The sequence below is a fragment of the Schistocerca piceifrons genome, chromosome 10 (genome assembly GCF_021461385.2).
Source record: "Schistocerca piceifrons isolate TAMUIC-IGC-003096 chromosome 10, iqSchPice1.1, whole genome shotgun sequence".
Taxonomy (NCBI): Eukaryota; Metazoa; Arthropoda; class Insecta; order Orthoptera; family Acrididae; genus Schistocerca; species Schistocerca piceifrons.
In genome coordinates, this window is record NC_060147.1 from 26233746 (window position 1) to 26377924 (window position 144179).

Below are 144179 nucleotides of genomic sequence, written 5' to 3' on the forward strand. Positions count from 1 at the left end.
CAACACCATAAAATTTAATGTAGAGTAATGAAATTTCTGCAATAGATTTGTCTAGATAACTCATTTAATTAACATTGCAATGCTTTAAGTTATGTTGAATGCAAGCATGCAGACATGAATGCATTGTATTGTATTGTATAGGAATTTGATGTCAGTTCATCAGATGAAATTGCATGCCTGCTGTATTTGGTTGGATAATACAGGGATGGTTATCGATAACGCTGGAGTTGTCATCTGATGATGTCCCATATGTGCTCTATTGGTGACAGACCTGGTGACTGAGCAAGCCAACGCGACATACTGACATTCGGTAGAGCATGTTGGGTTAAAAGTGATAGACGGGTGAGCGTTCCTGGAATGCTGTTCATGAACAGCAGCACGACAGGCCAAATCACAAGACTGACATACAAACTTGCTGCAGTCATGGTGCATGGGTTAACCACAAGAATGCTTCTGCTGTCATACGAAATTGCACCCCAGACCATAACTCCAGATGTTTGGTTGCAGGATCTATACTGGGCTCCTCCCAACCAACACATGGTCATCACTGGCACCAGGGTTAAACGGTTTTTATCCTAAAACGCAACAGGCTTCCACCCTGGCTTAAAATAAGCTCTTCCTTGACACCAGTGACACCGCAAATGGCGGTGGTTTCAGGGCCAATGGAATGAACGCTAGAGGGCGTCTGGCTCTGACCTGTCCTTGAAGTGTGTCACTGTGGTGATAACTGCTGCCCAAATTCTGACAGAGCGAGGTGGTGCAGTGGTTAGCACATTGGACTCGCATTTGGGAGGGCGACAGTTCACTGCCTTGTCCGGCCATCCTGATTTAGGTTTTCTGTGATTTCCCTAAATCACTCCAGGCAATGCCGGGATGGTTCCTTTCAAAGGGCACAGTCGACTTCCTTCCCTAATCCAATGAGACCGATGACCTCGCTGTCTGGTCTACTCCTCCAAAACAACCCAACCCAATCCAAATTCTATTGCAGTTGTAGTACGATGTGCCATACACTGAACATGGTGGTTTTTCCACTCAGTAGTGTAACGTAGTCCTCTGGAGCCCAGTTTTCTAACGAGCATTTGTTCTCGTCACCACCTCTACCAGCAGTTATGTACAGTGGCTACAATCCTGCCAAGTCTTTCTGTGATATCGCAGAAGGAACATCCAGCTTCTTGTAGCCCTGTTACGTTGTATCCTTCAAACTCAGTGAGGTTTTGATAATGGTGTTTATGTTGCCTTAAAGCAATTCTTGACTAACATCAACTCACCACCTCCAATATCAAAAGTAACTAACGCTCATAACCGTTACAACTAGTATTTAATGCAAACCGGATTGGATCCTTATAGGGCCTCTACTAGTACCAGTCTTTTGGATGAAGAAACACACCTACCAATTTCCATTTATGCCGCACAACGCATGTTGGTACTGCTATTTTCTTCTGTCAGTGTATATTGCTTGCACATTGTGTGTGCTACTTGTGTAAGTTCTTTCCTGGTACAAAATCTATTTTAAGATGAAACGTATTACAATCAAAACTACTTTTCTAAACACTGCTCGCTCATTTTCTTTCTTCCTGCCTCAATCCTTCCATAAATAACTGTATGTAACCTGTACATGTATCTTCATTACATATATATCTTTTCTAGAAGGAGAGACACAGTTACAACTCATTAAAAGTCCTCATTTTTTTAATTGCTTATGGTAGGCAAGCATTTCTGTTTTCCTCACATTTTTTTGTAGAAGAGATTCATTTATATTCCATTAGAAGTGTTGAATGTCTTTACCCACACTCGACATTAGGCAGACAAATAAATTAACACTAGCTCTGCTGTGTGACTTATTGCTTGGGGACCTGGCTGGTTAATGCAGTTGTCGAGGGTCTCTCCAACTTGAAGCGCGCAGTCCCACCATGACGATGGACCCGAGTGCCCGGAGGCTGCTGACCTCTGCACATGCTTTGAGTGTGGAAGTGAGCATCATCCCCAGATTTTGTTTAGTAAAAACATAAATATTCTTCTTCTTCTTCTGCTTTTACGGCCTCATTGGACCACTTCAGTCAATCATTTCTGGTCCTCTTCTTTGGTATTTTCCCCTTCCGAGTGGCCCAGTATCTCTTCATTCGTTCCGATGCTTTTCGTCGTTCCTTATCTGTAAATACCCTTTTCATTGTATGTCGTTTGTCAATTTTTGGTTTCAATCTTATTGCTGTGTCCCTCAACTTCTTTAAATTTGGCGTTTTGTTCTGCAAATCATCCAGAGTTATTTCCAGTTCTTCCATATCCTCTCTTATTTCCTTAAGCCATCCTCCTTGTGGTTTCAAATTCCAGAGTTTCTCAATAATTTTCCTTGATAATCTGGTTTCTGGTGTCCTCAGAATGTGACCACAAAAAGAGATCCTTTTCTTTCGTATAGTATCAGTGATGGGCTCCAGTTCTCTGTATACCACTTCATTTGGAACTATCCGCCATTGCCCAGCTTTTTGATATTTCTTATTTATGCATGTTCTAGCAATTCTTCTCTCTACTTTTAAAATTTTGTCAATTCTGTTTTTCTGGGTGACTTTAAAAAGAGTTTCACTTCCGTATGTAACCTCTGGTTGAACCACCGTCTTGTAATGTTTTAATTTTGTTTTAATTGATAGACATTTTTTATTGTACGTAGACCATGTTAGTTTTTGAGCTTTTATCATTTTATTAGTTCTTGCTCGCCATGCAGGTTTCTCGTCCAATTTATGTTATAATTTCACCCAGGTATTTAAATTGTTTCACTATTTTAATTTCCCTATTGTTTACTGTGATGTGATCTATTACAAGTGGATCCGTTACCATTATTTCAGTCTTTTCAAATGATATCTGGAGTCCTAATTTTTGTGCTATATTTTGTAAGCTTGTTATTTGTTTCGTGGCTTCCTGAATATTATTAGCTAGTAATGCTAGGTCATCAGCAAATCCCAAGCAATTTAGGTTTATTTTATCTTTCTTAGTTCCAATTTTAATATTCATAGGATTTTCCTTGTACCATTCTCTCATTACATATTCAAGAGCACAATTGAATAGCAATGGTGATAAACAATCTCCCTGTCTCAACCCTGTTTTAATCGTAAATGGTTCATATATTTCTCCTCTAAATTTTACTTTGGATTTGGTGTTTGTTAAGGTTAACTGTATCATTTTTATTACTTTACGATGAAGTCCAAAATTCCTTAATATTTTCATCATTGAAGATCTATGGATGCAATCATATGCCTTTTTGAAATTTACAAAGGTTATGACATAAATATTCATATTCTATTTTTACAGTAAATGCTTAAATCGTACAAGTGAGCCAGCAACTGTGTGGTGGAAATTGCTTAATCATAGCAAAATAAGATATAAGCTTAAGTCAAATCAGCTTCAGGGTTTAAACAAAGAGTGAGGAACTGTTATGTCATCGGAGTGGGGAAACCAGTGATTTTTCTTATTTCCCGCCATTTTAAACTTAGGGCTGATTTCTACAGTCAGCACATGTGATTCTCGGATTTAGAATATGCCCCCATTTTAAAGCAGTTTGTGGCGTAAGGGACAAACCTATCAGATATCTTGGATCGCAATCTTGAGTTTGTGGGCCAGTGGACTGTACTCATAATTGCAGGTCCCTCATCTGGAATTCTGAAATTATACAGCTTGGGGAAAACACAGAGGCTATCTTGAATTACCATCTTGAATCCTATACTTAGCACAAGTGGCCTACTTTCAACATACTGTATTTTCAACTAATACAATAATTGCATATTTTCAGTTTCCCGCGAATTTAGACTTAGGAGAGTAGGACTCTGAGCAATGATGTCAGAGGGGTGGGCGAAAACTCTGTGGCACAATGACGTTGTTTTAAGTTTCCCACCAGTTGCTGAATTTATGGCCCTTACATAAGGCGATTGTCTGATGTGTGGGAGGGGTAATCTGCTAACAGTGAATGACATCATCAATGATGCCATTGGCAGGTAGGGATAAAGCTGGCAACACTGCAGAGTGGTCTCGGCCTCTCTCAGCTATTCTACTCATATATACTGAGACAGCTTACTTTACTACTATACCAGACAATTTTTTCTACACCAACAGTTGTGACTGAAGGATGTTTTTTGTTGATGTTCTACTTACAGAAGTAGTCGGAGAGTAGTAGTCAGAGTACTGACTGAATTTCTTCATCCACCAACCCTTATTCCACTTTTGCCCATTAAAACGTGAACGGAACAGGACGCTCTACATGCACTCGACATTTACACACAACTAACTTTTGTGGAAGGTAGAGTATGGGTGATGCATGTAAACCTCAGTGAAACTTGGGCCTGGATCCCCAAGCTGAATTTCTGTGTTACCACCACAGTTGAATGGAGTGATGAGTATGGCTTTTCCCGTCATTCATTCAACAGTATTAAAAGTAGTACTGACAGATTCTTCGTAAAATGTGTATGAGTTAGACATAGTTGATTGCAATTGCACAAGGTGAGGCATTACCAGAGCTGCAAGGGAAACATAAAACTGCAGAGCTCCTGCGATGTGCATATGGTCAGATCGTGAATTAGAAGCCACATACAACATATATTCTCAGACACTTGCTTTTCATGATGAAAGCATTAGAAAACTAGCTTACTTTCCAAGTTTCCATTTACTGATATCATACAAAATAATTTTGTGGGTCAATTCCACATAGAGGCAGACAGTATTCAAAGCAGGGAAATTTTCTGTAAGAATAGTATTTGTCTCCATCTTTAAACTTCATGTAGGCAACTATTTAAAAATTACTCTTACGAAACTTGATGTACAGATTCAGACACATTTTAAAAATAATGGAAGCATTCTTAAATACAACAATAGGTCAAGAACTATTCACAACTTGACATTACTTTTGGAAAGAAAGGAACGAAATATACAGGTATAAAAATATTCGACTAATTCCCTTCTGTATTAAAGGTGCTGGTAGATAAATGAAATTTTGGAAACAAATTAAATTTATTTCTGCTTGATAGTTCCTTCTAGTCCATAGATGTATTTAGGAATAAGAAGTATTTGTATGTGGTTCGCTAATATTAATCAAATTTTTTTGAAATCAAAGAAAAATAGTTGCATAATTGAGCAACACAGAGCCGCTTTTTTATATAGAGAAATATCTTATTTGACATATTCCACGTCGTATCAAGTTGTCATTCGGTCAACTGCAGAGACAGGTATTTGGAAGTATACATTTTTATTGATTGTGGTTTTTTAAAAGGAAAAATAGCTAAGTTGCAGTACAGTAAAGTTGTATCGAGCTTAATTCAGAAACAGGTTAGTGGGAAAGCAATATGTCTCCCACCACTGCAAGGAGCACAGTCAGAATGAGAAGTAAAGAAACTCTGCCGAAGCATGGCACAAGTAATGAAAGTTTATAAAAAAATCATTCCACTGCTGCAAACATTGTATAGCAGTTAGTATGTAAAACGTGCAGTGGACAGATAGTTCCACCAGACAGCTTTCTCTGTCTCTCACAATAAATGAAACCACGCCCTCACAAAGCACTCACAATAAACGCGGCTTCTAGCAGTGACAACAGGAACAGGAGATGGAACACGCCCACATCCAGGGTCTGGCTCACACTGTCCCCTCGGGCCGAGTCGCACACAAGTGAAGTCTCCCCGCAGTCCCCCTACTTGCCCTTCTTCCGCTTCTTCTTGGAATCGTCGTTGTCGCCCTCCACATCGCTCTCTTCGGGAGGTGGCATCTTCTTGACAACCTTGAACTCGTCGTAGTGCGCCTTCCTACGCAGCTCGAACTCCAGCTTCTTCTTCTTTTCATCTTCCGTCAGCCGTTCTTCGTCCATGTCCGAGAGGTCCTCGGACAGCGACGTGTTGGAGGTGTTGTGGTTAGTCACTGCCGGGTTCTCCACCACCGTCGGCATTGTCGAGCTCAGCGACAGCAGCTTCGACGCCAGGTCGCAGGCACTCACCGACTGCAACAGAGGGCAAGCTGGAGGTAGAGTTCACACAAATAACTTTACCCTTACCTGTGCAGATGGCAGAGGGACAGTGTAGAGGTTCACTACATGGGGCTGCCAGCTGCCACATGGGGGGACAAATCGATCTGAACAGCTGAAACCACCTCGCAAGCAAATTACATACATACATATGTACGTACATACGTTAATACTTGTTCCATAGATCATAAAAAATAGTTCCAAATTCCATGAAAAGTGTGCGAGGTGCCGGGGCTAGGAGTGTATTTAACATTAAATTCTTCTCGGATCTTCATATGGAAATGATGCTCTAAGCCCCCCTTTTCTAGCTCCTACTTTTGCTGTTGCACATGGATTAAGAAGAAACGCAAACTGACTGTAACTGACCCTGCAAGTGGAGTAGAAAAGAGTTTGGCACCTGCAATAACTTAATTTGACAGAAATTAATTTGATAAAGGAAAGTTTCATTAACGTAGTGAGAAATGAAAGGGTTACTTTACTAATCCACAGAATGAAAGTTCTGTCCAAAATAACAATTTGATTTATTATGACTAAACTCAAAATAATAACAAAACACATGAAACATTTACAATACGTCAAATTGGATACTCAAATAAATGCTGTGAAGGTGAAGTTGTCCATAAACTAGCTTGTGACATTTATGACCAAGTGGTATGTGGAGCCAATTCCTTGTAACTCAAATTTTAAGAGAAACACCCAGCCATCCCAACATTAATTGCTGCTACAGTAGTGAGAACTTGGGCAATGAACATCCAAGACAGAACCACGTAATAAAAAGACGGGAACAGGCACGCTCTGCCGAGCTCTGATTATCACAGAGCAAATTCCCTAATTTGCCGGTGCTGCGGACATACATTACCAACCTGTCTTCTTAACTGCAAAGACACGATCTGGCGTATCGGAAGCGATGGCTGGTTGCTTCGACGTCCCGTCATGGTGATGATAACGTCGCGAGTATATCCCGAAACAAATTATCCTGGTCTGGTTGTTCCAGACGAAAGACTTCCTATCGATGCAAATGCGCCTCTGAGGGAGACGAAGAAGGTTCGCCACACAATCACTGATGGTACAGCGATTGATTTTAACAAGCGAAGTCACACAGTAACTCCGATACAGTCGACTTTAGCCAAAACTGCTCAAGACGGACAACATAGGCCACTTGTACGCAGAATGCTCAATTGCCAACTGTACTCGGAAAGTTACGTTGAAGTCGAAACTTCAGCAACTTCATCAAACAGTTACAATTAAATGAAAGTATCTTAGACAGCCAATGGAAGGCAGGCTGTCCAGAGCAACGAGCAGTGAGAGCTCAGTCTTGTAACCTAGTCTGACCGAAAGGCGAGAGCCGACTCTCCTCAAGAGCACCCGCACAAGTCGAACACAGAACATTGCCGCTCCCACAACAGTGGTCGTGGTTAAACGTTCCAATCAGCAACTCGAAAACCGGCGGAAAATTCCACTCTATTGCCGACGCACTACGAGTCCACCAATGGAGATACTTGGCGCCAATTTCTGCGCCGATTTTGCTACGTCACAGAGCTATTCCCTGGGAAAGCCAATCACAGTTATGATTTTGCAGGAAACGCGGGAATTTGCCCGCCAAGACTGCCTGGGAACACAAGTCATTCCCACGCCTCGCTGGTAGCCCACCAGAAAGTGGTTTCACTAAAGTTTCTGCGAAGTAACGGAATCTCTAGCCCAGCCACTCCTCCAGGCCCCTGCGGGCGTGTCGCCGCCGCTCTCATAACAATGTCGGCGTCTGGAAAGCATCCACTCGACTCCCTCACACCCATCAGCTTAACCCTTTCAAGATCAGCAGATCCTGCCTGTCACCGGACCACCCGTGTGACGAGAGACACTGCGTGGGAAGTCTGCGTGTGAAGGAATAGCAACTTTTCACCGCATGCAATTAGAGAGGAAAATCGAATTACTCAGAGTAAGATAGAAATATGAGAGGGGGCTCATGCCACCTCTCAAATGAACAAGTAACCAAAGTTCCATTTATCTAGAGTGACCAGACATCTGGATTAATCCGGATATGTCCGCCATTTTTGCTCTTTGTCAGGGGTCCGGGCAGATTTTTATAGTGCCCGGCTTTTTCGCAAAGTTGAGCGTAATATAATAATTCGTCACGTTCTATTGCTCTTTTCATAAATACTTTAACTATTGGCACAGCCTTCGTGATAAACACACACGAAGGCGGTGTTAGTTGGTGGCACCAGGATTGTCGATGTTACCGTTGATCGACTATAAGCGAATGCAAATATCGATTATTTAAAATTTTGGTTTCGTATCTTCGCTTTGCGTTGTCTAGGCTTCCTGTAGTGCATGTGTGATATGTGAGTGTAATTTTTAACTGAGTGAGTTACGTAAAATATTTGGCTATGCCTAAACGAAAGTGTACGTTTTCTGATGTCCTTTCCTGCAAATATCCGGCTTTCAACAAAAGGAGGGATGAATTTGAAGCAGAATATAAGATATATAGAGCGGAACATACGTCTCAGTGGCCAATAAAGGTAAGAAATAACTCGACATATTAACTGTCATGGTTTTATTTCATTGTTTCGTAGTCATTCAATTTATTTGTATTCGGAAGGTTGAAGTGCAGTTTACATGTCGTCAGCTGCTGATTGAATTGTAGATGTTGGTAGCAGTGCTTCGAATGAAAGGAGGTGAATGGTCTTATGTTTTTCGCTTTGTAAACAATTCCGTCTTGTTGACATAACAGGACAAAAGAAGTAGAAATGTAAAGCCTTTGAAATTAAAGATGCAAAATGCTTTGATCAGTTCTGCAATTTCAGGCAATTTCTAAAAAGGAATAATGATGATGCAGAATTTAGGACTTTATCTTGTAGTAAGAAATGGGCAAAGTTTTTTTGTCACAGTAAGTAAGTTGACTGTCACTCAGAGTTGCTGAAGCTTGCTGAATACTTTTTCAGTATTTCAGGGCATAATGCTAATGCCAAAAGAATATTTTCCCTAACTGCCACACAGTGGACTGATAAGAGGAATAGATTAAACTTTGAATCAGTGGAAGGTCTGTTGATGGTCCAATATAATTTAAAAGAATTTTCATGTGTGTCATTTTACAATTATCTGTTAAGTAAGCCTAAACTTCTGCAAAAAATTGGTTACTCCGAGAAGTATCAATAATTGTTAAAGAATGTATGTATGTTATGTGTATAAATAATAAACTCATTTATTTAAATTGAACGTATGTTTGATGGTGAATACTGCAGATGGGGTTACCACCCGTCAACTTTGGACAAGTCAAATGAAAGTAGCCAATCAGGAGTGGCGTTTAGGCAGCCGTCTTTGTGAAATCTTAAAACTAGGCGTAAATATAAAAACAATTGATCCCACACTGTCACCACAATCAATGTTTTTAATTTAAAATAAAAAAAAATATTGCTCTGGGAATCACCACCGGCAGTCACGTGACTTGTCCAAAGCTGACAGGTAGTATCCTCATCTGCAGTTGACCCGTTTGATGTGTCCTCATTTTTCTTCCTTTGTCCTCCTTTTCGAAGCTGCCTGTCCTCCTTTTTAAACAGCTGCATCTGATCATCCTACATTTATCACTATTATTTGAATAATAACCAGTAGTTGAAACAAGAACCTTATACTTAGTAATTTATCAACTTACAAAAGGAAGATAGAATCTCAGTGAACTCAAAATCATAGTAAATCGCAAAATCATTATAATTAAAATTAGCTAATTAGAACCAACGATCTCAAAGAATACTTTGTGTGAGTACTCTTTGAGAATCGTGAGTAATGGCTAAGGAAAATTTGATCCATTCTCTCTACATTACGAGAGTTAGCCGAAGCTGGTGAGACTTACTTGAATCCTCGTAAATGTAGACGCGGTTAGATTGTTTTTCGAGGATTGATATCATCCACTATGACGCAGTGAAACGAAACACTGACTTCGACTATAACATCGTTTAGAATTCAGATGGAGGACTACCTTATATTAGTCCAAAGTGAACTTTTTAATTAGATAACTCGAACTCAACTCTAGTTAGGCATTGAACAGTGATAGACAATTAACTTCATTCGTAATTGCAAATGGACTCTGGAACTGGGCAATAGTTTTAAAGCAGATAGTTTATAAATTCCTCCCCCCCCCCCCCCCCCCAAAACCGCCACCTCGGAAAGCTTCTTCCTCACGGCCTTGTTAGGAAGTGATTGTTATTGTGAAATAAACCACCTTTTCGTGCCAATTTACTCATTACAAATTACAAAATTGTTTAGAGAAACAACTGTGATCTTTTGCGTGCTGCGATAATATTTGATTGAAGCGCTCGGCGCATGTATAGAAACTCTTTGACGTTAGGAAGCAATCGCAATGTTACGACTTATTAGAAATTTGAAATTACAACCAAACTATGGGGAAGTTGGTATTGGTGGAACTGAATTGAACTTATCATTAATATTTTTATAGCAACTGTTAAACCATCGGATATAAAAGAGTTAATTACGACGAGTAGCGTAATATTGGTCACAGTTGGTGAAGTAAATATCACGCACACGTCGAGAGTTCAGTTCAGCGCAGTTTTTTGTAACGTCTCTTTACCGCTCTACCGACTATCGCCGAGTTTTTGCCAGGGCCGATCAGTACTAATCTATCAACTACCAACTAGAAAAACCGGTGACGTTACAATAAGACATTTCGTAATGATGTGAAACGTGTCACTTTACGTGAGTTTTCTTTACACAAAACAATTAATCAATCAAATTTTTTTACAGTATATCAATTTTTTTCCAGCAGACCTAAAAATTCATCTATTGAGTAGGAGGAGTGGTCATTCTTTTAATTTTTATTTAAATGTTCGCTGGCTATCTGTCAGACTTGTAATGCTATTTGGCAAATGATCAAAGATTTTTGTGGGAGCGTAATTCAGCCCTTTCTGTGCCAAAGTCAGATTTAACTCAGAATAGTGAATATCATCCTTTCATCTAGTGTTGTAGCTATGCACTTCGCTTTTTTTTAATTGTGGTGGGTTATTAATAACAAATATCATAAGTGAATTTATGTATTGCCAAGGTACCGTGAATATCCTGAGTTCCTTAAATAAATGTCTGCAAGGTGATATTGAGTGGACCCCAGCTATTATTTTGATTACACCCTTTTGTGCAATGAATACTTTCTCTCTTAATGACGAATCACCTCAAAATATGATGCCATATGAAAGTAGTGAATGTAAATAGGCATAGTAGGCTAATTTACTGATATGTTTATCACCACAATTGGCTCGTAAACTGACATTTTCAATCAAGAACAACTTTATGATGCAGACTCAGATCGACTAATGTTTGAATGAGGTTATGTTGACCGAGGTCAGAGCTAACTGCCTGACGTCTGCGATCTGTTTCTTTCGACCGCTACTTACCGTTGTCGCCACCTATCCGCAAACGGCGGAAGCAAGGTTGTACACCTTGTAATAAAAAAACTTTGTTAAGTTTCAATCTCCATCTGTGACGTGTGTGGCAAGAATTTATGGTTTAAATGATTGTATGACAATTACCATCCAAGAAACGTACGTAATGGAAAATAAATATTTGATCACATTGCATAGCCAATACAAATAGATTATTTCGCCTTTTGTTTTTTGCCAGTTAGATCAACAGTTTTAAACGTTTAAATATTACAATAGATGAACGAAAATAATTAAAATCAGTTAAGAATGGAGGCCAAATGAAAACAGAATAAAAGAAAACAAAAATGAGAACAAATGAAAAAGTTGAATCGGTGATGTAAATGATGTGGAAACAGATGAAAAATAAAAATTATGTTTACACCATAACTGACTAAAAATAATGGTCACAGTCATTTCGATAAAGATGTAAACAAACAGATGTGAACACTCAACCTTCAGAATACTACCCAAATAACTCGACGCTATACTATGGGTTCATTCTGAAACTGGACACTATTTTAAGTGTCTAGTACAGGCTGTTCCACCTGAAGGCAGCTGGGAGCCCGCAGGTATCCGGCACCTCGTTACTGGCATATTTCTATCTCTCTTTCCCTAAATTATGGCGGCTTTAAAAGTATTGCAGTGGAATGCGAGATCGGCTAATTCTAATAGAGAAAGCCTGCAACGAGAACTGTTCGTAAGTCAGCCTGTTATCTTTCTGTTATGTGAAACTTGGTTCAAATTCGAACGAACTGTTCGCTTTCAAAATTATTCTATAGTAAGGGAAGACCGTCTCGATGGGTGGGGCGGCGTAGCTATACTGGCAAAAACTTCGCTGCCGCATCGACCACACCCGTTACACGTACCTGTCACCAACCTTGAATTAGTTGCTGTGGAAATACGAACTGCCCACAAAACCTTTACAGTTGTCTCGTTGTATAACGCTCCCCACCACAGTATCGTGGAAGATGACTGGAGACAATTAATACACTCCTGGAAATGGAAAAAAGAACACATTGACACCGGTGTGTCAGACCCACCATACTTGCTCCGGACACTGCGAGAGGGCTGTACAAGCAATGATCACACGCACGGCACAGCGGACACACCAGGAACCGCGGTGTTGGCCGTCGAATGGCGCTAGCTGCGCAGCATTTGTGCACCGCCGCCGTCAGTGTCAGCCAGTTTGCCGTGGCATACGGAGCTCCATCGCAGTCTTTAACACTGGTAGCATGCCGCGACAGCGTGGACGTGAACCGTATGTGCAGTTGGCGGACTTTGAGCGAGGGCGTATAGTGGGCATACGGGAGGCCGGGTGGACGTACCGCCGAATTGCTCAACACGTGGGGCGTGAGGTCTCCACAGTACATCGATGTTGTCGCCAGTGGTCGGCGGAAGGTGCACGTGCCCGTCGACCTGGGACCGGACCGCAGCGACGCACGGATGCACGCCAAGACCGTAGGATCCTACGCAGTGCCGTAGGGGACCGCACCGCCACTTCCCAGCAAATTAGGGACACTGTTGCTCCTGGGGTATCGGCGAGGACCATTCGCAACCGTCTCCATGAAGCTGGGCTACGGTCCCGCACACCGTTAGGCCGTCTTCCGCTCACGCCCCAACATCGTGCAGCCCGCCTCCAGTGGTGTCGCGACAGGCGTGAATGGAGGGACGAATGGAGACGTGTCGTCTTCAGCGATGAGAGTCGCTTCTGCCTTGGTGCCAATGATGGTCGTATGCGTGTTTGGCGCCGTGCAGGTGAGCGCCACAATCAGGACTGCATACGACCGAGGCACACAGGGCCAACACCCGGCATCATGGTGTGGGGAGCGATCTCCTACACTGGCCGTACACCACTGGTGATCGTCGAGGGGACACTGAATAGTGCACGGTACATCCAAACCGTCATCGAACCCATCGTTCTACCATTCCTAGACCGGCAAGGGAACTTGCTGTTCCAACAGGACAACGCACGTCCGCATGTATCCCGTGCCACCCAACGTGCTCTAGAAGGTGTAAGTCAACTACCCTGGCCAGCAACATCTCCGGATCTGTCCCCATTGAGCATGTTTGGGACTGGATGAAGCGTCGTCTCACGCGGTCTGCACGTCCAGCACGAACGCTGGTCCAACTGAGGCGCCAGGTGGAAATGGCATGGAAAGCCGTTCCACGGGACTACATCCAGCATCTCTACGATCGTCTCCATGGGAGAATAGCAGCCTGCATTGCTGCGAAAGGTGGATATACACTGTACTAGTGCCGACATTGTGCATGCTCTGTTGCCTGTGTCTATGTGCCTGTGGTTCTGTCAGTGTGATCATGTGATGTATCTGACCCCAGGAATGTGTCAAAGTTTCCCCTTCCTGGGACAATGAATTCACGGTGTTCTTATTTCAATTTCCAGGAGTGTAAGTCAGCTTCGTCCTCCCTTTATCGTAGCTGGAGACGTGAATGCCCACCATGTAGCGAGAAGAGGAGACGTGACAGACAGGAACGGCAGGACCTTGATAAGCGTTATCGAAGATAATAACCTAGTGATACTCAACGATGGCTCTCCTACTATGATAACTTCACCTCTCCGTAGACCCTCCGCAGCTGATGTAACTCTTTGCACCCCCTGCTTTACTGAAATATCTAATTGGTGCGTTAAAAAGGATTCAATGGGATCCGATCATCTCCCAATAGAGTTTCACATTAACATCAACTTCGATACTACGTGCATCTGTTACTCTAATAGTCCGTGGAAAATCAAGGAAGCCAATTGGGCCTCTTATAAGGAAACGGTTCGGCGGGCACTCGCAAATACGAGACGTGACTTACGAGACGAAGATGCATACCCAGTTTTACTCGATGTTATGAACGTCGCAGCTGGCATCAGCATCCCTAAGAAAAAAGAGTTTACAGTAATGAAGACCCGTTCTCCTCCTTGGTGGAATTCTGAATACTCTTGGGAAGTTGCGAAGCGACGACTCGCCTTGAAAACCTATCGTCAGAATCCTTCATTGGACAACTTCTTGGCTGTGCAAAAAGTGAATGCGCGAGTTAACAAATTCCTGAAGAAAAATTGGAAACAATTTTGCCTGCCCCTAAATAATGAAACCAGTATGGCAAGCATCGGGCATAAAATAAAAGCTTTTAGAACAGGAAGACTGTCTTCCTCCCCTCCTGCTACCACGGCCTGGTTAGAGCAATTCATAGATACAATCGCTCCTCCCACGGTGCCATTTTTAAACCATCGGTTCCCTGCTGAAGAAGACCGCTACCATGTTCTCCCTCGTCCTTTCTCTAAAGAACAACTCAACGAAGCTATTAAAGTATCGAGCGATAGTTGCTCTGGCACTGATCATATACACTACTCTATGCTTGCACACCTGCCTATAGAAGCGAAAGACTTTCTCTTGAACATATTTAATCAGTACTGGATGAAGAAAGACCTCATAACAACATGGAAGACGCAAGTAATAATTCCAATTCTCAAAAGTGGTAAAGATCGAAATGTCGGTACTAATTATCAACCTGTTGCCTTGTCGTCGTGAGTTGCAAAATCACTGGAACGAATGGTAAAAAGGAGACTAGAATGGTGGCTTGAAAAAAGTAATTTGTTACCTCGGAGTCAATACGGCTTCCGAAAAGGCAAAGGGACCATGGATAACCTGTTTTTGCTTAATATGGATATCACGTCAGCCTTTCAAACGAAAGAGACAGTAGTGGCAGCTTTTCTTGACGTTAAGGGTGCATATGATCACGTACAAATACCGATACTCTTGGACAAGCTGGCAGGATGCGGAATTCCTTCAGATGATCTACGGTATCAGTACCCCGATTACTCAAAGAACGATCTACGTCCGTTTCAAAGGTACCATGATCGGACCTTTTTATGTCTCCCAGGGCTTGCCGCAAGGTGCAATTTTAAGTCCTCTCCTGTATACTCTATATACGCACGACCTAGAACGCATACTTACTCCCCCCACAAAAATCCTACAGTATGCTGATGATATATGTGTTTATTCTACTGCTGCTTCGTATCTTCAGGCCAAAACGGCATTAAGCACAACCATCGCACACATCGATGAGTGGCTCTCTATCAATGGGCTGGAGATCTAGGCTGAGAAATCAGCAGTCGTTCCCTTCTCCACTTCGACGACAGCTCGCACTGAAGATGACATTACCTGTGGCAAGTACACCTTCCAAATAAAGTCTCACGTTCGATTTCTGGGGATGATTTTTGACTCTCGGTTAAGATGGGCGCCCCACATCCGGTCCACCGTTACCAAGTGTGAAGAAGGTAATCAGATCACTCACTCGTGTCTGGTGGGGAGCGCACCAGAGTGTTTTATTCACAATGTACCTAGGGATAATTCGATCTCGATTAGACTATGGCTGTCAATTCTACCACACTGCGTCAAAGATTCATCTCTCCAAATTTTCAATATAGAGCCATTCGTACCTGTCTTGGAGCCATGCGATCGACGCCCACCAACGCCCTTTTAATAGAAACAGGGGAGATGCCCTTGAGCATTAGGCGCCAAATGTTATCGGACAAATTCTACATTCAAGGCATGGCCATTATGGACAGTTCCGTCTATCAAAGTAGAGACTGCATTTATCGACTGTGGATTGCATCGCACAGAAGGAATAAAGTGCCAGCTTTGACACTTGGTCACCTGTCGTACATTCTATACGGCGTTCAGCGCATCTGCCTGTTTTTGAATATGATCTTCAAACGCTCTGCTCCCAGATCCCACTCCATTATTTAAGTACAACCTGGCTGGACAGTACTAATGTCAACGTTGGCTTCAATCGTCTCGTTCAAGCACAATGGCCGGGTTCTCTCTGTGTATATACGGATGGCTCCAAAATTCCGCAAGAAGAGTGTACAGGATGCGCTTTTTTCTGCCTTCAGATCTAGATCCGCAAAACCTTCAAACTGCCTACGAACACTTCTGTTTTTACGGCGGTGACAGTTGCAGTTTTGGAAGCACTTAAGTTTGTCTCTAGCACTTCCTTCCCCAAGGTATTGATAGTATCTGACTCGCAAAGCGTTCTTAAAAACATTCAGTACAGTCGATGGAACAAAACAACCAACCGTTACATCGTGGATGTGATATCTGAATATATTCGCAGCACACGCACGGGCCGGACGATCCATTTGTTGTGGGTACCTTCCCACTCTGGTATCCTCTATAATGATGAAGTTGATGCATTAGCCAAACAAGCGGCAACCTTAGGCACCGTCCTGAATCTGCTCCTTCCTTATACTGACTACTTACGTGAAGTCAAGGATCACGCAAGACAACAATGGCAGGAAATGTGGAACGTTTCTCAACAGACAAAAGGCGGCTATTATGCAGTGCTACAACCTCGGATTCCTTCACAGCCGTGGTTCATGAGGACACATCTGGACCGATTCACGGTTTCTACCATAATAAGACTCCGCTTCAATCATGTCTCTTTCCCACAACATCTACATCGGATCAACGTTTACAGTTCACCAGCATATGAGTGTGATCCTGAGTCGGAAGCTGATGTCAACCACATCTTATTTATGTGCCCCAAATTTGACCGTGAACGGTTGGTCTTTCTGAAGACATTGCTGACAAGGGAACCTCCCCATCGCACCCCCCTCAGGTTTCGTTGTAAGTTGGCACAGTGGATAGGCCTTGAAAAACTGAATACAGATCAATCGAGAAAACAGGAAGAAGTTGTGTGGAACTATGAAAAAAATTAGTAAAATGTACAAATTGAGTAGTCCATGCGCAAGATAAGCAACATCAAGGAACATATGGGCTCAGGAGCGCCGTGGTCCCGTGGTTAGCGTGAGTAGCTGCGGAACGAGAGGTCCTTGATTCAAGTCTTCCCTCGACCAAAAATTTTACTTTCTTTATTTTCGCAAACTTATGATCTGTCCGTTCGTTCATTGACGTCTCTGTTCACTGCAATAAGTTTAGTGTCTGTGTTTTGCGAACGCACCGCAAAACCGTAGACGAAAGGACGTGCCTCCCCAATGGGGACCGAAAACATTTGATCGCAAGGTCATAGGTCAACTGATTCCTCCACAGGAAAACACGTCTGATATATTCTATACGACACTGGTGACGGCATGTGCGTCACATGACAGGAATATGTTGTCGACCCACCTAACTTGTACATGGGTAAAAAGATTCTTCTACCTTGCCCCATTTAGGTTTTCTTGTGGATGTGATAATCAATCTCAAAAAAGTGATGAAAACATAAGAGTTTGTCACATAAACTGAAAATAAAAAATTAAAATTTTCACTCGAGGGATGACTTGAACCTAGGACCTCTCGTTCCGAAGCTGCTCTCGCTAACCACAGGACCACGGCGCTCCTAGACTCCCATTGTCCTTGATGTTGCCTATCTTCGCATGGACTACTCAGTTTGTATATTTTACTAATTTTTTTCATAGTTCCACACAACTTCTTCCTGTTTTCTCGATTGATCTGTGTTCAGTTTTTCAAGGCCTATCCACTGTGCCAACTTATAACTAAATCTGAGGGGGGTGCGATGGAGAGGTTCCCTTGTGAGTATGGGCTACCATCTTCCTCAATCAGCTTCTTCTCTTTTGTGTACTAAAGACGTTCGTCTGTATAAAGTAACAGTTAACTTCATCAAGAGTACTGGTTATAATCTGTGGGTTTTAATGGTGTACATAAATTATAAATATGTCTTGCTGATGAAGATGTTTCAGAATTGGTGTGAATTGTAAGCCAAGACACTTTTAATTATTTTCCAATTCAATTCAATTCAATTTTTAAAACATTATGTACAAAACTGTAACAGTTAAGCTTTTTATTCTTGTAAATATGCATTTCTGTATTTGTTTATTCAATTATGTGTACATTGTCACTATGTGTTGCCGATGGCTAAATTGAGTACACACTCAAAGGCCAAATAAACATAAAAAAAACGCAGGTAGCAGTGGGCAGGCGTGGGCAGACAGCTGGCGTGTGGGAAGTCACACGGCGTACTGACCCTACTTTCACTGGTTCTCTCCCACTGGCGGGGGTGGGCAACTGCTAGCTCCATAGCCATAGGGCGGCTATGCGGGGTTTCCTAGAAGGGTGCAGCAGGTAGCGAAGCTGTCCTGACAAACCGGTTCTCTAAGGAGGTGTTTGCGAACTGAGCCTCCCCCCACTGCTTGTCTATTCCAGTCGCTCACCCTCAGTGCAGTGTTGTCTCCGTTTCTCAGACAGTGTCGTCGTCGATAGCTTTCATTTTTTAAACACGATCATATTTGCCATTATTGTGCTCCAACAGGAGCATTTTTCAGCTGATTATTATGTAGTTCATTTTATAAAGGTGAAATTCCAACTAGATGAACTTTGGTAGAGTCATCTATGTTAAGCACCGAATTTTATCATCTGTAGACATCAACAACAACACTAGTTATCGAGAATTTATACGTCGCATCTAACCATAGGGAAATATTCTGTAATTTCTTTCAGATGAACACGCCCATTGTCGAGTAAGTCTTTATCTAATTACTAACAGTAAACCCGGTGTTGCCCGGATATTTATTCATCCCAGTTTTATGTCAGTTCATCCCCTCTTCCCTCATCTCTCTTGTCCATTTAGTCCTAACTCGTCTCCCTATCCACCTCCTCCTTCCACCCATCTGTCTCTCTTTCCACCTCCTCCATCTGCCCCACTCTCTCACAACACTTCCTCCTCCTCCTCCTCCTCCTCTCCATCCTCCTCTCCTTCACCATCCATATTCGCATCTCCGTCCGCCTCATCCTCCGCTTTTTCTAAATTCACAATAACACCCCTAATTTATATATTTATTACAGTGTTCTATTAGTCATTCATCACCTTCCCCTTTCTCTGTTTACCTGCTGCTCACTCTCTCTTTTAATCTGTTTCTCTCACTTCTCTGGATGCACCTCCTCCCCCTTCCCCGCCCCCATCAAGTTCTCCTCTCTCTGTATATCTCCTCCTCCGCCTCCGTCATGCCATCTCCTCTTTACCCGTCTATGAAAAAAATACGTATATCTGCCTACTTTCTTGCAGATTGATGGAATGATGTTGAATGTATTTAAAGGTAGGCCAACCCTCCGCCATCCAGCATACGTTGGCTTGTGTAAGTGCCTTCACCACGAAAACATACATACATAAGCCAACTCCCAAGTTGATCAGTCAAACGGTGTGTAATTCTGTTGTAAGGTGCCCTCCGCCCTACACCGTATGAAATTTCACGTAGTTGGTGAGGTTCCCCTTGTTTTAAAGATCAAATGTAGAAAATTTCATCAAGATCGGAGGAACACTGTGGCTTTTTTTGAAATCCGTAAGTAAAGTACCCTCCACCATGCACTGAACGAAGTTTTCTGTAGACAGTGAATTTCCTCTTGGTTTGGGAAATAGGAATTCATTTTTATACACCCCGCTCGCTCTATGCCGACTTGGTTGCGAAATATAAATAATAGATTCAGACAACAGAAATCGTGTAATGATTTCTGTTGTATAAGGGGCAACATAGCTATTAAATAATAGCAACGAGATTACGAGAGCAGTCACTTTCAGTGTTACGTAAAATAACGTTATACCTTGTAAATTATCACGACACAAAATGAAGATGATAAGCAATGTGGGACTTCCTTCAGCTTGCGTTTGAAACTCTCGGAGAACTCCTGTGTGGTGAGGAGGGTGGGAGGGGGGCAGCAAGTGGAGCCTCAATTTGTTTAGCCGGCCCGGGCCTCTGACAGGTTTAGTGCGCCACTGCTCGTAGGAAACCCCACGGTAGGAAACCCCACGACACCCACAGGCCTACCCGGCAGATAAGCCTACCTACGAGCGAGGTGACGGGCACTCCCAACACCTGCGACCCATGGGCAACACTGGAACCGCTTCTCTCGTGGTTCACAAGAAATCTGAATTTTTTTTGTCAGTTATCCACAAACGAAAGCCCACCTTGGTAAATGGCTGCTCTGTCTGCTACCTGGGACTATACAAATAGCTTACACCACTGCTTCAGAAAGTTGATCCCATGCCTGCAAACCTCTCCTTGCGAGATGGTCATCTCTCAAGAACTGCACAGGTCAGCAGGCGACAGCACGCTAAGGTGGCCACCTCTTCAAAATGGATTCGCTACGCGCTAAGGACGAGAAAGCTTTTCTCTGTTGATGTCAAGTTACACGAGAGTGAGTCAAATGAAACCATTGAATATTTTTTTAAATATTATTTATTGTGCAGACGTGGTACAAAGCTCTATCACTTTTCAATATAATCTCCCCCCGCTCAATGCAAGTCCTCCAGCTCTTACGAAATGCATAAATTCCTTTAGAAGAAAATTCTTTCGGTAGTCGGCGCAACCACTCGTGCACCACATGGCGTACCTCTTCATCAGAACGGAACTTCTTTCCTCCCATTGCGTCTTTGTGTGGTCCAGACGTATGGAAATCACATGGGGCAAGGTCTGGTGACTATGGTGTATGAGGAAGACACTCAAAATGCAGGTCTGTGATTGTTGCAGCTGTTGTACGGGCAGTGTGGGGCCTCGCATTGTCATGTTGCAAAAGGACACCTGCTGACAGCAATCCACGTCGCTTTGATTTGATTGCATTCCGCAGATGATTTTTTCGGAGGTCTGTGTATGATGCACTGGTGACAGTGGTCCCTCTAGGCACGCAATGCTCCAAAATGACACCCTTTTCGTCCCAAATGAGAGTCAGCATAACCTTCCCTGCTGATGGTTCTGTTCGAAACTTCTCTGGTTTTGGTTATGAAGAATGGCGCCATTCCTTGCTCGCTCTCTTCGTTTCCGGTTGGTGGAAGTGAACCCAGGTTTCGTCTCCAGTAACGATTCTTGCAGGGAAACCATCACCTTCTCGTTCAAAGTGCCGAAGAAGTTCTTCACAAGCATCAACACGTCGTTCTCTCATTTCAGGAGTCAGCTGCCGTGGTACCCATCTTGCAGACAATTTGTGAAACTGGAGCACATCATGCACAATGTGGTGTGCTGACCCATAACTAATCTGCAAATATGCTGCAGTGTCATTCAGTGTCACTCGGCGGTTTTCCTCCACTATGGCTTCAACTGCTGCAATGTTCTGTGGACTCACAGCTCGTTGTGCCTGACCTGGACGAGGAGCATCTTCCACTCAAGTCACACCATTTTCGAACTTCCTACTCCATTCGTAGACTTGCTGCTGTGACAAACATGCATAATCGTACTGAACCTTCATTCGTCGATGAATTTTAATAGGTTTCACACCTTCACTACGCAAAAACCGAACAACAGAACGCTGTTCTTTCCTGGTGCAAGTCGCAAGTGGGGCGGCCATCTTTATACTGATACTGCGACGGTATGTGTGCATCTGCACTATGCTGCCACCTACAGGCCATTCTGCACGCTGTTTGTAGCACGCTTACCAACTTACAGGATAACGGCGCGAAATTTCGATTTGTTATTACAAATTTAATGTTTTCATATGACTCACCCTCGTATTATACAAGTTGTAATAGGTTTTCAGTGGGAGCGACACAAACTCCTGGCCGACCTAAGGCATATATCACTTGAGTGTTGTACAGGAGAGAGACAGTGAACAAATTTCAGATGGCTTGGCCGACGTTGCTAATGACGACTGATACTACGTTTGATGATGACAAATCTGCATGCGCAGCTTGTATAGGCAGATGGATTCCGCATGGCTGTGCCCACTTACTCATAGACTGTAAAGTCATAGAATGCAGAGAGGCAACGCATTCCAATTACTCACCAGGGCACCTCACGTAGTCTTGTAACACAGCTAGCCGCAATGTTTCCTTATATGCACGGTAAAGCCCGCTACCTCTTGGGTCACTAGTAAGTGAGGGAGCTGCCTGTTGAGTGAAGCCGAGACAGGAGAAAAGGGAGTGACGGGGAACGGAAGCCACTCACACATATGCAGTGACTCATGAGGAATACGAAATCCTCCAGGAATGTTACTAGTGTCCTCCACAATGGACCAGCAGAACGGCTGCTATCTTTGAGACTAGTATTACCGAAGATTTTCTTGAGAGACTCATCTCATGTACACTTACGATCATTGTATCTGCATCTACATAAGTACTCTGTAAGCCATTATACAGGTTGATTCAAAAAGAATACCACAACTTTAAAAATGTGTATTTAATGAAAGAAACATAATATAACCTTCTGTTATACATCATTACAAAGAGTATTTAAAAAGGTTTTTTTCACTCAAAAACAAGTTCAGAGATGTTCAATATGGCCCCCTCCAGACACTCGAGCAATATCAACCCGATACTCCAACTCGTTCCACACTCTCTGGAGATGTTAGAGAATTGGCTGTTCCCTCAGCTCGAACAAGAAGCACAACAATTCATATTTCAGCAGGATAGAGCGCCATCACATTGGCACTTATCTGTCCGTAACTACCTGAACGTCAACTACCCGAGGCGATGGATCGGCCGCCAGGCAGCCCGTGACAGAGCACTTCATCACTGGCCTCCAAGAAGCCCTGATCTTATCCCCTGCGATTTCTTCTTATGGGTATGTTAAGGATATGGTGTTTCGGCCACCTCTCCCAGCCACCATTGATGATTTGAAACGAGAAATAACAGCAGCTATCCGAACTGTTACGCCTGATATGCTACACAGAGTGTGGAACGAGTTGGAGTATCGGGTTGATATTCCAGAATGAGATTTTCACTCTGCAGCGGAGTGTGCGCTGATATGAAACTTCCTGGCAGATTAAAACTGTGTGCCCGACCGAGACTCGAACTCGTCCCGAGTTCGGGTTGATATTGCTCGAGTGTCTGGAGGGGGCCATATTGAACATCTCTGAACTTGTTTTTGAGTGAAAAAAAAAACTTTTTAAATACTCTTTGTAATGATGTATAACAGAAGGTTATATTATGTTTCTTTCATTAAATACACATTTTTAAACTTGTGGTATTCTTTTTGAATCACCCTGTATAGTGCATGGCTGAGGGTACCTTGTATCAAAGCCGCCCATACGATAGTTGGAAGGAGGTGTAGACCTGGGATATGGTGTATTTTCATATTTAGGAAGACGAATGAATACCTGTAAGTAGCCAAAGAAGTTTCAGTTCCGACCATGTTAAAAACCGATGTAATACCCACTTCTAAATCATTCTCGATTGTCTCTTCTGTACGAGACGAGATTTCTCTTTTCTTGTCTCTGTGATTCATACGTGAGATGCACGTTGGTGGAAGTAGAAATATTTTGCAGTCGGATGGAAATTCCGGTTCTGTGAACTCTCTCAACAAAATTTTGCGAAACGACCGTGTTCTTCTCTTCAGAGCTGCCCATTTGAGTTCACGGAGTGTTTCTCTAACATTCGCGTGTTCATCAAACCTACCAGCAACGAATCTAGCAGCGTGCCTCTGACTTGCTTCAGCGTCTTGCTTTAATTCGACTCGATTGGTCTCGCGAACACTCGAGCAGTCCTCAAGAATGGGTTCACTACGGTCTCCTTTATAGACGAACTACACATTCTAACAATTCTACGAATAACCTGCTGCCGGTCATTCGCCATCCCTACAGCCGACCTTAGGCGCTCCTTCCATTTCATATTGTTTTTCTGCGTTAGACCTGGATATTTAATAGATATTACTGTCTCAAGCAGCACATCACCAATACTGCATTCGAATACTACTGTAGTTCTATTCATCTGTAATAGCTTACAGGGCAAAATACCAGTCGCAACACTTGGTAACTGGTCGATTATTACAGAGACGCTGAACGTATTAGATGACCAATCTTCTCTGCAATATTGATTCAATATATAAAGGTGCGGCAGAAAATAAGTTGAGCGGTTCCAAAAGTCCTTAGTCATCTCTCTAGATTTGCATTCACGAAGAACACAAGATGGAATTAAATGATAACAGCGGACGCTCTTCGAATGCTAATGGGTTTTACACGGCCAGAGCAAATATCAGAATATCATGTTCAACATGAAGAAATTTAAGTTCCAGAATTAACATTAAATAAATAAAAACAAAGGAGATAAAAGCAAAAAATCGGATTGAAGAATATATTGTGAGAAGCTACTCAGAAAGACACTTTCACAGAGGGGCAGTGTAAATTGTCACTTTTAAGATTTGTGGGTGGTGGTGGTGGTTTCAAAATGTCCATCTTTAATTGGATACATTCAAATGTGCCTATATTTCTGACACAATAAAATTGTTCTCCACCAAAACAATGATAAAGGTGTTCTTTTAACTAAGAAATTAACAACGATCTCAGTTTGTTTAATTTATTACACGAAAATGCAAAGGCCATTGTTAACAATAATAGTTTACTACCTTGACGAACAAGGTCGTGGAATCTGGAATGTGATTCAGATGAGTGGGTATTGGGATAAGGCATCTACGAGGTGCGACAATAAGGTAATGAAACTGATGTGAAAAAAATGTTGCTTACCGTTTTAGTCAAGTTTAGCGTTGTCTTCTTCAAAGTAGTTCCCTTCTGAATGCACACACTTTTTCCAGCGCTTCTGCCATTCATGTAACATTTATGGAACTCATCTTCTGTAATATCCTCCAAGACCCTCGTCACAGCTTTTTGGACATCTGTTGTCTGAAGATGGTGTCCCTTGACCGCCGTTTTGACTCTTGGAAATAGAAAAAAGTCGCACAGAGCGATGTCTGGTGAATAAGGTGGCTGTGGTAGTACTGAAATTTGTTTTGAGGTTAAAAATTGGTGTACTGACAGAGCAGTATGGGATGGCGAATTATCGTGATGCAGAATCCAATTATCAGCAATGTTGGCATGGCCACGAAGAATCCTTTTAAGAAGTCTTCCTAAAATTTCTTCGCAGTAATATTGGTTAACTGTTTGTCCAGGAGGCAACCACAATTTATGAACAATTCTCTTGGAATCAAAGAAGCACACAAGCATTCATTTCACTTTTGACTTTGACATATGAGCTTTTTTTGGTCTGGGTGATCCCTTTGAGCACCATTGCGAACTTTGGCGTTTTGTCTCTGGATCGTACAGAAAAAAAAAACAACTTTCATCACCAGTGATAACATGGCTCAACAATTCTGGATTGATTTCCGTTTGCTCAAACAGATCGGCTGCCACATTTTTCCATGTTTCTCGCTGTTGTGGTATGAGATTTTTGGGGACCATTTTTGCACAAATCTTTCTCATACCAAGATCTTCAGTTATTATTAGATGGACCGTTTCTCGATTGGTGTTCAGTTCTTCTGCAATCATTTTCACGGAAAATCTTCGATCAGATCGTAGGAGTTCACGCATCCTGGCCAAGTTGACATCCGTCGATGAGGTTGATGGTCGTCCACTGCGGTCTTCATCTTCAACATTCGTTCTGCCTTCACTAAACATTTTATGCCAACGAAAAACTTGAGCTCTTGAAATAACCTCCTCTCCAAAAGCCTTCTGAAGCTTACCGTAAGTTGTCGTCGTGTTTTCACCCAATTTAATACAAAAAGTAATGGCATACCGTTGCGCAATATTATGCGATTCCATTTCCGTGACGAGAGACACAAAAACGTTTTAACTTACTACAGGACAATGAACGACTGAGCAGTTGCATAGATGTGCCGCTTGGAGTAGAAGCAGTCTATAGACTAAGGTCAAAGATATTGTGGCTGCGCAAGCCTGCAGGGTTGCCACATCTTGCGTAGAAAATCAGTCTCATTACTTTATTGTCGCACCTCGTATATTCGTGGATGTCTTATCACAACTGTCAAAGGATAGTCTGGAAAAAAAATTTGTTTTTAATTAAAAAATGGTAGTACTACAGAAGCGTATGCGTTTGCATCCATGACTAGAGTTGAAAGCTGTTGAAACTAAATGCAAGCGAGTCTTCCACTTAAGACTGAAATTACTGAAAATCGTTGAAAATCTCTCGAACTTCCCTACAGCTCACTTTGCAGTGGCCGCTGGACCTCACCATATGTGTAGTCTGCATAGGGGAGCTGAAGTACCTCCAGAACCAGTCCTTGGCGCTGTAGCAACAGCTTCCATCTAAGTTCAGCTCTAACATTCTGCATGGTGTCTGTTCTAGGTCCTGTCTCCCTACCACTTTCGCACAACGACACTCTGAGCATGTTTTTTAGTGAATTGAGTATCTTTAAACTGGGACCTGTTGCTGGTAAGAAGACGCCAGACCACACATGACATGTAGAGTTCAGAAGAGTTCAGTGAGACTAGCGATGATATAACCAAATACTTAATGATTTCAGCATCAGCTCCACTGCACTCCCTGTAAAAGAATCTTAATACTAACTAAATTTAGTGGAAGGGGTTCAAGGCTTTCCTATTTTTAGTTAGCTGGTAAAATAACGTCGAAAAATCAGTCAAGTTTACCATTGGAATTTTTATTCTACTCACAAAACATTCTTTATAAATTGCACTATTGATAAAAGGAAATATTTTAATACAGGATGATAAAAACCAACTGCGTTCAACCAAAATGTGAACGAATATTCCCTGAATGGGTTTCCAAGTTCTATAATGGATCGAAGGATGACCTATGCCATATCACATCTATAATCTAGGTTTAAATTAAGTTTCATAAAAGAGAAAACTATCAAGATGGTCTACAGTGACCCTCAATTATCTTTAATTACTTATCTAACTTGTCGTAAATTACAGTGGCTGGTGTGGCTTTTCAATAATCATATAACAGAAAAATCATCGCATTTCAGATTTTAACTTCAAATAGCAAATGTGAATACCATGAAGTTTAATTGACGATCGACACTAGTATTACTCAAAAAGGGGATGTAACAGATGAGACTTCTGCAGTTCTGAGTGAAGCTTTATGCGCTCTTATGCGGCATCGCGTGCGTTCATTACCTTGCCGGTGTTCGTCAGGGGGCGGCGGACAGCACAGCTCCGCTCACCTCGCCGTCTCAGAAGCAACTCTCTCCTAGCTTCTCCTTACTACAATTTACCGAAGTTAGTTTAAAAAAGCTATCTGGCTGTGTTATCATCTGACCAATCAGGCTCTCAATGTTAACCTTAAGCTCCGCCTACAAAAATTCTGTCTATCCAATGAGAAACGTTATGCTTTTCGTGGTGGGGCACTGTTTTTAATATTTGCTACGTAACAGAGACGCATATAGTCTCTCACTAAAACTTGCAGCTGGTGTGGTCCTTTTAGTGTTATCATAAGATCTATACTGTTCTTCTGGAGGGCTGTATCTTTTAACATGAGCTGGGAGTGGTCTTGGCGGTCGGCTGGCGACGTGGGTGTCCGTCCCTTATCGTAGGGCCTTCTAGCCTACACGGCTCTGCTCTCGGCTTCTGCTCTCGTTTCTCCCCTCGGAACTGCGTCTGTCTCACGGTGGGAAGGTATGACATGCATTTAGGCGTTCTTGTGTTAGTCTGTGGTATTCCATTTGCTCAGTCATTGATCGTATTACTTTGGTTAATTTAATGTCAGGATTTATTCGGAGCTATGTGACATACTACTGGATTTGCTTATCATGTCAGGGTTTTCATGGAAGGTGTTGGATTTGCCTGACACCTTACACACCTCCGCCAAATGAGATGCTGCTGTTGTCACCTGAGGTGGTGCCTGGCTGGACAGCAACTTCCTGCAGTCCTCTTCCGACAAAGAAGACTCAGTCCTCTGCCTTTTTCTGTTCTCATATGATTATAATTGGCTTAATGACAAATATTGTCAGTGACGAACACTGAGAAGTTATCTTAGAAGGTATTTGTCTCTCTCCCGTACCCTCATTTCAGATGCTTCGCCAGTGACACAAATCGTAATTCTTGGCGCTACGAAACTGTCTCCTACCCTCTCCTTCTCTCTGTTTAAGCCTGAGTATCAACGAATAAGGACAGAGCTCTATAAGCACTGCCTCAGTTATGCGAAAGGATTCGTGATTTCCTGTCAGTCAGGTCACAGTATGAGTCGATGAAAAATCATCGAGTAAAACTGAAGTGATATCTGGAATTTCCTAAGGAAATGTTACAGGCCCTCTGATGTTCTTGTATAAATGATGTAGGAGACAATCTCAGCAGCCATCTTTGATTGTTTATAGCTGAAGCTATCATTTACCATCTAGTAAATAGGTACTGAGTAGAACTGGGAAGACAAAAAAAAATGGTGGCACAGCTTAACTAAAAGAAGGAATAGCTTGATAGGACACATTCCAAAACATTAAGGGATCACCAATTTAGTATTGGAGGGAAGTGGGGGAGGGCGGGGGGGTATAAATCTTAGAGGGAAACCAATGCAGTAAGTATGTAGAGATGGGCGTAGGTTGCAGTAGTCACTCGTATGTGAAGAGACTTATACGGGACAGAGTAGCATGGAGAGCTGCATCAATCCAGTCTACAGACAGAAGAGTACAACAAAAAATGTCATCAGAAGAGCGAAATAAATGGCAAAATGATTTAGACAAAATATCAGTACGCTGCAAAAAGTGACAACTGACTATTAGGGAAAGTATCACGTCAGCTACATGAGTACTAAAACAATTGCGTTAAATTTCGCTTACACAATAAAATCACATAAATCTAAAGGCTGTCAATTCAACTAAATGTCTAGGAACTACAATTACGTACAACTGAAATTTGATCGATCAGGTAATGTTGTGGGGAAAACGAAGCGAAGACTGTTTTATGGCGGACCACTCAGAAGGCGCAACAGTTCTAGTGGCGAGACTACCTACACAATTGGTATTCGTCCTCTACTACAGTTCATGGTATTCAAAAAGGAGGAATAGGTTTCAAACATTTATTGCTTCGAAATTACAAAAGATAGAAACAATTCCAACGTTGCTGGAAAAAGGAAAGTCTAAATTTGTATGCACTGAATGTCAGCACCATGTGTTACGCTAGAAATATTAAAATGATGGGTCATTTCCTGCCACACACGAAGCAGCTGGTCTCTCCTTATCGACTTCCCATCTTCAACAATGCGATATCGCGGACTTTCAAGAGTGTCCGGGTGTAGGGGGGATAGAAACACGGTCTTTTACGTAACCCCACAGACACCAGTTACAAAATGTTAGGTCTGCAGAAGAGTAAAGGAAACAAAAGAAAAATTCTGAGTAGGAACTAAAATCCGTGGAGAAGAAATAAAAACTTTGAGGTTCGCTGATGACAATGTAATTCTGTCAGAGACAGGAAAGGACCTGGAAGAGCAGCTGAACGGAATGGACAGTGTCTTGAAAGGAAGGTATAAGATGAACATCAACAAAAGCAAAACGAGGATAATGGAATGTAGTCGAATTAAATCGGGTGATGCTGAGGGAATTAGATTAGGAAATGAGTCTCTTAAAGTAGTGAAAGAGTTTTGCTACTTGGGGAGCAAAAGAACTGATGATGGTCGTAGTAGAGGATATAAAATGTAGACTGGCAATGGCAAGGAAAGCGTTTCTGAAGAAGACAAATTTGTTAACATCGAGTATAGATTTAAGTGTCAGGAAGTCGTTTCTGAAAGTATTTGTATGGAGTGTAGCCATGTATGGAAGTGAAACATGGACGATAAATAGTTTATACAAGAAGAGAATAGAAGCTTTCCAAATGTGATGCTACAGGAGAATGCTGAAGAATAGATGGGTAGATCACATAACTAATGAGGAGGTATTGAATAGGATTGGGGAGAAGAGGAGTTTGTGGCACAACGTGACTAGAAGAAGGGATCGGTTGGTAGGACATGTTCTGAGACGTCAAAGGATGACCAATCTAGTATTGGAAGGCAGCGTGGAGGGTAAAAATCGTAGAGGGAGACCAAGAGATGAAAACACTAAATAAATTCGGAGGTATGTAGGTTGCAGTAGGTACTGGGAGATGAAGATTGCATAGGATAGAGTCGCATGGAGAGCTGCATCAAACCAGTCTTTGGACTGAAGACCACAACAACAACAACAACAACAACAACAACAGGTCTGGAGGCCTGGGAGTCCACCAGCGATGAAATTCATCTTCTGCGCCTCCTCTTCCAATGGAATGATGTTATTCAGGTAATGTCTAACGTGCTTAGAGAAATTCCCTTTGCTGTCCAACGTCCTGGAATGGCGTCTTTCAGGTAATTCTCACGTCCGACGTTACCTGAATGACACTTTTCCAAGGCGTTGGATTGGAAGAGTGGGAGCAGAAGAACTTCATCGCCAGTGGCCTCTCACGTCTCCAGACCAAACATCTCGTATCTGTGGAGTTAAGTAAAAGACAGCATATTTATCCCCTCTATTCCTGACGCTGTTTAAAGTCTGCGTCATCGCATCGTTGAAAATGGGAAGTCGATAAAGAGAGACCAGCTGCTTCGTGTGGGCAGGAAATGAGCCATCGTTTTAATATTTGTCGTGTAACACATGGTGCTCACATTGAATACATAACAGTTTGAAATTTTCTCTTTCCAGGAATGTTGGAATTATGTTTCTACGTTTTGCAGCTTGGTAGCTATGAGTGTTTGAAATTTGTTCCTTGTTTTTGAATAGCTCTGCATTGTTCCGCAGTATGCGGTCCATTCCAGATAGGATTGACGGAGGACGTCTAAAAAGTTCAAATGCTTGTTTTGTATTTACGTGAAATATGGGCGACAGTTTCACGGATATGATGCGCTAATTGGGGGTGGCAATAATTAAAGCATTTGCGTTTTCTCCTCTTAATGCGAAAATACGGGGTGATCAAAAAGTCAGTATGAATTTGAAAACTATATAAATCACGGAATAATGTAGACAGAGAGGTACAAATTGACACACATGCTTTGAATGATATGGGGTTTTATTAGAACCAAAAAAATACAAACGTTCAAAAAATGTCCGACAGATGGCGCTTTATCTGATCAGAATAGCAATAATTAGTATAACAAAGTAAGACAAAGCAAAGATGATGTTCTTTACAGGAAATGCTCAATATGTCCAGCATCATTCCTCAACAATAGCTGCAGTCGAGGAATAATTTTGTGAACAGCACTGTAAAGCATGTCCGGAGTTATGGTGAGGCATTGGCGTCGGATGTTGTCTTTCCGCATCCCTAGAGATGTCGGTCGATCACGATACACTTGCGACTTCAGGTAACCCCAAAGCCAATAATCGCACGGACTGAGGTCTGGGGACCTGGAAGGCCAAGCATGACGAAAGTGGCGGCTGAGCACACGATCATCACCAAACGACGCGCGCAATAGATCTTTCACACGTCTAGCAATATGGGGTGGAGCGCCATCCTGCATGAACATCGTACGTTCCAGGAGGTGTTTATCAGCCAGGCTAACATATCGGCATACCTCCCATCCGTCACGGTAGCAGTCACTGACGTTTTGTTGTCCAGCGCCATCTGTCGTAAATTTTGTGAACTTTGTTTTTTTTTTTTACTAATAAAACCCCATGTCATTCCAAGCATGTGTGTCAATTTTAACCTCTCTATCTACATTATTCGGTGGTTTATTAAGTTTTCAAATTTATACCGGCTTTTCGATCAACCGGTATTTTATTGATGCCAATCTACATAGTGAGATATGCTCATCGTAATAAAGCAAGTGAAGTCGGAGCTCGCACAGAAAGTTTTATGTTTTCACTTCTCCCACGCGCTTTTCGAGAGTGGAGTGGTAGATAAGTGGTTTGAAGGTGGTTCGATGAACCCTTTGCCAGGCAGTAAAGTCTAAATTAAAGGGTAGTAGTGCACATGTAGATGTAAAGTACATAACTGCCGCCAGTGTATGTAACTACTACAGTTTGGAGAAGGTGCATTCCTACGCAGCTACAAGAGTCAAAGAGCACATTGCTTCCTCCTCTATATATCTCGCGCAAAGAAATAAGGTAAAATTAGGGGGATTTGAACTGATACGAAGGCCTAGTAACAGTCTTCCTTCTAACACAACTGCTGACAGGAGCAGCACAGAGGGTAAGTGACAGTGTTACATGAAATAACCTTCTCCTCCACACATCGTTAAGTGGAGTGTGGGTATAGTTGTGAGTGTAGACGGTGTCACTTTTTGAGGACCTTTCCCACATGTTTTCAAGCGGCTTTACAAGATATCTCGAGAGGTGCCTTGTGACTAACCTCGGTGTTGGCGGAGGTCCCCTCGCCGAGCTCCCAGTTGAAGGGCGTCTTGGGCTCGTCTATGGCGTCGTGGCCGTAGTCCTTGTCGGCCGGGTGCAGCGTCGCGATGATGTTCATCTCGTCGAACCTGGCGCTCTTCTTGCGCTCCATTTCCTTCTTTTTCTTCTTCTTTTTCTTTTCCTTTTCTGGTAAGTGAAGAAGAAGTGGAGAGTTACGCGAGGAAACTGAGGAAACAGTGAAATCAAGTACAAGGCGACGAATATACGATATTCTGAGCTGCTTTAGATACTGTATCTTAACGGTGCGGACAACAGAAAGTGTAGTGTATTCTACACGCGTACTAGAAGACCGTAGGTGCTGGCACATCCGCCTGCTCTTCACTGACCGGGTGCGAAAGCGATAGGGCAAACCAATTTCTTGTACAGAATGAGATTTTCACTCTGTAGCGGAGTGTGCGCTGATATGAAACTTCCTGGCAGATTAAAACTGTGTCCCGGACCGATACTGTAAAGTTCTGTAAAGTTTGGAAGGTCCACGCAGTCCACCGAACAGTCGACCTTGAGTTAGAGAATTAAGGGCGTTCAGGAAACTTCAAGGTCGAATTGCGAGAGAATTTTTTTAGAGTAAAAAATACAAAAATTGGATCGCCGCGTGGTGTCCTTGTAAGTCACACTCAAGATGAACGTCCTTCACTTGTCATCACACCTGGCACTGCCCTTGGCGTAGCTAACCACCACTCTTACGGAACTCAGCCTCACTTAGAAGAGTGCCGAGCATCTGGATTAAGGCTACTGTCCAACACTCATATATAAAGGGCCATCAAAAAGTTTCCGTTGAAGGGTTCTGTTGCAGCGTACATGCAACGCAGTGCGACGCCGGCGCGGCTATGTAAGCACCGACATGTATTCCCGACGAGCGTGTGGTAAATACGAAAACATGATATATGGCGAAGTTATTACCAAACGGGACCAGAGTGATGCTATTCTTTTCTTGGCTGCCGAAGGTCCAACATCGCTAGACATCCATCGGGAAATGAGTGTGTATGGGGCCAGCGTGTCTGTCGAGACGCTCAAGCAACCACCTTATAGTCCTGATCTCCCCCCGCCCCCCCCCCCCCAACCCCCATGCGATTGTCATGCCTTTGGTGTCTTAAAAAGGCCTTGAAGGGTCGACAGTTGCTGTCTGATGGGGATGTACAGCAGGCAGTTACGGAAATCCTCGATCAGCAGAACACGTTGGTGGCACCGATTCTGCCTTATTGGCTTATTGATTCAGGACTATATGCCCTTAGAAAGTAAACTTTTTGGTCGCCCCTTATAACTTCTAAGTGGCATCAATCCGCCAAACGTGGATTTAAGGGGGGTAGGACGTCAAACGGGCCGACTTGGAGCAGGAGAGGCACCACAGGACATTTTATTTTCTACTGTCTATACTTTTACAAATAAATTCATAAAATTTTGCCAGCATGACCAGGAAGGATTAAGGATTCACACTCATAGCAGTTGAAGTGCAAACACATAACAAAATAATTTTTTTTTAGATATGAAATTTCATCATTTTTTCACTTACTGTTGGCGCATTTGTTGCTATAGGTATATTTTTCTTCACAAGTAAGAGAGACTGTTCGATGAATTTTGCACAGCATACAAATCACACTTACAGGTGTATGAAACTCTAGAATTTTCCAAATCTATTAAAAACTGTGGTAAGAATTGAGATAATTAACTACAGAATTTGATTTTTTTCTAAACATGAAGTTTAAAACGTAAGAGCTCATTCATTTTTGCATAAAGTAAATAGATTATAGAGTTTCAGACACCTTTAAGTATGGTTTGTATGCTGTGCAAAATTCATCGAACAGTCTCTCTTACTTATGGAGAAAAGTGTATCTATAGCAACAAATGCAGCCAATAGTAAGTGAAAAAATGATGAAATTTCACACGTAAAAAAATTATTTTGTTATGTTTTTGCACTTCCGTTGCTACGAGTGTGAATCCTGGATCCTTCCTGGTCATGCTGACAAAGTTTTATGAATTTACTTGTAAAAGTATAGACAGTGGAAATTGAAATCTCCTGTGGTGCCTCTCCTGCTCCAAGTCGGCCCGTTGACGTCCTACCCCCCTTAAGCAGGCGCACGCGCATGCAGTTACTATCCGTACACTACCATCCCACAGTACTAGCACAGTAATATCATCGACAGTACCTCAGGACTGCATCAGGATCGTATCTACATTCCTACAAAGAACCCGACTGGATATTTTAGACTACAAGTGATAGTGATTGCCGTACATGGGACTCAAGGATTGACCAGCGTTAAAATTAGTGAACGTGCCCTACAAGCAATTACGATGTATCATATCATCTTTAGACTGAAGTTAAACTACACTCATGCTCATAAATTAAAGATGATTGCAGAATGTGGTGCCACACAACGTGGCACTACACAAAACTGGCGCTAATAGCATAGGCACATAGGGAATACACATGACACAGATCTGGTGATAAGTTGAGAAAACCGTCCCGAAACGCATGTGCTACAAAACGCCACTGTTCACGACGCATGTACCCCGAAATCAATATGGGATATGATCACCATGCACACGTACACAGGCCGCACAACGGGTTGGCATACTATGGATCAGGTGGTCGAGCAGCTGCTAGGGTATAGCCTCCCATTCTTGCACCAGTGCCTGTCTGAGCTCCTGAAGTGTCGTAGCTGTTTGAAGACGTGCAGCGATACGTCGACCGAGAGCATCCCAGGCGTGCTCGATGGGGGTTTAGGTATCGAGAACAGGCAGCCCACTCCATTCGCCTTTCTGTTTCAAGGCACTCCTCCACGATGGCAGCTCGGTGAGGCCGTGCGTTATCATCCATCAGGAGGAAGGTGGGACCCACTGCACCCCCGAAAAGGCGGACATACTGATGCAAAATGACGTCCCGATACACCTGACCTGTTACAGTTCCTCTGTCAAAGACATGCGGGGATGTACATGCACCAATCATAATCCCACCCCACACCACCAAACCACGACCTCCATACAGGTCCCTCTCTAGGACATTAAGGTGTTGCTATCTGGTTTCTGGTTCACGCCAGATGAAAACCCGGCGAGAATCACTGTTCAGACTATCCCTGGACTCGTCCGTGAACGTAACCTGGAACCACTTTCCCCAATGACCATTTACTGTGTTCCTGACACCAGGCATTACGGGCTCTCCTGTGACCAGGGGTTAGTGGAATGCACCTTGCAGGTTTCCGGGCGACTACAGCATGTCTATTCAGACGTCTGTAGACTGTGTGTCTGGAGACAACTGTTCCAGTGGCTGCGGTAAGGTCCTGAGCGAGACTACCTGCAGTACTCCGTGGCCGTCGGCAGGCACTGATGGTGAGATATCGGTCTTCATGTGGTGTTGTACAAAGTGGACGTCCCGTACTGTATCGCCTAGGCAAGTTTCCTGTCTGCTGGAATCGTTGCCATAAACTTGAGATCACACTTTGTGGCACACGGAGGGCCCGTGCTACGACCTGCTGTGTCTGACCAGCCTCCAGTCGCCCTAGTATTCTACCCCTCATAACGTAATCAATATGTGTTCTTTGAGCCATTTTCAACACACAGCCACCATTAGCACGTCTGAAAACGACTGCACACTTACTCGCTGCACCGTCCTCTGACGTGTACTAACACATCTCTGCGTACGTGGACTGCTGCCAGCGCCACCGTGCGACGACCGCAGATCAAACGCACCGCATGGTCATACCCCGAGGTGATTTAAACCCGCAAACCACCCCCCAGAGTGTTGTTTCACCATGTATCAGCATTATCCTTAATTTATGAGCATGAGTGTATGTAACATCTCCATTAATAAAATATTGTAATTTCTTGCTAATTGGTGTTGCGAACCTTTTTGTTGTAGTGTTGCCTAACCCCATTTGACCCTGCGGCGGAGCTGTATAGTCGCTGCGTGGAAGCAAGCGCATCATAACAGCAACCACTTTCGGCAATAAGGTATATCCCTACCTGCCACCTATTTATGTATTACACAAAGTGAATACAACAGTTTCTTTGCTGTGTGCTAGGACTTCGTGCCTGTTGGGTCACAACTGTCGAGTGCTCACATGCATGAAACTCACGAGAGAATTAGTGAATCCAAGTCTCGTGAAAAGATATTCATGGGGCAACGAGCGCAAGAGACGTAGTTTCGTCAAGTGCATGCGCTTGTCTAATGAGTAGTAGTTGAATTTCTGTGACTATAAGTATCTTGAATCACCTAAATATGTATGGATTACAGCTACAAACAATTTATAGTGGGACGATCGAACTGAAAATCACGTAGGAAAGGCCACCAAAGATTGCTACTCATGTAAGATCACGTCACTGGTGCAACAAATCCATTAAAGCAACTGCCTGCACTAAACGTGTCCATGCTATTCTACAGCGCGGCCGCACAGTTTCTGATGGTCGACAAATAGAACTATACATATATGAAGATGGTATCTGTTCTTTCGGACATGTCCGGAAGAACTCACCGGTCATTTGACCATCATCTTCAGTGAAGATGCATAAACAGTGCCCGAACTCTTAAGTGAATCGGCGGTAAAGCCGCGAGTAATGAGTATGATGGGCAGGGGCACTATGAATATAGTGCGGGACAATAAGCACAGTTTCAACTGTCCCCGTTGAAATATCAACGGCTGCATGCAGCTAGGGATATTTATTTCATTACAAATAGAACTGAAAGAAGGCATCAAATAGTACAATGAAGGGTGGCGCCTTATGTGTTACGCGGAATAGGGGCGAGAGTGCCAGAAATGAGTTGGGCAAAAATACGGAAACAGAGCGAACTGAATGGTTGAACATAAATGCAGATGCTAGCCAAGCCTGCAGGTTGCGCTGTTTGACCCTGAAGGGCACCCTCAAAACGTTGCCAAGCGTCAGTCGTTGTCAGAACAGAGTTCTGTATACGAGGGCAGCTCAATAAGTAATGCAACACATTTTTTTTCTGAAACAGGGGTTGTTTTATTCAGCATTGAAATACACCTGGTTATTCCCCAATCTTTTAGCTACACAACACTATTTTTCAACGTAATCTCATTCAATGCTACGGCCTTACGCCACCTTGAAATGAGGGCCTGTATGCCTGCACGGTACCATTCCACTGGTCGATGTCGGAGCCAACGTCTTACTGCATCAATAACTTCATCATCATCCGCGTAGTGCCTCCCACGGATTGCGTCCTTCATTGGGCCAAACATATGGAAATCCGACGGTGCGAGATCGGGGCTGTAGGGTGCATGAGGAAGAACAGTCCACTGAAGTTTTGTGAGCTCCTCTCGGGTGCGAAGACTTGTGTGAGGTCTTGCGTTGTCATGAAGAAGGAGAAGTTCGTTCAGATTTTTGTGCCTACGAACACGCTGAAGTCGTTTCTTCAATTTCTGAAGAGTAGCACAATACACTTCAGAGTTGATCGTTTGACCATGGGGAAGGACATCGAACAGAATAACCCATTCAGCGTCCCAGAAGACTGTAACCATGACTTTACCGGCTGAGGGTATGGCTTTAAACTTTTTCTTGGTAGGGGAGTGGGTGTGGCGCCACTCCATTGATTGCCGTTTTGTTTCAGGTTCGAAGTGATGAACCCATGTTTCATCGCCTGTAACAATCTTTGACAAGAAATTGTCACCCTCAGCCACATGACGAGCAAGCAATTCCGCACAGATGGTTCTCCTTTGCTCTTTATGGTGTTCGGTTAGACAACGAGGGACCCAGCGGGAACAAACCTTTGAATATCCCAACTGGTGAACAATTGTGACAGCACTACCAACAGAGATGTCAAGCTGAGCACTGAGTTGCTTGATGGTGGTCCGTCGATCATCTCGAACGAGTGTGTTCGCACGCTCCGCCATTGCAGGAGTCACAGCTTTGCACGGCCGGCCCGCACGCGGGAGATCAGACAGTCTTGCTTGACCTTGCGGCGATGATGACACACGCTTTGCCCAACGACTCACCGTGCTTTTGCCCACTGCTAGATCACCGTAGACATTCTGCAAGCGCCTATGAATATCTGAGATGCCCTGGTTTTCCGCCAAAAGAAACTCGATCACTGCCCGTTGTTTGCAACTCACATCCGTTACAGACGCCATTTTAACAGCTCCGTACAGCGCTGCCACCTGTCGGAAGTCAATGAAGCTATACGAGACGAAGCGGGAATGTTTGAAAATATTCCACAAGAAATTTCCGGTTTTTTTCAACCAAAATTGCCGAGAAAAAAAATGTGTTGCATTACTTATTGAACTGCCCTCGTACTTGTCAGTGCATTATGTTACAACTAAGTGAATTCCGATGTGGGCACAATGTTGGTTCTTTCATGGTTGGTGCTTTCGTAACCTAGGAAGTAGACGTGTTTGGTATTTCAAGATTCACCATATCGTAGATGTATACAGCATGCAAGGTAGGACGAGAAACATCATCTGCTAAGCACAGCACGGACGAGAATGTGTTTTGAGTGATTGTAACAGACAGTCACCGAAGAAAATTCTGACGAAAGATATGCAGACAGCAGCTCCAAAAGCCACTGCAGAACTAAATATCGCGTTCTCAAACTCTGTCAGCACCAAAATAACACGAAGGGTACTCCAGAACCAGGAAACTACTGTTCCAGAGCCACACATAAATCATGCAATCGCCCATAACAGGAAATCGTCACGCGGAAGCCATAAAACCTTGGCTACGGTGCAGAGGAGAAAAGCCATTTGGTCGGAAGTGTCTTGCTTCACACAGTTTCCAACTTCTGGCCGTGTTTACGTCCCAACATGGCTGGGCTTCGGTAATGATTTGGGGAGTCATACATTGGCATTCCACGGGCCCTATGGTTACTTTGCAAGGTTACTTTATTGCTGATAATTATGTGACTAATGTCGCTGATCAGGGCCAACCCATGATACAGTATTTGTTACCCAGTGGTGAAGCTGTGTCCCAACACGACAGGGCCACTGTTCACGAAGGTCCCACCCACCATTCGGCTTTCTGAGCATGGGAATGACGTGTCGCATCTCCCGTAACCGCCAAAGTCTCCAGATCTCCAGAAATTTTGGTCTTATGTCGAAGTGGTAGGTGGATCAAAACAAAATGTCCAGACACTCTGTGACCAATATGGTACTGAAACAGAGGATGACAGACTAAAGGCCTAAATACTAAAAAGTCTTTTTCCGAAGCTGTTTCACAGAGGAAGACTGCACTGTAGTTCCTTCTCTAGACTGTCGGACAGATGACAAAATGATAGATATCGACATAGACTGCAGAGGGATAGAGAAACAAATTAAGATCGCTCAAAAGAGGATACCAGTTCGATTTTTACACAGACTACGCGAAGGAACTTGCCCACCTTCTTGCAGTGGTGTACCGTAGGTCTCTAGAAGAGCGTATCGTTCCAAAGAATTGGAATAGGGCACAGGTCATCCCCGTTTTCAAGAAGGGACGGCGAACAGATGTGCAGAACTATAGACCTATATCTCTAACGTCGATCAGTTGTAGAATTTTGGAACACGTATTGTGTTCGAGTATAATGACTTTTCTGGAGACTAGAAATCTATCTACTCTGTAGGAATCAGCATGGGTTTTGAAAAGATGATCGTGTGAAACGCAGCTAGCGCTGTTCGCCCACGAGACTCAGAGGGCCATAGACACGGGTTCCTAGGTAGATGCCGTGTTTCTTGACTTCCGCAAGGCGTTCAATACAGATCCCCACAGTCGTTTAATGAACAAAGTAAGAGCATATGGACTATCAGACCAATTGTGTGATTGGATTGAAGAGTTCCTAGATAACAGAGCGCAGCATGTCATTCCCAATGGAGAGAAGTCTTCCGAAGTAAGAGTGATTTAAGGTGTGCCGCAGGGGAGTGTCGTAGGACCGTTGCTATTCTCAATACACATAAATGACCTTGTGGATAACATCGGAAGTTCACTGAGGCTTTTTGTGGATGATGCTGTCGTATATCGAGAGGTTGTAACAATGGAAAATCGTACTAAAACGCAGGAGGATCTGCAACGAATTGACGCATGGTGCAGGGAATGGCAATTCAATCTCAATGTAGACAAGTCTGATGTGCTGCGAATACATAGAAAGAAACATCCTTTATCATTTAGCTACAATATAGCAGGTCAGCAACTGGAAGCAGTTAATTCCATAAATTATCTGGGAGTAGGCATTAGGAGTGATTTAAAATGGAATGATCATATAAAGTTGATCGTCGGTAAGGCAGATGCCAGACAGATTCATTGGAAGACTCCTAAGGAAATGCAATCCGAAAACAAAGGAAGTAGGTTACAGTATATTTGTTCGCCCACTGCGTGAATACTGCTCACCGGTGTGGGATCCGTACCAGATAGGGTTGATAGAAGAGATAGAGAAGACCCAACGGAGAGCAGCGCGCTTCATTACAGGATCATTTAGTAACCGAGAAAGCGTTACGGAGATCATAGATAAACTCCAGTGGAAGACTCTGCAGGAGGGACGCTCAGTAGCTCGGTACGGGCTTTTGTTGAAGTTTCGAGAACATACCTTCACCGATGTGTCAAGCAGTATATCGCTCCCTCCTACGTATATCTCGCGAAGAGACCATGAGGATAAAATCAGAGATTAGAGCCCACACAGAGGCAAACCGACAATCTTTCTTTGCACGAACAATACGAGACTGGAATGGAAGGGAGAACCAATAGAGGTACTCAAAGTACCCTCCGCCACACACCGTCAGGTGGCTTGCGGAGTATGGATGTAGATGTACTGTTGAGCCTTTGTAGTCTCCTGTCGAAATAATTTAGGAACTCAAATGCAGACATCTGCATTACTAAACGGCGAAAACGGTCATCTTGTTACCCAGTCGCAGTTTCAGGTTGCCTATCTAACAGATTCCAAGGGCAAAAAAAAAAAAAAAAAAAAAAAAAAAAGTTGTTTTCAGTATTTCATATAATTATTGAGCGAATTTAAAAATTTAGAACGCTGTCCTTAATCTAGTCATTAAGAGGTATAATCTCACGTTATAGATTTAACACCAGAAGTCAAGTATGAATGTCATAAACTGTGTATATATCTCGAGGCAGAGAAACTCATGGCGCGAAAATTACCCCAGAGTGTGTTCATCCAATGTTTGAGAATAAACGTAATTTCAAACCTTTATGAAACTTCCAGAATGAGATTTTCACTCTGCAGAGGAGTGTGCGCTGATATGAAACTTCCTGGCAGATTAAAACTGTGTGCCGGACCGAGACTCGAAATCGGACCTTTGCCTTTCGCGGTCAAGTGCTCTACCATCTGAGCTACCGAAGCACGACTCACGCCCCGTCCTCACAGCTTTACTTCTGCCAGTATCTCGTCTCCTACCTTCCAAACTTTACAGAAGCTCTCCAGCGAACTTGCAGAACTAGCACTCCTGAAAGAAATGATATTGCGGAGACATCCTCACTGATTTGTTCGCAACTTTCGTGTGATACTACTTTCCTGTAGACTACAGCATCATCGGCAAACAGTCTAAGGCCGCTGTCAGTACCATCAACCAGATCGTTTATGTAAATCGTAAAAAGCAGAGGACCTATTACGCTGCCCTCGGGCACACCTGAAGTTACTCTTGTTTCTGTTGAAGTGTTCCCATTCAGGACGACATACTGCTCTTTGTCTGTCAGAAAACTTTCTATCCAACTGCATATGTCACCGGATAGACCGTAATCGCGCACTTTTTGGAGCAAACTACAGTGCATAACTGAATCGAACGCCTTTCGAAAGGCGAGGAATATGGCATGAACCTGGGAGCCGGTATCTAGAACCTGTTGTATGTCATGGACAAAGAGGATGCAAGATCCCCTCGCTTCTAAACTGATACTGTTATTACTCAGCTTAGCCGCGAATCCGTAGAGGGTGGTACATGTGACGTACAGTATAACTGGTCAGCATTTCCACCCGGAATTTGCGAGTGAAGTCGGACCTTCCTCGATCCGCCTCGGTGGGTCGTGTCGTCAGATTTCCTCCTACCCGTGCGCGGTGCAGCTCTCGTAAATGTCGTCCCGTGCAGATTGTTCATTGGGGCATTGGATGTCTCTGACGGTGGAAGCTAATTATCTGGAATTGCTGTCGGTCAACTTTGTGGTATCTATTTACTCGAAATTAACATTCAGAATACCGTAATATCACTTTTATTCCTATTATATCAATAATGAAACACTCATGCCACAAACTACTCGTAACCGAGTTTGGCGCGCAGTCCGTATCTCTTACTAGTTTCGTCATAGTTCGTGGATTTCCGATCAAGTTCGTATTTACTAAGCTATGCATTTGTTAATGAACGGGTGTGAATTTTAACGAGGCAAAATTATGGTAAATAGTTTTAAACATCCAGAGGCCCCTTCTAGTATTCATGTTGTCATGAATGACTTTAATTATTAATTATAAATAAACAAACTCGGTGACTTTGGCGCCAAGATGGCGGTACTTCCAGTCACGTATATTTCCCAGGCTGACGCTTGTTGGTACGGTCCAGCGCCGAGCCCCACCCCACCACGCACGACATATGGTCGCTTCGTCACCTAGCCAGCCAGCCAGCCAGCGTGGGAAATGCTCTCCGACTCACGAACGGCTACGGACTACAGCACTTCCTAACTATCGCGAATACATCAGTAAGAGACAATAATTTATTAAAACTGGTAAAAATGTCTTCCTCGCGTAAGAGGCACCTTACAAGGGCCAGCTGTGTCTCGCACGACCGCTGTTTCCTAAAACCGTGCTTGTTTCTGCAGATGAGCTTCCCAGACTCTTAGAAAAGTCATTCTGTCTGAACACAAAATATGTTCCATGGTTCTACATCATTATCGTAGTAGAGGAGAAGTCATAAAGGAGATCTATGGGGCAGTGGTTTGTGGACAATTCTGAAACGGATTGGCCTGCCTAGAGTCCCGAAATGTTCAAAATGTGTGTGAAATCGTATGGGACTTAACTGCTAAGGTCATCAGTCCCCAAGCTTACACACTACTTACCCTAAATTATCCTAAGAACAAACACACACACCCATGCCCGAGGGAGGAATCTAACCTCCGCCGGGACCAGCCACACAGTCCATGACTGCAGCGCCCCAGACCGCACGGCTAATCCCGCGCTGTTAGAGTCTCGACCTGAACCCAATGGAAGACCTTTGGAATGAGTTAGAACATCGACTTTGCTCCAGACCGCAATGCCCAATACCAATATCTTCCTACCATTCCTGCACGGACATTCGGACACCTCATTGAAAGTGTCTCCAGCAAAGTGCAAGCCTCTATAAAGACGAAGAGCAGACAAACTCCATTGGTATGTCCACTTATAGGAGTCCAGATACTTTTGATCAGATAGTGTATATCGGCGGGTCCGTTGTGGGGGCTGAGTTTTGAGAAGGTGCAGGCTGATCTGTCGCACCTGCCTCCGGCGGCGCCTTGGGCTGCGACGGCGCGCCAGCCTCGGTGGAGCTGGTCTTCTTGAGGATGCCCCTGGCGGGGGGCGGCGGCAGCTGGACCTGCGGCCTGTGGTGCTCCCCCTCCTCCTCCTCCTCAGAGGACGTCGACTCCTGCATGGCGGGCGCGCTCGCTCTCCTGCGGGAATGGCAACAGTCAGGCAGGCGAGAATGCTTGGGAAGAAGTGCACATATATGCCTCAAGTGTTCTGTTAACACTGAAATTAACCCCGCAATATAGAAAAGCCTGCCACTCAGGCCAGTCATCGGAAAAACCTTTTTCTGTCGTTCCTCATCTCATCTTCAGCTAAATTCAAGATCTCTACACCAACACATACAGGTACACATACATATTTCGCGAACCACTTTAAAGTGCACAGCAGATGGTAATTGCGAATTGTGCCACATACACTACTGGCCATTAAAATTGCTACACCACGAAGACGACGTGCTATAGACGCGAAATTTAACCGACAGAAAGAAGATGCTATGATATGCAAATGATTAGCTTTTCAGAGCATTCACACAAGGTTGGCGCCGGTAGCGAGACCTGCAGCGTGCTGACATGAATAAAGCTTCCAACCCGCTTTCTCATACACAAACAGCAGTGGACCGGCGTTGCCTGGTAAAACGTTGTTGTGATGCCACGTTTAAGGAGGAGAAATGCGTACCATCACGTTCCAGACTTTGATAAAGGTCGGATTGTAGCCTATCGCGATTGCGGTTTATCGTATCGCGACACTGCTTCTCACGTTGGTCGAAATCCAATGACTGTTAGCAGAATATGGAATCGGAACGCCGTGCTGGATCCCAACGGCCTCTTATCGCTAGCAGTCGAGATGACAGGCATCTTATCCGCATGGCTGTAACGGATCGTGCAGCCACGTCTCGATCCCTGAGTCAACAGATAGGGACGTTTGCAAGACAACAACCATCTGCACGAACAGATCGACGACGTTTGCAGCAGCACGGACTATCAGCTCGGAGACCATGGCTGCGCTTACCCTTGACGCTGCAACACAGACAGGAGCGCCTGCGATGGTGTACTCGACGACGAACCTGGGTGCACGAATGGCAAAACGTCATTTTTTCGTATGAATCCAGGTTCTGTTTACAGCATCATGATGGTCGCATCCGTGTTTGGCGACATCGCGGTGAACGCACATTGGAAGCGTGTATTCGTCATCGCCATACTAGCGTATCACCAGGCGTGATGGTATGGGGTGCCACTGGTTACACATCTCGGTCACCTCTTGTTCGCATTGACGGCACTTTGAACAGTGGACGTTACATTTCAGATGTTTTACGACCCGTGGCTCTACCCTTCATTCGATCCCTGCGAAACCCTACATTTCAGCAGGATAATGCACGACCGCATGTTGCAGGTCCTGTACGTGCCTTTCTGGATACAGAAAATGCTCGACTGCTGCCCTGGCCAGCACACGTTCTCCAGATCTCTCACCAATTGAAAAGTCTGGTGAATGGTGGCCGAGCAACTGGCTCGTCACAATACGCCAGTCACTACTCTTGATGAACTGTGGTGTCATGTTGAAGCTGCATGGGCAGCTGTACCTGTACACGCCATCCAAGCTCTGTTTGACTCAATGCCCATGCGTATAAAGGCCGTTATTACGGCCAGAGGTGGTTGTTCTGGGTACTGATTTCTCAGGATCTATGCACCCAAATTGCGGGAAAATGTAATCACATGTCAGTTCTATTATAATATACAGGGTGTTTCAAAAATGACCGGTATATTTGAAACGGCAATAAAAACTAAACGAGCAGCGATAGAAATACACCGTTTGTTGCAATATGCTTGGGACAACAGTACATTTTCAGGCAGACAAACTTTCGAAATTACAGTAGTTACAATTTTCAACAACAGATGGCGCTGCGGTCTGGGAAACTCTATAGTACGATATTTTCCACATATCCACCATGCGTAGCAATAATATGGCGTAGTCTCTGAATGAAATTACCCGAAACCTTTGACAACGTGTCTGGCGGAATGGCTTCACATGCAGATGAGATGTACTGCTTCAGCTGTTCAATTGTTTCTGGATTCTGGCGGTACACCTGGTCTTTCAAGTGTCCCCACAGAAAGAAGTCACAGGGGTTCATGTCTGGTGAATAGGGAGGCCAATCCACGCCGCCTCCTGTATGTTTCGGATAGCCCAAAGCAATCACACGATCATCGAAATATTCATTCAGGAAATTAAAGACGTCGGCCGTGCGATGTGGCCGGGCACCATCTTGCATAAACCACGAGGTGTTCGCAGTGTCGTCTAAGGCAGTTTGTACCGCCACAAATTCACGAAGAATGTCCAGATAGCGTGATGCAGTAATCGTTTCGGATCTGAAAAATGGGCCAATGATTCCTTTGGAAGAAATGGCGGCCCAGACCAGTACTTTTTGAGGATGCAGGGACGATGGGACTGCAACATGGGGCTTTTCGGTTCCCCATATGCGCCAGTTCTGTTTATTGACGAAGCCGTCCAGGTAAAAATTAGCTTCGTCAGTAAACCAAATGCTGCCCACACGCATATCGCCGTCATCAATCCTGTGCACTATATCGTTAGCGAATGTCTCTCGTGCAGCAATGGTAGCGGCGCTGAGGGGTTGCCGCGTTTGAATTTTGTATGGATAGAGGTGTAAACTCTGGTGCATGAGACGATACGTGGACGTTGGCGTCATTTGAACCGCAGCTGCAACACGGCGAACGGAAACCCGAGGCCGCTGTTGGATCACCTGCTGCACTAGCTGCGCGTTGCCCTCTGTGGTTGTCGTACGCGGTCGCCCTACCTTTCCAGCACGTTCATCCGTCACGTTCCCAGTCTGTTGAAATTTTTCAAACAGATCCTTTATTGTATCTCTTTTCGGTCCTTTGGTTACATTAAACCTCCGTTGAAAACTTCGTCTTGTTGCAACAACACTGTGTTCTAGGCGGTGGAATTCCAACACCAGAAAAATCCTCTGTTCTAAGGAATAAACCATGTTTTCTACAGCACACTTGCACATTGTGAACAGCACACGCTTACAGCAGAAAGACGACGTACAGAATGGCGCACCCACAGACTGCGTTGTCTTCTTTATCTTTCACATCACTTGCAGCGCCATCTGTTGTTGAAAATTGTAACTACTGTAATTTCGAAAGTTTGTCCGCCTGAAAACGTACTGTTGTCCCAAGCATATTGCAACAAACGGTGTATTTCTATCGCTGCTCGTTTAGTTTTTATTGCCATTTCAAATATACCGGTCATTTTTGAAACACCCTGTATTTGTCCAATGAATATCCGTTTATCATCTGTATTTCTTTTTGGTGTAGCAATTTTAATGGCCAGTAGTGTATGTGGGCTTGCTGCTAAGCCCTTTGCTTTATAAGGAAAAGATGCTGTTATAGGTATGAAAAAGATTCTTTACTCAACATATTACCGATTGAGTTCAACATATTCCAGCTCTAAAAAAAAAAAAAAAAAAAAAAAAAAAAAAAAAAAAAAAAAAAAACCACAACTGTATGGACTGTGAAGCAACCACTCACTCACGGCTCTGATCTGCATTGAGACATTTGGGAATCCATTTGGCTGAAGGCTTCCTCAAGTCTAAAATCTCATGAATATTATGACCAACATGTTCTCGCGATATGCGCAGAGTTTCTGCAATTTTTTAGAAGTTATCCTCCAATTATCCAGGATCTTGGAATGAACAGTATCGACGGCTTCAGGAGATGCGACCTGAGTTGGCCTTCCAGAACTGTCTTCATCTTCAGTAAGCCAATTACTGATAAAGTAGTAGAAAGGCCCGTTACCACTCAGTGTGCAGGGCATGTCAACATAAATTTGTTTGGCCGTGTTCCCTTTCAAAAAAGGTACTTAATCACAGCACGAATCCCTTTTACTGTAAATTGCGCATTCACTTCGAATCTCCTCAGAAAAATAAAGACCAGTGTTACTGCTACACAGTTAATATCACATGTAACATGAGCAGTAAGAGTAGTATGTGGTTTCACCCGCAGTCGCCATGTAGGTACCTCTTCAAGCATTCAAGCCTTTTAACTCCACCGTCACAACATACACTCATGCTCATAAATTAAGGATAATGCTGATACATGGTAAAACAACGCTCTGGTGGGCGGTTTGCGGATTTAAATCACCTCGGGGTATGACCCCGCGGTTCATTTGACCTGCGGGCGTTGCACATAAACTGCGACCACTGTTCCAATGACCACGTACTGTGTTCTTGACACCAGGCTTTACGGGCTCTCCTGTGACCAGGGGTCAGTGGAATGCACCTTGCAGGTCTCCAGGCGAATAAACCGTGTCTGTACAGTCGTCTGTAGACTGTGTGTCTGGAGACAACTCTTCCAGTGGCTGCGGTAAGGTCCCTAGCAAGGCTACCAGCAGTACTCCGTGGCCATCTGCGGGCACTGATGGTGAGATATCGGCCTTCTTGTGGTGTTGTACACTGTGGACGTCCCGTACTGTAGCGCCTGGACACGTTTCCTGTCTGCTGGAATCGTTGCCATAATCTTGAGTTCACACTTTGTGGCACACGGAGGGCCCGTGCTACGACCTGCTGTGTTTGACCAGCCTCCAGTCGACCTAGTATTCTACCCCTCATAACGCCATCATTATGTGTTCTTTGAGCCATTTTCAACACACAGTCACCATTAGCACGTCTGACAACGTCTGCACACTTACTCGCTGCACCGTACTCTGACATGCACCAACACACCTCTGTGTATGTGGACTGCTGCCAGCGCCACCGTGCGACGACCGCAGGTCAAATGCACCACATGGTCATACCACGAGGTGATTTAAACCCGCAAACCGCCCACCAGAGCGTTGTTTCACCATGTTTCAGTATTATCCGTAATTTATGAGCATGAGTGTACAACATGACAAGGGTCCTAACGTAATATCTTTGGAAACGTCTGATGTTCCTTCTACTTCTGTCGATAACATTGTCTACGAGGTAGCATGCTGAGACCTCACTACACAAATCTTATAATCCTAAGATGTCAGCAACAATTAATGACATTAATTAAATAATAATTAAACGAGTTTCCCAATTTAAATATCTCTGTGAACACAATCAGGAAAATGAAATCGAAGCAAAAGCAACGAAAATTACATACCAAAAATAGAGACTGCATACCGACTTACCCAAAATATTTGCAACAGAAATGTGTCTCCAAGCACACAAAACTAAGACATTACAATATACTGATTCAACCAGGGTGTTTGCATTGATCAGAAACAATTTCTTTGAACAGAATAGCAGACACTTAAACCACTGAGAAAAGGAACGGAAAATCGTAAGAAAAATTCTAGGCCCAAAACAGTACCGACTCAGAACGCACCAGGAAATGAAACAGTAAAGAAGCATCTATAGTGTCGTTAGGAAACGGAGGTTAAGATTCTGTTATGGACACATAGTCTACTTTTTACAATACGAGCAAAACCGAAAGTAGAAAAGATTATACCAACTGGCGAGATGAAAACTGGTCTGAAATTGGAAAGAATTACTCCAAAAAATGTTCAAAACCATGAAATCTTCATGTCCAGAATTCACAAATGGCAAGTTGCCAGAGGAAAAACGAAAGAAGATGAATGAAACACTGGAACAAAATGGACTGAAGAGCAAAAGGAAGCCCACAGGAAGAGAGTGAAAGAAATATGGTCGCGGTGGAAGACAAATGCGCACTTCTAAGTACTTTGCGTAGTGCTAATGGGCTTATTCGCAAATAATAATGAAAATAATAACTGTAGGTAGTGTACCAAGTCAAACGACTTTTGGAAGTCAAGATGTACTGCATTCACCCGACAGCCTTGAACCATTATTTTCAGGATTACATCTGACCGAAACGCAATTTGGGTCTCGCACGATCGAAGTTTCTGAAATACATGCTAGTTGGCATGGAAGAGGCCGTTCTTGAGATAACTGTTAATGTTTGAGCTCTGAGTAGGTTCCGGGATTCTGTAACAGATGGACCTCAGTGAGGTAGGGCGATACTATTGCGGAGCAAATCTGCTACCATCCTCGTAGACGGGTGTGACCTGCGCTTCATTCCATACTCTCACAATTTTTTGTTTAAAGAATCCACGACATATTATAGTAAAAACGCGAGCCAGCTCTACTGCAATTTACCTACAGAATCCGACAGAGATTCCATAGGGCCACAGAATTCTGTTTAATATTATCGATCTTAGCTATTCCTCAACGTCACTGACACGTGTATATCACTCACATTTACAAAAAATGGCTCTAGGCACTATGGGACTTAACATCGGAGGTCATCAGTCCCCTAGACTTAGAACTACTTAAACCTAAGGACATCACACACATCCATGCCCGAGGCAGGATTCGAACCTGCGACCGTAGCAGCCGCGTGGTTCCGGACTGAAGCACCCAGAACCACTCGGCTACCGCGGCTGGTTCACATTTACAATGGTACAATAATTAAACTGGGACAATTTTCCTGGCTCGTTCTTTGTAAAGGAACAGATGAAAACGCAGTTTAGCATCTCTGTTTTTGCCTTACTATTCTCAATTTCAGCCTCTGTGTTATCCTCGAGTGTTTGGACACTAAATTTTCAATGAGAATCTTTACGTATGTCCAAAATATCTTTAGGTTTCGTGAGATCTTTCGATAAGATTCTTTACTCCTGTTTTTTTGTCACAGATCAATTTCCTGTCTACGCTTTGGCCTATTCCTTACCCTACGACCTAAAGGGCTAATGTTTTCCCCCACATAAAGTCGGTACGAAAAGAAAATGACGGTTTTCTTCAGAGATCGTTTCCCTTCTGAATTTTGCTCTTTGTTGACTGGAAGTGAAATAACACTGTCAAACAACGCACATCTCAGTAATAGCACCTAAAATGGATCATTGACAAAAGAGTATCAACCTGCAGGACTTACTTGCAGATGTAACTCAACATGTCATTCTTAATGCAACAAACCTACAGATGTAAAGGTAATTTGCGGAGTCCCCCAAAGAATTGTGATACGACACTTGCTGTTTAATTTGTATGTAAATGATCTAGAAGATAATGATGGAAGCTATTTAACACTGTTCGCAGATAATGCGGTTGTCTGCAGGAAAGTAGCAACGCCAGAAGACAGTATCGATTCGCGGAATGACCTCCAGAAGACCAATGAATGGAGCAGTCTCTGGCGACTGAACCTGAACGTAAATGAATATGACATACTGCGCATACGTAGGAAAAGGAATCTACTACAATTGTTGATGAAAAATTGCAGGAAAGAGTACATACTGTAAAATCTAGGTATAACTATACGGAGTGACCTTAACTGGAATGACGATATAAAACAGCGAGAACAACAGATGCAGACAGATTCATAGGAAGAGTCTGAAGGAAGTGAAACCCACGAAAGAAGTGGCTTACAAGGTACTTGTTCGGCCGATTCTTGAGTATTGTTCGTCAATGTGGGACCCTTACCACATAGGACTGAAAGAAGAGAGAGAGAAGATCCAAAGAAAAGCAGCGCGTTTCGTCACGGGATCGCTCAGTCGGCGCGATAGAATTACTAACTTCGGTGGCAGGTGTTTTGCGTCACGGAGAGGTTACTACTTAAACTTAGAGGGAGTGCTTTTCGAGAAGAATCGGATAACATATTACGTTCTCCCACATACATCTCGTGAAATGACCAAGATAAAAAAATTCGAGAAATTAGACGTAATACAGCGGCTTACCGACAATCATTCTTCCCACGAGCCAGCCGCTGGTGGAACGAGAAGGGGGGATCAGTTAGTGGTATCGGAAGTAGCCTCGGCCACACACCGTTAGGTGAGTTGCGGAATAATGACGTAGATGTAGATATATTACAGACCTTGTTGTTGCTGAAGTTACTGACTGTTTATATGGGTAGGAAGACGAGAGATAAAAGCAGACATCTTATTCTCATGATCGAAAAGGAAGTTATAGTAGAGTTAGAGAGGTTGAATCTGTGTTAAAACTTTTGCGGGATTATGGGACGGGAGTATATACACAGCGGGAGACTTACAGAAATGCTCTTAAATTTTGCAACTGAAGCTGACTCTCAAGCCGGACTATCACAGTGTAAGTGCCAGAAATTTTCATTTTAAACGAAACTTGTGGTTTCTGCAGAAGAAAGAAAGGGAAGAAGATCAGTGTTTAACGTCCCGTTGACATCAATGTCATTAGAGACGGAGCACAAGATCGAATTGTTTGAAGGATGAGGAAGGAAACTGGCTGGCTGGCTCAAGCGATTTTTTTGCCAATGTAGTTCCCAGTATGCGGTAGAAGTTTCGCTGGGAAGCCCTTACACATTATCCATGCCGTCCTGATCTGTCTCTAAGCGATTTCCACATTTTGCAGCCCTGAAAAAAGATATTCGTGGCCTTAGATTTGCTCCGCACGAAGAGGTGCACGCCTGATTCCATAGGCAACCGTAAAAATTTTTCCATGAGGGAAACAGTGGGATAAATGTACTAACAGTGACGATGATTACTATTGAAATAATAAACAGTTTATTTACTTTTCTTCCATCTCTCTAGCTTTCATTTGACTATCCTTTATAGCTTTTGCTCAAAACTGAGGGCAGATTACCATTGTATGCTCATGCAGTGTTCGATAATAAAAGCATTTAGTGACTTCCAGCAAACTTTAAACAGAATTTCAAACCTTTACGAAACTTCTTTTTCGTTGACACACTCCACAAAGCGATGAAAGGAAAGAACTTCAACGCTCACTGTATTTCCACTCAAAAAAAATGGCTCTGAGCACTATGGGACTTAACATCTATGGTCATCAGTCCCCTAGAACTTAGAACTACTTAAACATAACTAACCTAAGGACAGCACACAACACCCAGCCATCACGAGGCAGAGAAAATCCCTGACCCCGCCGGGAATCGAACCCGGAAACCCGGGCGTGTGTATTTCCACTGTTCAACACTTCAGTATCGTGACATTTTAATTTATTACTTTTTTTGCTGCTTGCTCTATTAGCGATGTACTTTGCCGACAGTACCCAAGTGCAGCACTGAATGCACGAGCAAAACTACGTCGTTTTACGACACATAGTTCAAGAGATATGACGTCACGAATATTTACATGCGCAGAAAACTAGTTTGTGCTTAAGGGGGAATGTACACAAAGTTGGTCAAAGATCGAAATTTTTTTGCTATCAGATGGTTTTGTAGTATGTTAGAAATATTGTCTCAAATTTTCAGAGCTTAATTCGTCCGACAAATTATGTCAAAGCCAACTTGTTTCAACCAATACGCAACGCCAACCCCTTTTTCTACACGACTCTGTCCATGTTTGCGATATTTTGTTATATCCTGCCATCACAGATGACGTCAGTACAGTATTGGAGGCTGTGCGCACATTTACTATGCGTTTAATTACGATTTCTTAAAGAAATGCGTACATGTTGCAACACAAAACCCAAATGACAGCATTAATAACGTCATTATAAGAGACGTCCAAAGACAACATTTTCATCATCAGCTGTCACTAAAATTTTCTCTTACGACGTTTTTCTGGTGCTCAGTGGTGGTAACACTGGAAGAGTCAGGCCCCTTATGGGACAAGGATTTGATGCAGGCTGCTTCACTTAAGTTCCACTGAAGAAGACAGATGAGGTGCTTACTGCTAGATCTGAAATATCGGTGAAGGATATTGCGAAAAGGACACGTCAGAAGGTCAGACTAGACGAAAAGAGCTTCGACGAAAAAGCCCAAATGTGTCATTATGGACAACATTAAGGTATTTGTTTCAGGCATAAATGCTAATAAAGTCTTTTCTCTGCATTTCCTGCAACTTTCATTTTTCAGTGTAAAGGAACATTTACTGCTGAATCATTCTCGCTGAAAAAGTGAAATTTGCTACAGTCTTTGTAGATACTTTAACTCAACTTCCTGCCGTACAAAATTTTTCGAAGTGCTTTACTGCCCAATTTACTTAAATGTTTGTGGAAGAAAGATTTGCATATTTTATTCGTTGATTTTAAGAAGGACTATGATTGTATACATCGCAAGAGCCTGCTCAGCTGTTTAAGGGAGTTGTGCTGGGTCTCACTACGTAGAAGAAGAAGAAGAAGAAGAATATATCATACAAATAAATTTAAAACAATGTTGCGAGAGCTCTAAGATTAATATTACAAAACTAGTACACAGATTTATCTAATTACTAAGAATACCCTACCACAAATTGGAAAGTGCTAATTAAAGTAATCTTTGATAAAATGTTCCTCACAGTATGTGTTTCAAAAGTTTCCAGCGACGACCTGATAAATTATTTGACAAAAAAAAAATTGAAGAACACATCCTAGATTATAGCCATTAACAGAATGACAACATACGCAAAATTTCGTTTAATTCTCTCTCGAATAGAAAGAAGATGCATTAGGTTATATGTAGCCATGTATTTTCGCATACGTCCCATCTTAAAACAGATTTCAAATTACCCAGACTATATTCTACTATTGTTTCACAATGCGAGCACTGAGGGAGTTGCAATAAATGTAACACGTAATTCCTAAACATTTCTAAAGTTTATCTCGTTTACCTGTTTAACGCCAAATACTCAACACATTAACTTGTTTGTAAAGTAATCAGATGTTTGAAGCTGTTTTATACACGGTAGTTCGATTCTTTAAACAATCTTGGGTTTACTGGTTGCTACCGTAAAATTTTTCATAAATTTTACTTTTATTGTTATTAAGACCTAAGAATCTTCGGAATGCCAAATGAGTGTGTGATTGTGTTGAGAGCGAGAGCGAGAGCGAGAGCGAGAGCGAGAGCGAGAGCGAGCAGAGGGGGTGGCGGGAGGAAGGGAGGGAGGGAGGGAGAGAGAGAGTAAAAAAGCATGAGACGCCACAGAAACAAACTCTGTATTCGCTCTTTGTTCATGGTGCTCGTCTCCTCGTCTTCAAAGTAGGATAAACCTGAGTCTATTCACGTGTACATAGAGAATAAATATATTCCTGTGTATCGTTTTTGCGAGGCCACACAGGAATATTCTAGAATATTCATCGGGGTGTTCAAAAGTCTCTCTAAAAAGTGCCGTATGATTGTTAGCCGCGCGTGGCGCATGCCGCCGCGAATATACCGAAATGAAACTCAGTGAAATACAAGTTAATTTATTGAATACTCATTTTTTACTTACAAATTGTCACATTAAATGTTGAAAGTGTCCCCCCTGTTGTTAAATACACAATACAATTCGTCTAATAATGTTTCCAAACACAAGCTGTAACATTTCTTCTGTGACAGAAGCAGTGAAAGTGGATATTGCGGTTTTCAATTCATCGATGGATTTTGGACGGTTTTTATAGACAGTTACTTTCGCTGCACCCCATAAAAAAAAGTCAAGTGATGTTAGGTTAGTTGAACGAAATTTTTGAACCATTGACAATAATGCAGTCTCTTGCCTTGATCAGTATTTTCCAGTTCTTGCACGACTGTCACTTTGTATGGGAAAAGGTCTAATTTTTTCCTTACAGCTGAGTGAGCCGTACCGACACTAACATCGATTTCCTGCGCGAGTTTTCTTACTGACTTGTTCGGACTCGTGAACATTTTATCGGAAATATCGTTAGTTTATCCTCAGACAAAACGCTAGGACGACCACTTCTCGGTGCATCTGTCACTGAACCCGTACTTCGGAATTTGTTAATCAAATCTCGCACAGTATCGCGATGTGGGAGTGTTGTCTCCGGGAAAACTGAATTAAAGGTTTGACGAACTGAAACTGGGATTTTCCGCCAGAATGGTTAGCATTTTAACAGTGACAAAAACGAAACAAACGAACAAAGGAACTAAAGTTAAAAGTTCGCGTCAACACGTAACGACACACAGCAACGATAATACTGACGCTGGCTGAGATAAACAAAACAGTGGAATGTTTGGAGAGTCCACTTGAAGGGAAGTAACCCAGGCAGGCGAACAATCATACGGCACTGCGGAGAGACTTTTTGAACACCCCGTAGAACATTCTAAACCACTCCTTAACACTGGAGATCATTGTAGCAGAATCTTGAATATTTTCCCCCCTCGAAAATATATTCTACATCCACATACATACTCCGCAAGCCACGTACGATGCGTGGCAGATGGCCTGTACCACTACTACTCATTTCATCTTCTGTTCCACTAGAAAACAGAGCCAGGGAAAAAAGACTATCTGTATGCCTCGGTATGAGCACTCATTTCTGGTATCTTACTTTCGTAGCCCTTACTTGAAATTTATGTTAGCGGCAGTAGACTCCTACAGTCAGCTAGAAATTCCGGTTCCCTAAATTTTCTCAATAGCGTTCCTAGAAAGGAATGTCACCTTCCCTCTAGGAATTCATTCTTGAGTTCCCGAAGAATCTTCGTAATACTTGCGTGTGGTTCGAACATAACGATGACAAGTGTAGCACCCCGTCTCTGAGTGGCTTCGTTGTCTTCCTTTAATCCCACGTGATACGGATCCTAAACTCTCTAACACTACTCAAGAACAGGCCGCAGTAGTGTCCTATATGTGGTTTCCCAAAATTCTCCCAATAAATCGAAGTCGACCATTCGCTTTCCCTACCATGATCCGCACATGTTAGTTCCAGTTACCATCGCTTTGCAGAGTTTCGCCCAGACATTTAAACGACTTGAATGCGTCAAGCACGACACTAGTAATACTGCATCCGAACATAACAGGTTTGATCTTCCTACTCATTCGCATTAATCTACGTTTTTTCACATTTAGAGTTAGCCGCCATTCATCGCCCCAACTAAAAATTTTGTTTAAGTCGTCTTGTATGCTCCCAAGTCACTTAACTCTGACACCTTCCCTTACGGCAAAGCATCAAATGGTTCAAATGGCTCTAAGCACTATGGGACTTTACATCGGAGGTCATCAGTCCCCTAGAACTTAGAACTACGTAAACCTAACTAACCTAAAGACATCACACACATCCATGACCGAGACAGGGTTCGAACCTGCGGCCATAGCAGCCGCGTAGTTCCAGACTGAAGCGCCTAGAACCGCTCGGCCACAGCGGCCGGCAACAAATTATCATTAGCAAACAGCAGATTGCTGCTCATCCTGTCCACCACAGCACGTACGCATACAGAAAATATCAGCCGTCCTATCAATTCCCTGTGGCTCTCCTGACGATATTCTTGTCGCTAATGAACACTCGCCATCGCCAACATGCTGGGTTCTAGCCACTGGCATATCTGAGAACTTGGTCCATATGCTCCTACTTAAACTAACAGTCTGCATTGGGGCATGGTCACAAACGCTTTTCCAAAATCTACAACAGTATCTGCTTCCTGTCCTTCATTCATAGTTTGCAGTATATCATGTGCGAATATAGCAAGCCCAGTTTCGCAAGAGTGATGCTTTCTAAAACCCTGCTATGCTAATACGTCGATAGAAGCCTTTCGGTCTTAAGGAAATTTATTATAATCTAACTCACATTATGTTCAAGGTTTCTGCAGAAAATCAGTGTTAAGGACATTGGTCTGTAATTTTGTGTGTGTATTCTTTTACCCTTCTTACATGCAGGAGTCACCTGCACTTTTTTCCAGTCGCTTAGGACTTTGCACTGGGCGAAGGATTCGCGAAAAATGCAAGCTAAGTAAGGAGTCAGAGTCCTAGAGCCTGTTCATGAAACCTAATCAGGATTCCATCCGGACAATGCAACTTATTTGTTTTCAACTCTTTTTGTTGTTTCTCTATGCCAGGGTTGCCTATGACTATACCGTCTGTACAGGAGCCGGTGCGATGGTCAAAGGACAGTACGTTTCTACAATTCCCCTGCCTGACAGACTTCTTGAACGCGAAATTTATAACTTATGCTTTCGTTTTGCTGTCTTCAAGTGCCACACCAAACTGGTCAAGAATAGACTGGATAGAAGCCTTCGACTCGCTCAGCCGTTTTGCGTAGATCCACAATTTTTACGGGTTCTCAGACAGATCTTTAGTTAAGGTATACTTCGTGCATAGATCATTGTGTAGACGCATGAATCGCTACTAACCCTTGCCCGTCGTACACTGATGCGAAGTCGAATAGATTAGAATACAAGATTTCATGCTGATCACGATGACGTAGCGGCGAAAACTTTACACACTCATACCTGCATAGCCACAACAGCATAACCGCTGTAGCCAGCAACGGGGAAACTGAGGGTACCACCGGGCTCACCATCTAGTGATAGGCGGTGGTTAGTTTTAGGTATCGTTAACGTCACCAATAAACAATATAATTTGAGTCACATTTTTAGCTATTATTCACGGAAATACTTTTTTATCCTCTGCTGTGTACGAGAAACAAAATTCTACCTCTTTTTGTTTTGGTGGGAGTTTTCCTTACGATGGTCTACAGTGTTGTCCATTAAGCCAAAGAATTTTTTTTTACGATACTAGATTCGTTATTTCATATACAGGATGAGTGACTAACTATTCCCACCGAGAATAACACCGAAAGTATGATAGGAGCTGAAAAATTTGTGGGACCAAAGTTGCATGGGACAACGGGGGCCATAATATGACGTTGGTATTTTGTTGCTTGGTGGGGTCTCTTCAGAGATATGCAGTTCAACTTTGTTTTTTAAATGGGATGCTGTAGTTTGGTATTTATTTTCTGATAGCGGATATCGAGACGAATCCAATTATGTATAACAGTAAGGTCTTTGAGCCTCAACGAAGGTCACAAAGGTGGCATGAACGACCATTTACAGATGATTTTCGAAGTGATGAAAATTGGTATCAATGCAGTGCTGAAATCTTCTAATCATGGATTGAGCGGTATTCCTTATCACATCGGCACTTATCGAAGCACATGCTCTGACAATTCTCTCTCGCATATATTAAGGTGTACTTGGAATGTCTTTATAAACAATGTCTTTTACGAATCATCACAAGAAAAAAAAAATCCAGAGGCGTCAAGTCTGGCGAACCAGCCGGCCACGACACATCTCCTCCGTGTCCAGTCCAACTATTTGGGAAGTGTCTCTGCAAATCATTTCTAGCTGTCAGCGAAAAATGTGTCGGACACCCATCGTGCTGATACCACATTCTGTTCGTTGTTCCCAAAGGTATTTGTTCCAATAACAGACGTAATGTTTCTTGCAGAGTTGTGATGTACTTCCTACCATTAAGATTTCCATCGATGAAATAGGGGCCTAAAATTCTGTCCTCCAGAATTAACATTTCCGTGGTTCGTGAATGTAGCCTCGACAGTAAACAAAATCAAATTAATAAATGAGTCATCCCTCTGAACCTGAAGTTGAGCCCATCGGCAGAATTCAATGCGACGCATACAATCTGTACCAGTTAATTCTTGGTGGAGACTGATATGGTGAGGTTACTTATGGCGATGCAGAACACGAACAACACTGCTCTGGCTCATTCCAGATTCCCTTGCGGTTTGACGCAACCTCGAACCACAGTAGCGTTAGTAACTTTCCTTTGCTGGATATGTCTACGATGCGTTAAAGATCCAGTTGTTCTCAATTTATCATACACATATTTAAATGCACGACGTATACGGTGAGAAGGTTGAGGATATCTTTCAGCGTGTAAGTCTCTGGCTCTCACTGAATTTCGTTGGCATTCTACGTAAATGAGAAGCATATCGACTTGTCCTTCGAAGGAATACATCATTCACATTCGCTTGAATCGACGATACTAGTCTTACCGTTCCTATTAGTGTTGTATTGGAAAACCGGCGTATGGTGTTTACAAGTCAATGGATGGATAGGTCGTATTCGTCGAATATTTACCATTTGCACGATATACGAGAGAGAATTGTCAGAGCATGTGCTTCGGTAAGTTCCTAAGCGATAAGGAATACCACTCAATCCATGATAATAAGATTGCAGGAATGCATTGATACCAATGGTCATCACTTCGAACAGCTCCTGTAAATGAGCGTTCATGCCACCTTTTTGACCATAGTTGACCTTCAAAGACATCATTGGATTCGTTTCGATAGTCGCTATCAGAAAATAAGTAGCAAACTATAGCATCCCATTTAAGAAAACAAAGTTGACCTTCATATCTCTGACGCGACCCACGCAGCAACAAAAATCAACGTTATATTATGGCCCCCGTTGTCCCTTGTCCCACAAACTTTTCAGCTACTATCATACATTCGGAGTCATTCTAGGTGGCAATAGTTAGTGACTCACCTGTATATATATAGCTATAGTTCTTCTTGTGATACCTGTCTCAAAGTTTTTCTGATGTGTGTATGTATTCGTAAATTTGTATCGCAGTCTCCAATTAACCTCCATAGCTAAATTTTATTTTACGACACCAGCCTCAACCACCTTAAGACAAATATTTTTTTAAATGTTCATGCTGTTCATTGTGTTATCTGTTACAGCTCTAGAGATTCTTTTACGATGCTCAATTCGTTTTCTTTGCGGTAAATATTTCTCTTATTAATCTGTGACAGTATCTGTAACGCGAAATGTTTCTTTTCCAAATGCAGTAAATTCCCGTAGTAAAAAACAGTTGTTTTAATTTCGTATCAAAAACTTGCCTAGGATATAAGGTTACAGTTTCCATGTCGTTTACGTCATCTGATGTATGTTCACTACATCACTGACCGTTGGCTAGTAAAACGTTTTCCACTTTATCCAATATCAAATTCGATATATCCTCGATAACCCAGCCACTGACAAAGCAATCGCCCATCACTACACCGTCAGAACTCATAGTCAGCTCTTTTTACACAAACTCGTATATTGACACACGAATTCAGGAAACATCTCTCTCTCTCTCTCTCTCTCTCTCTCTTTGTACATTTCCCCAACACATAAAATCACGTGACGAATTCATAAGAAACAAAAGACATGCGACAGTTCGTAGCTTAGCAACGCCTCAGACTGCTGTTTCTAGCGAATTAGTGCACGGGATATCGTACGCCCAAAAGAACGTGTGCGCACTGGAAAAACACAAAGCGGAGCATAGACTGCCCATGTGGAAACGATGACAGGCATGCTGAGGTAAAGGAAATAACGGCAGACCGCGAGTAGAGCGTATAAGCATAAAAAGTGTTGTTTTTTTGGCTCCTGTTTGTTCTAACACTTATTTCCGTTCTGTTTCAGGTAAGTGCGTCGCTACAACGATTATTAAAATGGGCCCGCAGTTCCGTAAGTACATGTATCTGGTATACTTCGTGTATTACTCACTAATGTAAGGAGTGCCAAAAATATTTCTCTTGTAGTTTACATACTTTTAGTAATTTAAACTGTTAAAAAGTTTACAACGATGCGCTCTTCACGGACTCTGTTACTGTTTTTTATTCAGGTTGACATTTTAGACAAAGAGCAACAACGAGCAAGTTTTCAACAGTGAAGTTCATTAAACAGTCAAAACTCGCATATAACCGTCACTTCATTGATTTCGATTAGACAGTAACTTCCAGCATTTCATGGAATGAGATTTGGCTCACGGCTGGTTCATCATCAAGCGTCATAACTCTGCCTGCTGGCTGGAACCTTGTGTGTGTGGTAATATACTGACCTTACGGACAATATTAATTGGTAACCTTAGACTTTTCGCAGATGATGGTATTGTCTATATTGAAGTACTGTTTGAAAGTAGCTGCCTAAATATTCGGTCAGGTCTTGATTGGATTTAAAAGTACTGCTAGCATTGACAACTACCTTTAAATGTTTAAAAATTTAAAACTGTGCACTTCACAAAATGAAAAAACTTAGTATCCTGTGACCATATCAATGAGTCACAAATGTTATAGTCAAATGGCTCTGAGCACTATGGGACTTAACATGAGGTCATCAGTCGCCTAGACTTAGAACTACTTAAACGTAACTAACCTATAATATTATCTTTGAACTCTTCCATTTGGTCCGTGTTTGCATAGAAAAACAGTAATATCAGAAATTGAGTCCACCTTTATACAAAACACCTTTTTATTAGTTTATTTCTTTATTATCCCAAACTAGTTTCAGCGACAAATATCACCATCATCAGTGGGTTTTTTTTAATCTAAAACATGCAGAAAATGGTATGGTTGTACAAACACAGTAAAACATTATTACATTTTTGCAAATCGTCTATTCAAATATAGATTTACATTGATACTTTCATACTACCTTATTTATTCTATGTTACAGGATGTTTTAAGCAATTATTGGCCCTGATTGTGACATATTTTCTGTGCTCTTTTTTTTCCTCTTGCCGTCTTTTTACTTAGCGAACATCATGTCATTTGCAACCATATGAGCGGCTGTTAGTAGACAAATACTAAAAGGTGAACTTCGTATGTCAGCACTTTATACTTTGGATATTGGTAGTGTTGTGGAAACCAGTTATTCTGGTGTGTATTGATTGTTGCTTAGCTAATCGTGTACTCACACTTGTTAGATGGTATGTGGCTGCTTTTTACACAGAAAAACAAAGCTTTTCCCCTTGAACAAAACTCATGAACAAAAACTGCTCTAAAACCGAGACACAGACACAACACACGTTCCATGAACACTTGATTAATTTTACTGACATAACACTCACCACAGACGAACAACAGCTACTTGAGAAAGGCCCAAAATACAACTTGAACACTCACATAACACATAAGACTATAGATAATCTTATTACTGAGACTGAATACATCATTGGACAACATGAAAAAACTAACACTCAAGATTTCAACCTAGGCCTAACAAGAGAACCAGTGACAGATGAAATGAAACAAATCATCAGAAAGATGAAACCATCCACAAACACAAATAAAAAGACATCTGATGAGAAAACCATAAACAGTATACACAGAGAACTAAAACAACACAATGCTCTCATCATCAAGGCAGACAACGGGCATGGTTCAAATGGTTCAAATGGCTCTGAGCGCTATGGGACTTAACATCTATGGTCATCAGTCCCTTAGAACTAAGAACTACTTAAACCTAACTAACCTAAGGACATCACACACATCCATGTCCGAGGCAGGATTCGAACCTGCGACCGTAGTAGCCGCGCGGCTCCGGACTGAGCGCCTAGAACCGCTAGACCACCGCGACAACGGGCACGCTCTGGTCTTAATGACAGAGACAGAATACACTGAGAAAGCAGAAAAATTTCTGGCAGAGAATGAAATAAGCAAGCTAACCACTGACCCAACATAAAGATACCAAAGAAACGTTAAGACACTCTTAAAAAACATCACACAGAACCAGACAAAAAGAATGACACAAAAGAACCCTACAGCTCCACTCTTAACAAGCCTGCCAAAGGTCCACAAACCCCTCATCCCAGTCAGGCCAGTGGTTGACTTCAGAAAAGCCCCATCTTACTTACTAGGGAGACACATGCACACATTCCTACAGAAGACATACGCATACACAAACAACAGAAGCATCAAAAACACAGGAGACATGATAGAGAAAATTAGGAATGTCAACATCCCCCCAACAGCAAAACTGGTATCTTTTGACATAACATCCATGCACACAAACATACCCACTATAAACATTATAGAACAACAGCTAAAATGCAAGAAATTCCCAGATGCACATATAAATGAAATCTCATCCATCCTTAGGCTAATAACAGAACAAAACTACTTCACTTTCAACAACAACTTCTACTTGCAACAAGCGGGACTTCCCATGGGGTCCCCCATCAGTGGAATCTTACCCAACATTTTCTTGGACCATATTCAATAACATTGTAAAACAAGAACGGTACAAAATAATCTACTGGTACCGATATGTGGACGACACAATCCGTCTTGTAGATGAAACACATAGCAGGATAGAAGAGCTCCAGAATAACATCAACACAGTACACTCACAAATCCACTTAACAATGGAAATGGAAAACAACAAGAAACTAAATTTCTTGGATCTTACAATCACAAGAAACAACCACCAACATGAATTCTCCATCTACAGAAAACCAACACACACAAGCACTGTTATCCACAGCTCATCCAACCACCTGACAGTGCGTAAATATGCCAGTTCCACACACATGCTCCACAGGATAAACAGAACACCTCTTAAACCAGGAAACTACACATAGGAACTAAACACGATAAAACAAATTGCTGTTGAAAACGACTACAAAACAGACATCTTAAACAAACTCAACAACAAGGTAAAACGAAAACATGCAGCACAGACAGACAACACAGCAGACCACACCTACTTCAGAGAAAAAGAGAGAGATGGTACCGACTAACATACAATAACAAAATATCACATAGAATAGCAAACATCTTAAAAAAGCAAGGGATCCCAATAACATTCAGAATAAACAATACAGTTCAGAAAAGACTAAGACCAGTCAGAAAAACCTCAGACAAATTCAGCAACGTTGGAATATCTCAACTCACTTGCAACTCATGTCAGGCCCACTATATAGGACAAACAAGCAGAAATCTCCGAACAAGGTACACAGGGCACATGAGAGCTGTAAGAAGTGACAGTGCACATTCAACTTTTGCAGAACATCTAATGAACAAAAACCATAACCCCGCTACGCTAATATCGAAAACCATCTACGCATTCTCAGAAACAGCAACAGTCTATACCGACAACTAACAATAGAAAATAATTACCACATACCAAAGGCTATAGTCGAAGGGAAAAATGTAATAAATGAAAACAACACTCTGCAACAACACACTCTTTACCGCTCTGAGAGAACTCACCAAGGACAAAGAACAGAAAGCACAAACACGCAAAAGAACCACTTCGCAATCACACACAGAGACATAAATAATGAACAGAAGTCGTCGTAATTCGTGCTACAGTTTTTCATTGCCTTTCTCGCCAATTTCGATACGCCTCTCGCGACACACGCGAACAAGAAGATGGCGTAATGGTTCAAATGGCTCTGAGCACTATGGGACTTAACATCTGTGGTCATCAGTCCCCCAGGACTTAGAACTACTTAAACCTAACTAACCTAAGGACATCACACACATCCATGCCCGAGGCAGGATTCGAACCTGCGAACGTAGCAGTCGCGCGGTTCCGGACTGCGCGCCTAGAACCGCTAGACCACCGCGGCCGGCAAGATGGCGTAATATTCTGGATCAGAACCAAAGTGCAAACGTTTTGTTTTCTGTGTAAAAAGCAGCCACATACCAACGAACGTGAGTACACGATTAGCTAAGCAACAACTCAATACACACAAAAATAACTGGTTTCGACAACACTACCACAACCCAAAGTATATACTGCTGACATACGAAGTTCACCTTGTTTACTAATAGCCGCTCATATGGTTGCAGACGGCAAGAGAGAAAAAGAAAGCACAGAAAATACGTCGCACTCAGCGCCAATAATTGCTTAAAACATGCTGTAACATACAATAAATAAAGTAGTATGAAAGTATCAATATAAAACTATATTTGAAAAGACGATTTGTAAAAATGTAATGTTTTACTGTGTTTATACAACCATACCATTTTCTGCATGTTTTAGATTAAAAAACCCCACTGATGATAGCGATATTTGTTGCCGAAACTAGTTTGGAATAATAAAGAACTATACGAATAACAAGGTGTTTTACATCAAGGCGGACTCAATTTCTGATATTACTGTCTAACTAACCTAAGGACATCAGACACATCCATGCCCGACGCAGGATTCGAACCTGCGACCGTAGCAGCAGCGGGGTTCCGGACTGAAGGGCCCTGAACCGTTCGTCCACAGCGGCCGGCGATGGAATAGTGAACTCTTACAAATATCTGGGTGTCATACTTTGTACGGATGTGAAATGGAATGAGTGCATAGGCTGTGTCGTGGCCGAAGCAGAGGGTAGACTACAGTTTATTGCTAAAATACTGAGAACATAGAGCCAGACTACAAAGGAGATTAATGCAAAACATTCGTGCGACTCATCCTACAATAGTGATCAAGTGCATGGGACCCACACCAAATAGGCCTAACAGGAGGCATAGAACGTACACAGAGAAGGGCCACAGATTTGTTTGACCCGTGGGAGAGTGTCACAAGAGTTGCTGAAAGAACCAAATTGGCAGATCCTTGAAGACAGACGTGGAACTATCCCAAAAAGCCTTGTTACAAAGTTCCAAGCACCAGCTTTAAATGGCGACTCTAGGAGTGTACTCAACCCTCTACGTATCGCTCCAATAGGGATCATGAGGACAAGATTAGATTAGATTAGTTAACAACACGCACAGAGGCATTTAAAACATCATCCTTCCCGGCCTTCCTACGTGAACCAGTGCAGTGGAGCCTACCCTCTGCCATGCACTTCACAGTGGTTTTCAGAGTGTAGATGTGTATGTAGACGTTCTACATATTGTGTGGAGACTCATTCAATGGTTTTGCTGTAAATGACTATGTCGAGGATACCTTCCAGTACAAACCGCTCACTTTTATAACTTTGTTGCCAGGAAAACTTTCTAACCACTTACTGGGTCCTAATTGTGATTTATGAAGTAGGGAAGTAATTTCATAAAATTTATATATTCAAACTACAGGAAGTTAAAGCATATAATAATAATTTGTTATTGTTGTTGTTGTTGTTTTTGTCTTCAGTCCTGAGACTGGTTTGATGCAGCTCTCCATGCTAATCTATCCTGTGCAAGCTTCATTTCCAAGTACCTACTGCAACCTACATCCTTCTGAATCTGCCTAGTGTAATCATCTCTTGGTCTCCCTCTACGATTTTTAACCTCCACGCTGCCCTCCAATACTAAATTGGTGATCCCTTGATGCCTCAGAACATGTCCTACCAACCGATCCCTTCTTTTAGTCAGGTTGTGCCACGAAGTACTTTTCTCCCCAATTCTATTCAGTACCTCCTCATTAGTAACGGATCTGCCCATCTAATCTTCAGCATTCTTCTGTAGCACCACATTTCGAAAGCGTCTATTCTCTTCTTGTCTAAACTATTTATCGTCCATGTTTCACATCCATACATGGCCACACCCCATACAAATACATTTAGAAGAAGACTTCCTGACACTTAAATCTATACTCGATGTTAATAAATTTCTCTTCTTCAGAAACGCTTTCCTTGCGATAGCCAGTCTACATTTTATATCCTCTACTTCGAACATCACCAGTTATTTTGCTCCCCAAATATCAAAACTCATCGACTACCGTAAGTGTCTCATTTCCTAATCTAATTTCCTCAGCATCACCAGATTTAATTAGACCACATAATCCTCGTTATAATTAGTTATCAAATATTTTATGTCCAACTTTCTCTAAGTTTGACAATAAATCTTTGTAAAGGAACTTAGACAAGTTGACTATGCTTTTCTTTACATTTTGCATATATAGCAGCATGAATTGTTATGAAACTACATTTAGGTACAGTAATTACATTATTAATGACACCCATGAGGCTGTTGCTGAGAAACTAAATAATGAAAACCTGGCTCAGCTTTTGCAAGGTACAGACTGTCTCCTCTTTCGGAAACATTAAGTAGCTTCTTTCGCTAGTCATAATGTGATTAACGGCATTGAAGACTGATTCCACAAGTATGAGGTATGGAAAGGTATCAAACTTTTATCATTTTCCAGATATTTGGATACGAGACCAACATTTTTGAAATTTTGCCATAGGTTTTCATATCCATCACTATCTAATTTTTATTTACTTCCTTCATCACATCTAATTCCTGAAAGTTCTTGTCACGCTTTATCTCCCTCTTCAATTTTACAGTGAAAGAAGTTTTCATCGAGTCACAGATCTTTCTTTCGAAATATTTTCAAATCGTTTTTTCAAGTCCTGTCAACGTTCTTTTAGGTGCCTACTGAATCTGTATATAATCTCAGGAGTTACATGATCTTTTATAATCCAGGAAAATGATCAACTTCTCTCTTCAATAGTTTGTAACGAAATAGTCCGTCACTGATAATGAATTAATACTTTGGTAACCTACAAGACTTATCAGCTGCCAGAAACCGCATAGCATCATCAAAACTCTGGAAAATCTCTGCCAAATAAAAGGTATGTTCCTCTCCTCGTTTTAACTGCTGACACTGATTGGTGCCATTATTGTCAAAAATTGTATGACGTTTTTATATAATGCTACAAAACTAGCCAGAGATGTGTCCTTTCACAGCCGCAGAGTTTCTGCGTGCAAAAGGAACCTAATAAAATCATCATTACTGTCGCGGAAAAGTACCTAAATATTCTATCACGTTTTGAGTTGGATTTTATCTTATTCACGGCTCGAATTATTACAGTTAATGATGAAAGGAGACTTGTACTTGATGTCTTCTTAAAAGGTGTTGCGTATAAGCCACGTGATGAATATATGAACCATTTTTCACTTATTTCTTCATATGAACAACAAATCCACGGCAATGACCTACCACTGATAGTGTTCCGTGAGTAGCGCATGCAACAACGTTATTCTTTCAATATTAACTGCCATTTCTCAAATTCATCAATTCATCATTTTACTATGCTGTCGCTTAGGGGCAACGTATATTCTCATGCGCTACTGTTGAGGTACATTTGTTTACAGAGAACATTATTACAGTTCTTCTAATATTATAGCTTTTACTAATTTTTGCAATAAACTGTGAAGTGCAAAAAGTGGTAATTAATTCGTCTTCATTCTCTGCGTGTTGTTTCTTAAACGATACAAAGATCGTTGAAGGATTTTGAAATTTTTTCTATATCTTCTGAAAATATTCAACAGGCTTGTCCTTATCATTTGAATGCTTTGTAGAAAGATGTCCTCGCAATCGACTTGGCTTCATTGACTTATTGGATAATGATTTATAATGTAACAAACAATGTATGTATGAAACCAATTTTTAGATAATCTGGCAAACAACTGCGAAACTATCTGTTTTTTAAGACAGTGTTTCATAATATTTTGTTTGAAGCTCACAAATCTCACTGCGTACTCACAAGGCTGGTCAAACGATAATTGGGTTCGAACGACCTCGAAATTTCCCAATTCCTTGCAGAGATTGGTACACTATCGAGTGCTCCTCGAACTATCACGAGACATTTGAAACACTCGGCGCAAGAGCAAGCGATCGCCGTTAAGTTAAAAAACTTGCCACCTGTACATGCTATAACTTTATTTGAAATCTGAAATTTTCGTAAAATACATTTAGAAAACATTTAGAAAACCACTACACAAATTCCTTTCGTATTCGAACTTATTTACAGTAAGAGTTCATATACAGAATTTATAGATACCACATATAAACATTTAGGGTGATTTTGGATGTGGAGCTAATAGGTAAAGGAGTAGATATTGTCCTAAAATATATTACCCGACTCTGACCCCTTACAGTGTTTTATTTATCAGAGACCATAATAATTTCCCACGTAATTGCAAACCAACATTTCTATTCATATTAATACATTTATCAGAATATGGACAGACAGAAAGTTAGCATTGGTTGTAATACCATCTGTCTTGTTTATTGCACATCTAGATTTCATCTGGCAGAGTAGCTATCATCAGTGTATTATAGGTAATAACGTAGACTCATCATAATTATAACAACACATATTCCAGTGGAACTTACATATGTATAAGCATTAGTTAGGATCTGCTTTCTGTCCTGGATTACATCGGGATCGTGTCGCACAAACATTTCCATGGAATCAATCATAATATTAGAATAACATTTTTAGTCAGCTTAGATAAAACAATTAAAAAAATTAATTGGGAACTGAATGCCTAGTAAAAGAAAATAAAACTTATTTAATTGACTGATTTCGATCGTAAGAATAAATAACAACGGCAAACCCGTTGTGAAAATATTAACAGCACTTGTCTGCTAAAGCCCGATACAGAGCCTATATAATGCTTGAGAAATATACTGCATCGCAACAACGATTACCTATTTATAAGTGGCTGTGTTTAGATATGACATGCATTCTGTAAGATATTGCTGCACTGTTATAATACACTGAAGAGCCAAAGAAACAGGTACACCTGCCTAATATGGTGTAGGGCCCCCGCTAGCTCGAAGAAGTGCCGCAGCGCGACACAGCATGGTCTTTACTTATGTCTGAAGTAGTGCTGTAGGGAACTGACACCATGAATCCTGCAGGGCTGTCCATAAATCCGTAAGAGTACGAGGGGGTGGAGATCTCTTCTGAATAGCACGTTGCAAGCCATCCGGGGTATGCTCAATAATGTTCATGTCCGGGGAGTCTCATGGCCAGCGGAAATGTTTGGACAGAAGAATGTTCCTGCAGCCACTCTGAAGCAGTTCTGGACGTGTGGGGTGTCGCATTGTCCTGCTGGAATTTCCCAAGTCCGTCGGAATGCACAACGGACACGAATGGCAAACAGGATGCTTACGTACTTGTCACCTGGCAGAGTCGTATCTAGACGTATCAGGGGTCATATATCAACCCAACTGCACGCGCTTCATACCATTTCAGACCCTCCCTCCACCAGCTTGAACAGTGTCCTGCTGACATGCAGGCTCCATGGATTTATGAGGTTGTCTCCATACCCGTACACGTCCATCCGCTCGATACAATTCGAAACTAGACTCCTCCGACCAGGCAACATGTTTCCAGTCATCAACAGTCCAATATCGGTGTTGACGGGCTGTACGAGTGGCCCTTCGTTGAATGGTTCGCAAGCTGACATTTGTTGATGGTCCAGCATTGAAATCTGCAGCAATTTTCGGAAAGGTTGAACTTCTATCACGTTGAACGATTGTCTTCACTAGTGGTTGGTCCCGTTCTTGCAGAATCTTTTTCCGGCCACAGCGATGTCGGTGATTTGCTGCTGTTTTATCGGATCCTGATATTCATGGTACACTCGTGAAATGGTCGTACGGGAAATCCCCCCTTCATCGCTGTCCCATAGCTCGTGTGCCGACATGTTCAAACTCAAATCTTGATAACTTGCCATTGTAGTAGCAGTAACCTATCTAACAACTGCACCAGACACTTATCTTATATAGGCGTTGCCGACCGCAGTGCCATATTCTGACTGTTTACATGTCTGTATTTGAATACGCGTGCCTATACCTGTTCCTCTGGCGCTTCAATGTCATGAAGACAGCACCAACAGAAGTCGCTATATCAAGTGGCGAGCAAAAGTGTGAGCGAACCCCGAAATTTCGTGAGCTGTGTCGCCAACAGGTAGAACAGTTCAAGTCGTGTTCAAGCACAGCACTGTATTTGAGTCACGAAAGATGGTGATCGCGTTTAGCCTAGTTCTGCACAATTACGTCACGCATTCTCCGACAGCCACTGAGCGTTCAGTAATGTGAGCACTCTGCTGTGAATGTCGTAGGCAATGCGAGCATTAAACGTGATAGTGCAGAGTAAATAGTGAACTTTTGTTCAACCGGTTGCGAGTTGTCACCGCAGATGGTGGTGGTAAGCGACAAATTTTGCAAAAGCAAGCGCCAGACGGGTTGCCAACTGACCTATGTTACACCGGGATCAAATGGCTATGAGTACTATGGGACTTAACATCTGAGGTCATCAGTACCCTAGACTTAGAACTACTTAAACCTAACTATCCTAAGGGCAGCACACACATCCATGCCCCAGGCAGGATTCGAACTTGCGACCGTAGCAGAAACGCTAGGCCACCGCGGCCTGCTAGCCCGGGTAATCCGGTTTTTAAATAAAAGCTGTGGTGTCCGGTGACGTTCCGACCGGACGTCCGAAGTCTGATTTCCTCTCTCCTTTAAATTGGCCTAAATTCATATTTGCTAATTTCAGTTTTTAAAATTCTTTTAGAGAAACCAAGTAATGAAAATGGAGCCAGTTAAATTTGATTATTCGTTTGTTGCAATATTTTGTATCAGATCGTGTTGGGATCATTGTGTATTTGTCACAACGAATTCCAATGTATTTTAGCATACGTTGGCCCGTCCATTTGTTCGACAAGTCGTATCAAAGAGGCTTTGTATTTTTGTTACACTGCGGTGACCATTGTCGTCCATTGCTGCCACGTCATATGATGACCGCTCCAATAAGAATGAACTACGAAAGACCAATACTAGTATTTATTTTCTTATGACAGCTGCTTGTCGCTTCCTAGTGGACAATAAAGCAGTGTTACAATGTCACTTACAGTGTATCTGTTCTTCTGACAGATACATCATATAGCGGCAAAAAACAACAATCAAAACAAGCCGTGACAATGTCACGGTATACCGCTGTCGAACAAAAGTTCGCGCTGAGTATACCCATTGTTGCGCGCGGCTGATCGATTTGAAGTATTATGTCGTGGCTGTATTAGGTGAACCGCGCACGGCATGCGTTTAGTTTAAAATTAAATTTTTTAAGATCGGCACAGTAGTGACCGAGTGATACTTGTACGTATATAACACCGTATTATCGTGAGCTTCTCAAATGCAGCAGGGTAGAAAACAGCGCTATGTCATTTCACACTTTTCGGTATGGCTTTCGAAACAAGATGAACATACCGGATATTGTAAAACATGCTGTGTATGTTTTACAGTGAAATACGACTCAGCGAAAGTGGTGAACCATCACGCCATTGCCAAGACTCATGTTGATTCGATGTTGTACGTGTTAAAATACTCCACTGTTTAAAGGTATTTCGTGCCAGCGGGAATCAGTCAGCAACGGAACTAATACGAGGCCTGTTCAGAAAGTAAGCTCCGATTGATTGCCAAATTGAAACCACAGTGAACATCAGAAATGTTTTACTTATAACAATTAGCTACACCTTTCAGCTACTTCTCTACGTAGTCGCCGTTCTGACTTAGACTTTTGTCATAGCGTTGTACCAACTTTTCAATAGCCTCATCATAGAAGGCAGCCGCCAGTGCTTTCCGCCAATTCTCCACGCTGGCCTACAACTCGTTGTCTGTGTCAAAATGTTGTCTTCAAAGACAGCGGTTCATGTGACCAGAGATGAAACTCAGGGGGAGACAATTGCGGACTGTATTGTGGGTAATCTAACATTTCCATTTGAAAACGATGCAGGAGCATCTTCATTTCCCCTGCAGAATAAGGCTGAGAATTGTCGTGAAGACGAAACAGCACGACAGTTATGTAATGTTAGCTGCATAGCTTCAGGCGAAATTTCTCACCAGGCCCTCGTACTTGGCGGCAGACACTATTTTCTAGACATCTTTACGCACTCACTGCGAGCTCAGAAATGAGAAGAGCGACGTGATGCTAACTGGGGTTATACTAGAGACACTACCCAACACATCTGTGCAAAGCTTTATCAGATTTTCATAATCGTTTCCATTTCGCGACCGATCGGAGCTTACTTTCTGAACGCCCCTCGTATTAACACTTTGCTGTCCGGCGACACCACAGTTGTGTCGTGTGCATAGTATCGCTAAGTGGCCGGCCACACCAGTGGTGTTACGAGCAAAGTATCGCGAAGTGGCCGGTGACAGCACTTTAGTATCTTTTTCACTCTGTTGGTGTTTTGTTTAGGTAACAGTATGTTACACACGTCAGCAAGTTTTTGTTTTGTTTTTGTAAGTATTTGTGCACTTTCATCATGGCAGACGAAAGAGACGATACGATTACTTACGATGAATGTGCGGATCTTGTCTGGCGTTCCGGACAACTTGGCCGATTGAGAAAAAGACTTTGGATAGCAAAAAACTGAAAGGGAAGCAGAATCGTCGAAAGATAGTGAAATACGTCCAAGAAGAATTCGGCCAACGCTACGGTTGTCAACTGATTCGGATGGATCAGACGAAGAAGACTATGATTTACTTAGGACCAATAGTAAATTTGATGGATTTCCGGATCCACACATATTTCCCAAAGATACACAGAGCGCCGTGGATATCGTAGAATTATATATTGGGAACGATCTACACTCCTGGAAATTGAAATAAGAACACCGTGAATTCATTGTCCCAGGAAGGGGAAACTTTATTGACACATTCCTGGGGTCAGATACATCACATGATCACACTGACAGAACCACAGGCACATAGACACAGGCAACAGAGCATGCACAATGTCCGCACTAGTACAGTGTATATCCACCTTTCGCAGCAATGCAGGCTGCTATTCTCCCATGGAGACGATCGTAGAGATGCTGGATGTAGTCCTGTGGAACGGCTTGCCATGCCATTTCCACCTGGCGCCTCAGTTGGACCAGCGTTCGTGCTGGACGTGCAGACCGCGTGAGACGACGCTTCATCCAGTCCCAAACATGCTCAATGGGGGACACATCCGGAGATATTGCTGGCCAGGGTAGTTGACTTACACCTTCTAGAGCACGTTGGGTGGCACGGGATACATGCGGACGTGCATTGTCCTGTTGGAACAGCAAGTTCCCTTGCCGGTCTGGGAATGGTAGAACGATGGGTTCGATGACGGTTTCGATGTACCGTGCACTATTCAGTGTCCCCTCGACGATCACCAGTGGTGTACGGCCAGTGTAGGAGATCGCTCCCCACACCATGATGCCGGGTGTTGGCCCTGTGTGCCTCGGCCGTATGCAGTCCTGATTGTGGCGCTCACCTGCACGGAGCCAAACACGCATACGACCATCATTGGCACCAAGGCAGAAGCGACTCTCATCGCTGAAGACGACACGTCTCCATTCGTCCCTCCATTCACGCCTGTCGCGACACCACTGGAGGCGGGCTGCACGATGTTGGGGCGTGAGCGGAAGACGGCCTAACGGTGTGCGGGACCGTAGCCCAGCTTCATGGAGACGGTTGCGAATGGTCCTCGCCGATACCCCAGGAGCAACAGTGTCCCTAATTTGCTGGGAAGTGGCGGTGCGGTCCCCTACGGCACTGCGTAGGATCCTACGGTCTTGGCGTGCATCCGTGCGTCGCTGCGGTCCGGTCCCAGGTCGACGGGCACGTGCACCTTCCGCCGACCACTGGCGACAACATCGATGTACTGTGGAGACCTCACCCCCCACGTGTTGAGCAATTCGGCGGTACGTCCACCCGGCCTCCCGCATGCCCACTATACGCCCTCGCTCAAAGTCCGTCAACTGCACATACGGTTCACGTCCACGCTGTCGCGGCATGCTACCAGTGTTAAAGACTGCGATGGAGCTCCGTATGCCATGGCAAACTGGCTGACACTGACGGCGGCGGTGCACAAATGCTGCGCAGCTAGCGCCATTCGACGGCCAACACCGCGGTTCCTGGTGTGTCCGCTGTGCCGTGCGTGTGATCATTGCTTGTACAGCCCTCTCGCAGTGTCCGGAGCAAGTATGGTGGGTCTGACACACCGGTGTCAATGTGTTCTTTTTTCCATTTCCAGGAGTGTATTTTAATATATTAGCAATGAAACCAACAAGTACTACATTCAAAATTGCAATAGAAGGAAACTGGATTAAAAAAATGCCAAATTTGTCGACGTTACGGGACCCGACCTTAAAAAATGGTTTGGACTTGCTATCCTTATGGGAATTGCAAAAAAGGATCGATGATAACTGGTCAACGAATTCGTTGATAGGCACCGATATTTAGCAAAAGATGTCCCGCAACCGATTCAGACAAATATTATCATTTTTTCCTTTTTTCTGACAACAACAATAAACCGGATAATGCCGACCGGCTTTTCAAATGTGCAATTCGTAATTCATTATCTTTCCAAAAAGTTTAAAGAAACGTCTAATCCAAGTCCAAACATCTCAACTGATGAAAGAATGATACCGCGGCGTGGACAAAGTTTAAAATCCGTCGAAAATTACGAAATATGGCATACTTATCCGGATGCTGTGTGATTCGAGTACGGGATACATTTCCTCATTCAAGATGTATTTCTGCGCTGGACAACCTTTAGCAAAAACAGTGATGGAACTACTGACACCTTCTTATGGAAAGTGGAATCACCTCTACATGGATAATTATTATAAAAATGAAGAACTTGTAGAGAAGTTACTTCAAACGAAAATTCCAGTTTGTGGAACGATACGGCAAAAGAGATGGTTTCCGGAAAAAATTGAAGGGCTCAGAAGTCAATTGTGTTTGAAGTTTGGCATCAACGGAAAGGTGACGAGCGGCCGGCGACAAGGCAAGTAATCCGACTTAGCGCTGGCGGCGCCGAGCGAATAAATGTGTACGAGACATGCGGACGGCTAAGTGTTAACACAGCGTCGAGTGAAACATCATCACAGTCATCTTTCGCAAGACTGTGGAAATGCTCTCCTACCTCACTTTTGGTTTCACGATTCGAAACTATCATCGAAAATTCACTGTGGACGGTCTGAAGCTGAAGCTATAGTAGAGAATGTATTGGCTCCACTTCCTCTGCAACACATTCTGAAAGAAATTGCTACAACTCCATTCTCGATTGCATTTGATGCTTCAAGTAAAGCATATATGAAATTATTTCCAGTTTCTACCGGGTACTTCGAACAAGAAATGGGAACGACTTCAGCTGTTATAGATTTTTGCGAAGACGCTGACGAAACATCAATTTCTATAGCCAAAAATCTTTAAGAGAGCATAATTAAGACTAGTTTTTCAGGGTCGCAACTATTTGCTTATGTAGTAATACTGATTTTTGTTTGCTAAGTTGCTTATGTTGCTGACAACTGTTCCGTCAATTACGGGGGAAAATGGGTCTGTTTTCGTAGAGTTGAAAAAAAGTGAAGCACCAGGACATTGTCACGTGGATATAATGCACAATATTACGATATTTCTACAAAAAATAAAACACGTGATTTGGAAGAATGAAGTTTCAGAAAGAGCAAAACTCCTTATGTATAAGAATTATTACATCCCTATTGTCACCTATGGCGGAGAAACACGGACAATGACAAATGGACTGGAGCAGACTGCAAGCAGGGGAAATGAAATTTCTCAGAGCAGTTAAGAGAAAAACAAGAATGGACAGAGTAAGTAATGTAGAGATTAGAAAGGACCTCAAACAGGAAAGTATGAGAGAAGAAATTAAAAGAAAGAGATTAAGATGGTATGGGCATGTTAAGAGGATGCATGGGCAGAGACACCCCAAAGTTATGGAAGAATTAAAGATGGATGGGAAAAGACCTAGAGGACGCCCAAGAACACGGTAGAAAATGGGAGTGAGAATATCTGTGGAAAGGAGAGGTGTGACCTGGCAGCAAGTGGAGGAAGAAAAGTGGTGGGAGGACCGAGCCAAATGGAGAGGACTCGTCAGCACCCAGACCCGGCAGTAGCTGGAGCGGGATTCGGATATAGATATAGATAGATTGCGAAATCTGGACTAACACTACTGTCATATGATGTTGAATCATTATTCGTTAAGATATTTAACGAGTTTTCTTCAAGCACGAAGATGAGTGAGCCTAAGAACTTTTTTGAGTTCCTGCAGACAGTACTCCACACTACTCCGGCATGTTCCTACACGCTTTTTGACTCTTTTCCTGCTATAAATTGATTGCTCCAGAAGTCTTGTATTCTAAGTCAGGGTGAAGACAATACTGTCAAACTTATTTACACATTCATAGCCCATGAAAACGACAGTGCAGGGGATGATAAAGTAACGCTCCCAAAGATTTACATTTATTTTGTCCACAATGTTATGAATTTAATACAACCATAAACCACGTGGAATGTGCTTACGTACAGGTAACTGATATATATTGTGTATTCCTAAAGTTGCGTACAGAAATGAGTAATAAACAAAGAAATAATTTCTTCGGATTCAAGGTATTACAAGAGCTGCAAAGATGTCCGCAATAAGTCCATACAAAATTTGTCAGAGAAGCTCAACAAGTATATACTAGAATTCTGGAATATCTACAAAAATGTTTTGACTTCAGTGAAGACCATCTTCAAACTTAGTTAACTGTTGACGAGCCCATTGAAATGGAGAACATAATGAAAGTAATAGATTATTTTAACATAATTATCAACGGTGACGAACTATTTTCTGAAATATGTGCACTGAATGACGTCTTGCCAGTCATTAAGGCCTTACCAGACTCAAACATTTCAAACAAAAAGATGATATTTTTAAGAGATGCAAAGCACATAATTTGCTGAAAGTTGTTCAACACGTGCTCACTGCGTCACCGTCCAATGTGTTTGTAGAGCGGATTTTCAGTGTGACGCTAAATATCTGGAGCAATGAAAGAAACCGACTGAAACTGGAAAAGGCGTAATCTGAACTATTTGTGAATTTCAACTACTGTACGAAATGTGCTGAATTTGTCAATCCGACAGTGGGAAAGAAATTATTAAAGCTGTGAAGTCAGAAAAGAAGTACAGGGTGATTCAAAAAGAATACCACAACTTTAAAAATGTGTATTTAATGAAAGAAACATAATATAACCTTCTGTTATACATCATTACAAAGAGTATTTAAAAAGGTTTTTTTTTCACTCAAAAACAAGTTCAGAGATGTTCAATATGGCCCCCTCCAGACACTCGAGCAATATCAACCCGATACTCCAACTCGTTCCACACTCTCTGTAGCATATCAGGCCTAACAGTTTGGATAGCTGCTGTTATTTCTCGTTTCAAATCAATGGTGGCTAGGAGAGGTGGCCGAAACACCATATCCTTAACATACCCCCCATAAGAGAAAATCGCAGGGGGTAAGATCAGGGCTTCTTGGAGGCCAGTGATGAAGTGCTCTGTCACGGGCTGCCTGGCGGCCGATCCATCGCCTCGGGTAGTTGACATTCAGGTAGTTACGGACAGATAAGTGTCAATGTGGTGGCGCTCCATCCTGCTGAAATATGAATTGTTGTGCTTCTTGTTCGAGCTGAGGGAACAGCCAATTCTCTAACATCTCCAGATACTGTAGTCCAGTTACAGTAGCACCTTCGAAGAAAAAGGGACCAAAAACTTTATTGGCTGAAATGGCACAGAAAACGTTCACCTTAGGCGAGTCACGTTCATACTGAGTTGTTTCCCGCGGATTCTCAGTGCCCCATATACAGACATTGTGACGGTTGACTTTCCCGTTAGTGTGGAAAGTTGCTTCATCACTAAACACAATCTTTGAAAGATTCATCTGTTTCTATTTGAGCAAGGATAAAATCACAGAAATCGATTCTTTTAATCTTATCAGCTGCAGACAGTGCTTGAACCAATTTCAGACGATAAGGTTTCATAACTAACCTTTTTCGTAGGACTCTCCATACAGTTGATTGTGGAATTTGCAGCTCTCTGCTAGCTCTGCGAGTCGATTTTCCTGGGCTGCGAACAAATGCTTGCTGGATGCGTGCTACATTTTCATCACTCGTTCTCGGCCGTCCAGAACTTTTCCCTTTGCACAAACACCCATTCTCTGTAAACTATTTATACCAACGTTTAATACACCACGTATCAGGAGGTTTAACACCATACTTCGTTCGAAATGCACGCTGAACAACTGTCGTCGATTCACTTCTGCCGTACTCAATAACACAAAAAGCTTTCTGTTGAGCGGTCGCCATCTTAGCATCAACTGACGCTGACGCCTAGTCAACAGCGCCTCAAGCGAACAAATGTACAACTAAATGAAACTTTATAGCTCCCTTAAATCGCCGACAGATAGTGCTTAGCTCTGCCTTTGGTCGTTGCAGAGTTTTAAATTCCTAAAGTTGTGGTATTCTTTTTGAATCACCCTGTATAACTTCAAAATATAAATAACAAACAAACTAGAGGCTAGCAGAAATCTTTGGATTCGCAGTATCAACAGTGATTATGGTGTTAAATAAATGCATAATAATTAGAATACATTTTTGGGTTGTCCAGTTTTGGTTCCAGTTAAAGTTGGTAATCCTAGAGACAAAATTCGCAGTATACACGCTTTCGTCATGCGCAGAGCACGTGTGCGCGCTTACCGCAGATGTCGCTTGACCGCAGATGTCGCTTGAAATCGGCTACAATGCAATTCCGTCCACGTCTCTACCTGGACGAGCCGCCATCGTTCATGGATGGCACTGTAGTACCAAGCCGTGTACTGTCGTCTTCGCATGCCTCTCGGATCTCATTCGTTGTGGACTGGGTTTGGAGTGGGGGTGCGACAGGTAAACACGCCGTGTGGCCCAAAGATGCAGAGAATACGTAGACACTCCGTTGCACATTATTCAGCGCTACTTCTGTATGTACATCTATACTCAACAAGCCACCTGATGGTGTGTGGCGGAGGGTACCTTGAGTACCTCTATCGGTTCTCCCTTCTGTTCCAGTTTCGCATTATTCGTGGAAAGAAAGATTGTCGGTATGCCTCTGTGTGGGCTATAATCTGATTTTATCCTCATGGTCTCATCGCGAGATATACGTAGGAGGGAGCAATATACTCTTGACTACTCGGTGAGGGTATGTTCTCGAAACTTCAACAAACGCCCGTACCGATCTACTGAACGTCGCTCTTGCAGTGCCTTCCACTGTCTAATCAACCCTACCTGGTACGGATCCCACACCGGTGAGCAGTGGGCGAACAAGTGTACTGTAACCTACTTCCTTTGTTTTCGAACTGTATTTCTTTAGGATTATTCCAACGAATCTCACTGTTGCATCTGCTTTACCGACGATTAATTTTATATGGTCATTCCATTTTCGATCACTCCTAATGCCTACTCCCAGATAATTTATGGATTAACTGCTTCCAGTTGCTGACCTGCTATATTGTAGCTAAATGATAAAGGGTCTTTCTTTCTGTGTATTCGCAGCACATTACACTTGTCTACATTGAGATTCAATTGCCATTCCCTGCACCATGCGTCAATTCGTTGCAGATCCTCCTGCACTTCTGTACACTTTTCCATTGTTACAACCTCTCGATTTACCACAGCATCATCTGCAATAGGCCTCAGTGAACTTCCGATGTCATCCACCAGGTCATTTATGTATATTGTGAATAGCAACGGTCCAATGACACTTCCCTGCGGCACACCTGAAATCACTCTTACTTCGGAAGACTTCTCTCCATTGAGAATGACATTCTGAGTTCTTTTATCTAGGAACTCTTCAATCCAATCACACAATTGGTCTGATAGTCCATATGCTCTTAATTTGTTCATTAAACGACTGTAGGAAACTGTATCGAACGCCTTGCGGAAGTCAAGAAACACAGCATCTACCTGGGAACCCGTGTCTATGGCCCTCTGAGTCTCGTGGACGAATAGCGCGAGCTGGGTTTCACACGATCGTCTCTTTCGAAACCCATGCTGATTCCTACAGAGTAGACTTCTAGTCTCCAGGAAAGTCATTATACTCGAACATAATACGTGTTCCAAAATTCTACCACAACCTTGTGCTCCAATGCAGTAGTATCAGCCACCACGTTTTGGGGAGTCATTCTGTGGTGTTTCCGACAGTGTCAGAGTTCGTATATGGTTTTGTAAGCTACAAAAATTCTATGTGTCTTTTCGGAATTGTGCCTTATGCTCAGTGTGTAATTGCATGCACATATAGCGAAAGCGACTGAAGACTGACGCACACATTTTTACATATGTTCTGAAACTGTCCCTTCTTTTGTGTACATTGATGTATACTTTTACTTGTTTAGCCGGCCGCTGTGGCCGAGCGGTTGCAGGCGCTTCAGTCCGGAACCGCGCTGCTCCTACGGTCGCAGGTTCGAATCCTGCCCCGGGCATGGAAGTGTGTGATGTCCTTAGATTAGTTACGTTTAAGTAGTTCTAAGTCTAGGGGACTGATGACCTCAGATGTTAAGTCCCATAGTGCTTAGAGCCATTTGAACCATTTCTTTAACTTGTTTATTGTTTATTTAAGCTTGTTTCATCCAGGTTCTTCATGCACAGGCGAACCATACCTAAGAGTGCGCAGTTTAGGGGTAACTGTAATTATCTGTGTTGTTATCAATAGGAAAACAAAATCATTTTAGGTTTATATTTATTAACACAAAATCTACATGTGCAGAAAAATACAGCAGCAGAGAGGTAATACTTTTATCGAATTTTTCAAAAATAGAAAAACAGAAATGGGCACTCTGTCGTTAACCTGCGCTTAAGAGTACGCAAAACATGCCCAAAGAGTATCCACTTAGCAAATGTCACAAATAAACGCAGTATCACCTTTATGTCCCATACCTAATGCATTGCATTCAGTCCTCTGGATATGCCAAAATCTATGTTCTCTACTCACAGCTGTCAGTCTTTTCCTTAAAGCAGACTCCTTCGTACCAAGAGCAGCGGAAAATTTTGTTTGCTTGCTCCATTTTCAATTCGTTGTCTGGCCTCATTGAACAGCTCTTCAGTTTGTATGAGCTTGCTGACCGCTTTTCGTACTTAATTTGAAGTCATTCGGAAACAAAATCTGTCCTTCGGACTCCACAACGCAATCGAGAGGTACAAATTTGCAGTTGCGCCACCTCGTTCGGTTTCTCCTTAGGCACATCGGTTAGCACACTGGACTCGCATTCGCGAGGACGACTGTTCAAACCCGCGTCAGGCCGTCCTAATTTAGGTTTCCGTGATATCCCTAAATCGCTTCAGCCAAACGCAGGGACGGTTCCTTTGAAAAGGCACGGCCACCTTCCTTTCCCATCCTTCCCTAATCCGATGGGACCCCATGACCTCCCTGTTTGGCCCTCTCACTAAAATCAATCGGCAAGCCCAAGAGAGAGAAAGCACGCACTCTTTGGGGACGTTGTATGCGAGCACATTCGTACAGAAACAATAATTCCAAGCGAAGTCAACACGTGGCAGCACACGTCACATTTGCAAAACATCTTGTTGCAGTATTGTAGATTTCAAGCCAGCCTTTCAAATTGCAATCAAAAATTAGAGGCTATTTCTCGTGTATTCTGTGTACAACTTATGCAACAGAGTACCAGAACTACATCAAGAAAGCTGACAAGTGATTCTTACCTGTTTCACTTCGGAAACACAGGATTTTTTTCACACAACTTCTACGAGGCGTTTCTGATACCACTCTGAACACAACAATGTCAGTGACGAGCTGATCAGTTTAGTCAACTGTCAGGAACACAAGCTATTGGGACTGCGCGCTCTTTGGTACATTTACCCTGTACCTTACGCCATGATGATATTCCGAGAATTTTTGACCAAGAAGCAGCCTGACAAAGGTTTGCACATAAAGCTGTAATGTTGACGAAACGTCAGGAGGATAAGATCTTAGATTTTTGTTGTGACTGAAAACTTAGTTGTTGTATGGAGCGTATACTGAATTACGTTTTGTGTGTGTGTGTGTGTGTGTGTGTGTGTGTGTGTGTGTGTTATAAAGTACGTGATTCAGTTTTCGATAGTGGACATGGGCTTCAGTCCAGTAACACTAGTCACCATCAACTAGCATAGAGTTAGGTGTGTAGAATCCGAATATACCTTTCAAAATGTTTTAGCACGTAATATTTTCGATTTTTAAAGATTTTTTTTAACTTTACGTATTCGGTATTTCGCTTTTTGCTGTTCTTCTGTTTTGATGTTTAAATGTTTTTTATTTGAAGAGAAGAGCTAGAAGATTTACAAATCGTCAGTAAATGGTTGGTTTGGTAATCCAACGGCGTGAAAGACATCCTCAGTGAGCGTTTCCTGTGAAAGGTAGTCCAAACTCTGTCTTGAAAACTTACACTAATAAAAATGGAAACTAGTAAATCTCGTTGCTGTTCAAACCACCTAGACAACTTTTGTCATGTGTGTGGGAAACTCATTCCAAAAACCCAAAGAAAACCAGTCACTGATTTAGTTAAGAAGGCATATATATTAGATTTTGATTCTCCGGCCGGCCGCGGTGGTCTAGCGGTTCTAGGCGCGCAGTCCGGAACCGCGCGACTGCTACGGTCGCAGGTTCGAATCCTGCCTCGGGCATGGATGTGTGTGATGTCCTTAGGTTAGTTCGGTTTAAGTAGTTCTAAGTTCTAGGGGACTGATGACCTCAGTAGTTAAGTCCCATAGTGCTCAGAGCCATTTGAACCATTTGATTCTCCTGTTGGTGATCAAGATAAAAATTTTGCACTTCATATTGCCTGCATAACCTGTACTACAACCTTAACCGAGAGGTTGAAAGGAAAACGCCAAGCCATGCTACTCGCTGTTCCGATGGTGTGACGTGAGTCTAATGACCATTATTCAGCCTGTTACTTCTGTCTTACAAATATTTCGGGACATTCAAGCAAAACTATACGTAAAATAAAGTGCATTTGCCTGTGCCCCATGATGAGGGGTTGCTTGTTCCTGTCTGCAACTTGAAAGCCACGGAACCAGTCACCATGTCAAGTGAATGAAAAGTATTGAACATAAAGAAGAGTACTGCCCTCAGTATCATGACACTTCGCCCCAGCTCTTTAATCAAAATGAATTGAACGATCTGGTTCGCGATCTAAGACTTTCGAAACAGCAAGCTGAATTCTTTTTGGGGTCGAGACTACAACAGAGCAACCTTCTAGCTCCAGGGACAAAACTTTCCTGTTTCAGATCAAGAGCTGCTTCCTTCGCCATATTTCGATATGCAGAATTCGATGTGTGTGTGTAAAGATGTCAATGGTCTGATGATGCAGCTAGGTGTACAACATAATCCACAGAAGTGGCGACGAAAAACGATCTTGAAAGCAGTACTACTGTACAATGGCAATGCATTTCCATCGGCACCTTTGGCTTACGCAGTAGACGTCAAAGAAACTTACGAAACCATGCCTTTGCTGCTAGAGCCAATCATGAATGGTAGCTTTGCTGTGATTTAAAAGTTGTTGCACTCCTTATAGGTTTACAGGCAGCTGGGCATTATCAAGAATTCTGTAAGAGATTTGGATAAAGAAGGTTAGGCCTTCAATCATTTAAAAGAAAAGTTTCCCAAGTTAAGTGATGCAGAGCTGAAAGAGGGTATATTTGTTGGACCACAGATAAGAAAATTGCTGAAATATCCAACCTCTGATACCAAACTCACAGATGTCCAATTAGCTGCTTGGTCTTCTTTTAAAGCAGTTGTGAAGGGCTTTTTGGGTAACAGAAAAGACAAAAACTATGTTAGCACTGTGAATGATCTGTAGGACAACTGTAAGACCATGGAATGATAATTAAATCAATACCCTACGCTGTTGATATACATCAACGGGGACAATTGAAAATGTGGACTCGAACCCGTGATCTGCTGCTTACATGGCAGACGCTCTATCCGTCTGAGCCACCGAGGGCACAGAGGATAGTGCGACTGCAGGGGCTCATCCCTTGCAGGCTCCCAGTGAGACCCACATTCCCAACTTAAATAAATGTCCACACACTATATTCGTAGGGCCCCTGCCCATTACACACATTACTAGAGGCAGGCAATCTTACCGAGCCCCGTAAGAGTTCGGGCAATATGTGTGCATCCGCACAGGAGGAGGTCAATGGCCGGTTAGCCTTAACTATATGAAGATGGGGTGTAGAATGTATCTTAAAATTCACTTTTTACATTCGCACCTTGATTTCTTCCCGGAAATTTGGGAGCCGTAAGCGATGAGCACGGCGAACGATTTCACCAAGACATTCTTACCATGGAACACCTTTACCAAGGCCATTGGAACCCTTCGATGATGGGTCTGCTGCAACAACGGACCCTTCTAGCTCCAGGGACAAAAATTTCCTGTTTCAGATCAAGACAATTGAAAATGTGGACTCGAACCCGTGATCTGCTGCTTACATGGCAGACGCTGTATCCGTCTGAGCCACCGAGGGCACACAGCTCTGCCTCACTTAATTTGGGAAACTTTTAATTGATTGAAGGCCTAACCTTCTTTATCCAAAGCTTTTACAAAGTTCTTGATAAGGCCCAGCTTGATATGAAGGGAAGGCAAAAACATTTTATCGGGCTCAACCAATGGGGTATTGTCCGCATTTACGTTTCCAGGAACACATGACTTCCTTGCTGGGGTCTTGTTAGGGAGAGGGATGAAAAGACAAACAGAGAGATCTCTGTCGTCGCATTTTTCAAAAACTAAAGACGATTAAAGGTGAAAATAGCTCCTGAACTAATGTGGACGTTTTATTGGCATCATGCCCATATCTACATACAAAATAGTACTGATTTCAAACGTTCTGAATGTGCATTTTTCTTTGACTTAATTGTGTCAATTTTCGCTATTACCGTTTTTTATTCTGCTGTGTATCTAGGAAATGTGATGTCATAGAGAAAAACTGATTTTACCAGTGTATTCAGCACCCCAAAATTAGGTAAATTCACCCATTTGAAAACCAAATGCGGAAAAAAGTTTAAATTTGTTATCTAGTGTAATTGTTATTGTGGCTTTCTGGGAACTTTAAATTGTCATCGCTCTCAAAGTCCATTAACATAAAACCAAAATTAATCTTTGTCCGAACGGGCCTCAGAAGACCCAACAGTACCGGTCAACCGCCGATTCATCCTCGGGCGATTGGTGTTACTGGATGTGAATGTCGAGAGCCATGTAGTCAGCACACCGCTCTCCGAACAGTTATCAGCTTCTGTGACTGGAGCCGCTACTTCTCAGTCAAGTTGCTCATCAACTGTCTCACGGGACTGAATGTATCCAACTTCCTAACAGTGCATAGCAGACCCTGATGGTCACCCACCCATCCAAGCTTTAGCCGCGCCCAACAGCGTTCCACTTCGGTGATCTAACGGGAACCTGTGTTACCACTGCGTCAAGACCGTTTGCTTATTAATACACTCCTGGAAATTGAAAAAAGAACACATTGACACCGGTGAGTCAGACCCACCATACTTGCTCCGGACACTGCGAGAGGGCTGTACAAGCAATGATCACACGCACGGCACAGCGGACACACCAGGAACCGCGGTGTTGGCCGTCGAATGGCGCTAGCTGCGCAGCATTTGTGCACCGCCGCCGTCAGTGTCAGCCAGTTTGCCGTGGCATACGGAGCTCCATCGCAGTCTTTAACACTGGTAGCATGCCGCGACAGCGTGGACGTGAACCGTATGTGCAGCTGACGGACTTTGAGCGAGGGCGTATAGTGGGCATGCGGGAGGCCGGGTGGACGTACCGCCGAATTGCTCAACACGTGGGGCGTGAGGTCTCCACACTACATCGATGTTGTCGCCAGTGGTCGGCGGAAGGTGCACGTGCCCGTCGACCTGGGACCGGACCGCAGCGACGAACGCATGCACGCCAAGACCGTAGGATCCTACGCAGTGCCGTAGGGGACCGCACCGCCACTTCCCAGCAAATTAGGGACACTGTTGCTCCTGGGGTATCGGCGAGGACCATTCGCAACCGTCTCCATGAAGCTGGGCTACGGTCCCGCACACCGTTAGGCCGTCTTCCGCTCACGCCCCAACATCGTGCAGCCCGCCTCCAGTGGTGTCGTGACAGGCATGAATGGAGGGACGAATGGAGACGTGTCGTCTTCAGCGATGAGAGTCGCTTCTGCCTTGGTGCCAATGATAGTCGTATGCGTGTTTGGCGCCGTGCAGGTGAGCGCCACAATCAGGACTGCATACGACCGAGGCACACAGGGCCAACACCCGGCATCATGGTGTGGGGAGCGATCTCCTACTCTGGCCGTACACCACTGGTGATCGTCGAGGGGACACTGAATAGTGCACGGTACATCCAAACCGTCATCGAACCCATCGTTCTACCATTCCTAGACCGGCAAGGGAACTTGCTGTTCCAACAGGACAATGCACGTCCGCATGTATCCCGTGCCACCCAACGTGCTCTAGAAGGTGTACGTCAACTACCCTGGCCAGCAAGATCTCCGGATCTGTCCCCCATTGAGCATGTTTGGGACTGGATGAAGCGTCGTCTCACGCGGTCTGCACGTCCAGCACGAACGCTGGTCCAACTGAGGCGCCAGGTGGAAATGGCATTGCAAGCCGTTCCACAGGACTACATCCAGCATCTCTACGATCGTCTCCATGGGAGAATAGTAGCCTGCATTGCTGCGAAAGGTGGATATACACTGTACTAGTGCCAACATTGTGCATGCTCTGTTGCCTGTGTCTATGTGCCTGTGGTTCTGTCAGTGTGATCATGTGATGTATCTGACCCCAGGAATGTGTCAAAGTTTCCCCTCCCTGGGACAATGAATTCACGGTGTTCTTATTTCAATTTCCAGGAGTGTATAAAAGATCGAATTTCTGTTATATGAAATGCCCCATTACTCGGCCATGCTCATTGTGTCTTCTCAGCACTATATCCTGAGGTGTTACTGAGATACTGGTGTGTGGATTACTGAATCACGTTTCATTTCTTTTCATAGCAAAAAAATGGTTCAAATGGCTCTGAGCACTATGGGACTTAACTTCTGAGGTCATCAGAAAGACATCACACACATCCATGCCCCAGGCAGGATTCGAACCTGCGACCGGAGCGGTCGCGCGGTTCCAGACTGTAGCGCCTAGAAACGCTCGGCCACACTGGCCGGCTTTTCATAGCATCGAAGACACTTCGCACATTAATAAAATGTAATGTGACTGCATTTCTCCAGCATTCTTGATTTCGTTAAGAGCTGTTCCAGTGCACGGTATTAACAGCTGGTGTCCACGACGTCTATTGTATTGTATTGTATTGTATGTTAACCGGGGACCTAGAAACGACGGAGAGGCTCCGTCCCGGCCGCAGCCGCAGTGGTCCACAACCCCACGACGAATACCGCAGTCCACTTCCCCCCCCCCCCCCCCCCCCCCCCGCCGCCCCACGCCGAACCTAGGGTTATTGTGCGGTTCGGTCCCCGGTGGACCCCCAGGGAACGTCTCACACCAGACGAGTGTAACCCCTATTTTTGCTTGGTACAGTAATGGTGGTGTACGCGTACGTGGAGAACTTCTTTGCGCAGCAATCGCCGACATGGTGCAGCTGAGGCGGAATAAGCAGAACCAGCCTGCATTCGCCGAGGCAGATGGAAAACCGCCTAAAAACCATCCACAGACTGGCCAGTTCACCGGACCTCGACACATATCCGCCGGGCGGATTCGTGCCGGGGACCAGGTGCTCCTTCCCAGTCCGGAATGCCGTGCGTTAGACCGCACGGCCAACCGGGCGGGTACGACGTCTATAGAAATGAAGTAAAATAAACCACAAGGCGCGTAGGGAAAATACTGATGTTACTTGATAAGCAGACAACGATTATTGTAGGAATTCCACACAGGTGCACCCTCCCAAATTTCTCCTACGCGAACAAAGAGATTAAGGACAGAAAATTTATTTTACAAAATCTGCCAAACCTTTCCGAACTCATTTTTTCTCCACACAGGAGATATCGACCGGGAATACCTTACTGGGAAAGCAAAAACTTTTATTTGTAAAAATTTCCCGGGACTGCGCACTGCCACATCTATTTCAGCTGCCTTTCCCCTACCTCTGAGGATCCAGATAGCAGAAACAGCAGCGGCCCTAGTATCGGCAGGTGTGGAAACATCGCTCTGCCCTGCAGAAGAAGAGACATCACTGAGCCGACCAGAGGAACCATCAAAACTGGGAAGAGGAAAATCTGACAAGACATTCAGATACCTGAAGGACGAGGACTTTTTTGTACAAGCAGCTGGCGAAAAAGTTGACATAAAAATTTAGATAAGAATATAAATGTTTCCACTGTCAGAACTCCACAAAAGAATGTTCAATACATATCAAGTAAATCAGGTATGACCGAAGTACTACCAGTTTTTATATGGCAGAACATGTGTTAAAGGATTACGAAATGTCAGCTTACTTCTGCAGAGCTGATCATGAAGGTGGAGAAGCTGCAGTATATGTACACAATGAAACGAAAGATTGCAATCCATAGACAGTGGAAAACTGTACATGAAAGTTACTTGAGTCAGAAGCCATATGCACAACGTTCAGAGTGAAAAGTGTTTGATATTAGAGCTATACAGATCATCAAGTCGTCAAATAAATGGTTTGTTAAAGGAGGTGGAAGTGCTGCTAGACAAGGCTTCCAGGGAATTCCCTTACATAAAGGTAGGAGGTGATCCAAATATTGGCGCACTGAAAGACAACTGTTATACAGTACAAGGAGATTCAATAACCTAATAACCACATATGATTTTAATTCAATAGTAAATAGCCCTACAATTTGCAACAAAAATACTGTGACGCTATAGGCCATGTACGAGGATGAGTCAAATGAAAACATTAAATTTGTGATAAATCGAAATTTCACTGCGTTATCCAGTAAGTTGGTAAGCATGCTACAAACAGCGTGCAGAAGCTGTAGATGGCAGCATAGTGCAGATGCACACATAACGTCGCAGTATCAGTATAAAGATGGCCGCCCCACTTGCGACTTGCACCAGGGAAGAACGGCGTTCTGTTATTCGGTTTTTGCGTACTGAAGGTGTGAAACCTATTGAAATTCATCGACGAATGAAGGTTCAGTGCGGTGATACATGTTCGTCACAGCAGCAAGTATACGAATGGAGTAGGAAGTTCGCAAATGGTGTGACTTCAGTGGAAGTTGCTCCTCGTCCAGGTCAGGCACAACGAGTTGTGACTCCACAGAACATTGCAGCAGTTGAAGCCATAGTGAAGGAAAACCGCCGAGTGACACTGAATGACATTGCAGCATATTTACAGATTAGTCATGGGTCAGCACTCCACACTGTGCATGATGTGCTCCAGTTTCACAAAGTGTCTGCAAGATGGGAGCCACGGCAGCTGACTCCTGAAATGAGAGAACGGCGTGTTGATGCTTGTGAAGAACTTCTTCGGCACTTTGAACGAGAAGGTGATGGTTTCCCTGCAAGAATCGTTACTGGAGACGAAACCTGGGTTCACTTCCACCAACCGGAAACGAAGAGAGCGAGCAAGGAATAGCGCCATTCCTGATCACCAAAACCAAAGAAGTTTCGAACAGAACCATCAGCAGGGAAGGTTATGCTGACTCTCTTTTGGGACGAAAAAGGCGTCATTTTGGAGCATTACGTGCCTAGAGGGACCACTGTCACCAGTGCATCATACACAGATCTCCTAGAAAATCATCTGCGGCCTGCAATCAAATCAAAGCGACATGGATTCCCTCAGCGGGTGTCCTTTTGCAACATGACAATGCGAGGCCCCACACCGCCCGTACAACAGTTGCAACAATCACAGACCTGCATTTTGAGTGTCTTCCTCATCCACCATACTCACCAGACCTTGCCCCAAGTGATTTCCATATGTTTGGACCACTCAAAGACGCAATGGGAGGAAATAAGTTCCGTTCTGATGAAGAGATACGCCACGTGGTGCATGAGTGGTTGCGCGGACTACCAAAAGAATTTTTTTCTAAAGGAATTTATGCACTTTGTAAGCGCTGGAGGACTTGCATTGAGCGTTGGGAAGATTATGTTGAAATGTGATACAGCTTTGTACCACTTCTGCACAATAAATAATATATTAAAAAATATTTAAAGTTTTCATTAGACTCACCCTCGTATGTATCAATATACCATACTACAGATAAAAAGTGCTAGTTTAAAAACAGGCATTGCGTATCACTACTGGTTATTAATTGGAATGTCAGACAAGAAAACAAGGTCAGAAATAATCGCTAAAGACTTGTTATAAAGGAAGCCAGCAAACCTAGGCAGGGTACAACGATTACTACCCTCTGAAGACTGCAGTGACAAACCTATGTGCTTCACAGGGAAAACCAAGAATGGGTTGGGGTTGCTTGGGGAAGGAGACCAGACAGCGAGGTCACCGGTCTTATCGGATTAGGGAAGGATGGGGAAGGAAGTCAGCCGTGCCCTTTCAGAGGAACCATCCCGGCATTTACCTGGAGTGATTTAGGGAAATCACGGAAAACCTAAATCAGGATGGCCAGACGCGGGATTGAACCGTCGTCCTCCCGAATGCGAGTCCAGTGTCTAACCACTGCGCCACCTCGCTCGGTACCAAGAATGGGAATCGTTTTGCAAAACATTAACCTGCTACATAAATCTTGCATGCCTAGTAGTATGCAGAAATACAAATAATAAGTTTTTATTATACTGAATCACAACAGGCCCAATAAGGAGGAGGAAAGAGTTAAAAATTAGGTATCATCGTTGTCAGACAAAACCAACACGAACAAACGCTAATACCTGTAGGGTTGAGAAGAGATAAAATAAAAACTGATAAACGAAACCAAACCCACTTATTAGAAAAACGAAATTGAAGCTTCTAATAACCTCACAAAGACTACAGGGCTATTGCAAATGATTGAAGCGATTTCATAAATTCACTGTAGCTCCATTCATTGACATATGGTCACGACACACTACAGAAACGTAGAAAAACTCAAAATTTTGTTTGGATGAAGCCGCACTTCAGGTTTCTGCCGCCAGAGCGCTCGAGAGCGCAGTGAGACAAAATGGCGACAGGAGCCGAGAAAGCGTATGTCGTGCTTGAAATGCACTCACATCAGTCAGGCATAACAGTGCAAAGATACTTCAGGACGAAGTTCAACAAAGATCCACCAACTGCTAACTCCATTCGGTGATGGTATGCGCAGTTTAAAGCTTCTGGATGCCTCACGGTTTAAAGTTTACGGCCCCTTTTTCTTCTGCGAAAAAAACGTTACAGGACACGTGTATCTGGACATACTGGAAAATTGGCGCATGCCACAACTGGAGACCGACAGCGCCGACTTCATCTTTCAACAGGATGGTGCTCCACCGCACTTCCATCATGATGTTCGGCATTTCTTAAACAGGAGATTGGAAAACCGATGGACCGGTCGTGGTGGAGATCATGATCAGCAATTCATGTCATGGCCTCCACGCTCTCCCGACTTAACCCCATGTGATTTCTTTTTGCGGGGTTATGTGAAAGATTCAGTGTTTAAACCTCCTCTACCAAGAAACGTGCCAGAACTGCGAGCTCGCATCAACGATGCTTTCGAACTCATTGATGGGGACATGCTGCGCCGAGTGTGGGAGGAACTTGATTATCGGCTTGATGTCTGCCGAATCACTAAAGGGATACATATCGAACATTTGTGAATGCCTAAAAAAACTTTTTGAGTTTTTGTATGCGTGTGCAAAGCATTGTGAAAATATCTCAAATAATAAAGTTATTGTAGAGCTGTGAAATCGCTTCAAACATTTGTAATAACCCTGTATATGGTTCCACAAAAGAAACAGAGGCAAGGAAGGCGTAGCACGAGAATCGCTTGTAACGTAACTATACTGGTGCCCAAAAATTAAAGCAACAAACTGCTATTTCCTCGTCCTGTGTCTAATACACTATATAATCATACAAACTGTCAACAGATGTCGTTACATCTACATGGATACTTTGCAAATCACATTTAGATGCCTGGCAGAGGGTTCAATGAACCACCTTCACAATTCTCTATTATTCCAATCTCGTATAGCGAGCGGAAAGAATGATCACCTATATCTTTCCGTACGAGCTCTGATTTCCCTTATTTTATCGTGGTGATCATGACTCCCTATGTACGTCGGTGTCAACAAAATATTATCGCATTCGGAGGAGAAAGTTGCTGATTGGAATTTCGTGAGAAGATTCCGTCGCAACGAAAAACGCCTTTCTTTTAATGATTTCCGGCCCAAATCCTGTATCATTTCTGTGACACTGTCTCCCATATTTCACGATAATACAAAACGTGCTGCCTTTCTTTGAACTTTTTCGATGTAATCCGTCAGTCCTATCTGTAAGGATACCACACCGCGCAGCAGTATTCTATAAGAGGACGGACAAGCGTAGTGTAGGCAGTCTCCTTAGTAGGTTTGTTGCATTTTCTAAGTGTCCTGCCAATAAAGCGCAGTCTTTGGTTAGCCTTACCCACAACATTTTCTATGCGTTCCTTCCAATCTACGTTGTTAGTAAATGTAATACCTAGGTATTTAGTTTAATTTAGTGCTTTTAGATTAGACTGATTTATCGTGTAACCTAAGTTTAACGAATTCCTTTTAGCACTCATGTGGATGACTTGACACTTATTATTTAGGGTCAACTGCCACCCGCCGCAACACTCATATCTTTTCTAAATCGTTTTGCAGTTTGTTTTGATCTTCTGATGACTTTATTAGTCGATAAACGACAGGGTCGTCTGCAAACAACCTAAGACGGCTGCTCAGATTGTCTCCCAAATCGTTTATATAGATAAGGAACATCAAAGGGCCTATAACACTACCTTGGGAACGCCAGAAATCACTTTTGTTTTACTCAATAACTTTCCGTCAATTACTGTGAACTGTGACCTCTGTGACAGGAAATCACAAATCCAGTCACATAAGCACGCAATTTCACTACAGCCGCTTGTGTGGTATACTGTCAAAAGCGTTGCGGAAATCCAGAAATACGGAATCGATCTGAAATCCCTTGTCAATAGCACTCAACACTTCATGTGAATAAAGAGCTAGTTGTGTTTCACAAGAACGATGTTTTCTAAACCCATGTTGACTGTGTGTCAACAGACCGTTTTCTAAGAGGTAATTCATGTTCTGCACGGAAGATGGCATTCCCATCAACGGACAATCACGCCAGCAGGAGTCAGGGCAGCTATCACGCGGGGTAGTGTTTGAAGGGTAATGACACATCCACAGTAGCTGTGTACGTAGTCACAGACGGTGGAGCATGGCATAGAGAATCGCCTACAGACTCTGTACTGGGCAATGGGAAGAATGGAAGCAGGACAGTCGCAGACTGATGTGGCCCGATGGCTTAGTGCGAATCGTTCTCATGTTTCTCGGGTCCGCCCCCGGTAGCAGAGTGGTCAGCGCGACAGATGGTCAATTCTAAGGGCCCGGGTTCGATTCCCGGCTGGGTCAGAGATTTTCTCCGCTCAGGGACTGGGTGTTATCCTAATCATCATCATTTCATCCTCATCGGCGCGCAATTCGCCGAAGTGGCGTCAAATCAAAAGACTTGCACCGGGCGAACCGTCTACCCGACGGGAGGCCCTAGTCACACGACATTTCTATGTTTCTCGGATGAGGCGTCAGTTTATAGAGACCGAAACGGTATCCCGGAGACCAGAGCAGGGCTACGTGTAGCTTCAGAAAGAGTGGACCATGTTTAGCGGTAAGGGCACGACCGTACCGCCTCAGTACTGCACTGCAACTGGCGTCTGACCTCGCACCATCCACTGGAGTGTTGTATCGAGGCAGACGGTGTACAGAAGGCTTCAGCAGAGTGGCCTTTATTGCTGTAGACCTGCTGCCTGTTTACCTGTGGCGCATCTTCACAGAAACCAGTGTCTAGCGTGTAGCAGTCAACCACATAGTACTGCTATAGTTGAGCCGGCCGAAGTGGCCGTGCGGTTAAAGGCGCTGCAGTCTGGAACCGTAAGACCGCTACGGTCGCAGGTTCGAATCCTGCCTCGGGCATGGATGTTTGTGATGTCCTTAGGTTAGTTAGGTTTAACTAGTTCAAAGTTCTAGGGGACTAATGACCTCAGCAGTTGAGTCCCACAGTGCTCAGAGCCATTTGAACCATTTTTTTTTGTTGCTATAATTGAATTCTTTTATCTTGGCGGCTCGCGCATGCCCGCCCAGACGCGGGAGAGTGCTGCGTTGCCAGTTGCACACGACGCACACGCCAATAGAAGCAGCGCCATAGTATAGCTAGTTTGCAAGCTTACGTTTAGGGGGGAGCGCGCAGTTCGTGAAGTAAAGCCACCACGGCCGCGTTAACCCTCTCGCTGTTACAAAGACGTGCTCCCTGCATTCCGCGCTGTGCGCGATTTTGTCACTGCACTGCTCGCCTGTGCAGACACATTTTGTTCCCACTACTTTGACACACTTATCATTCGATTCCACAAAAACTATTTGGCCCAAAAATTAAATTTTTACATGTCTTCTTGACTGATACCTTCCCCCCATAAATGACTTAATTTTGTTTCGATGTTCAACGCAGTTATTATGCAGCATTAAATGTAGTAAACCATTGCACGAAATTTTGAAGAGTTTGCAGAGGTAGAAGTCCGTAGCGTATATTTCCGTATGGTCGATTTTAGTTGCCACAATGTTGAGAATGAAATGTGGACAAGATACCTAAATTTCATATAAAATTTATTGTATAACAATATCTCATTTAAGTACCACATAGGTGTCGTACGTAATATTGAGAAATGTTCCGTCTTTCGCGACTGTAACAAAAGTTTTATTTACACTGAGCACGTTTGGCTTTATTTTAAAGCACTTCAATGAATCAAAAGGAATTAGACAAAATACATTACACAAAACTGTGGACTGACAAAAACATTAGGACTTGAATATACCGTCTATCAGTGAAGTCCTCTGAGCTATGTCAAATATAATTTTTGTGTGTGGCACACACAAACATCATTTATTTGCTAAAACACTGATCAGCCAACACAAACGTTGAATATTGTGTTACCGCAGCACAAAACTACGAAAGGTGACTTGACAATGGAGGAGACAAAATACTGTCCACTGAAGATGCTTCAAAAGAGAGAAACGCGTCTGGTCTAAATAAATCCCTTATTACAGTTGCAGAAGAGGAAGATATTCCAGTACCATAGGTGAAACCGACTGTGGAACAAAAACAAGAAAGAGAACACGAATACCATTGTGTATGTGCCATACCTTTCATTGATTGAAGTGCTTTAAAAAAAAGCCAAACGCGTCCGGTGTAAATAAAACTTTTATTACAGTCGCGAAAGACTGAATATTTCTCAATATTACATACGACACCTATGTGGTACTTAAATTAAATGAGATATTGTTATACAGTAAATTTTATATGAAATTTAGGTATCTTGTCCACATTTCATTCTCAACATTGTGGTAACTAAAATCGACCATACGGAAAGTATACGCTATGGACTTCTACCTCTGCAAACTCTTCAAAATTTCGTGCAATGGTTTACTACAGTTAATGCTGCATAATAACTGCGTTGAACATCGAAACAAAATTAAGTCATTTATGGGGGGAAGGTATCAGTCAAGAAGATGTGTAAAAATCAAATTTTTGGGCCAAATAGTTTTTGTGAAATCGAATGATAAGTGTGTCAAAGCAGTGGGAACACCATGTGTCTGCACAGGCGAGCAGTGCAGTGATGACAAAATTGCGCACAGCGCGGAATGCGGGGAGCACGTGTCTGCAGCAGCGAAAGGGTTAATGAAGAGAAAGCACTAGAAATTTCAAAAAATTGCATTCAAACGAATATAATTCATGAAGTAAGGCACTTCGATATTGTTTTTAAATAATTAAATTATTAAGTTCCGCACAAGGTTTGAACTCATAACCTTTCACGTAGAAGTCCAACACCTTAACCATTACGCTAACGCAGATCGTCTGCCTACAGAACACAGTGCAGAGCCTAACAAACTGACATACACTTTTCGTATGACTATGAATTACTCACGCTTCGTCGAAGTACAATAGGAAATAAACAATTACCGCTCTTCTTTAGTGCGATAAAGCGGTTCGTGAGATTGATACAAACACCTTTCCTTACTATCGCCTGAATTAGGAGTCTTATTGCTTGTTTGGTTTAATTAATTAATAGAATATGGAGCAACTGGTATAAAGAACGCTTTTTCCAAACTTTCTATAAAAGAAAGTCTGCTATCAAGACATTGCTTTTGTTCTATTACTTTATTTATGACTGAACGTTTCTAAAACTGAAGACACTCGTACATGCTACGCACTGCAGTCGAGATCTGGCAACGTCGTTCTCTGTTCATTGGCTGACTGTTTTGTGACGTCAGATGCGCAGAACGAACCTAAACTCGGCCGCCAACATAAGTGACGCGCACTTTAGTACCACCTGGACGGTCGAACGATAGGTCAATGTTCTTTTCACGGATGAGTCACGATTTGGTCTGAAGAGTGATTCTCGATGAATTCGTATCTAGAGGGCACGGGGAACACAACTTCGAGACCAAAACGTTGTGGAAAGAGATCCTTACCGGATAGGACTGACGGAGTACATTGAAAAAGTTCAAAGAAAGGCAACACGTTTTGTATTATCGCGAAATAAGGGAGAGAGTGTCACAGAAATGATGCATGATTTGGGCTGGAAATCATTAAAAGAAAGGCGTTTTTCGTTGCGACGGAATCATCTCATGGAATTCAAATCACCAACTTTCTCCTCCGAATGCGATAATATTTTGTTGACACCGACGTACATAGGGAGAAACGATCACCACTATAAAATAAGGGAAATCAGAGCTCGCTATACGAGATTGGAATCAGAGAATAGTGAAGGGGGTTCAATGAACCCTCTGCCAGGCACTTAAATGTCTTTGCAGGGTAACCATGTAGATGCAGATATCGAGGAGGATCCCTAATGGTGTGGGCAGGGATTATACTGACCACTGGAACACCTCTTCATGAAATTGCACAGGTGAATCAGCAAGATTTAATTGCTTTCAGGTACCGCGGGGAGACCTTGGGATATCATGCGCTGCTGTTGCGAGGTGCTGTGCGGCCATACTTCGTATTGATGGAAGATGATGCTCGCCCTCACAGAGCACGGGTGGATGATGGTCTGCTCGCTCTCCCGATTTGAACCCCACACACCATGTCTCGGATCCACTATGGAGACTGTTTGCATCACGTCAGCATCCACCAGCCACTCTTCAAGAGTTGTGAGAAGCTTTGCAGGAAGGATGGGCTTTATTGCCTGAACATGAGGTTGATGACATTCACAGTATGTCCCGTCGTTGTCAGGCCTGTATTGGTGCCAGAGGTGGTCACAACCCATATAGAGGACGTGTGTGCAAATCCGTTAAGTTGGGAAAAAAAAAACGAACAACAGTTTTGTCTACCGTTACGCATGTTGCAGTTGATAATGGTCTGTATTCTTTACATTGTTTTTACTTTACTATCACCTGTTTATAATACTTTGTGACGAAATAAACACAACCTTGGAAAATTTCCGTTTGTTGCTTGAATTTTGGACACCAATGTATTAAGGAGAACTGGAAGAGAAGCATTGACTTTCAAGAAATCAGTAGTATTTTTAATTAATGTTACATGAACTGGACAAATCAAAATGAATACAAGGTACTCCTCATGAAACAAAATGTTCATTCCTTTTCCCAACAAATGAATCTGAATTGGTAAAAAACAATACATAGTTTAAAAAAAATACTGAAGCGCTAGACGATATATATGTTACATTAGTTAAATTATACCTGCAGAGGGTAGTAAAGCCTTTTGACTTTTCTTATAAACTTAGCGATGGAGGAAGCATTATTTCCAACATTTTTAAAAAGGAGTAAAGTGATCCCACAGCAAGGAAGGGTGCACTCGTCCTCTTGAAGCCAACTGAAGAGCTAATCGACTGATTGGTAGCGATTCCAAAGTCAAGAAACGCGACAACGACCGTGAGAGAGGTGTGCTGACCGCATACTCCTCCAAACCAAATCCAGTGCCGCTATTGGCAGAGGATGACATGACGGTCGGTCGGACCCATATGTCGCATATAGAACCAGAACGTAGAATTTTACCCTAAATTTTCTTATCGTAAAATGAGTTCAATTAAACGAGGCGCTCGGGGATAGATACTGGTGTGCCACAAACTGACAACGGGAGGCCCTTTTGTACGTCATTTACGATGTGGTGGTTGTTGTTGTTGTTGTGGTCTTCAGTCCTGGGACTGGTTTGATGCAGCTCTCCATGCTACTCTATCCTGTGCAAGCTTCTTCATCTCCCAGTACCTACTGCAGCCTACATCCTTCTGAATCTGCTTAGTGTATTCATCTCTTGGTCTCCCTCTACGATTTTTACCCTCCACGCTGCCCTCCAATACTAAATTGGTGATCCCTCGATGCCTCAGAACATCTCCTACCAACCGATCCCTTCTTCTAGTCAAGTTGTGCCACAAACTCCTCTTCTCCCCAATCCTATTCATTACCTCTTCATTAGTTATGTGATCAAGCCATCTAATCTTCAGCATTCTTCTGTAGCACCACATTTCGAAAGCTTCTATTCTCTTCTTGTCTAAAATATTTATCGTCCATGTTTCGCTTCCATACATGGCTACACTCCATACACATACTTTCAGAAACGACTTCCAGACACTTAAAGCTATACTCGATGTTAAAAAATTTCTCTTCTTCAGAAACGCTTTCCTTGCCATTGCCAGTCTACCTTTTGTATCCTCTCTACTTCGAGCATCATTAGTTATTTTGCTCCCCAAATAGCAAAACTCCTTTACTACTTTAAGTGTCTCATTTTCTAATCTAATTCCCGCAGCATCACCCGACTTAATCCGACTACATTCCATTATCCTCGTTTTGCTTTTGTTGATGTTCATGTTATACCCTCCTTTCAAGACACTATCCATTCCGTTCAACTGCTCTTCCAGGTCCTTTGCTATCTCTGACAGACTTACAATGTCATCGGCGAACCCCGAAGTTTTTATTTCTTCTCCATGGATTTTAATACCTTCCACGAATTTTTCTTTTGTTTCCTTTACTGCTTGCTCAGTATACAGATTGAATAACATCGGGGAGAGGCTACAACCCTGTCTCACTCCCTTCCCTACCACTGCTTCCCTTTCGCGTCCCTCGACTTTTGTAACTGCCATCTGGTTTCTGTACAAATTGTAAATAGCCTTTCGCTCCCTGTATTTTACCCCTGCCACCTTCAGAATTTGAAAGAGAGCATTGCAGTCAACATTGACAATGATTGTTTTATATTTGATTCGAAAGCTTGAATGTATTTAAATCCTACGGTAAATAGTTGAACAATCTGAAGAAACGAAGTGAAATAAGAATTAGAAAAACTTGTAGGTACCTGGGAATCGATCGCCGGGCGCCTGTTTCGTAAGCAATACACTTGACCATAACGCTACGCCGTTACCGGCGAGTACAGCGCTGAGTAAGGTATATAGTGGTATCGGACAATCTTTCGAGAGCATTTTATCCTTTCCTAAGGCCCAGTCAGGCGAAATATTTAAGGCACCTGATGTGGACACCCATCTCCTTCTACACACGCAATTTGGGAGAAATCGGCGTGTCCTTAGGAAAGAAGAAAATGCTCTCGGAAAGTTTTTCCGCCAGCAGTATATAACGTATTCAGCGTGTACTTGGCCGTTAACGGTGTAGCGTAAGGGTCAAGTGCAGTGCTTACGGATCAGACAACCTGCGATCGATTTCAAGATGCCTCCAAGGTTTGTTTCTGTTTTTTCTAATTGTTATTTCACTTCGTTTCTTCAGATTGATCAACTATTTACCGTAGAATTTAAATACATTCAAGCTTTCGAATCAAATATAAAACAATCATATCGTAAATGACGTACAAAAAGGTTAGAAAATAAAATATTCTTATTATGTATATGACGCTAGACATTACCGTAGCTAACCGCTGGAATCGCAAGCGTCTTGTCAGCTATCAGACGGTAATGGATTTCTCACCGGTAGCGTCGCGACTGTATTAGACTGTCCTATTGTCAGTTCGCAACGATTCGTGTAGCTGTGAGTATCGTCGTGCCAAAATAAAACATGGCAATCCATCAAAAAGTGACTGCTAACCTCGAAACGTTTGATGAAGATTTCAAAGATTAGCAAACTTCACCAGTGCTCTTTCCTACGCTTTTTCAATTTATAAAGACAAATGGATGATCACTGACAATCTTCCTTTGTCCTTCAGTCCTACATTAATATCCATAGGTGAAGCAATTGCAGATGCAGTTATCGACTTTATGATACGCATTTCATAGAGCACGACGAACATCTGATACTATGCACAGAGCCTGATGAAGAAAATATTTATGAAGAGGTACGTGGAACACCTCTCTCTCTCATATATACAGTATATATCAAGTACAGATGAGGATTATACTCCTGAAGCACAAGTTCCTCACGTACATCAGCAACATTGGCTGACAAGAAGAAGGTCCTGGAATTTGCTGACGCTCATTCGAAATGGAAATTTGCAACATTGCAGTCTGGATTCCCAATCCTGAAGAAAAGGGATTATCTTAAAATTTGGAGGAGAGAAGTACACCAAGGTGACACCAGACTTGAAAAGTTGTCCTTAATAGACTCGGAAACGTGAGAAAAATTTCACGACGCTGCTATGAACAGGTGAGGACTAGAACCCTACAGCAATGGGCAATGGCCGCTGCATTCCCGCATTTGTCGGAGAGTTTTACCTTCCGTGCTTCTAATACTCAAAATCTTTCAAGAAAAAAATATTCGATAAGGCAGCGAAAAATCACGAATTTCGTCAGCAAAATGGTGTCTCACCTTTGGACGAAACAGTGGCAACAGCAGCGAAGTTTCGTATGCAGATGAGACATTTAATGCCACATTTCAACATCGCCTATATAATTAACACCGATCAGACCAGATGCCAGTATGAGTCAACGTACAACAGGTCTCTGGATGTCAAAGATGCAAAGACTTTTATGGTGAAGAAACTCAATTTATCGAAGACCAACCACTCTTCAACAGCACAGTACAGTTTAAGCGCTTCAGGGAAACTTTTACCCCTTGTGTTTTTATGTTTGCAAGAGCGTGCGAATAAATTCAGTCCTCGGGTAGCCGCCACTGTCAAAAAATTAGAAGACGAGTACGAAAATTTTGTCGTTACTTGTTCTATGTCAGGGAAAGTAACAAAACAGCTTTATGCAACATTCTTGGAAACAACATTGAAGCAATACGTCGCAATAAATTTCTTCTGTTGATGGATTCTTGGAGCAACGAAACAGATTTAACATTGTATGATGACACATTTACGAATGAGCTAGGCGAGGCAATGTGTACCATGAAGGTCTCTCCGCCAAAATGTACACCGCTGGTAAAATCGTGTGATGTATATTTCTTACGCCAAGTCAAAATTCTAATTAAAAGACTACAAAGTGCCTCTGAATTGCTCCGACAAAAGCGAGAAATATCATGAAGAGAAGATGCAATTAAAATGCATTCGATAGTGCAGCATCAATTCGGTGCTCCTGTGTTCTCCCCTATGATCCAGTACGCTTGGCTTGCATCCAAGAGGACGACGGTTCAATCCCGCCTCCGGCCATCCTGATTTAGGTTTTCCGTGATTTCCCTAAATCGCTTCAGGCAAATGCCGGGATGGTTCCTTTGAAAGGGCACGGCCGATTTCCTTCCCCATCCTTTCCTCACCCGAGCTTGCGCTCCGTCTCTAATGACCTCGTTGTCGACGGGACGTTAAACACTAATCTCCTCCTCCCTGCATCCAAACTGATAGCGGACAAACCGTCGTTTCAAAACTTTAATCAAGTGTGCTTTCCAATGACACATATTTCGGCAAAATGTAACTGCTCAAACAATGCCTTCATAAAATGTGCCTTGTGTGAAACATATATATGTTTCACATGTTTCTATGATAGATGTCACCATAAAAATTGCAAACCTTCTACTGTCATAATGAATAAAAAGTAGCGCACGTTATCACAAGAATCTTTGGAAACTTCATTTTCATTAACACTGTCGCATAATTATATAAATATACTGCTTGAATGTGTTTAATTTCTACGGTAAGTAGTTGAACAATCTGAAGAGACGAAGTAAGATAACAACGAGAAAAACAAAACAAAAATTAGGAATTACTTGGGATTGATCTCAGATCGGCTGTTTCCCTCGTAATGCGCTTCACCATTACGCTACGCCGTCAACAACGACTGTATACTGCTATCGGAAAAACTTTCGGAACATTTCCTCCTTTCCTCAGGCCCACTCAAGCGAAATATTGAAGACACACACGCAATTTGGGCGAAATCGGCGTGTCCCTATTGGCGGCCTCCCTTTGAGAGCGAAATGGAGATTTTTACGACTTTCTAAGATAATTATATAGCTGCCATTAACCATATACGATTGTCATACTAGCGATGCGCATCACTAAATTCCCGCTGTAGGGGTTATCGTGGCTTGTCATTACACAGCTGTTAAATTTCTGTATTGTTGTAGTGATTGTTGTGGCTTGCCACTACACAGCTGTTATATTGCAGTATTGTTCGGTGTAGATTCGTAGTTTATGTTGTTAGTAATTCTTGCATTCTTTTTGTCTTCCGTAAGGAGGGGGACTTCACACATGTAGTAAGAGAGGTGCCCCATCTCCCCTGCTAAGGATGGAAGGCATCGATGGCGGCAGCGGACACAAAAGTCGAGTAAAAGCGCTAAACGTGAACACCGACATAATCTAGTATACACTAAAACGTAGCTATTAAACAGAATCAAAGAATATTAGAAAAATGATGTAATTTTACTTAAATAATACCAATTATTAATATCGTTATCTCGGAGAGCCAGCAGACAGCAATACGTAACACGATTTTTTCATAAACAAGTTACAACATCGATATCATTTTTATTTTTAAGAGTCAAGAGAATACGAGCGCTGCAACCAAAAGAAAAGTAGCTGCCAGAGAAATGGGGCCTCCATGTGAATGCGTCGGAAATGCATTACGAAAATTGGAGAACCAGTTTCCACAATATTCCATGACTTCTGGAACTAAGGGAATTTTCATGCCCAAAATAACTACATCTTTTCATGTATCTCAACGGCACCTCCAAAACGATCCCGCCAGAAAAAAAGGATAAAGGTGCAGTCTTCTCGAATGATCCCTACTATATATTCTGTTAAGGGGAGGTTTACTATCTTTTGCTTAAAAAATCGATTTTGTTTTAAAATTGCATGTTTGGATCCATAAAAGTGTTTAGAATCCACCCCTGAAACTGTTTTTTTCCGAATACGGAACGGAAATGTGTGTTATTCGCGGTTGAACAAAAAAAAAATCGGCCTTTTTCACGCACCAGTTTTTTTTTCTTTCAGAGAACGAGTTATAGTAACGGTGCTTGGTAGGTGCATTCTGGTGCGAAGAGTGTGAAGATGGCGACTTTCCCGGCAGTGAGCAGCTTCAGCGAAGGGTATTCGGCAATTCTGAAGACCATGACAACGATGGACGTCACCCTGGGACTCTATTCGACGCAGTTCGCCAAGCATTCGGACGACACCGGATTCAAGCGGCCGAGACCCGCTTGTCACCGGCCGTACGAGCGGCTCTGGAGCAGCGCAGGATGGCCCAGATCGAGCAGAACGCCATCTGTGAGGAAGAGGAAGGACTAATTTATGCACCCTACGTTGCATAATACTGCATTTATATGTAGTCAAAATTTCCAAGGCGTTTTTCTCTAAATGACGTTTTTTTATCGCGCGGTATGGTAACTTCAAATCTACTGAACCGTTTGACGTGATTCTTTGTTTCCGACGAAGCTAACTAAATTGTCTAGGAGTTGTACCACTTTTATTCCGATCCAACAACTATAAATATTTTTACTTGGCCGGCGAAGTTGAAAAATCGATGGAAAAACCCTTTTTTTTCAAATGGTCGCAATTTTGTTTCTTATGGTCCAAATAACTTAAGCGAGGTACAACTCCTAAAGATTCGTGTACTTCGCTATCGTCATGTCAGTTTTGATTTCAGACGAGCCGGCTCACCTGTGACATACCGCGCGTGGAGGTCTACATCGAAATTTTGTTTCGTGCCGACGGCACTTCCGCCTTTGCTCTTCGTTATTTCCGGTCGATAAAATACCAGTTTGTAGAGGCAATATCAACAAACATTTTCACCAAATTTGACATAGATATCTATAACAAATCCGGAGAAAAAAATTCTCAAAGAATATCCTTTTTTCGGGCCAAATATAGTAAACCTCCCCTTAAGATATAAGGCAGAGGCATCAACGTCTGTAAGAAGGCATTTTTCTCCGTTCATGGACTGCACCAAGCGAGGCGATGAGTGTAGAACATCATGCAGCAAGTTGGTAGTGGCACACAGTTTATAAAGAAATATCAAAGGGGTACCCCACCTGAAGAGACAGGTGCCCACGACCATACACGATGAACAGTCACTACAACAGGCACAAGAATCCCAGAAAGGTTTATTTTGACTTCGAGATGACATCACTTCTCAAAACCGGTATCATTATCTACATTACTATGAATAAAAGAAAATTTACATTCTTACAGAAGGAAAGTACAGACGGATTTTCTGCACAGAATACAACATAGGCCTCAAAATGCCACTTTCTGACACTTGTAAAGTATGCGACAAGCTGGATACTAAGATTAAATCTTGCATCCTACCCAATGAGCAACAAAAAGTCTGTGAATTGCGGAAGAAAAGAGAACTAAATCACCTGAAAGCAGAGAGTAATGACAGCAAATATACCCAGAGCCAAGACCGATTCCAGTATTATGGTCATCTCAGTTGACTTGCCGCAACCCCTCCTGTGGCAAAAGTTGCTGTTCGTCCAGCTTCTTAGAAGTGAAAACTATGGATGTACAATGTGGGTATATATGATAGTGGTACGGGCATCGGACATATCTACGTGTGGGCTGGGGATGTCGCAAACCACGGCAGTGAAATATTTAAATTTCTCTAGACAAACTGCAGTGCTTCCAAAATAGTATGTTATTCAGATGATTGTGTCAGACAAACTAACTGGACGGTTAATTGCATACCGTTGTCACTAGCAGGTAGTGACAAATTTAAAGGCATTGAACACAGATTTTTGATACCTGGTCGCACACGGCTCCCATCAGAGATTTTACAGCCATTGACAAATACCAAAAGCGCCATGCGAGCTAAGTTTTTTCGCCCTTGCGTGGGTTGATATTGTCAAGAAAAGCGGAGAAGAAAAGAAATTTGCTGTGAGAAGTTATGAAACAAGAGGATATCCTAGACCTCAAGTAAGATGCCTTCTCAGCCCATCACAAAAACAAATACAGCAACAGATGGGCATCCTATAATCTTTCCAGAAGCTACAGTGTTCAAATTTTTGGCCGCAAATCCTGATTCAGTTTTCCTGAAGCACACTGTTCATGGAGACTTCGAAGTTAACGTCATGAAGCGTGGCCGTCCAATGCAGACGTCTTGAAGTACGACCTCAACATCAAAATATCTTAGACCTATTCCCGCACGACATAAACTGTCTGACGTCATGACATTGACAGCCCAAAGATGAAATTTCATCTTTGGCGCTATCAATGTCATCATTTACTACTGAACATTACGCGTATTTGAACGTAAGTTTAAGTACTATAGTACAGCCAGATTAATCTTTAAACCTGTCAGCCAAGTTTAAAAGCAATCTTTAATGCTGTCAGTCAACTTTACACTATATGTTCTGATGAAGCGCTTGTTCGTTTGAAAAGATAAACCGGTCAATAAAAAGTACGAAGTGCAACTTGTAGCTGTTTTCGAAAACTCAGCTGTTAACGTCGCTCCCCCTGCTGGCAATACCTGCTCTTCTTGAGCATGAATTCCAGTAACTCAGCCTAAAGTTGTCTAACTCCACGTAACACCCTAAAAATCCTTTGAATATGTGTGTTTTTAAGTACTCATATTAAAATGGTCATTCATTTTGTTGGCATATTCATGTAATGGCATACATTTAAAACTTATAATTGTGCAAAATTAAACATGTAATTGTGTTTAACTTTAACTGCATGTAAACGTAATGTGGGCACTTATGCAGTTTAGCAGGTACGGAAAAAATTTATCAATTTTTTTTCAAAATTTGATCGATTATAGTCAAATTTGATACGCTGATTACGAATACGATATTTATTTTCGCCCCAGTCAATTATTTACATCAAAAAAATTGTTTTAAATTTTTTTAAAATTTTTTTATTTTTCAATATTTTGTCGATAGAGTGAATTCTGATGCGCTGATTTCGAATATAACATCCATTTTCATTTTCCCTTGACCGTCGGCGATATCTTCTGCCCGATAAGCGCGGCGCTGCCGATGACGCAACATTGCGTAATACACTAACTAATCAGTATTTTCAAATCATAGGCGGCCGCGGGCCGCATTCCAAAAAAAAAAAAAACTCCCAACCTAACCTCAAGTGGGCTACGCTACAGATCACTTTATTTATGAAAATACAAAGTACAATCACCAACAAACTTTACATATTCACCCACAAAGCTCTCCAAGCCAAATACATTTGGAATGAAAAATTTTTTCCGTACCTGCTAAACTGCATAAGTGCCCGTAACGTGCCCAACACAGTTCTACGAAATGGTCATGGACAAATGAAACTATTTTTATATTATTATTTTATTCTACCATCTTGCAGCCATTACCATTACGTTACTGGTCAAAGACAACTACCAGTACTGCAAATTCCACTTTACTCAAATATTTGGTTTGTTTTATTCGTTTGCGATTACACAATTTGTAACAGTAGCCTATCTGGAAGTAGTCGAAAATCTCACAACCTGAGTGAGTGACAGTACATTACGTACATGCGATAGTGCGGACTATAGGAACAGACATCCACACACGTGGGTACGGTATCACCAAGGACCACGAATAACGGCTGCAGTTATTTGGGAGGGCATATTTGGTAAGAACAAGACAACGTAGCTTCAATCAGTACATATGATGCTTACTTCTATTGAACGATTTAAAAACAGACAATTTTATCGAGGAGACACACGCTGACTGTATAATTTCGGCACCTGATACGTTTCATTTACGAAAAAAATTGATAACCGAAGTCAAAGAAACGGCTTGCCTTTTCGCGCAATGTGAATGGTCGAATTAATACGACTCTGGTGTACAGACGGAACAATTTGGGCACTGGACGGAATAATACCCCAAAAGGATATTATGCATGAAATTTACAGATGTCTTACCTTTCAAGTACGCAAGGGACGTAGAGAATCAGTCTTCTTTGTTGACAGAGAACAGTGCCATTCTTGTTCGCGAGTCTTGCATGTAAGAGCTTTCGAATCTCTTTCCGTTAAAACTGCCACTATGTTGCTATTGATATCCGCTGTATTTCGCACTCTTCATAACAAATACGGTACATCACGCATGGTGCAGTTTCCAAGGTGAAATTTACTGCAAAGATAATGAGGGGACGAAGATATGGTTGTGGAAACAAATGAATCTTGCTGCACCATTGAATGTTCGTTTGAATTTCGGATCGTATCACGCTCGTAAGCTGTTGTTTAAATGTCTTCTTTCTGTGGAGTGTCTTACAACGTATGTTACTAAATTATATAATATTTTCAGAAAATTTAAAGATCCAGTTCACAAGAGCCCTCTACAATGGGGTACGGTAATTTTGTGTGGTGCTGGCTAGCATATGTTTCGTACGGCCAAACTTCAAGTATTAGTAGGAAAACGGAAGGAAAGTTGGCAGCGACAAACGAGAGCTGTTGTAGGAAGTAATTTAATCCTCTCATCTTCATATGTCTAGAATTGTGTGGTTGCATGTTAAATAGGAAACAATTTCATTATGCTCTGCAGAAACCGCGTTTGGAATTTTACGACAACTGATCGTTGCAAACAGATAAAATGACGTGCCGCTTGCAAAGACAGTAGTCATATAGTTACTAATAAAGTAAGTAATTTCCACAATAGCCTATCGAAGGCGCGGTGTCCAAACGATACATATCGAACGTGCGATCTTAAATCGATCATGCGACTCTGGTGGCGGGCGTTATGAGTTTGTTTACGTTGGTCACAACAGCAACGACAAAAGAAGAGCGTTACAAAAATACTTGTAATTGCAAGGGAGACGACTTGCCTTACTCGTTGTAGGGGTTGCCGTCATGTAAATGTCCATTCGGTGGTGTGGATGGATAATTTGGAAGTGTCGAACCATGTATTCTTCCTGATACTCGTTCGTTTTCCGCGTTGTCCATAATGAAATTGTAACAGTATTTCAGCATCGAAACTCTTCTTACGAAGTTTTACACACTTCACACCTCCACAGTCTACACAGTCCCGTCTTTCCTCATCAGGTATTACTCCACATTTGCGACAAAAAGTCGAACAATTTTGTACGCTGGATAAACACGCAATTAGATTCTTCCATTTGAGAGAATCCGCCGAAGAAACGTCAAGAACACCAGACATACCACTGACTAACGACATAAGTCGTCTGGGTTTCCATAGCAAATCACAAATATTTCGCGGAGGTATGTAATTTAGAGTAAATAAGGGAACGACGGAAAACAGATAAAAATGACGATCACAAATAATTGATCACAACGCCCACCACCGGAGTCGCACGATCGATTTCCGATCGCACGTTGGATGTGTTTCGTTTGGACCCCGCGATTTCGATAGGCAATCATTCTTGGAAATTACCAGAAAGTATTACTGTGGTATTGCCACAGTCTAATGTTAGACTGTTCTATTATATTTTCATGTTATGCAAAAACCGTTAAATTTAACAAAAATTAAAAATAAATTTCATGTTGAGATCGTCATGTAACAGCAGATGAAAAACAAAGTTAAATCTAACATTTGAGTAATAGAAACTTAATTTAACAGATGGAAAAAATAAAATTCGGTTTGGCCATTTAAAACTAAGCTGGCATTCAGTACTTCAAGTATTCAATTATTTCAAGTAGTGTATGTTCCTGCTTTTCTTAACAGTATGTAAAATTTAACAACCTATATTATTTGCAATCAGTGATTTCTCGTTGATAGCTGTTCCATGAAGGTTGAATCTGTCTTTTCAAATGCCCAACTTCTGTCTTGTAATGTTAACAGATCTTCCTGATTGACAAACGTATACTTTTCCAGTGTTGTTCCATGGGACTTTGTACACACATACTCCCCAAGCCTCCTAACGGTGCTTGGCGGCGGGTGCCTTTTACCAATACTAGGCATTACTGGTTCCACTTGCAAAAGGATTGAGCGAAAAACGATTATTTGATTCTCTTGCCTTCTCGGTCCTTACTCGAAATGTAAGTTGACGGCAGTTTAATCGTTCTGCAGTCAACTGCAAATATCGGTTTTCTCAACAGCGTTTCGCGAAACGAACGTCGTATTCCCTCCAGGGGTTCCCATTTGAATTCATGGCGCATTCCCCTAATTCGCACCTGTTGGTCGAACTCCGACCGTTGTGGCCGAGCGGTTCTAGGCACCTCAGTCCGGAACCGCGAGACTGCTACGGTCGCAGGTTAGAGTCCTGCCTCGAGGTATGGATGTATGTCATGTCCTTAGGTTAGTTAGGTTTAAGTAGTTCTATGTTCTAGGGGACTGATGACCTCAGTGTCCCATAGTGCTCAGAGCCATTTTTGTTGGTCGAACCTACCGGTAAGAAGTCTCAGAAGACACTGAATTGCTTCGACGTCTTCCTTTAATTTCACCTGGTGGGGATCCCAAACAGTGGAGCAGTACTCAAGAATGGGTCGCACTACTGTTCTACATCCGCATTATATATAACCTCTACTACAATCAAACCGCAACCGTGAAGGTAGAAAATGAGTTATCGAATGATATAGAAATAAAGAGGGGTGTGAGACAAGGTTGCGTTCTCTCACCCTTATTGTTTAATATGTATTCAGAAGACATAATCCAGGCAGCTCTATCAGATGAAATAGCTGGCATTAAAGTGAATGGGCTAAACATTAACAATGTTAGGTTTGCTGATGACACTGCACTACTAGCTGGAAACCTCAAAGATCTACAATCACTTCTTGACAAAGTCGCAAAAAAAAGTGAAGAATTTGGCTTGACTCTTAACGTAAGCAAGACTAAGTTCATGGTGATATCTAAAACACACCAACAAGAAAATCTTACAATCAATAGGGAAAGAGTCGATCAAGTACGTAAATTTAAATATCTCGGAACAATTGTAAATGAGGAGATTGAAAGCTCAGAAGAAATTAAATCGAGAATAGGACAGGCCAGAAGTATCTTTAATAAGATGAAAAATGCATTCTGTTCGAGAGACATTTGTTTAAACACAAAAATGAGGTTGCTAAGATGCTATGTATTCACAAAATTATTATACGGAATGGAAGCGTGGACATTGAAAAAGAAGGACATGAACAGTTTAGAAGCTTTTGAAATGTGGGCATATAGAAGAATACTTAGAATTAGTTGGGTGTCGAGGATTACTAATCAAGATGTCCTAAGAAGAATGGGAAAGGAAAAAGAATTAATTAAAATTATTAAAGTAAGGAAGCTACAATATTTAGGCCATGTTATTAGGGGAGTAAATTACAAAATATTGCAAATAATATTAGAAGGGAGAATTTGTGGGAAGAGAACGAGGGGTAGAAGACGGACATCCTGGATTGACAATTTAAAAAATTGGTACAACTGTTCAACGTCAGAACTCCTTAGATCAGCCAAATCAAGATCAGAAATTGCCATGATGACAGCCAACCTTCTTAGAGGAGACGGCACATGAAGAAGAAGACTGTTCTACACGAGGCCTCCTTTACAGATGGGTTATATTTCCTAAATTCTACCAATAAACCAGATAGGACTGATATAAGAGATAGAGAAGATCCAACGATGATGTTAACGTTTCGTCACGGGATCGTTTAGTCAGCATGAGAGCAATGCAGAGACACTCAATGGACTCAAGTGGGGAACGCTACAAGTCAGGCGTTGTGTACAATGGAGAGGTTTACTACTGGAATTCGGATAGTTCGCGTTCCGGGAAGAGTCGGAAAACATATTACTTCCTCCCACATACGTCTCGCGAAATGACCACAGCCGGCAGGAGTGTCCGAGCGGTTCTAGGCGCTACAGTCTGGAACCGGGCGACAGCTACGGTCGCAGATTCGAATCTTTCCTCGGGCACGGATGTGTGTGATGTCCTTAGGTTAGTTAGGTTTAAATAGTTCTAAGTTCTAGGGGACTGATGACCTCAGAAGTTAAGTCCCATACTTTTCTGTAAACTTGTTGAAAACATTCAGAACAATCTGTTTCTCACGCGCGTGTTTCACGACGGAGCTGGAACCACCCTCAGCCATTTTCACACTACGTATTAACAGCGCGACAATCAAGAGCACAACAGTAAAGAGACCGCGACTGTACACGATTTTTGAAATAAAAAATACGTAGCTAAAGCTCGATTAAGAAAAACGTTGACTGTAACTACGATACTTATCTACCTCTGTGGTATAAATAATTGTCCAAATAAAGGGGATTTAGTTTTTCATTTTTGCCTTAAAAATTAAATTGTTATGTTCTGTTAAATTAAACAACTTTCATGAACAGTCTTTCATAAAACATCGATAATTAAGAATTGGTATTGGGAATGGAAACAAGAATTTCGCTTCCAATATGTAATTAGAAAGAAGAAGACGTGCATTGTTCACAAAAAATGTTGATGAGTTATAATTACGAGATGTAGGTAATTCAAATCGAACGAGAAAAAAAAAATGATAGTTGGGAGACTTCATCCCACGCACGAATAAACTCTTTCAGTGCGCGTGCAATTACGCTTACACGTCCAATGTAATACTGTTGTCAACTGCAATATATACAACACTGGGAAAACTTCAAAGCCGGCTATCTCTGTAAATTTATGAAAAACATTAAGAACATCCTGTTTCTCGGCACTTACTAACCGTGTTCCACGCGGGTGTTTCACAACGGAACAGAAAGCAGCCTCAGCCATTTCATAGTGCCCATTAACAGCGCGACAATCAGAGCACAACGCTGCAGAAGCTGTGACTACACGATTTTTGAAATAAAAAATACTTAGCTAAACCGTGATTATGAAATACGTTGGCCGGCCGCGGTGGCCGTGCGGTTCTAGGCGCTGCAGTCCGGAACCGGGGGGACTGCTACGGTCGCAGGTTCGAATCCTGCCTCGGGCATGGATGTGTGTGATGTCGTTGGGTTAGTTAGGTTTAAGTAGTTCTAAGTTCTAGGGTACTGATGACCTAAGATGTTAAGTCCCATAGTGCTCAGACCCATTTTTTTTTAAATACGTTGATGGCTGTTAATACATTTGAATATCTTAATGTTTCACTTAACGTAACTTAGTAATAAGATATCTAATAATAAGTGGGACCTACTTCCAACAGCGTAACACCAGTGCACGTGTGCTACGGCTTCTGACCAATCATCGCGTTTGTGTTTGTTTACATCAGGTTTATTCTTATGATGAATGGACTGTAGTACTACAGATATTTGAACATTTCTGTCCCCATTTAAACAAATCTATGATCATTCATACTGCCTGTAGCCTAACTGCATCCACACTAACTGAAAGAAAGTTTCTGCTATCTTCCATCAGCAAAAAAAAAACTTAACAGTTGTGTGAAACGTTTTCTTTACATGTTTCTAAAGTAATTTGACACTGATATCCGGAAATCAGAATCCCATGTTACATGCCACTTGGCTGAGTTGACGTTGCTGTAAACACGGACCCTAATTTAAAAACCGCAGTATTCCGTGGGGACTTCAAACGCAGTTTTCCCGTTTGACGTGTCTCCTGTCCCGATAACAAAAGGGAACCGTCACGCGGGGACGCAAAGCTGCATGCACCAGCATGGTCCTTGGACGCTATACAAGGAGCAGTTGACCAGAGTCGCTTAAGAAAACTGCTTTCAAGAATGGGCAGGCTAGTGAGCAAGCGTGGGAAGACCAAAGGAAATTCCACCCATCAAACGGTCCGATTCTTCATTAGACTGATGCCACCTTCTATTTGTGGAGAGATAATGACGGATATCAAGGCTGCGAAAACACCGGACTTGAGCGACTCAGCCTGTACCTTTGGAAATGAAAACTTTTTTTCAGGCACCTGCGGGGAAGTATAGTTTAAACATGTCAATTGCCAAGTGTGAACACACATTGCACCACGACTGGAGGGGCCATGTAACTTCGCCATTTCCGTAGATAGTTTTTGATTCAATGTTCATTTAGAATACTTAAATAAACAAGCTGCTCTTTATAGACTAGTCTCCTGTTTTGTAATGGTTTATCCAGCGATATTAATATTTTAAAAGAGTTTTTTTTGTAGGGCTCATACTTATTTCAATTTCTTTTAGTGCTATTATATAAATTTTTGAGAATCTTCGTATTAGAATACAAATATTTTTATTCAGATGTTTTGATAATAAAAGTTTTTTGAACGGAGTTACCGCTTTTGGCTATGCAATACCCATCTTCAGAACCTACGATGGATGTAAAAGTAAATCCATTACTAGCAACTACATTAAGAGACGAATATCAAACGACAGGAATTATAATAAAAACTGCACTGCAACGAGTCATAACATGTTAATATAAGACGAGTCAAAATTGCTATGTATACTTCAACCACTTATACACTCCTGGAAATTGAAATAAGAACACCGTGAATTCATTGTCCCAGGAAGGGGAAACTTTATTGACACATTCCTGGGGTCAGATACATCACATGATCACACTGACAGAACCACAGGCACATAGACACAGGCAACAGAGCATGCACAATGTCGGCACTAGTACAGTGTATATCCACCTTTCGCAGCAATGCAGGCTGCTATTCTCCCATGGAGACGATCGTAGAGATGCTGGATGTAGTCCTGTGGAACGGCTTGCCATGCCATTTCCACCTGGCGCCTCAGTTGGACCAGCGTTCGTGCTGGACGTGCAGACCGCGTGAGACGACGCTTCATCCAGTCCAAACATGCTCAATGGGGGACATATCCGGAGATCTTGCTGGCCAGGGTAGTTGACTTACACCTTCTAGAGCACGTTGGGTGGCACGGGATACATGCGGACGTGCATTGTCCTATTGGAACAGCAAGTTCCCTTGCCGGTCTAGGAATGGTAGAACGATGGGTTCGATGACGGTTTGGATGTACCGTGCACTATTCAGTGTCCCCTCGACGATCACCAGTGGTGTACGGCCAGTGTAGGAGATCGCTCCCCACACCATGATGCCGGGTGTTGGCCCTGTGTGCCTCGGTCGTACGCAGTCCTGATTGTGGCGCTCACCTGCACGGCGCCAAACACGCATACGACCATCATTGGCACCAAGGCAGAAGCGACTCTCATCGCTGAAGACGACACGTCTCCATTCGTCCCTCCATTCACGCCTGTCGCGACACCACTGGAGGCGGGCTGCACGATGTTGGGGCGTGAGCGGAAGACGGCCTAACGGTGTGCGGGACCGTAGCCCAGCTTCATGGAGACGGTTGCGAATGGTCCTCGCCGATACCCCAGGAGCAACAGTGTCCCTAATTTGCTGGGAAGTGGCGGTGCGTTCCCCTACGGCACTGCGTAGGATCCTACGGTCTTGGCGTGCATCCGTGCGACGCTGCGGTCCGGTCCCAGGTCGACGGGCACGTGCACCTTCCGCCGACCACTAGCGACAACATCGATGTACTGTGGAGACCTCACGCCCCACGTGTTGAGCAATTCGGCGGTACGTCCACCCGGCCTCCCGCATGCCCACTATACGCCCTCGCTCAAAGTCCGTCAACTGCACGTACGGTTCACGTCCACGCTGTCGCGGCATGCTACCAGTGTTAAAGACTGCGATGGAGCTCCGTATGCCACGGCAAACTGGCTGACACTGACGGCGGCGGTGCACAAATGCTGCGCAGCTAGCGCCATTCGACGGCCAACACCGCGGTTCCTGGTGTGTCCGCTGTGCCGTGCGTGTGATCATTGCTTGTACAGCCCTCTCGCAGTGTCCGGAGCAAGTATGGTGGGTCTGACACACCGGTGTCAATGTGTTCTTTTTTCCATTTCCAGGAGTGTATATAGGACGTAAAGTACCGTAGATATCGCTGATTCTACATAAGGTACCGATAACTATACAAAGTAGTTAAAGGAAGCTCATTTAAAACTATAGTCCTTTAAAATATTCTCTGTTATATGTAAGTAACTAAGTTTTTTTCAAAAATGTGTAACCACATGAAAAATCTTTTTGAGATCTGAGAGCTTAAAGCTGGTCAGCATTTAACAGAATGTTCGAACATAAAAACTGACAATAGAAATCTGTCTAAAACGAAACATTTTGATGGCTCTGGGATTAGTCTTACTGTATAAAGGAAGAAGACAAAACAAACTTCGAGAACACGTGTATTGGACGGTGTCTCACATTCTAATTTATGTTTTGATTAGAACAATGCACTCCGTCTTCAGGCCACAAGTGGCCCATCGGGACCATCCGACCGCCGTATCATCCTCAGTTGAGGATGCGGATGCACACCGCTCTCCCGATCGTTATGATGGTTTTCTTTGACCGGAGCCACTACTATTCGGTCGATTAGCTCCTCAATTGGCACCACGAGGCTGAGTGCACCCCGAAAAATGGCAACAGCGCATGGCGCCTGGATGGTCACCTATCCAAGTGCCGACCACGCCCGACAGCGCTTAACTTCGGTGATCTCTCGGGAACCGGTGTATCCACTGCGGCAAGGCCATTGCGATTGGAATAATAAGAAATGAGAATGAAAAGGGAACGGACGTAAAGAGACGAAAAGAAGTAAATGACAGGAGTATTTCAATAACATAATGAGAGATAGGTTAATTTAAAGTCGGAAGGTGCCTTGGATCCTATGTGGAACTGGTTGATGCATGAACGGAAATTTTGACTCATGTTATATTCACATGTTATGACTTGTTCCACTGCAACAGAATGATATATATATATATATTGTGTATTTGTTATAATTCCATCATTTGCTTTTAATCTTATAATGTAATAGCTAGTAATCTATATGACGATGGAATCTGTTCCCGAAAGAACAGATACCATTGATGACCGTGCAGCTTCTCTAGAGTGAAATGATAATTAATTCGAAATCCTTAGCTGCCGACAGGTGTTGTTGATCTACATCAATGGGGACAGTTGAAAATGTCTACCCAGACCGGGGCTCGAACACGGGACCTCCTGCTGACATGTCAGACGCACTATCCATCTGAGCCACCGAGGGCACAGAGGATCGTGCGCCTGCAGGGACTTATCCTGTGTACGCTTCTCGTGAGACCCACATTACCAACTGTCCACAACCTACATTCGTAATGGTCCTCTTAACGGAACAACACCAGTGCACGTGTGCTACGGCTTCTGACCAATCATCGCGTTTGTGTTTGTTTACATCAGGTTTATTCTTATGATGAATGGACTGTAGTACTGCAGATATTTGAACATTTCTGTCCCCATTTAAACAAATCTATGATCATTCATACTGCCTGTAGCCTAACTGCATCCACACTAACTGAAAGAAAGTTTCTGCTATCTTCCATCAGCCAAAAACAACTTTACAGTTGTGTGAAACGTTTTCTTTACATGTTTCTAAAGTAATTTCACAGTGATATCCGGAAATCAGAATCCCATGTTACATGCCACTTAGCTGAGTTGACGTTGCTGTAAACACGGACCTTAGTCTGGCGCGAGTAATGAGTGAATGGGCAAATATCTATTACGAACACTACGAATGTAGGTTGCGGACAGTTGGGAATGTGGGTCTCACGGGAAGCGTGCAAGGGATAAGTCCCTGCAGTCGCACTATTCCGTGTGGCCTCGGTGGCTGAGATGGATGGCCGGCACGGTAGCTCAGCGTGTTCGGTCAGAGGGCTAGCTGCCCTCTGTAATAAAAAAAACTGAGTTAACCGATGAAGAACGAATTTAAACGGATGTCTTACGATGTCCGCCCCGAGCAGATGCAACGAAGAAAAGCGAAAAAAAATAAATAAAAAATAAAAGTGTGTTCGGTCAGAGAGCCTGTTGGCCTCTGTAATAAAAGAAGTGAGTAGAAGGATCAACAAACGAATTTGAACGAATGTCATTGTGAGGTCCGCAACGACCAAACACAACGATCAACAACGAACAAAATGAAAAAAAAAAAAATTAGAAAAATGGACAGAGCGTCTGCCATGTAAGCAGGAGATCCTGGGTTCGAGTCCCGGTTGGGGCACACATTTTTAGCTGCCTCTATTCATGTAGATCAACAACACCTTTCGGCAGCTAAGGGTTTCGATTTAATTATCATTTCAAGCTAGTAATGTATTTTTTTTTACTTCTGTTTTCTAAACTGAAGTTGAATATTGCATAGCCGAAACCGGTAATTCCACAGAAAAAACTTGGCTATCAAGACAATTAAATAAAAATTATGTACATAACGATGGCTATCCAGACTTTTATTTTACGCCAAATTCTATTCAGAACAGAAGTAATTGATATTAATCATTGTTTTTTTCCTCATACCATTTAATAAACTTACTATAGTTGTATGTGTCAGTGAAAAGGAAAAGAGGATGCCCATATTTACACCTTTCCCTTTATTGTAGCTGCAACTGCAATTCGAAAACTGTTCGTTTGAGGGACTTCAGAAAGTAGGATATACATTACTATGGCAGGACATGTAACATTTACTCAATGCAGCACTACACTTCAAAATAACGAAAACATACGACACTATTTTTCAACGTAGTTACCACTGTTTTCCAACGTTGTAGTTGTCGTCTTCAATCCAGAGACTGGTTTGATGCAGCTCACCATGCTACTCTATCCTGTGCAAGCTTCATCTCCCAGTAACTACTGCACCCTACATCCTTCCGAATCTGCTTAGTGTATTCATCTCTTGGTCTCCCTCTACGATATTTACCCTCCACCCTGCCTTCCAGTACTAAACTGGTGATCCCTCGATGTCTTAGAACATGTCATACAAACCGATCCCTTCTAGTCAAGTTGGGCCACAAATTTCTCTTCTCTCCAATTCTATTCAGTACCTCCTCTTTAGTCACATGATCTATTCATCTAATCTTTAGCATTCTTCTGTAGCACCACATTTCGAAAGCCCTTGCCTTTCACTTCTATATATGGCTACACTCCATACAAATACTTTCAGAATCGATTTCCTGACACTTAAATCTATACTTGATGTTAACAAATTTCTCTTCTTCAGAAACGCTTTGCTTTCCATTGGCAGTCTACATTTTATATCCTCCATCAGTTATTTTGCTTCCCAAATATCAAAACACCTTTACTACTTTAAGTGTCTCATTTCCTAATGTAATTCCCTCAGCATCACCCAACTTAATTCGACTACATTCCATTATCCTCGTATTGCTTTTGTTAATTGTTATCTTATATCCTCCTTTCAAGACACTGTCCATTCCTTTCAACTGCTCTTCCAAGTCCTTTTCTGTCTCTGACAGAATTACAATGTCATCGGCAAACCTCAAAGTTTTTATTTCTCCTCCATGGATTTTAATACCTACTCCGAACTTTTCTTTTGTTTCCTTTAGTGCTTGCTCAACATACAGATCGAAGAACATCGTGGATAGGCTACAATCCTGTCTCACTCCCTTCCCAACCACTGCTTCCCATCATGTCCCTCGACTCTTATAACTGCCATCTGGTTTCTGTACGAATTGTAAATAGCCTTTCGCTCCCTGTATTTTACCCCTGCCACCTTCAGAATTTGAAAGAGAGTATTCCAGTCAACATTGTCAAAAGCATTCTCTAAGTCTACAAATGCTAGAAACGTAGGTTTTGTCTTTCCTTAATCTATCTTCTAAGATAAGTCGTAGGGTTAGTATTGCATCACGTGTTCTAATATTTCTACGGAATCCAAATTGATCTTCCCCAAGGTCGGCTTCTACCAGTTTTTCCAATATGGTCAGAAAATCTCTGTAAACAACGGTCGGGACGTTCTGCCATTCGTTCAGATCTTCGGCGACAGAAATCCTCTCCTTGCTCACAGAAGCATTCGGAAAGTGCTGTGTCAACGCCCCCATCGGTGAAAGGTCTGCGACTTCTGCGAATCAGTTCCTCGACTGCCCGGATATTGTCGTCCGTGGTCTATGTCGACGGCCTTCCTTCACGATCATCACCATCCACATGTGTGCGGCGTTGGCCAAATCGTTGGCACAATTTCGTTATGGTTGGAAGTGACATTGCGTTTCGTCCATAAACCGAGGGATGTCACGGTGAATCTGTGTGCAGTTTACGCATTTTTCCCGCAAGGACTGCATTGTTCCACCTACTTCAACTCTGGAGGTTTGTGGTTAGTTCCTATAGGACCAAACTGCTGAGGTCATCAATCCTTAGGAGCATACAGACCCACGCCCGAGAGAGGACTCTAACCTCCAGCGGGAGGGGGGGGGGGGGGGGGTGCGAACCGTGGCAAGGCGCCTAAGACCGCGCGGTTGTCCAGCTGCATACTGTCTCACTTGCATACCGTGACGCACCTGTTACTGTACCGCAGCACAACTGTGCCTGCATCAAACCCGGGTCGCGTTCTCTCTTCTGACAATGCGACTCTCTTGTTACGCAATGGCCTTGGCGTGTGGCGACAGTCGTAACGTAGTTTTTCACATCCCTACGTATGTGGTCCATTCCGCTATCTTTCTAGGAAACTGCAAAAGATAGTTCATTTTTCTGTGAAAGCAAGATAGATTTTCTATATTCAGCGCACCGCACAAATAGGCACATAAGGGAACACACACGACACAGATCTGTAAGTTCACGGTATTGGTGATAAGTTGAGAAAACCAACATGTGCTACAAAACGCCACTGTTTCCAGCGCATGTACCCCGACATCAATATGGGATATGATCACCATGCACACGTACACAGGCCGCACAACGGGTTGGCATACTCTGGATCAGGTGGTCGAGCAGCTGTTGGGGTACAGCTTCCCATTCTTGCAACAGCGCCTGTCGGAGATCCTGAAGTGTCGTAGGCTTTGAAGACGTGCAGCGATACATCGACCGAGAGCATCCCAGACGTGCTCGATTGGGCTTTGGTTTGGAGAACAGGCCGCCCACTCCATTCGCATGATATCTTCTCTTTCAACGTACTCCTCCACGATGGCAGCTTGGTGGGGCCGTGTGTTATCATCCATCAGGAGGAAGGTGGGACCCACTGCACCCCTGAAAAGGCGGACATACTGCTGCAAAATGACGTTCCGATACACCTGACATGTTACAGTTACTCTGTCAAAGACATGGAGGGGTGTACGTGCACCAATCATAATCCCATCCCCACACTATCAAACCACGACCTCCATACAGGTCCCTTTCAAGGACATTAAGGGGTTGGTATCTGGTTCCTGGTTCACAGCAGATGAAAACCCGGCGAGAATCACTGTTCAGACTATAACTGGACTCGTCCGTGAATATGACCTTGGACCACTGTTCCAATGACCATGTACTGTGTTCTTGACACCATGCTCTACGGGCTCTCCTGTGACCGGGGGTCAGTGGAATGCACCTTGCAGGTCTCCGGGCGAATAAACCGCGTCTGTTCAGTAGTCTGTAGACTGTGTGTCTGGAGACAACTGTTCCAGTGGCTGCGGTAAGCTCCCGAGCAAGGCTACCTGCGGTACTCCGTGGCCGTCTGCGGGCATTGATGGTGAGATATCGGTCTTCTTCTGGTTTTGTACACTGGGGACGTCCCGTAATGTAGCGCCTGGACACGTTTCTGTCTGCTGGAATCGTTGCCATAATCTTTAGGTCACACTTTGTAGCACACGGAGGGCTCGTGCTACGACCTGCTGTGTTTGACCAGCCTCCAGTCAGCCCCGTATTCTACCCCTCGTAACCTCATAAATATGTATTCTTTGAGCCATTTTCAACACACAGTCACCATAAGCACGTCTTAAAACGTCTGCACACTTACTCGCTGCACCGTACTCTGACATGCACCAACACACCTCTGCGTATGTGGACTGCTGCCAGCGCCACCGTGCGACGACCGCAAGTCAAATACACGGCATGTTCATAGCCCGAGGTGATTTAAACCCACAAACCGCCCACCAGAACGTTGTTTCACCATGTATCAGCATTATCCTTAATTTATTAGCATGAGTGTACTTTTCTGGGTGCTATTACCATCTCAGATACGTGAATGGCATGGAACGTCCTTGCTGTTGGCACAGGCTTTGGTGTTCTGGGGGGACATCGTTGCCATCACATTCGTTTTCTTCTTCACTTTCTTCTGCCTCTTGTAAATCATCTTGTGTGTGTGAAATAATATGTCATCACTCCAGAATGTGCTACATCGAAATCTATCAACGTATTGCTGTGATGAAATAAACAATCACTTCCTGGGTGGTGTAGGGTATATCAGAATCTTAGAGCATATTATAGACACAATCTACACCTGCAAGAGAATTATAGAATCAGTTTTTCAAAACTCCGTAACTGTTTCCCTATAGCGGCGCTGAAGAGGGTTCCTAGGCCAAATCGTTTGAGAACGACTGAAGAGTCAGGGAGAGGTGAGAAGTACCAGAGATTGTCAAGAGTGTCTTCCTGTTTCGCGTCGAACTGCGAACTGTCGTTTTCAACCGCGAGATGTGTGAGAACAAAGGCCTCGAGGGAAGGGGTGCTTTCATTGACGCCCTTCATACCAACGGCTGAGGGCTTTTTGTGTAGATTCTCAGCGGTGGTGTGTCTCCAATGTTTTCCTCGGCCACTCTTAAGAAAACTGTGTGCTTTCAACGCTGGGATTCTGGCCTCTATCGAAGAGACGCCAAACGAAGGGGTCAAATGCATGTAGAAGGGGCCGTGACACGTCCACGGCGGCGTTTGGCAGAATTGAGGCGAAACTTTGCGCGATTGGAACACTATTAACCCACTTTACACGCCACATGAAATTCTGAGCTGTGTCCTTTTTTCCGCAGAGTGCGATTGTAGGTACCTTTGACCCAAATTTCAAACTTCTGAGTCGCAATGTGATACAATTACGGCGTTTCGAAAAAGTGATCCTTATGTTCTGATGAACAGTACAGTTTAAAATTGAGAAAAGCAGCCGGCCTTTGTGGCCGAGTGGTTCTAGGCGCTTCAGTCTGGAACCGCGCGACCGCTACGGTCGCAGGTTCGAATCCTGCCTCGGCCATGGATGTATGTGATGTCTTTAGGTTAGTTAGGTTTAAGTAGTTCTAAGTTCTAGGGGAGTGATGACCTCAGATGTTAAGTCCCATAGTGCTCAGAGCCATTTGAACCATTTTTTTGAGAAAAGCAAGCAGAAATCACCTTTACTTCTCACAGCCATGCGATAAACAGGTTTCGTTAAGCAAATTCCGAAACCTATTGGAAGCTTGAAACGTCCTCTTCGAAAAATTATGTATTACTGTGCTGGTAAACCTCTTACGTTATTTGATTTACAAACAGCTGAGCAAACCTCAACGCACTCAGTTTTCTCTTTACTTATTCTGATCATCACTAAACTGACACACAATATTTTTAGCGCAACGCAATCTGACTTTCAATAATCCCTACAAAAGAATCGTCCTGACTAATAATAACCTTTACCTTTCATGAATCACTTACCTCACAAAAATCTTCATTATTCGAACAACGGCAATGCAGCGTAAATAAAAAATTGTAACTATTGAAGGCACTAACTACTGATAGGCATGGTTAGCAAACGAAAGATTTTGGTGTGTGTATATAGAGTTCATGACATCCAGTCTTTCAAATTTCCTTTTTCTGACGGACACACGTCCAGATCGTCCGCAGCCAAAACTCTGACATCTCTCCCCCGACATCCACCTCACCTCCAACTGCACAACACTACGTGCTTTTCACATCCAACAGCCCAACACTACACAATCGAATATTCCAGCAATGAGTCCAACAAGCCACAGACCGCACACAGTCAGTGATTTTCATACATAGCGCTACGTGGCGTTATCAACATAAAAACCTAAAGAGCCTACTTACAAGCTTACAGGAACAAAAAGAAGCAACGAACAGATAGCACACGCTACAGTAGGGGTACGGCAGTTTGCCATTTAAATAATGAAACACTGCACCAGTAATGTATTTTTTCACGATTAGTACGACATGTTTCGAGAATTTATTCTCATTCTCAAGTGCACTTACGTAAACATTTCCACTTCGTACGTGACTGGTGCAGTGTTTCAGTATTCACATCAAGTTTTCAAGAACATCGATTATGATGACTGAAATTACGGCAAGTTTACTGAATACCATGAACTATAAAAAATAAAATGAAAAATGTTGGATGTAGCATATGTGCTACATATGTGTACGGACTGAAGAGGCTAACAAAATCCGCAGCTAGTATACTTACTCAGCCGCGTCATACTCGATAACGGGTCCGTTTCTCTGACGTGTTTTTCAACTCAGCTCTGTCTGGGTCTTTCGCGGTAACGTTGTTCGGCCGCTGCAGGGCGATCTGTTGCCACCAGTGGGCTGGTGGAGCGGTGGAGGGGGAAGCTGGGCTGTCCCCCAGGGCACAGTGTTTTGATTGCGGTGGGCCGCCGACCGCAACATCAGCGAAGCCCCCTCTGACGGTCTGCAAGCGAAGGTACTTATGCCTGCCACCTAACACACTGCCCCCCCCCCCCCGCCCCCCCCCCCCCCACACACACACAGACACAGAGAGAGAGAGAGAGAGAGAGAGAGAGAGAGAGAGAGAGAGAGAGAGAAGGGAGCAGGGGGATGGACAACCCTTCATTCGACAAAGTACTTATGACTGTTCAAGCGCTAAAGAGGATACACCGCCCTTCCATAATGGTCCGAGAATGATTTTATTTCCGGCCTATAAGTGGCATCAGCTCGCTAACTACGCTGGCAGCTAGAACTAACAAGTGTTATGGCACAGAATAGTAAGGGGTAGAAATTGGAAAAGTTTTTTTGTTAGAGCTCACTCACATTGTCTCAGGCAAATTCAAATCATACCTGAGACAGAGGCTGAAGCAGGAAATGAGCCATTATGTCGCATGTGCGTCAGATCGACGACTCTGTCTGTCGATAGCCCAGAAGTGAAATCTGCAGCAGTTTGCGGAAGGGTTGCATTTCTGCCACGTTGAACTATTCTCTTCAGTCGTCGTTGATCCCGTTCTTGCAGGATCTTTTTCCGGCCCCAGCGGAGATTTGATGTTTTCACAGATTTCTTATATTCGCGGTACACTCGTGAAATAGGTGTAAGGGAAAATCCCCGCTTTACCGCTACCTCGGAGATGCTGTGCCCCATCGCCATGTACTGTGAATATAAGGAATTTGTTAAAACATCAAATCTCCCCTGCGGCCGGAAAAAGATCCTGCAACAACGGGATCAACGTGACAGAAATGCAACCCTTCCGCAAACTGCTGAATATTTGACTTCTGGGCCATCGCCAAGTGTCAGCGTGCGAATCATTCAAGGAAACATCATCGATATGGGCTTTGGAAGCAGAAGGCCCACTCGTGTACCCTTCATGACTGCACGACACAAGGCTTTACGCCTGGCCTGCCCCCGTCAACACCGACATTGGGCTGTTGGTGACTGGGAAATTGTTGTCTGGTCGGACGAGTCTCGTTTCAAATTGTATCGAGCGGATGGGCGTGTACGGGTATTGAAACAACCTCGTGAATCCATGGACCCTTCACGTCAGCAGGAGACTGTTCAAGCTGGTGGAGGTTTTGTAATGGTGTGGAGCGTGTGCGGTTGGAGTGATGTGGGATCCCTGTTACGTTTAAATACGACTCCGACAGGTGACACGTACGTGAAAACCCTGTCTGATCACCTGCATCCATTCATGTTCATTGTGCATTCCGACGGACTTGGTCAAATCCAGCAGGACAATGCGACTCACTACAGATTCAGAATTGCTACAGAGTGGCTCCAGGAAAACTCTTCTTAGTTTAAACACTTCCGCTTGTCACCAAACTCCGCAGACATGAACATCTGGGATGCCTTGGAACGTGCTGTTCAAAACAGATCTCCACCCCTTCCTACCCTTACGGATTTACGTACAGTCCTGGAGGATTCATGTTGTCAGCTCGCTCCAGTACTACTTCAGATATTAGTCGAGTCCATGCCACGTCGTGTTGCAGCACTTGTGCGTGCTCTCGGGGGCCCTACACGATATTAGACGGGTGTACCAGTTTCTTTGGCTCCAGCACAGTCTATGAACAGGCCAAAGATGATCTCAGCATGAGGGCCTTCACCAGATGAACCTTTGATGCTCGCCGCCTGCCACCTAGTGATGGAGAAAACACCACATCGCAAGGTGCTACCAACACTGGACTTAAGCGCGAAAGCCAGCATCACGGCCTGTTGGGGACCACTTCCCTTTCCAACTGAGGCCCTTTTGCGTGCTGAAACCAAACCTATGAGGGATAGGAGGGGGGGGGGGGGGGGGAGATCAAGCGACCATACGACTACCGACACCAGATACATCGTGGATGGGTCATCGAGGGTCACTGTAGAACTCGGAGTGGGAACGAGTACACTCCGCAGCCGGCGCTAGAAACCACTTTGCGCTGGGCAGCCGTCGCGCCGCCAGGGTTGCTGACATCACCCTGTAAGAGGTATGCGCTGCCTGCGATATGAGAGTCGCTGACCAGAGAGCAGTGTTGACTGCAGTACGAACTGTGTAACTGTAGCAGTAAGTTGTTGCTAGTCGCTAGTATGGGATTGTCTGCGCTTGCCTGCAGACTGCTCTGGTCGGGAATCTGGAGATGGTGTATTATTGTATAAGGTAAAGAAGCAGCGTCGCGCATATCTAGTAATGTATCTGAACTGTCATCCAAATGTTTTAAAAATGTCCTAATAATAATTTTTGGTAATATAAAGTAATTTTTTTTTAAAAAAGCATTCATTTCAAAAAATCAGTTGCTTCCTTTCACAAATCACGAATGTATAGGCCAGCATTGCACGGAGCAGTGCCGAAATTTTTTTTGGGTAAGAGCAGATATATTCGCCGTTTTTATTGAGGTAAGAATTTTTGCTTTTTTTATTCAGAATGATCTTACAGGGCCATGACGCAGCACTGCTGTCGTCCAAAATTTACCAGGTTACTGAATTTATTTTTTATTATGAGGTTTAAGAATTTTTCTGTTTCGAGCTTACATTAAATGAGAAAAGAATTTTGTGGGTACATTAAATGTGAATGCATTTGTGCATGGGGATTATAAATGGGAACCAATTTTGTTCTGAGGTCACTCAAAAATTAGAATCGCTATCCATAATAATTATATAATTTCAATTTTATTTTGTGGGGAGGTTACAACCTCCTAGACGTACAGACGATGAGCTGACTCGACGGACGTCAGCTACGATCCAACACGCAGCTGGATTATCAACAGCCGAGGCTGCTGCAGAAGAACGACGACATGTAAACATTGTGAATAAATAACTGACCTTTAGTAATGTTTTATCGGCGACGTTGGCGCTTCACGGGTTCCAAACAGCTATCCTGACTTCACGCAGAGGTGTCTCCGATTGGCCCTCTGTACAACAGTAAAAATAAAAATCCGTTCTAAAATATATGCTTGTGATAAGTTAAATGGAAAGTCAAAGTGAATTCTCCCTGTGACATCTAGAATTTCTGAGTATTAATAATCAGTATGAAAAATCAAAAGAATTTAATCTTGGAAAAACTCCTTGCATAAAGTCTGATACTGGACATAGGCGTAGAGATAATTTTTTCTTGTATGAATAGCACACATCGTTTTAACTGAACGGCGTTATTCGATTATTAGTTTCTATATTTACATATACGTACGTACTCCGCAACCCACTACACGGTGCGTGGTGGAGGTATCCTGTACCACTGCTAGTAATTTCGTTTCCTGTTTCACTTGCTGTGAGAGGGAGGGAAAAGCGACTGTCTCTATGTCTCCCTATGTGCCATAATGAGCCTAAATGCACTGGCATTCATCATACAGCCTTCCGAGGAATCTGGTAGTCTGGTCGGCGGTGGTGCTGCACGTAATCTCAGAAGCTGGAATGTATGAAGGTATCATTAATCGAGCTCTGTTGAACGCACGGAATCCATTCGTGAGCCGTCCGGGGCGGCCGAGCGGTTCTAGGCGCTACAGTCTGGCACCGCGTGACCACTCGGTCGCAGGTTCGAATCTTTCCTCGGGCATGGATGTGTGTGATGCCCTTAAGTTAGTTAGGTTTAAGTAGTTCTAAGTTCTAGGGGACTGATGACCTTAGATGTTAAGTCCCATAGTGCTCAGAGCCATCCATTCGTGTGCAAGTACGGCTTTATGGATGAAACGTGGATGATAGTGTCCAATACGGAGATATTAAAAACCTAGTAAAAAGATAATAGTATATATCGAAGAAACACATCCATTCTGCATCAATCAGCAAGACCTATGACACGTTGTAGGCTATCCTAATGACAAATCTGTATTTCCTGAAATAAAACTACTACGTTCCTTTAAAACATTAATCAGAATGTGTTATGGAATGAGCAGTGCACTTTCCTGTAAAAGTCGACTGAATTCTGAATCTACGTGATTCGTAGTGTTTCATATACTGGGTGTTACAAAAAGGTACGGCCAAACTTTCAGGAAACATTCCTCACACACAAAGAAAGAAAATATGTTATGTGGACATGTATCCGGAAACGCTTAATTTCCATGTTAGAGCTCATTTTATTACTTCTCTTCAAATCACATTAATCATGGAATGGAAACACATAGCAACAGAACGTACCAGCGTGACTTCAAACACTTTGTTACAGGAAATGTTCAAAATGTCCTCCGTTAGCGAGGATACATGCATCCACTCTCCGTCGGATGGAATCCCTGATGCGCTGATGCAGCCCTGGAGAATGGCGTATTGTATCACAGGCGTCCCCAATACGAGCACGAAGAGTCTCTACATTTGGTACCGGGGTTGCGTAGACAAGAGCTTTCAAATGCCCCCATAAATGAAAGTCGAGAGGGTTGAGGTCAGGAGAGCGTGGAGGTCATGGAATTGGTCCGCCTCTACCAATCCATCGGTCACCGAATCTGTTGTTGAGAAGCGTACTAACACTTGGACTGAAATGTGCAGGAGCTCCATCGTGCATGAACCACATCTTGTGTCGTACTTGTAAAGGCACATGTTCTAGCAGCACAGGTAGAGTATCCCGTATGAAATCATGATAACGTGCTCCTTTGAGCGAAGGTGGAAGAACATGGGGCCCAATCGAGACATTACCAACAATGCCTGCCCAAAAGTTCACAGAAAATCTGTGTTGATGACGTGATTGCACAATTGCGTGCGGATTCTCGTCAGCCCACACATGTTGATTGTGAAAATTTACAATTTGATCACGTCGGAATGAAGCCTCATCCGTAAAGAGAACATTTGCACTGAAATGAGGATTGACACATTGTTGGATGAACCATTCGCATAAGTGTACCCGTGGAGGCCAATCAGCTGCTGATAGTGCCTGCACACGCTGTACAAGGTACGGAAACAACTGGTTCTCCCGTAGCACTCTCCATACAGTGACGTGGTCAACGTTACCTTGTACAGCAGCAACTTCTCTGACGCTGACATTAGGGTTATCGTCAACTGCACGAAGAATTGCCTCGTCCATTGCAGGTGTCCTCGTCGTTCTAGGTCTTCCCCAGTCGCGGGTCATAGGCTGGAATGTTCCATGCTCCCTAAGACGCCGATGAATTGCTTCGAACGCCTTCCTGTCGGGACACCTTCGTTCTGGAAATGTGTCTCGATACAAACGTACCGCGCCACGGCTATTGCCCCGTGCTAATCCATACATCAAATGGGCATCTGCCAACTCCGCATTTGTAAACATTGCACTGGCTGCAAAACCACGTTCGTGATGAGCACTAACCTGTTGATGCTACGTACTGATGTGCGTGATGCTAGTACTGTAGAGCAATGAGTCGCATGTCAACACAAGCACCGAGAGTCAACATTACCTTCCTTCAATTGGGCCAACTGGCAGTGAATCGAAGTACAGTACATACTGACGAAACTAAAATGAGCTCTAACATGGAAATTAAGCGTTTCCGGACACATGTCCACATAACATCTTTTCTTTATTTGTGTGTGACGAATGTTTCCTGAAAGTTTGGCCGTATCTGTTTGTAACACACTGTATAATTTACTTGAACTGAAAATTTGGTACAGGCGGCTACCAACAATTCATCCATTACACAAAAGAGCCTACGCATGATATATCGAAATAATCGTGAGATTTCTCAGACACAAGTGTAGTTACATTACACTGGAGTCATAAAAGTCACGGGATACCTCCTAATATCGTGTTGGACCACGTTTTTCCCGGCGTACTGCAATAACACGACATGCTATGGACTTTTATATACGCTATGTGCATATCGCTATCCTTTGTCACCACAGTGTTCGCCTGTAACGCTAAAATAGGTTCGTTCACGTAGTAATGCTACGGTCCAACGAACGCTGAACTCTCTCGCAGCCGTATTAATGTCACACGTAGTATATATTCAACTAATGCGTGCCGTAGTGGGTACAACTAGTCACTTAGTGTGCTTTCAACGAGTCGGTCTACGACCTTGGCACAGATTGAGAGCTTCCAGAGACAGCGTAGTTTATTATCTTAAGCGAAATCCGTAGATACACGATATTAGGCATAAAGGGCGACATTAGCCCAAATGCTTCAACAAAGTGAAACGACAGAAGCCCACCAGCCGAAAGCCAAAATTAACGACTTATCGCACTTCCTCGATCAATAACAGTAATACACGGGCAAGTCCTAACACATTATCGAAATAATAATACCATACTGCAATTTCCTTAATTCTGAGCTACGGACCGACATAAGGTCGATAAGGAAGATATGAGCTCGCACGGTACCAATAACGAGGTTCCGACCATTCTTCGTGGGAGGCCTGCTTGCGGGCGAGTGTTGAACTGGCAATCCCCTCCCATTTATTCCAGTTACGGATTCCCCACCATTAGCTTGTCTGACAACCGGCTGTACTGAACCGTGATCCGGATCTCGGACAGTCTGCTCCACCCCTTGGAGTGACCAAAGAAAAGATTAAAAAGAATTACACAAAATTTTATGGTGGCTGTTCGCGCAGGATGCGAAACCAACTCTTTTGATATATCATGATGGAAACTTATTCTCTTTATATGATATACTACAATTCGGCATGTCAGTTGTGAGCAGACAGTGTTAAGTAGTGGATGTGCGGCTGTAGTGTGTCAACATCGATGTGGAGCAGTGGAGCAACATATCTAAATCAAGTGTTCGAGACATTTCCCACAATGTGCAAAATTACCGGAAACACCTTGACTACCCAACAAAACCAGCGACCCAAGGGTGGCTGTCGTCTTTTAACTGAAATTCAAAACGCAGACAGTTGCCTCTATACGAACTTACCACGAAACGACAGAGCACAGATATTCACATGAAGGTTCTACGCTTTCACGAAATTCAAGTCAAAGTAACACGATTTGAACGTCCTAAACAACAAATTTACTGACAGTTTTGGCTCTGAGCACTATGGTACTTAACATCTATGGTCATCAGTCCCCTAGAACTTAGAACTACTTAAACCTAACTAACCTAAGGACATCACACAACACCCAGTCATCACGAGGCAGAGAAAATCCCTGACCCCGCCGGGAATCGATCCCGGGCGCGGGAAGCGAGAACGCTACCGCACGACCACGAGCTGCAAACTTACTGACAGTTTTACATGGTTCTGTGAACGTCTGTACGCGGTACCAAGAAGCTTGCAGCGGGGCGGTGGGACTAAGTGGAACATACGAAGCGTTAAAACCACCGTCTTATCGTTTCTCCATCTTTTGTTGATTCAGCTGCGAAACTTTTTGAAATCGCACAGTGGACACCATTACCGCTTTGCACACAAAGTCGCCTATTCCGTTGCAGATAGTTCGTTATCTGCACCAACTGGCGTCATTCAGAAACAAATTAAGTGGCCGCGCGGGATAGCCACGCTCTCTGGAGGCACCTTGCCACGGTTCGCGCGGCTCCCCCCCCCCCCCCCTTGCACGCCCTCCTCTACCGGAGGTTCGAGTCCTCCCTCGGGGCATCCGTGTGTGTATTGTCCTTAGCATAAGTTAGTTTTAAGTTAGGTTAAGTAGTGTGTAAAAATTGGACATTTGTGGTAAGTTCTTATGGGACCACACTTCTGAGGTCATCGATCCCTAAGCTTACGCACTTCTTAATCTAACTTATACTAACTTACGCTAAGGAAGACACACACTCCCATGCCCGAGGGAGGACTCGAACCTCAGCCGGGGGAAGGCTGCGCGTACCGTGGCAAGGCGCCTCAAACCGCGCGGCAGTAGTGTGTAAGCCTAGGGATCGATGACCTCAGCAGTTTGGTCGCATAGGAACTTACCACCACAAATTAAGCCAATACTTTACAGATAGCGTAGAACAGTGCGACTGTGTATTGTTGTTGTGGTCTTCCGTCCGAAATTTGTTTTAATGCTTCTCCCCAGGCCAGTCTATCTTGTGCAGGCAACTTCATCTCTGCATAACTACCGCAACGTACGCCCATTTAGACCTGCTGTACTGTGTTCTAGCTTTGGTCGCCTTCTACAACATTCACCCTCCACACTTCCCTCCATTGCTAAATTGACGATCACTTAGTGCGACACGATGTGTCTTATTAACTGATCCCTTCTTTTAGCCAGGATTGCTCCATAAATTCCTTTTCTAACCCTAACTCTATTCAGTACCCCCTCTTTAGTCACTCGATATATACGCATCCAGTCTTCACCTACATTTGTTGTTGTTGTTGTTGTTGTTGTTGTTGTTGTAGTTTCGTCCGCATCGTGCATCACTGTTGCCAAACCCTTCGATCACGCCATTCTTTCTCATACTCTCTTATTCCTCATCTCTCCATCGCTTCTCGTATTTTTCCTAAACGTCATACGAACTACGAGTGCAAGTTAGTTATATTTGAAGTGTTTACTGCGCGTATATAGGGCGTGAAATTTATAGCGACTTGTACTAGGATGACTAAAGTGTTATTGTCGACTGTTTAGCGTCTAATAAACTTATCATAGCTTCTGAAGGCGGCAGGGGTCAAATACAGGGAACGAAATGCTATTTACAATTTGTACAGAAACCAGGTGGCAGTTATAAGAGTTGAGGGGCATGAGAGGGTGGTTGGGAAGAGAGTGAGACAGTGTTGTAGCCGATCCCCGAGGTTGTTCAATCTGTACATTGAGCAAGCAGTAAAGGAAACAAAAGAGAAATCGGAGTAGGAATTACAATCGATGGAGAAGAAATAAAAACTACCAGAGACAGCAAAGTACCTGGAGGAGCAAATGGTTCAAATGACTCTGAGCACTATGGGACTTAACATCTGAGGTCATCAGTCCCCAAGAACTTAGAACTACTTAAGCCTAACTAACCTACGGACATCACACATATCCATGCCCGAGGCAGGATTCGAACCTGCGACCGTAGCGGTCGCGCGGTTCCAGACTGAAGCGCTTAGAACCGCTCGGCCACAACGGCCGGCCCTGGAAGAGCAGTTGAACGGAATGGACAGTTTCTTGAAACGAGGATACAAGGTGACCATCAACAAAAGCAAAACGAGGATAATGGAATGTAGTCGATTTAAACCAGGTGATGCAGATGGAATTAGATTAAGAAATGAGACACTTAAAGTAGTAGATGAGTTTTGCTATTTGGGGACCAAAATAACTTATCATGGTCGAAGTAGAGAGGATATAAAATGTAGACTGGCAATGGCAAGGAAAGCATTTCTGAAGAAGAGAAATTTGTTAACATCGAGTATAGATTAAAGTGTCAGGATGTCGTTTCTGAAAGTATTTGTATGGAGTGTAGCCATGTATGGAAGTGAAACGTGGATGATAAATAGTTTAGACAAGAAGAGAATAGAAGCTTTCGAAATGTGGTGCTACAGAAGAATGCTGAATATTAGATGGGTAGATCACATAATAAATGAGGAGGTATTGAATAGAATTGGGGAGAAGAGGAGTTTGTGGCACAACTTGACAAGAAGAAGGGACCGGTTGGTAGGACACGTTCTGAGGCATCAAGGGATCACCAATTTAGTACTGGAGGGCAGCGTGGAGGGTAAAAATCCTAGAGGCAGACCAAGAGATGAATGCACTAAGCAGATTCAGAAGGATGTAGGTTGCAGTAGGTCCTTCGAGATGAAGAAGCTTGCACACAATAGGGTAGCATGGAGAGCTGCATCAAATCAGTCTCTGAACCGAAGACCACAACAACAACAACAACAACAACAACAGCTTACGAAAATGCCTAAGAATGGAAAGTGTCACTTTTCGGATGATTACACAAAAGAGTGATTTTCCGTCAAGAAAACACGTACGAATCAGGAAGCGTTTATGAGATTGTAGCTCTGTCATGTCAATAACTCACAGAGGTAAGGTAGATGTGAGGTCAGGTCCGGATCTAGGAGAGGGAGGGGGCGGTTGGAAGGGGGACAAACCGGGGTACCTGGCCCGGGCTACAATTTCAGGAGACGCCAAATTCATATTCGTGAAGAAAGAAAAAGTTGTTTCACAAAGAGCCTAGCATCCAGTGCATGTTGGTCTATCGGGTATTCGTATGATTTTTAAACGCATCCCAGTTGATTTTTGAACGTTTTGAACACATTCTAAGTTGATATGTGAACGAGTCATAAGTTGATTTTTCAATCTGTGCATAGTGTACGTGATATCTCTGCTAGGAGAGTCCCCGTCGCATCTATAAATAAAGAACTTTCCCGCAGACAAAAGAGGGCAAAGCTATACGAGCTGAGCCGAATAAGCCCCAACGGGTGAATGGAAATCGCTGTTTGTTTATGTGGTTGATTGGGCTGTACGAATGATCAGCGTTGTTACAGTTATTAGCGAAATCCAAAGATTCAGATTACCATAGTGGAAATAAACCACTAGCAGGAATAACAGGTAGCTATGATTACATGTTGTCTTCGCGGTGTATCGAATAAGACAGAAAATTTTTTGCCAGATCGCTACACTACCAGTAGAACAGTAAATAGTGCGGAAAACGTAATAACGCGTAAACGGAAAATGAACGCGGGAGAACTGTACCTGTGATCCTGGCACGGCTAGTGGAGTTAACTGGAGGACAGGTTTTGACAGTGGCAAGAACAGTTACAGAGTTAGTGATGACAAGATTGATTGTTAGAACGAGGAGCGAGAAGAGACAGGGACATCATACAAATTATATGGCAGAATATGACGATTCCAGATTTATATAAAAATTTCGTATTACTACTTTTCAATCTCATGCTTGAGAAACTGGAGCGTATGAATGAAATGTGAAACTATTTAAACTATTTGCTAACGTAAAACTTTCTGCTTGTAGGCATTTGATATTAGTACTTCGTAAATTACGTTCTGTGCTGTTATTTATGTAAATTCGGTACATAAAAATAACAATTTGTGCCAAAACAGTCTCGCTTATGTGGCGTGTGCTACAATTACTGCAACATTAGAAAGGCCGATTTCGTTTTATCTGGCAGACAGTGACAAAATAGAGGTAACCAAATCGAGAAACCACACCAGTCTTGGGTACTATCCGTATTAACAGCTTTTTCAGTATTAGACAACGACATTTTGATTTTTCATGCAACAAAACTTTTGACGAAATTTGATCAGGTAATAGGTCCTTTCACAGAAAGGAAAGCACGCCGTGTAAAGTTGTAGCAAGAGTAGAGAGGAAAAAATGCTGGTATCTAAGGATTGAAGAAAGGAGTACTGTCTTTGTTGTCTCTTGTCTGTAATGGTTTTATGTTTCCTATGTTTAATTTTATGTCACGCAAAAGAGACAGTTGCTAGCTAATAGGCAATACAAAGTGCAAATTTTCTGAAGACTTTTTATTCTCCTGGTCACAAATATTCCCACTCAGTTTTAATTGTGCAAATTTTTTAAGGGCGTAGGATGTCAAACCAGCCTACTGGGAGCAGGAGAGGTACCAATGACATTTTAATTTCCACTGTCCTGAATGTAGGCTTCAATTGCAAAACATACACGTTTGAATTCCACAGAGCGAAATACAGGACGTGCGATAGAAGAATACTGTGTGAAGAGGCGTGGCACTGCACTTTGGCACACTTAAAACCGAATAATATGCCTTACATTTCCTCGAACATATGTGTTTTATATATGAAACTCTTTAGACAGATGTGCGCCATAAAATGATCATATTTTTGAAAAATCGATATTCGGGGTAGCATCGACATCTAAGTCTATTTTTACAATCACAATTAAGAAACATACCTAGGAAGAATTCCTCGTTACTTCTGCAGAACTAATAATAGCTTGTAAAGTTGACAAGTGTCATCAGCCCTTCAGTTCCTTGACTGTACCGTACAACTGAATGCGGCATCGTATCCTGACTCGAAAGTCGCCGCAACTGCAAGAAGCTTAATCTTACGGCGTAGGCACCGACGCATCGAACTAGGGAGGCTGAAAGGATGTTTCCTATTGTTGTTCAGTACTTAACTGAAACTGATGGATCCAGAAGAAGCTGTTGAAATTTGAATGACGAAACATCGGTGACAACTGCAAAGTTTTGTCTGGAAACTTTTAAGACAACTGCAAATTCGATAAATTAAATGTCGTGTGACTAGGGCCTTCCTTCGGGTAGACCGTTCGCCGGGTGCAAGTCTTTCGATTTGACGCCACTTCGGCGACTTGCTCATTGATTGGGATGAAATGATGATAATTAGGACAACACAACACTCAGTCCCTGAGCGGAGAAAATCTCCGACCCAGACGGGAATCAAACCCGGGCCCTTAGGATTGGCATTCTGTTGCGCTAACCACTCAGCTACCGGGGGGCGAACTGCAAATTCGATTACATACATGAATCTTTTGTGTCGAGGCAGTACCAATACCAGCTTCAGAGGGCTCCAGCGATGCAGCCAGCTGAATGTGTTTCACGAAATTAAAAAGAACTAGGAAAAAAAAGGTAGAAGGAACTGGATGTAAAGTCCATATTGTCCACAATACTATATCAAGCGCAGCTAGTCTTAATTGTCGGCATTGAAATAATTGTCATGAAAATGTCTATTTTCAATATACGCGGTAAGAACAGAGAAGCTGAAGAATTCTGCTTATACGTTGATGTCAATCATCAGACTCTTTTATCTCACTCAAAAGCAAGATGTCTGTCGTTAATGTCCGCAGCTGAGAGAATTTTAAGCTTTGGATTCCATTAAAATAATTTTTTGACACCGAAGACAGACAGCCAAAAATAATTTCTAGTATTTTCAATAGTCCGATAAGTGAAATTTACTTTTTGTTTCTGCAGTGAAACTTGGGACCGTTTGAAAAAAATATAGAAAAAGCGGGGAAAAGAATAAAACCTCGACAACTGAAATAAGTAGTATATTAATCGAATCAAAGATGTCTGACTAAAAGGCAGTCTGCCAATTCTATTGGCATGCGAATCAATATGAATCTGAACAAGTTCAAGAATGAGAACCCTAACCAAGAAACAAATTTCATTTCGAAATTTCAGGAAGAGACAATAGCTTTCTACACCATAGCATTTGATTACATGGAGAAATGGACTGCTTATTTTAGTAAATATCAACTATTTGATTCGATGACGCTATCTGGAACCCCAGATTGGGATATGACTGAAAACGCTATTAAATACCTGACTAAAAATTGTGTGAAAATTTCAGGCGACAATTGTTTTCAGGAATACAGGGTGGTCCATTGATCGTGACCAGGCCAAATATCTCACGAAATAAGCGTCAAACGAAAAAACTACAAAGAACGAAACTTGTCTAGCTTGAAGGGGGAAACCAGATGGCGCTATGGTTGGCCCGCTATATGGCGCTGCCATACGTCAAACAGATATCAACAGCGTTTTTTTAAAAATAGGAACCCCAATTTTTATTACATATTCGTGTAGCACGTAAAGAATATGAATGTTTTAGTTTGACCACTTTTTTCCCTTTGTGATAGATGGCGCTAAAATAGTCACAAACATATGGCTCAAAATTTTAGACGAACAGTTGGTAACAGGTAGATTTTTTAAATTAAAATACAGAGCGTAGGTACGTGTGAACATTTTATACGGTTGTTCCATTGTGATACATACACCTTTGTGAACTTATCACTTTGAGAACGCATGCTGTTACAGCGTGATTACCTGTAAATACCACATTAATGCAATAAATGCTCAAAATGATGTCCGTTAACCTGAACGCATTTAGCAATATGTGTAACGACATTCTTCTCAACATCGAATAGTTCGCCTTCCGTAATGTTCGCACATGCATTGACAATGCGCTGACGCATGTTGACAGACGTTGTCGGTGGGTCACGGTAGCAAATATCCTTCAACTTTCCCCACAGACAGAAATCCGTGCACGTCAGATCCGGTGAACGTGCGGGCCACGGTATGGTCCTTCGACGCCCAATCCACCTGTCACGAAATATGCTATTGAATACCGCTTCAACCGCACGCGAGCTATGTGCCGGACGTCCATCATGTCGGAAGTACATCGCCATTCTGCCAGGCAGTGAAACATCTTGTAGTAACATCGGTAGAACATTATGTAGGAAATCAGCAGACATTGCACCATTTAGATTGCCATCGATAAAATGAGGACCAATTATCCTTCCTCCCATAATGCCGCACCATACATTAACCCGCCAAGGTCGCTGATGTTCCACTTGTCGCAGCCATCGTGGATTTTCCGTTGCCCAATAGTGCGTATTATGCCGGTTTACGTTACCGTTGTTGGTGAATGACGCTTCGTCGCTAAATAGAACGCATGCAAAAAATCTGTCATCGCCCGTAATTTCTGCTGTGCCCAGTGGCAGAAATGTACACGACGTTCAAAGTCGTCGCCGTGCAATTCCTGGTGCATAGAAATATATTACGGGTGCAATCGATGTTGATGTAGCATTCTCAACACCGACGTTTTTGAGATTCCCTATACTCGCACAATTTGTCTGCTACTGATGTGCGGATTAGCCGCGACAGCAGCAACTTGGGCATCATCATTTGTTGCAGGTCGTGGTTGACGTTTCACATGTGGCTGAACACTTCCTCTTTCCTTAAATAACGTAACTATCCGGCGAACGGTCCGGTCTAAGGCACTGCAGTCATGGACCGTGCAGCTGGTCCCGGTTGAGGTTCGAGTCCTCCCTCGGGCATGTGTGTGTGTGTGTCTGTGTGTGTGTGTGTGTGTGTGTGTGTGTGTGTGTGTGTGTGACGTTAGGATAATTTAGGGTAAGTAGTGTGTAAGCTTAGGGACTGATGACCTTAGCAGTTAAGTCCCATAAGATTTCACACAAGTTTTTTTTGAACGGTCCGGACACTTGGATGATGTTCACGGTACCGAGCAGCATACATAGCACACGCCCGTTGGGCATTTTGATCACAATAGCAACACATCAACACGATATCCGCAATTGATAAACGGTCCATTTTAACACGGGTAATGTAACATGAAGCAAATACCGTCCGCACTGGCGGAATGTTACGTGATACCACGTTCTTACACGATTGTGACTGTTACAGCGCCATCTGTCACAAAGCGAAAATAGTGGTCCAACTAAAACATTCATATTTCTTTACTTACTACACGAATATGTAATAAAAATTGGGGTTCCTATTTTTAAAAAAAAGCAGTTGATATCCGTTTGACCTATGGCAGCGCCATCTAACGGGCCAACCATAGCGCCATCTGGTTTTCCTCTTCAAGCTAGACGAGTTTCGTTCTTTGTAGTTTTTCCGTTTGATGCTTATTTCGTGGAGATATTTGGCCCGGTTAGTGTCAATGGACCACCCTGTATATGTACCTGAGGGGCTTTTTAGGAACTAAGCGTGTGTCGGAAGAATGGAAGACTGAACACTCCGTGGAAGAAAGGTGGATTTACTTTATTAAGGACACCGAAAATCCTGAACGCAAATGACGACTGCTAACATTATGCGAGGATTTGTTTTCTACACAGCGCCACTATGAAAGGGTATTTTCGCTGATGTCGGCCCAGTGGACTGCTGCCATGGATTGTGAAATCCAGTGCTGTTTTTCTGGAGGATGCGTAACCCAAAACTTTTTGTCGACAAAGTAACTTTTTTACGATGTTGAGAACTTGGAAGAGTGCCGAAGATTTATTTCACGGACGTAATTTTTTATTTCATTTTTTCCTGTTGGTAACTGCAATACGAACGATACCAGTGCAGTTTTTGGTGGGAAAAGCGATATCATTGACTATTTAAAGCATTTAGAAGCTGCAGCAACCGTTCTCGACAACTGAATTGCTGGCAGACAGTTCGAAAAGCATGTAGTGCCCTCGCCCGCTAATAGTTGGCGATGGTAGTGCTAAACGGATATACGTAGGCTCAAATGCCGAGCTACCGATAGATGTCTCTACGGTCCCGCCACCATGATCCTTCGCGATTCATTGCCATCTTTGTTTTGTTGTTCTTTATTCATTTGCGCCTGCTGTTCCGTTCTTGTCGGCTGTGCGAAGTTTTACAGTGTATCCTGTCTTTCGTTGCAACTTGTAAGCTAAGTTGGAGGTGAGAGATGAGCACAGAACTAACAAACTGCTTCATTTGAGGTGATGTAAACTGCATTGTTCGATGCCACATTCTCTTGTATGTTTGGGTGTTTCTCGGTATCGCCTACTTCATTTCAGCTGTAACTGAAGAGTCCGATACCATTAGTTTTGTAGTTCGACATGTTGATGACGTCATGGCTAAAAGCAGACGGGTGGTATCCCATGCTTCAGTTATAAGTAATTTTTTCTGCATCATATCCAATGTGGGAGTACCCTCAAACTTGTTTTTAGAAAAAAAGCACTGGTGAAATCTATCTTACATTGTCAGTTCAACTACAAAATGACTTGCATGGAGTTTTATAAATACGTAAAAGGGAGTAAAAGACTTGCTGAAAAAGATGAAATCTTACGAAAAATACTGTATACCACCCACTTCTGCCACAACAAGCCCCAAGTTACTGTGTTATAAATAAAAGGTAATGATATTAAATACAGTTTTTACACAACTTCTACCCTCCCATTTCAGAATGTCCCGACGAGGTCCCAACTAGATATGGCAACCCTATGTAGGCCGGGGCAAGTTCACGCAAGGGGCACGTTTACGCAGAGCGCTTTTCCCGGAAACCATTCTTGCTAGAGCGCTACCGACAATGGAAGATTAGTACTGTCATCTACTGAGGGATCTCGTAAACTTCATGGCACAAGCGTGAAGAACGTACCTATGTTTTTTTGCAAGGTGAGGAAATTTTGTTGCTCAAATATCGAAGCTCCTAGAGAGCGTTCCTTTTAGAATTGAGCATACGTAAATATGTGTTCGTGTATAGGAGATTACTCTACTAGATTGGAACGCAAGTTCGTAGCATTTTTCCATGTTTGATAAACACAACAGATGCACACAACAGACACATTAACCATTAATAATACATTCTCTTTCACTACTTACGGCAACGGCCTTGCCGCAGTGGATACATCGGTTCCCGTGAGATCACCGAAGTTAAGCGCTGTCGGGCGTGGCTGGCACTCGGATGGGTGACCATCCAGCTGCCATGCGCTGTTGCCATTTTTCGTGGTGCACTCAGCCTCGTGATGCCAATTGAGGAGCTACTCGACCGAATAGTAGCGGCTCCGGTCAAAGAAAACCATCATAACGACCGGGAGAGCGGTGTGCTGACCACACGCCCCTCCTATCCGCATCCTCAACTTAGGATGACACGGCGGTCGGATGGTCCCGATGGGCCACTTGTGGCCTAAAGACGGAGTGCTTTTTTTTTCACTACTTACAACAGTGTGCCAACGCTGGGGTAACTTTACGATTCCGCAATTGTAGAAACCTCGTTGTTTTGAGGCAGAGAACTTGTCGAGCCATGACCGGAGGGAGCGCATTTTTATTCGGGGAAAGAAGTGTCTTGAAGGTTGTTCGACTGAGAGCAGAAAAGGTGAAAATCTGAGGAAGCAACATTAGGTGGATAAGGAGGGTGCGGAATGACTGCCCAACACAATACCTGCACAGGCTTTTTGGCGGGCTTTGTAGGGGGAGTTGCAGTTTTGTTTGGGCTCAGCCATTCCCTTCTTTTCCTGATGTTAGCATAAAGACACCATTTCTCGTCACCAGGTCCGATACAGGATGAATGGTCGGCGTTGTTCATGAACCAGTGATGACGAGCAAGTAGAGATGCGCTGATTTTTGTGATTTTGGTTTACAGCATACGGTATCCATACACACGATTTTTTAACCTTTTCCATTGCATGCAAATGTCGCACGGTGGTGGAAGGATCACAGTTCATCGTATTTGCCAGTTTTTTAGTACACTTAAGTGGATCATTGTGGGTTAATGCCTTTCCACGAGTCTCATGAAGCCCCGAAAGTCCACGTGAACATGGAGAATCATGTCAAAACGACTTTCTTGCTGTGCTCTGTCGAATGGCATTATCCTCATCTACTGCAAAAATGTATCTAGTTGCCTCTGTTGCTGTCGTCGGCTGCTGTGGCCGAGAGGTTCTAGGCGCTTCAATCCGGAACCACCCTGCTGCTACGGTCGCAGGTTCGAATCCTGCCTCAGGCATCGATCTGTGTGATGTCCTTAGGTTAGTAAGGTTTAAGTAGTTGTAAGTGTAGGGGACTGATGTCCTCAGATGTTAAGTCACATAGTGCTCAGACCCATTTGAACCATTTTCTTCTGCTGTCACCCCTCTATTGAACTCAAAGAGAAGAATACGGCTGAAATGTTTCTATTTCTCCGATTTGCACTTCACTTCCTAGCATCCACGGCTCCACTCACTATCTCCAAATGACAAAACGACAATATTTAAACTCAAATAGCAACAGTGAACTATAAATTAAAAATAACAGTCGACAAATGAGCCCATAGCAACAAGAATACCAACAAGCAAAACGAAAACGCTACGAGCTTATGCACCAACCTAATACTTTACAAGGTACATTTGTAAAATTAGGAAGCCTAATAGTCACCCTTGCAGTTTCGAAACTAATTCAGAAAATGGGCACGTTTCAAATGGTTCAAATGGCTCTAAGCACTATGGGACTTAACATCTGAGGTCATTAGCCCCTAGATTTAGAAATACTTAAACCTAACTAACCTAAGGACATCACACACACCCATGCCCGAGGCAGGATTCGAACCTGCGAACGTAGCCGTCGCGCGGTTCCAGACTGAAGCGCCTAGAACCGCTCGGTCACAGCGGCCGGCCGATAAATGAACCCACAGGAACAGAAATACCAACAAGCAAAACAAAAACGCTACGAACTTATGCACCAACGTAATACTTTACAAGGTACATTTGTAAAATTTGGAACCCTAATAGTCATTCCAGCAGTTTAGAAACTAATTCAGAAATGGCGATGGAGCTCGTTTACAGAGTTATATTGAGTCAAGTATACGCACTAATTTACACTGCTATCGTGCCTGATGCAGCAGCCAAGGAAACTTCAGACAACAGCAGTTGGGAACGCTGTCTAAAAAAAAAAAAAAAAAATAAATAAAAACTGATGTCACAGGAGAATAAGTGGTAGAAATTGCCAGAAAAGCTTCTTGAATCTCAAGCAGAAAAAAGTAATTCTATGAGAGCAAGGGCTGACGAGGGCAAGAAACAGCTAAAACAAGAACAAAGAAAAATGTGGATAGGGCAACCTTTCACGTCATCATTAGTGTTAAGCCCATAGGCAGGTTTTCATATAGTAACACTCTGTGCTCAGTCGCCATCTGCCACCCTCTTTAGGTCGGCGTAATTTCCGCTCTCCTTTATGTCGTCTATCACCTTTTATCTCCCCCTTCTTCTCAATCTTCTCTCACGAACGAGTCTTTCCAAGGTCTCTGTTATCACGCAGTCGCGTCTCAACGAATATCCCTTCCGGTTCTTCTTCCTTTCTCATACCACCTGCAGCAATGTGACGAAGAGGATGAAACAGGCGGAAGTTCGGCGAAAAATTTTGTTTATAGCCAGTTGTTTTTTACCTTGTTAATTGCTCTAAGTAAGATTGTAATTTTGTTTACTGCCGATAAAACATAATTTGAAAAGCTTAGGAGCGTGTTTTATTCCCTCATTATCGTGTTCTTTGATATGCGTTAGCTTGCCCCATCCCCGGGGCACGTTTGACTTGAGCCCACATAATTATTTTGCGCTCTTGAATGTGATGTTGAGTTAGAAGTATATATATCAAAAGTAATACAGGGTGAGCACAAAATCTTGCCCTGATTATAAA

The 144179-nt window shown here is 43.1% G+C and overlaps 1 protein-coding gene and 1 pseudogene across 1 annotated transcript; one reads left to right on the top strand and one right to left on the bottom strand.

Moving 5' to 3' along the window:
* Nucleotides 1-5662: 5662 nt before the first annotated feature.
* On the bottom strand, nucleotides 5663-43974 carry LOC124718650 (protein phosphatase inhibitor 2-like). Its single transcript, XM_047244279.1, has 3 exons — nucleotides 43821-43974; nucleotides 32388-32611; nucleotides 5663-5965 (listed from the first exon to the last, which is right to left on the bottom strand). The coding sequence occupies exons 1-3, from the start codon at nucleotides 43972-43974 to the stop codon at nucleotides 5663-5665; spliced, it is 681 nt and encodes a 226-aa protein (XP_047100235.1).
* Nucleotides 43975-141401: 97427 nt separating this feature from the next.
* Nucleotides 141402-141518, top strand: LOC124719293 (annotated as a pseudogene).
* The last annotated feature ends 2661 nt before the right edge of the window (nucleotides 141519-144179 follow it).

What these genes read in the sequence shown, in the direction of transcription:
- LOC124718650 (XM_047244279.1), bottom strand. Translation starts at nt 43,974, where the DNA reads ATGCAGGAGTCGACGTCCTCTGAGGAGGAGGAGGAGGGGGAGCACCAC. An exon ending in CAAGGCGCCGCCGGAGGCAG is followed by an intron (nt 32,612 to 43,820) that starts GTGCGACAGATC and finishes CTGTTTCCTCAG; the next exon opens with TTTCCTCGCGTAACTCTCCA. An exon ending in GGACCTCCGCCAACACCGAG is followed by an intron (nt 5,966 to 32,387) that starts GTTAGTCACAAG and finishes CCTCTGTTGCAG; the next exon opens with TCGGTGAGTGCCTGCGACCT.